Source organism: Rhinolophus ferrumequinum, chromosome 2 (genome assembly GCF_004115265.2).
Source record: "Rhinolophus ferrumequinum isolate MPI-CBG mRhiFer1 chromosome 2, mRhiFer1_v1.p, whole genome shotgun sequence".
Classification (NCBI taxonomy): domain Eukaryota; kingdom Metazoa; phylum Chordata; class Mammalia; order Chiroptera; family Rhinolophidae; genus Rhinolophus; species Rhinolophus ferrumequinum.
In genome coordinates, this window is record NC_046285.1 from 47,710,706 (window position 1) to 47,831,114 (window position 120,409).

The following is a 120,409-nucleotide window of genomic DNA, read 5'->3' on the forward strand; positions in this document are numbered from 1 at the left end:
ATGTACAGAGGAAAGATGATGTGAAGACACAGGAAGAATCTGTCTACAAGCCAAGGAATAGATAAGGTTACCAAAAGCTAGGAGGGAGGCCTGGAGCAGATTCACTCTCATAGCCCTCACGAGGAACATCCTGCCCACATCTGGACTCTAGACTTCTATATTCCAGAACTGAGACAATGAATTTCTGTTCTAAGCCACCCGGTTGGTGGTACTTTGTTACAGCAGCCCTAGGAAACTATACACGCTCCTTGTGGTGAACTCCTCCTCCCCTCTCAGGCATATGGTTCAAGAAGATTATACTCTTCTCTCTTTCCTCGTCATGGCTGTCATCATCGTCGTCGCCATCGTCATCATCATCGTCATCATCATTGTCATCATCATCGTCATCATCGTCGTCATCGTCATCGTTGTTGTCATCGTCGTAGTCATCATTATCATCGTCATCGTCATCATCGCCAACACTTATAGAGCCTTACTCTGTGATGGGCACCATTCTAAGCACGCTAAATTTAATCCTAATAACAATCTGTGAGATGGGTCTTCTTGTCATCCCTATTGTACAGACAAGGCAGAAAAACTGAGGAAACTGAGGCACAGAATGTTTAAATGCCAAGTGTCACACATCTAATAAGTAACAGAGCCAGGCTTTAAACCCAGGCAGTGTGACTCCAGAGTCTCTGTTCTGTCCTCTACCTTTGTCTAGTTCCCCTCCTCCCTAACCCAGGGATGGAGATATGCCCCAAGTTGGATCAATTAGAGGCCACTTGAAGGATTTTTCTTACATTGGAATTTGTGGAGTCGAGCTAATCTTCTCAGGGGGCAAGATTTATCAGGTGCCATCAGTGTCCTTTAACATGTGGAAGGAGCAGGTCTACAGTAAGGGAAGAATACTCACAGGCAGAGATGAGAAATGGAGAGATAAATGACATCCAGTTCCTGTCACGTTCTGTCTAGGAGGCCTAGGCCCATCCCTGCTCTTCCCAAAGCTTGTTTATCAGAGTCCACAAATTCTGCTTTTGTCCAAGCTAGTTATGTTCGGTGTCCATCATTTGCAAGCAGAAGATTCCTAAGTAGCACACCTGCAAATTGGAAACAGGGACTGAAAGCCTCCATTCCCACTGGGGAGTGGTCTCTTGAGTGGAGAGGATAAAAATAAACCTTGGCTCCTGTGAGGCAGCCATCTTCTACAAGGGGATGAGTACAGAGAGAGCTGGGATCTGCAGGGGAGATGGAGAATCAGATGTTGAGAAAGGCAGAGAGGGGACGGAGAGAGAACACCATGGAGTCCTGAGAGTTCTCCAGTTCTGAGGCTTGGCTGCCATCTTGCCCTTGTATTCTGTAGGATCCCCCTGTATCCATGTAATCAACTCCCATTTTCAGTTTAAAGTGGCACGTGTTGGTTTCAGTAGTTTGCATGCAAAGAATCATAAATAATACACACGCAGTAGGAACTCAATGCTGTTGGATATAATTGAAGGTTTTTAAGCGAAGCGGTAAGTGGGATGGGGACTATTCCTTAGGAATATTGCTCTGGAGCCTGTATGTAGGAGAGATTAGTTGGGTGAGCACGGATGGGAAGCAGGTGTAATAATACAGAGGTACCCGCAGAAGCCCATATGAGAGGTGAACAGGGCCTGAATGACCAGAGAGAGACGTGGGGGTATCAAGGGAAAGGACTTGGGGGGACGCAGCAACTGAAGAGATGTGGGGTGAAGGAGAAGGGGCTGTCACAGAGCACTGGGATTTCAGCCTGGTTTCCAGAAGGAAGGATGGTACCATTAGTAGACGGAGGAAAAGCGGGGAGAAGATGAACGGGCTCTCACACCCTGATGTTAAGCCAGTGACAGAGCTAATTATAGTGACTGAACAGAAAAGAAGCGTGTCCTGGCATTCAGGAGCGGAGTGGGCTTTAGACGCGGAGGCTGGGGAGTTACCCGCAGCCGAGAGCGGGAGCTGGCAGGGAAGCCAAAGCAGCTGAAAAAGAGAGCACCCAGGAAGGAAAGGCAGGAAACACCTCATTCGGGAAGTGAGGGAATGAAACACAGAGAAAGAGCAGTCAGAGGTAGGGCAAAAACAGCATGTGCAATGTTGAGGAAATCGAGGAAGGAGACAATTTCCCGAAGGGGATTAAGGTGACTGGTGTTCAAAACAGCAGACAGACCACAAGCAGGCCGTTCTCAGGGGCATGAGACAAGGCGATTTAACTCACTGAGGAAGAGATCATGGGAAACCCCCCAGGGAGCAGAGAGTGGATGATGAGGTAGAAGGCAGATGGCAAGGCTTGGTGAGAGGGGGGCTGTAAGTAATTTAATGCTGCTGCAGCATTCTGCAGATGCTTTTGCCTTCTCAGGGAGTGGTGAGGATGATTCCACAACTAGGAAAATCTTTGGACAGCCTACTTGAGTGAGAAAGGTGAAGCCTTCAGGACATAACCTGGACGTGCTGGTGAGATCAAAAGAAACCTGAACTACTCTGCCTGGTAAAGGGGCTGGGGATGAGAGGTTGGGGCTGTGGACTGTGGGTAGAAAGACATGTGAAGAAGTGGTACTAGCCGGGTGCTTAATTCCAAACAACATAAACTGATCCTGAGTAATTAAAGCAGAAAAAATATTTACTGGAAGGCTTTTTGGTGGCTCACAGAATTCAGAAGTGTATTAGCTATTTATGCTACATAATAAATTATCCCAAAAGATAGAGGTTAAAAACGACATGTATTTATTATCTCAGAGTTTCTGTGGGTCAGGCATTTGGGAGCAGTTTAATTGGATGAATCTGGTTTGGTGTTTCTCATTGGGTTGTAGTCCAGATGTCAGGCGGGGCTTCAGTCTTCTGAAGTTTGACTGGGGCTGGAGGTGCTGCTTCCAAGATGACTCACTCATTTGGATGTTGGCAGGAAACCACAGAAGGAAGAATGGTACCATTAATAGAAGGAGGAGACGGTAGACATTGGAACTATTGGCTATTGGCAGAGGGCGTCATCCCCTCGCATACGGGTCTCTCCATAAGGCTGTGTGAGTGTCCTCATGACATGGTAGCTGGCCTCCCCCAGAGTGAGCGATCCAAGAGAAGAGTAAGGAAGAAGCTGCAATACTTCTTATGACCTAGTCTTGCAAGTCACACATTGTCACTTCTTCCATATTCTGTTCATGAGAGGCAAATCACTAAGTCTAGCCCATCTTCGGGGAGGGGAGTTAAGCCCCAGCTCTCGAAGAAAGGAGTGTCGAAGAATGTGTGGACATCTTTTTAAATGAAAACGATCACAGGAAAGTTGGACAACTAGACTTGAAAAAGAGGCTGGAAGCTAGATATCCAGTACCTCCAAGCCAAGGTCACACTGAGGGACAGCAGGTTAGAAGTGGGCACTGTGGGCCCTGCTGCGCAGGCGTGGGTGCCCCTCTTGTACACATTCCCTGCTTTTTGTAGCACTTTCTCCAAACATAAAAATCACTGGCCTAAGTAGCTGATTGGTTGAGTTGGATCATGGTACCCATACCCTGCCCACAACATGGCTTCTGGGGCTTCAGTAATATGAAGCAGGATCTTAACTCCCACCAAGATCCACATAGTTGCAGATCCCCCAAACACATATACCCCACAAGAGCAATGCCCATCACAGAAGGACTCCTGTCCGATTCTCCAATGGGTGTCTGATAATTCAATTCTGACACTAACTCTCAGAGGTAGGGTAGACACCATGAGTTATAAGACTGCCCGTACTTCAAATGCCAGCCACAAATGGAGTCCCCAGGAGTCCAGCCAACTATAAGTTTGAGGATTCCCACCATCCTCTGAAGTTCTGGTAATTCACTAGAGAGACTCACAGAGCACAGGAAAACACTTTACTCAGCTTATTGACTTATTAATAAAGGATACCACTCAGAAACCACTCCGTGGGCTCGGTGTCCGCAGCGAAGGGGTGTGGAGTGTCCATGCCCTCTCCAGGGGCACCGCCTTCCCCGAACATCAATGCGTTCACCCACCCAGAGTCTCTCCTGATCCTTATTGTTCTCAATCTCCAGCTCCCTATGCCTCCCTGCAAGTGGAAGGGGCTGTAAATTCCCCCCTCTAATCAGGGATTTGGTCTCTCTGGTGACAGATCCCATCCAGAAGCTGTCTGGGGCCCCACCCTGAGTCACTCATTAGCATAAATTCAAGTATAGTCAAAAGAGGCTCTTTATGAATAACAAAGGACACTTCTGTCACCACTCAGGACATTCCAAGTGTTTCAGGAGCTCTGGGCCTGGAACCATTGACAGAGACAAATATATTTTTATTATATTACAGCCCCTGAGAACGGCAATACAGCAGCGTGGTGATGGGTCTGAGGAGAAACCACAGCCATTGAGGACGGAACACCACGGCTTGTAGTATTTATTCCATTTAGGAAACTTGCCATTTGTGGTGCTGCCTGATAGTTGCATGATAACAAAACTCTCCTTGGTAATCAGTAAACCCTTTACTAAAACTCTGCTATATCCTTGCGTTTGTGCTTGTTTTGGAGATTGAAAGGAAAGAGGGGCCGCATCGTATTTGTGGCAGCACAGGGTGCAGAGAAACCAAAGTGCTACTGAGATTCAAATATTTGGCTTCGATGGAAACCAAATATTGGCGCTCTCACTCCTGAGACTCCCTGGAATCCCATCCCTGGCTGTCCCTAAGACTCTCCAGAGATATTTGGTGAGGGAACATGTTGGGCTTCCCATCATATGCGGGATGAAGTTTTGAGTCATTTAAATAGAACCAATAACAGAAGGACGATCCCACAAGGTAGAAGATATGAAGATACCCTGAATTTTGACACTTGGATTTAAATATAAACTTGAAGTCTTTACTACTATGAATGTTATTGTTAAAGAAGAAAATGGTGTCATCTGAGATCAACCCTGGATTTAGTTTTAGCCAAGCCAAAGATTTTTTTTAATAAGCTAGAGTCTGGGGCCACATAGGTAAAGCCAGTTTAGAGAAATAAGTTCTGAGAAAAAAAGAGAAAGTGAGAAACACAGAGAGGTCAGGGCTATAGTTCTCTAGGAGATCCTCTGACCAAGACAAAGAAGTCAGAATGCATAGTTTTAGGGTGCTATGGTCTCACCCAGGGCCCAGGCTTCTAAAGAGGCCTAAAAGCCAGGAGTGCGTGGCTAGGATGGCTGGGCAGAGCGCACGCGCATGCGCGTAGGGGAGGAGACAATCGCATGGGCAAAACGATTTGTTCTAACTGAAGGCTGAGGGGTTGGCTTGAGGGGCCACAGTTCTAAGCAGCCTGCTAGCTGGAGCCAGGATAGACAGGCGGAAAGGAGGGTGAGACAGACGGCAGAAGGACCAATGCTGGAGGGGCAAGCAGAAAGTGCTGCACCAACTTGAGAACCAGGGTTTTTCCTGTGATGTTTTCTTAATGAAATGTCAGAGGGAGGCTCTGCAAATAAGTTTATGATGAAGTTCAACCAATGTTCAATAATGACTTACTAATTATTATTCAATAACCAGCCACGCTCTTTGCCAGGCCAGCCAGAGAAACAGGGACTGACAGAGACCCCCTGAAGCTATCCCTTCTATACCTGTTTTTGGAAGGACATACTCTAACCTAGGTCTGTGAGGATTCGTTTTTGGTCTTACAATTACTTGATCAGCCTGTCCTGCTGTTTATCCATCTTAATGTTGAGAAGGCTTCCTTTTCTGTGTTGTCAAAACCTCTTGCTCAAGTTCATTTCAAACATTTAATGTGTTCCTACTATGTGCCAGGCACTAGCCTGACCACCAGGGGATACAAAGATAAACAAGGTAAACCAGATGTAGTCTTTTTCCTCAAGTGTTCACATCTACTGTGTGCAGCTGTGGGGGCAGTGGGGGTGGTGTATGAGGGTTAGGGTGTTTGAGAAACTAGATGCTATAGAAAATTGTAATGTATTGTGAACAGGGCTATCAAAGAAGAGAAAAATATTCATCCAGTACAAATGCTAGCTAGACATTTTGCATGTACAATTTTATTTAATCCTCATATAACCTTGTGAGGAAAGTATTATTATTCCCATTTTACAGAACGGGGATCTGAAGTCATGTGACTTCTCTAAGGTCAAACAGCTGGTAAGTGGCAGAGACAGGACTCAAACTCATGCCTGTCTAAGGTCACAGTTCATGTTCTTTCTTTCTGTGGTAAACTTATATAACAAAATGTACCATTTTAACCACCTTTTTTTTAAACTGGAGAGTTTCGTTCTTTTTGTTTGTTTTGAAATTTTGACATTTCCCTTTTTATAATTTGAATTTTTAAAAAATTGTGGTAAAATAGACATAACCTAAAATTTTCCATCTTTACCATTTTAGGTGTACATTCTGTAGTGTTAAGTACATTTACATTATTGTACAACCAACCTCCAGAACTCTATGCATCTTTTGAAACTGAAACTCTGTACCCACTAAATAACAGTTTCGCATTTCCCCCATCCCCCCAACCCCTGCAACCACCATTCTATTTTTTGTCTCTTATGAATTTGACTATTCTAGATACTTCATGTAAGTGGACGCATACAGTATTTGTCTCTTTTGTGACTGGCTTATTTCACTTAGCATAATGTCCTCAAGATTCATCCATGTTACAGCATGTGATAGAATTCCCTTCTTTTTTAAGCTTGAATAATACTCCACTGAATGTATATACCATATTTTATTTATCCATTCCATTTTTTGGCTATTGTGCTACTATGAACATGACTGTACAAATATCTTTTTGAGACCCTATTTTCAATTCTTTTGGATATATACCCAGAGGTGAAATTGCTGGATCACATGGTAATTCTATTTTTAATTTTTTGAGGCACCACCATACTGTTTTACATAGCTGCTGCACCATTTTATGTTGCCACTAAGAGTGCCTAAGGGTTCAAACTTCTCCACATCCTCACCAACACCTGTTACTTTCTGTGTGTGTGTGTGTATTTAATAATAGGCATCCGAATGGGTATGAAATGGCATCTCATTGTGATTCTGATTTGCATTTCCATAATGATTAGTGATGTTGAGTATCTTTCCATGTGCTCATTGGCCATTTTGTGTATCTTCTTTGGACAAATGTCTGTTCAAGTTCTTTGGCCATTTTTAATCGTTGTTGTTGTTGTTGTTGTTGTTGTTGCTCTTGTTGTTATTGAGTCATAGCAGTTCTTTATATATTCTGGATATTTACCCCTGTCAAAGGAAAATTCTGAAACCTTTATTTGATATGAATATTTTACTGAGTGAGAAACAAAGTGTTCAAGAACAAGGAGACTTCAAGCTGAAAGTGGTTAAAAACTTGCTTCCGGCAGTTACAGCTCAGTGTATTAGGTATGAATGAGGGAGTACCTTGTTTTCTATTGTGATTGGTTAGTAGAAACTTACGTTCCTTTTCATTGCATAAGCTTTCTTGTGTAGAGCTGATTGGCTGGGAAGCTATAAGATTGCATTGAATAAAGAAAGCTGAAGTTTTGTTTAAGGTCGGAGTCAGCATTTTGGGAAAATCAGGACAATTTCAAGTTTTGCTCATGTGACTATGAGTGTTGGATCTAGGGGTATATTCAAACTGTGGCCTTTGTTTTTTTTGTTTTTCTTTAGGGCCTCTGATCACATATATGATTCACAAATATATTCTCCCATTCTATGGATTGTTTTTTTCACTCTGTTAATTGTGTTCTCTGATGCATAGAAGTTTTTAATTTTGATGTAGTTCAATTCATCTATTTTTACTTTTGCTTCTTGTGCTTTTGGTTTCATATCTAAGAAATTATTGTCAAATCCAATGTCATGAAGCTTTCCCCATGTTTTCTTCTAAGAGCTTTATGATTTTAGCTTTTACATTTTAGACTTTGATCCATTTTGAGTTAATTTTTGTATATGGTATAAGGTAAGGGTCCAACTTCATCCTTTTGCATTTGGATATCCAGTTTTTCCAACACCATTTGTTGAAAAGACTATCCTCCATTTTTAACTATTTTTACGTATACAGTTTGTGGTTTACGTGGTATTAAGTACATTCACATTGTCGTGAATGGTTATCACCACTGTCATTCTCCAGAATTTTTTCATCATCCTACCAAAATTCTGCACCCATTAAGCAATAACTTCTCATTCTCCTCTCCTGCAGTTCCTGGAAACCACTGTTCTACTTTCTGTGTCTATGAATTTGTCATATTCCATGCTCTTAAGAACCACACAGCACATGGGAAATTGTGGGAGCACAGAGAAGGGACACATAGGCCCAGACTGGTGGGGGTGTTGGTGGGAGAGTGATAAGCCTCAGGACAGGCTTTTGGAGGATGTTGTGGAAGCTGGGTAGGTATCAGCCAATCAAGGGGAGTGTGGGTGGAGTGGGTGGAGCCGTAGGCCGGCAGACTTGGTGAGACGATGCAGAGGCTTATGAGCAGCACACGTGTTTTGGGCACTAGTAGTCACCATGCTGGGTCCCTGTTTGGTGGGACTAGCTGCTCACCCAGGCGTAGGGATCACGGAATGATTTTCCAGCTGTCTCTTTTTGGAATTCACCCCTCCTTTCACTTTCCTTATTCAGAGCTGACTCTTCTTTCTTTCCATCTTATTCCTCCTCTTTTTTAAAAAATTGTAAACTTCTTATTGAAATATAACATATGCACAGCATAATCCATGAAGGTGTGTGATGAAATTTTCACAAAGTGAACACATCCAGGTATCCTGTACTCAAATGGAGTAACAGAACCCCAGGAACCCCAGAGACCCCTTCCAGTGACTACCCATAACCTTCCCTCAAGGCAACCACTACCCTGACTTCTAATAAAATAGATAATCTTTGCCCTTTTGGAAACTTCGAATTGTACACAATATACTCCTTCATGTCTGGCTTCTTTGGCTCAACATTCCTCTTATTTTATTCTGGCCAATTCTCATCCACGTTTGAATGTCAGAAAATGGTCATTTTCTGACATGGTGTAGTCCTCATCCCAGCCGGGATGATGGAGAGGAACTGGCTACACAAATATAAGGTGGCGTCACAATTCACAATAAACCGCAGGACAATAAGTTTCACTAGCCTGGCCCATGGGATTGCTGCTGGCAAATGGATGGTTTCCACTGAGGGCTGTAATGGTGGAGGGACAGCACTTGCCCTATGCTTTTCCTCTAATATTTCAAGGAGAGTGACACTTAGAATTGTTAAACATTCCCAGGAGGGCCATAAATCTCATTTTAGCTACTTTAGATTGCAGAATGAAATGGCTTGTTTTCTTGGCAATTTTTATTTTTCCCTCTCTGTCCCTTGCCCTCTGGTTCTCTGGCTCACAGACGCATGGCTTCCTTCCTTCCTTCCTCTCCCAGAGTCCTTCCCCTTTTGGCTATTATATTTCTGCAGAGCTCAGCCCTTCTCCAGACCCAGGAGCTTTTAGCCATTTGTGGACTGAGGAGATCCGAGAGTTACAGTTGCTTGAAGATTAGCTGATTCACTCCACCTTTCATTTCTGGACTTTTAAAATATTGAGATATGATTTACATAACGTACAAATCTTAGCATACAGCTCAAATAATTCAGCTAAGTTAATTTTGAAATATGTAGATTGTCATGTAACCATCATTTAATCAAGATAGAATATTTCTGTATTGAGCACCAGAAGGTTTGTTCATACTTTTTCCCCTGTTGATCTCTCCTCCTCCCCACACCCCGCCCACCATAGTAACCCTTATTTTTCTTCTATCACCGTATTGCCTGTTCTTGAGCTTGAGATAAATGGAATAATACATACGTACTTTTTTGTGTGTTTGGCTGCTTTGGCTCAACATCATGGTTTTGAGATTCATCTATGTTGTTGCGTGTATCTGTAGTTCTTTTTTCTGTAGAATATGTTGTTTATTTACCTATTTTTCGTTTCAAGGACATTTGGATTGTTTCCAGTTTTGACGACTGATTTAGTTTGTTAGGGCTGCCATAACAAAGTACCATAGATGGAGTGGCTTAAACAACAAATCAACTTTCTTATGATTGTGGAAGCTAGAAGTTCAAGATCAAGGTATCAGCAGGGTTAATTTCTTCTGAGGACCTTTCTTCTTGGCTTGTAGATAACTGACCTCTCTCTGTATCCTGACATGGCCTTCCCTTTTGTGTGTGTGTCCTAATGTCCTCTTTTTAGAAGGACAGCAGTCATATATTGGATCAGGGCTTATCCTGATTACTTCATTTAACCTTAATTACCTCTTTAAAAGCTTTATCTCTAAATACAGTCACATTCTGAGGTACTGGCGTTTAGGATTTCAACATATGAACGTGGGAGTAGAGACACAATTCAGCCTACAACAGCTACTCTGAATAAAGCTGCTGTGAACATGTTTGTACATGTTTTGCACATGTACCACTGTCGTTTGAACCAATACACACTCCATCAGCAATGCAGGAAGTACAGTTGCTCTTCATCCTCACTGGCCACTTCATTTTGCAGATGAGAAACAGAGACCCAGAATGAGAAACAGAGAGGAGGTGAAAGGCCCACTTTCCCACATGCAGATCATGAGCTTGAGGTTGCAGAGCAGAGCGTACATCGGAAGCCCTGTCCCCAACCTGCTTCAGGAATTTCTGAAACTCCCCAGCACAACACTTCATTCAATTTTTCAGTCATTCATCAAAAAGAGCACTGAGAACCACCTAAGGCTCAGGTCCTGTGCTAGACTCTGAAGTCAGGTGGCAAATAATAAAGCCATACAACTTAAATTCCAGTTGTAGCAACAGACAATGAACACACACAACTAAGTAATTAATTGCAGAGTGTGATAAGTGCTAGGCAAGGAAAAAACAGAACTCAAGCTAGAGAATAAAGGGTTTTGGGGTGGAGAGGGTAAAATTTCCTTTTCATGGGTTGCTCTGAAAGGTCTGTCTGAGGGGGGACATTTGGGGGGCCCTAAAGGATTAGGAGGTGCCAGTCAGACCCAGGGACAGGGAAAGTATTGACACAGAGAAAATAAGAATACAAGTGCTGAAGTGAGAGCAGCTCCAGGGGGGGAGAGGGCAGGAAATGATGGTCTGTGTGACTGGATCTGAGTGAACAAGGGCAGAGGAGAGACAGGAGATGAGATCTAGAGAGCCAGGCACGCACCATGCAGGGCTCACAGGTCATGGGGAGGAGTATGGGTAGAGCTATGGGAAGCCATTGGAGGATTTCAGGGGAGTGACAACCAAGATCCAACTGACATTAACAAATGGATTGTAGGAGTTATGTGGAGGAAGATGTAGGCAAATGCCTTAGATTTTATCCTTGCCTCGGGGAGACATATTAGTAACTTAGATTCAGGAGGTGGCAGAAGAGATATGTTTTGGAGGTAGAGCTGACAGGACATGGTGATGGGTTGGATGGGCCTGAGAAGTGAGGTTGAGTCAAGCATGGCTTCTAGGTTTTGAGCTTTGAACCTCTGGAGGGTGAGGAAAGATGTTTCAGTTATAACCTACCAACCCCAGACTGTACACTTCCTTGTCCATCTGATTACTATATATCTTGAGCCTCAGGATATAGTAGGCATTCAATAAACATTGTTGAATGAATAACTGATTGCATGCATGAATGTTTTAGCACATGGAATGGGTTCAATAAAGTTTTTTTCTTTTAAAAATTTGTATTGAAATAAAATTCACACAAAATTAACCATTTTAAAATGTACAATTCAGTGGCATTTAGTACATTCACAGTGTTGTGCAACCATCACTTACGTCTAGTTCCAAAATATTTTCATTACCCCCCAAAGGAGATCTTGTCCCCACTGAGCAGTCACTCCCATTCCTTTTTCCCCCCAACCCCAGACAACCACTAAGTTGTTTTTCATCCCTATGGATTTACCTAGTTCTGGATATTTCACATAAATGTAATCATACAATGTGTTGTGTCTGCCTTCTTTCTTAGCATAATATTTTAATAGCATAATATTTTCAAGGTTCATCCTCATTGTAGCATATATTAGTAGTTCATCCTTTTTTATGGATGAATTAATATTCTGTTTCATGGACATACCACATTTTATTTATCCATTCATCCCTCAATGGACATGAGTTGTTTCTATCTCTTAGCTAATGTGAATAATGCTGCTATGAATATTGGCATACAAGTATTTGTTTGAGTACCTGTTTTCAATTCTTTTGTGTATATGACCAGGAGTGGAATTGCTGGGTCATATGGTAATCTATATCTAACTTTTTGGGAAACTGCCAAACTGTTTTCCAACAGCTCAATAAAGTTTTTTTTTTTTTTTTGAATGAAAAAAGAAATGGTAGGTGGGAGACTGGGAGGCAGGCATCAAGGCTTTTACAAATGTCCTTCACAAGCAGCGCTGGACTCTGCCATTTGCAGGCTGTGTGATCTGGATCAAATTACCTAAGTTCCCTGGGCTGCCTCCTCATCCTCAAAGTGGGGAAAACAAAACTTACCTTTGTGAGCTAAATGAAATCTTGTTTCTAAAACTCTAGGCACAAAGTAAGCCCCCCCAAATTAATTTCAATTTTTTTCCCTTACTCCCCGTATTCCACTCATGCTCCCACGTGGCCTTAGGGTCAAGTTCACACCTGCCGGTTCTCCAGCTCAGCCTCACTGCAAACTACAATTCCCAGGGAACACTTCTTCCTGGCCGCCTCTCCCCGCCTGATGCGCATGCTTTGGCAGACGTGGCACCGGGAACTCGGAGGCGGGGAGCGGCTGGGAAGTGGCGGTGGCATTTGGACCCGGCGGAGCTGCGGGCGCGGGAGCCCGAGTGGAGAGCAGAGTCGGCTGTGGGCAGCGGCGGCGGGGATGGCGCGGGCCGGGCCAGCATGGCTGCTGCTGCTGGCCATCTGGGTGAGGCTGTGGTGCGGGGGTCTGTGCCCGGGCACGTGCGCCCCGGGTGCGGGTCCGTGCTCCCTGCTCCCGGCCCTTCTTGGACGTGCGGGAAGATGCCTCCGGCTACCAGGGTGGGGACGTGCGTGCCCGGCCGGCAGGGGCCCGGTGGTTGCAGTGGAGGCAGCCCCTGTGCCCTCCCCGTGAAGCTCTCGGGGGCGCAGGGGCCGGAGGTAGCCCCGGGCTCTGGGCGATTTCTGGCAGGGTGCTTGCGACGCGGACACAACTTTGCGGGGGCGCAAGTCAGGGGGCGGCCATCGGCTTAGGGCAGGACACCCACGGGTTGGGGGATGCGCCGCGCCCCAGACTGCGGGCCCTACACCTGTGTGAGTGCGCTGTGGGAGGGGGTGCTTTCCACCTGCACTGCCGGAAACCTTGTTGTAGGACCACCTCGTTTTTGGTTTCCACCCTGGGCTGCTAGGGCACTGGCAGTCACCACCTGGGTCCCTGCCTGCAGGGACGGCAAGGCGGGCGGGGTGGGGTCGTGGCGGAGTTCTGCTCCCACACCCTCCTGGGGCTGGCTCCAATCTCGGCCACTTTCTGACTTTGTGTTGCGAGTATCATTGAAATGTGTCTGACTTAGTCTCCTCATTCATGAAATGGGGACGGTAAAGATACCGCTCTCGTAAGATTGTCTGGAGGGTCCGGTGAGTAATCGGAGGAGGAAGCGCTGTAAACTGCAAAATCATACAAGAGTGGAGGAGGGGTGGGCCCGGGTGCTGGGAGTGGTGGGCTCTCCAAGAGGAGTTTGCTTGGTGTGTGTGTGTGTGTGTGTGTGTGTGTGTGTGTGTGTGTGTAAGGGGCTCGCTCCAGGACATCCCTGGGAGAGGTCGGAATGGGTGTGTCCACAACAATGGGGGTGCGGGAGGGGGGGTTTGGCCCTGGTGTTGCTGTGGGTATGTGATGGGATAATGTGGCCTCCTTCCACATCTTTACCGTAACTTCTGATCTCCCTTATTTTAGGACCATCTTGGCTCCTGTTATTCCTGAAGTTTCAGGGAACTTCCTGTTGCTGGCACCCTCTCCAACCCAGATTTTTCTGTTTTTCTTCTGGGTGTGGCAAGGATGCTGGGCAAACATGAGTAGAAAAGGTCCAGTGTGGGTCAAGTTGCTTTAACTACTTCCATCTTCCAATACCCTACCCCCTTGGGGTCACCTGTGAAGAGTGGGCCCTATTTTCTGGTTATCTGGATAAGGGAAGCAAGCCCTCTATCTCCCTAGATCTGACCATTCTCCCTCTGGGAGAGAACCAGGTTGGAGTGGGGCAGTGTAGCTTCACCAGCATCTAGGGGTCTTTTTGACGATCTGCTTACATTCTGTTCACTGGGGCCAGTTGGCCAGGCAGGACTGCAGGACTATGCAGAGAGGACCATCTCCAGCTTGATTTTTCTATCAGGTCTTTGCAATTGAGCTGTTTTAGGAGGCCCTGCTTTCCTCCTTTTCCCCCTTTCCCCTCCCTCCTGTGACAATAAAGAGCTGGGGAATCTGACTGAAAAAAGTTTCCTTTAGCAAACATTTATCAACCACATCGTTGGTCACTGGGTTGAATTTTGGGTGGAGAGCAAAATACACATTGTCCCTACCCTCCCGAGTTGTCCTGGGTGGGGCAGGGAAATCAGTCCTGTGAGCAAATAAAGACAGAACAGCGAGTGCTAATACCTCAAGTGCTGGGAGACTCCAGTGAAGGCCAGCCATACATTAATTCAGAGGGAAGATCAGCCGTGGCTTTCCTTAGCCGGTGGGTTGACAGTCTGGAGGGAGTGTGGGAATTAGCTCTTGAGACTTGCCCGGTGCCCTCCACCGGGAGGAAGAGCTGGTGGCTTTGCCGAGAGCACTAGAACCTGGGAGTCCTCAGCAAGGAATTGACATTTTCTCCTTTCCCCAAGCCCTTGGCTTAGCAGGTGTGAGGCCGAGGTACAGGGTCGGTGGTGAGTGGCTGGTGGACACCAGGGTGGCCTTCTGTAAGTCTAAACTCTGTCCATCTGATACGGGCTCCCAGGTCCTGGGAGTGAATTGAGTTGCTTTGTTCACTCAATGTTTACTGAGGGCTGATTGTGCTCAGGCCTTGACCGGAGGGACATAACGAAGCATAAAAGGGTCTATGGAGATTTGTGGACAGGGATGTACACCCATGATGTTTTTTAATCGCAAAAATATGGAAATGGCTTACGTGCTCAACAGCAGCGGCATGGTTAAATGACTTCTGGCCCTGTCCATAGCATGGAAAGTGATGTTTATAAAGAATGTTTATATTTACTAGAATGCTATGTTGGTTGTCAAAATAGTTTGTGATACTCATGCAGAATATCTAAGGACATGGAAAAGTGCTCGAGTGTGATAGGGGAAGAGCAGGCTAAAGCCACATTTCAGGGTGGCTGAGGATTGCTACGAAAGTGAGGAGTCAGCAGTGCATCAAAATGTGAACAGGGATTCCTCTGGAAGGTGGAGCTGTGGGTGACTTTTGCTTACTTCTTTGCTTAGGCTTTTCTGTTTTTTCCAAGTTTTCTCCATGAATATATATTCGTTTTTGATCAGGAAAGTTAATAAAGGAATCTTTTTAAGTAGGTTCCTTTGGGGGCTCTCAGCCTTCTGGAAGAATACTGGGGTGGAAAGAGTCACAGTCAGCACTTGGGACAAGTTGGTTCCAGGCCTTTCAGGCTGCCCTTGGGGCCTGCAGCTGGGGGTGACCTCCTGTCTTGTCCCCACCCCTGCGGCTGAAGGCCCTTCCTGCTGTCTAGCTCAGCTGTCCCTTCAGCTAACCTTTCCCCAGGGCCATCCATGCTGATTGTCCACAGTCTCCATCCTGTCTTCAAACCTGGAGAGGACCTTTGTCTGCCCCGGCCCAAGTGGGTCCAGTAGCGTCGGGCCAAGGCCTGCAGCGGGGCTGTGACGAAGTTTTCACGGGTCCACAGACAAACTGGAAAAATAACAGTGCTGAATTCTTTTTTCGTGAATCAAACATTTTCAGTTTAAACACTTCATTTTTCTGACATGATGTTTCTATTTGGGGGGTGGTGGGGTGGTGGGGGTGGTTTTATAGTATCCTTTTGAAAAAAAGAAAGTGATGGTATATAGTGATTTTTTAAAAAATATTTTCTTGGTAAAATGTATTTTTAAATATATAGAACATTATACATATTTAAACATATATTAAAATATATTTTAAAAAGTATATTTAAAAAATATATCCGGCCAATCTGTGTGATTCAAAAGTCTGAGAACTACTAATCTAACTCAGCTCTCTCATTTGATTAAAAGAAAAAGTGGGGCATTGAGAGGAAAGGGACTCACTTAAAGCCACCCAGTTCGTCATTGCAGAGCTGGAAGTACAGCCAGGCTCCTAAACTGTAAGTCAGGGTTCTTCCCACCCCATCTCTGCATTCCCCCCACCCCATCTCCTACCTGATTCCTTCCTCCCAAAGCACCGCTAGGGTCTTTGCCCCAATGGAGGCTTGAAGCTCAGAACCTCGTGGGATAGTGGGCGGGGGTGCAGGAAGCAAGAGATGTTTGCAGGTGTTCTCTCCTGCAGGGCTTTTAATGTACGCGTATTTAGGTTTTACACCATTATATAGGCTTTAATAGGCTTCTGTGGGTTGGCCTAAGGACCTAATTGCCATTTATAATGCTGCTTGGAACCTGGAGTGCACTTTTCCCACAGAAATAAACACATTACTGAGGAAGTTTTAAAACAGAACTGGCATATACTCGTAAGTTGGAGCAATGACTAAGTGCCGTATGAGTGGCAAGCATTGAGTGCTGTGGATTCTGGCGAGGGCCAGGTTGTGGGACACCAGGTGACCCGAGAAGGGCCCCGGTTCACAACTCCCAAGGAGGGCAGGCTCTGGGCTCTTTGGCAGTGGGGATCCTCCCTGTCCTGTCTGTTTGTGTCCCCAGCACTTAGCCTAGGACTTGGCATGCCGTCATCCCCAGTCTGTCTGATTGAAGGAATTTGTGTTGCAGGCAGAGAAAGGAAACCTCCCAGACAGAAACGTGGGCAATGAGAAGTGATGGGCCAGGCTGGCTGGAAGGCGGGATTTGAGTCTGGAAATGGGGGTATGAGACTGGAAAAGTGGATCATAAAGAAGCTTAAATGCTTGGCAAAGCTTATGGGACTTGATTTTGTAGGTAATAGAAAGACATGATGAAAGCTGCCCTTTTATTATCAAGATCAGTCAGACCACACTGTGCGCGTAAGGTTTAGGTTGGAGTGGGAGAGACTGATTAGTTTTCTCAGAACAACACTTTCGTCCTCTTCCTTTCCTCTCTGTTATCTACAAGATAAAGTCAAGTGTGATGCAGTGGACAGAACATGGGCTTTTAGCCAGCTAGGCACTCAGGAGCTGTGTGACCTGGGGCCCCGGTTCAGTTTTCTTGTTTGTAAATGGTAATAATAATATCCATCTTGCGGGGTTGAAAGAACCATGAATAATACAGCAAGCACCCAGCACAGTGCTTGGCACATGGGAGTGCCCAAGAAGTGGGAGCCACAGCAGTCATCTCAAGTTGCTGAAGAAGAGGTGCTGGGAAGCCAGTTAGGAGGAGGCGGAGGCAGTGAATGGCCAGAGGGGGTGTGAATAGAGGCTGTGAGACGTGGATGGGGCCCTGTGCTGCTGCGATTCTCCCCAGCACAGTTCTTTGAAGCTGGGCTCTTGCCTGGCTCCTTGCCCCTCCCCACTGGGCCCCTGTGCTACCTCTGGATGGCGGGGCGGGGGCGTGAATTGGGGCTAAGGGTTTAAGTGCTGTTTTTCTTCCCTTTCTTCTGAAAGTGGATCCTCTCTTGAGAATGGCGATTCCAACCACACCGCCTCCCTGGAGGGTTCGCCCCAGCATTGTGGTTTTGTTCTGTAGGGCTCTTGTGTCTGGCTTGGTCATTGTGGTAGGTTTTGGAGGTTGTCTAAGTGACAGTGGGCCAGTGAGTGATGCAGGAGATGTAAGGAGAGCCTAAGTTCTCTTGTATTACCCAGACTTTGATGGTTTATTTCCCTTTCCACCCTTCTTCCCTGCTTTTTTTCACACTTGGCCACCTGGCGTCCTAGGTCCGAGTGGGAGACAGGAGGAGCTCTCCCGTTGCTGGGCTGTTCTGTTCCTCCAGCGTGGCCCGTCATGCACCACTGACTGGAGCCTGTGGCTGCCCGTTTGATCTGTCGATGAGAATTAGGACCGCCCGATACATTTGTTGCAAAGTGTTTCCACATATTTCCCATCTGTGTAGTCGAGTCCCTTGTTAACTGGGTGAGATAAGCTGAGTAGGTACTGTTCCCCCTAGAGAAGAATGGGTGGGTGGGTAGAGGGGTGGGCGGAGGTGGACCATCAGACAAGAGTGGGGTTGTGGCCTGGAAGGCAAGCGGATAGATAGATGGGTTGGGACACAGTGATAGTTCTTAGAGGCTCCCCTGAATGTTTAGGCGGCCAGGTTGGCACATACTGTTTTCTGAAATAGTAACAGCAGCCATTTTTATGGGATGTCTGTGAAACTTGCTGTTTAGCTCCCTGATGGTCTGAGTAGGGCAGCAGGGGTAGCCAGCTGGGAGTGCTCGTCGTTCGTCCTTCCCACCTTTCCCGTCACCCTGCCTGCCTAGCTCTCATTTGCTTTTCCCTCTGGTAGCTCTACATCCATCAGGGTCTCTTCCCACAAACCAGTTTACGGCCACTTCTAAATAGTGAGCTTTGCAGTCATGCAGTAGGGGGTTAAACACTCAGTTGGAGTGTGGAGTTAGAATAGCCATTTTGCTTTTTATTCCCCAAGGTTAAAAATACTGAGCCCCCAGTTTGATGTGCTGTCTTTTCCCAGATGGCCTGATGGTGAGCCTGTACCTGGCTTCAGAGTTTCCAACTCATGACAGCTGGCTGGGGAAGGGGAAAAGAATCCATCCCCCCAAAGAATCCTACCATTCTTCCAACCCCTTGGCATGAGCAGATGTCTTTAATACATGAGCAGATCCTTTAATCCTTGCTTTGGAAGGTATTAATGGAGATCCAGGTCGAGGGCCCTACTCTGGGGCTTAAACATAAAGGTGATTTAGTATCTGAGCGGAGACATGGGATTGGCTGGAAAGCTCTGCTGTTGGACCAAGTAGGGCAGGTTCCCGAGGAGCAAGCAGGTTTGTTCTCACGAAGGGGTCTCACCTTGCTGGGCCCTGGGCTGAGTGTTGTACATGCCCCTTATTTCAAAGAAACATGGGCCACGATCTGCATGCTCCACGTGCCATAGATGTTCATTCATTTCACAGATCTTTCTTTTATTTTTTTAAAACGTTTCTTAAGAGTCTTTTATAAGCCAGACATACCATGCTCTAAGGCATGGGGGTCATAGTCATAAATAATGGACACCATTCCTTCCTCCCATTACCTAGTGGGAGAGCCGCTAATTTATTATTTAATTTAGGTAGAAAGTGCTAGAAGGAAGATGTATAAGGTGGTAACAGAATGTGTAACAGGGTTTCCTAACTTAGTGCCTGGAGTCAGGAAAGGCTTCTCTGGGGACTTATGGATAATGCTTTTAAATGTATAAAACAGTGCATAGGATTACAAAGGAAACCAGTGACATTGAGATACAGTTATCAAAATATAACAAATATGTGATAGAATAATATTTACATTTTAATGAATGCATCATATAAGAAGATCAAGTGGCAGGTTTGCTAATTTCTGTCATTTGAAGTAGTGATCAGCATAAACACTGTTTCAAGATTTCCGCACCAATTGTAGTATGATTGAGAAAAGGTGATTTCTGTTGGCACAGTCACAGACACTGCCAGTGTTACTGGAATTTGTTACCTATGTTCATAACACAGGGAAGGCTAAATTTCAGTTAGAGGTTCATGAAAATAAAGATGTGATGTTTCCCCATCCAACTTCATAGACCCCAGGGTAAAGAAAAATTATTCAAAAGCTTAGAAATAAAAGATGAGTTAGTGACTTTTTAATGTCATACTAGAGCATTGTCTGAGCAGCCCACCTAAGGGCCATCTGGTGCTCTGGGGAATGTAACTTTGCTTATTATTCTTTAGGACTCATTCTCTGTCAAGTTAGAGGCAAATCATTTGTTTGGTAGAGAAGAGAGAGCGGAAGGTTATTGCCTTGCAGGACGTTAACCACTTTGATATCTAATTTAGCAATCTTTTATCAGGATTCTTTTTTGTTTTTCCATCAACCACATGTATATTACTTTCTTATACTTTCTTTTTAAAAAATATCTTTTTTTAACCTTTTTTTTAATGTCCTCTTTGGACATAACTTTGTCATTTTAGTGGGTCCCTTTTTAATGAGTTCTACATCACTTTGAAATATGCTCAGTACCTATTTGTATGAGCGCTAGGTTTTTAACATTTGAGAATTATACTTGCCCCTGGCTTAAGAACTGCTGAGTGAGCAGGCACTCAGAAGGGAGGTCTGAGCTGGTGATGGTAATTTAGGGGTGCTGCCTAGGAGGTGGGTGAGACCCCCGGGAGGAGAGTGGAGAGTGGGAAGAGAAGGTGGATTGAGTGACCCCCGAGGAACTTCAACATTTAAAGGATGAAAAGAAGAGGGTTTACAAAGAAGACGACGGGAAGGGTGGCTGGAGAGGTAAAAGGGGGTGTAAGAGGGTTCGCCAGGGTTCAAGAGGTTGAGCAAAACGAGAACTGGAGGTGCCCATAGGGGTTACTTATGTGGAGGTCATTGTTGAACCCCCACCAACGGCCCTTTTGGTGGTTGGGGAGCATATCTGAGAGGACTCAGGAATGGATAGGAGAGAAGGGGAGAGATGGAAAATTCTGGCAGTGACATGCTGTCCGGAGAGGTTTTTAAAAGACGGGCCAGTGGCAGAGGTTGTCCAGTTTGGCTATAGAAGCGAAAGGGAGAGGGTATGTGTAAAAATGGATTTTCTTCAAGGATATGGCCCAGGTATCTGTATGTCTGAAAAGCCTGTACTTCGAGCTGTTGTGCAACTACAAACCAGACAAATTTACAAGTTAACATTAATTTTATGAGGTCGATAGTGTTTGGGCAGCTGAGGTTGCTGCTGTCCACTGAGTGGTGTGGCACCAGTTCTGCCCACGTCATCAGCCACATACACGAGTGACACTGTGCAGCATCACTTGGCTGAGCATGTGCGTTTTTGCTTTTCTCTGAAGGCACGTGGGGAATTGCGGGCATGCAGGCAGCAGAGGAGAGATGGATCAGATTGTCACTGCAGCTCTTTGCAGTTGGTCACGTTCAGTAGCTAGATTGGAAGGGAAAGCGGACTTGCTGGCTTCTCGGTGTTGTTCTGGGTGCAGCTGTATGGAGTGGGAAGGATTCCCATGGACATCAGTGGGGAGAATTCACATTGATAGGCAAAGAGAAGAGCATCAGATCTGGTCTTGAGTCCCGGTGCTGCCATTTTTAGGCTCCACCCAGGGTGCGTCCCTGAACTCCCCTGAGCCTCAGTGTTCACATCTCTAAAGTGGGGATAGTACCACCTCCCATACAGATTGTTTATAGTAGTTTTTCCAGCATTTTCACTGTAATGCCTACAAGAACAATTATACATTTTACATAATAACCAAGTACAGATATACATAAATATAACAGATATGTTTCACTGAATACTTAGTTTTGCTACTTGTGGTACATACACACCGATGTTTTCTATGTAATGTCATTAAAAAAATGCCACTGAATTGATTTTTATGACTCGGCTCTTGAGATGAGGCCTGGAGGGTGGAAAACACTGAGACTCTCAACTTTAGAGGACTGAATGAGATACTGTGTGAAAGCAGGGATATATGCATGGATCATGAGCACCTGAGTTGTTATTTTCTTATAAATGATCAGAGCTCGGAGGCACAGTTGGATTTCCAGCTTGGGAATTCACCTGCTCTTCCTGCCTCCCTGCTGCCCAATCCCTGGTTCCCTCTACCAGCTCTTTTTCGTTCCCTCTACCAGCTCATGCCATGTGTACACAGGCTGGCAGGGACCCAAAGCCCGCTTGGCTCTCAAAGAGGTTTTTCAAAACATTAAAAACTTGAGAGACTTAAGTCCTGGCTAAATGCACTGCAGTTGCAATTTCAGGATAAGAAAACCAGTTTTTATAAGCTCTCCGTTCAGTTGTCCTGCCCCTGGATTGTCCCTTGTTGACAGCCACATTTGTGCTGAGTGGAATATAAGGGGCAAGAACGGTATTGTGGAGAAGCCACGTACAGAGTAAGCTTTTTAAAGAAAGCAAAATACAAGAAAGGCAGCTGGCTTTGTATTTACAGGAGCAAGCAGCAAGGTGTGCGTGGCGCCAGGAATCTGTTGTCTTTTTGCTGGAGTCTGTCAGACTTGGGTCTAAGTCACAACTCTCTTACCTACTTACTGTGTGATGTTGAGCAGGTGTCTTAACTCCTCTTAGTCTCAGTTTTGTTATCTATCAAATGGGTATAATAAAGGAACTATTTCGTTCACTTGCCAAAATAATTAAATTAGATAATCACGTGAACTGCTTCGCCTGCTCTCGGTCACACAGTAAGCACTCTGTACTTTGAGCTATTGTGACGATCACAGGCTAATCCCTAGGCCCTGGAATTTAGAAGTAAAGAGTCTGCTCTTGGGTTCTATTCGCTTGCCAAGTACTTTCCCATTTCTCTCATTCTTCATAAGCACATTTAGCTCTCTCAGCTGCAGCTGGTCAGGGTCCCACATCCCAGGGCCATGCCAGGCCCCGCTTCTCTCTCTCTCTCTCTCTCTCTCTCTCTCTCTCTCTCTCTCTCTCTCTCGCACACACACACACACACACACACACTTGCCATTCAGGGACACATGGTGCTTGTTTTTGTTTGGAAAGCTGCTGGGTAGACATGTGAACATTGGCGAGTATTGGTTGTGAAATCTCGGTGTTTTAGCCGTGGTGGTTGGTGACAGGTGCTTAAAATTTGCCCTTTGAAGGGGCATAAATTACCCGTATTTTAAAATTAATGTTCTTTTATGTATCTCTCTCTCATCAAGGCCATTCTAGGCACGTGTTGCATGAAAAAGACTGCAGATTCCATGTAATAGTTCTTATAAAAAAACGCATAATGTCAGGTGAGCAGAGAGGCAGACAGTCAGCTGGAGGTGAGAAGGGCAGATCAGCACAACTCTTAAGAAAGTGCCAGTGAATACTTGCTGAATGGTGGAGGTTTCCCAGAAGGCCTGTGGCAGGCAGTATTTGGTTGTGTTCTCGGTGTCTCTATTGGCGTGTGTGTGTGTGGGGGGGGGTCTTCTTTTTAGGTAAGTTTTTTTTAACTCTTATTTTGAAATAATTTTGGACTTATAGAAGAATTTCAAGAAGAATACAAAGGATTCTCACCTGCCTTTTACCCAAATTCCACAAATATTAACATTTTATCATATTTGTTTTTAAAATATTCTCCCTCTACATATATACAGTTTACACACATGATGCTCCTTTGCTCCCTAAAATACTTCAGTATTTCTTAAAAGGCAAGGATATTCTCTTACATAACCATAGTACGTACAGTGATCAAACTCTGGAATGTAGCATTTGGCTTAGGACCCAGTCTAGAAATACAGGTTGAATTTAATTGTCTTCACTCTTTAGTCTCCTTCAATCTGGAGCAGTTTTTCAGTCTTTGTTTTTTGGACTGACACTTTTGAAGACTGTCCCTCAGTTTGGTTTTCGGTGATATTTCTCTTCAGTGCATTCTGTCAGGTGGCATCTGATTGGATTTGCCCCATTACTGGAGAGGTTAACGTTAGTCCCTTAGTCAGGGGGGTTTCTGCCAGGTTTTTCCACCACACAGTTATATTTTCTTGTGGGGAGATACTGTGAGGTTGTTACGTATTTCCATGATGGTGGCCAATTGGTGGTAGTTTTTAAAATATTAAATATTAAAATATTAAAATATTTAAATTAATATTAAAATGTCTAGTATAGTGAGTTAGAAAAATAGACAAAGGGGAAGAATAAAATCTCTCAAAGGACAAAGCTTCACTATGATGCATTTTTTTCTTTCAGTCTTTTTCTGAGCATACTTTTGCATATCGTTGTCATCATACCATGTACATTTTGAATTCTGTGTGTTAAGACTTAACATTAAAACAGTATTTCTTTCATTGCACAGTCTTTGAAAACATCATTTAAATGGCGGTGTTATTCTGTCGAGGGGCTTTTCTAAGGAGCCATTCCCCCACTGTTGAATATTGAGGTTGCTTACAACTCTTGACCCCTCTGAGTAGGACCACATGAGTCCTATCTGTGTCAGAACCTCCGCTAATTTCCTCAGGACAGATTCCCCACAGCGGAATTATCAAGTCAAGGAGCAGAAATACTTCTAAGATACTTGCTAAATTGTGCCAAATGACTTTCCAAACGAATTGTACTAGGTTAGGCTTTTGCCAGCAAAAGACAGTGGAGCCCGTATTTTAAGAGATTCACTAAGGGTGTTTCTCAACTTTTTTTTTTTTTTTTTAAACTGTGACCCACCAGTCAAGATTTGTGTTGAGATTAATTGCCTGCATTTTGAATAATGAAAGCATAGGTGTTTATTTTCCAAAATAAATCATAGTTTACTGCAGAAGATTAACTGCTCTTTGCAAGCTCCGACACGCTGCTCCCAGCATTGGGATAGCTCTGAGCATCATGAGCAGGGCTGTGTCGAGCGCTGATCATTCAGGATGGTGAGGGAGTTGAGGGTCCATCTGAGGAATTGGGGTATTTCATCTACAGACGCCTAAGAGGGAATGTGTTTGCCGTCTGCAGAGTATGATAGGCTGACAGAGTGGCACGGGAGCGGGAAGGCTTTGAACTGTCTAATGACTAGAGCTATCCAAGATGAAACGGTAGGGACTTCCGTGGATTAACATATTTGGTTCCCACAGCCTTCTGGCCCCGCTAGGTTGAGCGGGCTCAGGAAATGTTGAGTCCTCGGCTCTGGGGGGCTACCTGGAGGCCGGAGATGTCACGTGAGGACTGTTGAGAGGGGTCCTGTCCTGGGGAGCCCACGAGCCCACCTCAAGCCTGTGCACTGCCAGGGGTGTCCGGCCTTTCATTCTCCTGCAGTGGTCCCCTTCCGAGTAAGAGCTGAGGCTGAAGGAAACGGCAGCGTGACTAGCTAATCTGCCTTTCATTTAGGGGTAGCTGTCATCAGGTGACCAAGACACCTGATAAGAACAGGCACAGTGGCACGTGGGTAACTACCGTAGTAGGAACCTAGTAAATCAAACCCTTGATAGTCTCTCTGCCGCCTTTCTTATGACAATTTATCTGAAGTATGATGCATGGTTTGATGCCTCAGACATTTAGAAATATCCCAACTGAAGCAGACGTTAATATTTCTTTCTAGTAAAGCTTTTGTTCCAGTAGGTACTCAAGTTCTATTTGTATGTGTGCCAGAAACCCCAGAATGATAATGCCTTTAAAAGATTGTTTATTTCCCTCAGGTAGAAGCCTGGAAAGGGGTATCTCAGGGCCATGATATCACTCTGTGGTGTCAGGGACCCAGGTACTCTCTGACTTGTTACTCTACATCTTTAGCAAGTCCTTTCTCCTTATTATCAAGGTGGCTGCTTGAGTTCCAGTCATCTTATCCAAACTCCAGCTGGCAAGGAGGAGGAAGGGACTAAGACTCTTACCAGATGTCTATTCGGGACAGTTCCTAAAAGTTAACACACAACACTTTTGCTTACATTCCAGGGGCTGGAATTTTGTCACCTAGCCACACTTGCTGCAAAGGAGACTGAGCGGTGTGACTTATAACATGGGCGGTCCGCGTGTTCAGAGAAACTCAGCGGTTTCTTCGTAAGGTGTAATTACCTCACAGTGCTTCTCCAGTAGTGGTCGTGAGAGTAGGTTGGCCAAATGTCACAATTGTAAAGGACTTTAGAAATCACGCTGAGCACCCTCATTTACAGAGGAAGAAACTAAGACTTAGAGAAGGAGCGAGGGCTTGTCCAGGGATGCACAGCCAGGAAACATCAAAGCCTGCACAAAACTTGGGTTTCTTGGCTCTTTCCGCCAAACCTCCAGCTCTAAATTCTCGGCGAAAGAACTCAAATTTTTTGACCTTAGGTTCAGGTCATCTGTTTTTAACATTTTTCCTGGATCCCTTTACCACCAGCTTCTTAAGAGTCTAGGCTTTTAGATCCTGACATTTCAAAACTATTTTGAGCAAAATGTGGGTTATACACTAAATTAAGCTAGTTTCTTCACAGCTCCCAACATCAGAAGGGTATCTTTTTTCAGGTGACAGAGCAAAAAGGTCAAGTCCCACCTCCACCCTTTTTCCTAAATGTTAAACTTCTGTTCTCAAATCTTCCCCCTTTAGCAAGCTGCTTTAACATAATTGAGTACCTCTGGCTTCATGAATACTTCTGCATTGAATAGTGAGTCTGAAAGGACAGACAGCCTCCCTGGCTATAGAGAACTTGAGGATGCTGGCGCCACCCCCAGAGATCTGGGGCCTTTTAAAGCTTAGGGTGTCATGTGACAAGGACTGTTCTCCCTATTATTTTCCAGAATTGTACGACTCTTTATCTCTTTAGCCTGCTGGCGGTCGTGGGTGAGCTTAAGTGAAGAGAGAGGAGCTTGTGTGTGTTGTGTGTTAGAGCAAGAGGGAGATGGAAAGGGGCATAGACTCCTGTACACAGTGTAATGGCAACTCTGGGCTAATTGCCCCAGGACCCTGAGAACCAGGGCAGACCATGGGTGCTCTGGGTTTGCAGGAAGCAGAGGGTTAGTGGAAATCCCTGCTGAGACCCTCCTTGCCATGGGATTCTGGAAGATGAGGGCTTTTCCTGGCTGCTTTGATGGGCCCTGCCTGGGCAGGAGGTGCTCCTTTTTTGGCTTGGGTTGCCCCAAGTTCAGGGAGCTTGTGGAATTGAGAGAAGCAGACCACCACCTCTGGCCAGCAGCTGGGAGACCCAAACTCTAGTCCTAGCTCTGCTGCTTACCTACTGTGTGACCTTGATAAGTAATTGAGCCCCTCTGAGCGTCAGTTTCCTCCCCTGTACCCATTCATCAGGGGCAAATGGGCACAAAACCTGGATGGAGCACTCCATGTGTGCCACAGCCTCTTGTCTGGGTCGCTGTGCAGATGGGTGATTATTCCAGGTTTTATGATGCTGAACGTGTGGACGTGCACACTTCTTCCTGCCTGGATTTTTGCCTGATTGCAAGCTGGGCCCTGGGGAGGAAGAGGTGGTGCCCATTTTACTGTTGTCCTTGCTCTGTGATTTGTCTCACTAGTGGTACTACTACAGCTAATTGCGATTATTATGTGCTTCTGCATGCCAAGCATTATGTTAGGTTCTCTGTGTACTTTTCCCCCCTCGTTTAATCCTCAACCAACCCTGCCAGGCAGGTGTCAGCATTGTCCCCTCCACGTTACAGGTGCGGAAATGATACTCTGAGATCAACGTGCGCTTCATGATGGCACCTGGGTTTGACCCTGGGTTTCTGACTCCAGAAGCAGTGCTCTTTCCATGGCGTATGAGGGGGCGGGAAAACCACAAAGGGAGCAAACGAGCGTGGGCTGCTAGGCCGGAGGGTGGTTTGTCTGGCAGGCCCTGATATGGGCACCCGCCTATTAGGAGAACACTGCAAGGAGTCTGGAAGATGAAGTGGGAACCCGGTTTCCTCCCCGCCATTGCCTCCCGCTGTGGTGGAGTGGAGGTGAGGTTCTGTGCCAGGGACCCTGGGTGCTGCTGGGCTCTGAGGAGTGGGGAGAGGCTTGGGCATGGAAGGGGCTGCTCTGATAGAGGCGTCTGGGGTTCTGAGCAGCGTACAGCACTGTGACAGCGGTTGGGAGCTAAGGGACTGGCACTGTGATGGCAGCGGCACTGCTCTCTGATGCAAGTGGGACCTGGCTTTGGGGTCCTGTGTTCCCCAGTAGCAGAAAAAGGGAGGCCATCCTTCCCAGCGCAGTTCTGCCCTGCACTGGTGGAGTAGTTTATGGGTCTCAGCCTAGCCCATGGGGGCGGCTCCTCCTTGATGCAAATCCTGTTAAAGCTGCGGGATGTTGAGCAGAAAGAAAGCAATTATTTGAGCCCATCAGAAGGAGTTCGCATGGTGAACAGAGCGGATTTTTTCCCTCTCCTCTACTGCCAAAGAGAATGACTTAGAATGTAAAGAGCCTGCCAAGCCCAGAAGCAGTTCCATGGCTGGCTCCAAAGGCTTCTGAAGCACTTCTCAGCACTGCCCGGTGTCCCCTGAGGGCGTGACAAAGCAGAGGGTTTGTGCATCATTAACGTCGTTATTGTTGCCATACTTATTGTCAAGGTTTGTGGTTCGTGACTTAAGAAATCTGCAGGGAGGCGCTCAGTGCCATCCAAGGCTCACTGGAGCTGCATCTGAAGGAAAGGAAGGAGCGTGCACACTGGAAAGGTTACAGTAGACTGAAGTGGAGGAGAAAGGAGAATGTTAAGTGGCTGGGAGAGCGTCCCCTTAGGCTTAGGGGAGGGAGGAAAGGGCCTCCCTCCTGGCTGTCCCTGCGGTTGCCTGCTAAGGTGAGGGTCTGTCAGAGGCCAGAAGCGGGCTTTTCGTCCTCCGCACTCAGAGATGCTAAGCCTCACATCTTAGCTCTTTGCACCCCAAGTCCCTGGGTCCTCCCAGATCCGGCTATCCTGACGGTTCTCCTCTCTCACTCCCAAATCTCCAAAGCCTGCCTTTCCTGTGCCCACAGACGTCCGCCGTGGGGACAGCCCGTCTTTCTCTTGACCCTGCTGGGCCACGTGTGCTCCTTCTGTGGCCACCCCAGCTCCTGTGCAGCTGTGCTTTCTCTTCTCAGCACTCTGGTTTCTGACCCTCCCACGCGGCTAAGATCCTGTGTCCAGTGGACTGGGCTATGGCCTTTGCCTACGGATCAGTCACCTTCTTTGTTGTGTGTCTCCTCCGTGGTCTGTGTTGATGCAACACTTCCCAGCCTCTCCTTCCCGACGTTCCTTCTGTCCGTCTTCCTCCCCTCACTGAAGTGTTCCCTCCCTCTGCTTCTCCTTCTGAACCTCGACCCCAGAGACCTCGTTGGCTTTGAGGTTTCCTCTCAAGCCTGGAGGATGCCTGTATTGGGGTGTCTTGTCCACAGGTCCACGCCTGAACATAAGACTGAGGTTTCTATTGGTGCTGCTTCTCAGTTGTTCCATTTGGGGCTATTGTTCCACTCACTCCTAGCCCGGAATCCTTGGGATCATTTTAACCTCTTCTCTCTTCCTGCCTTATATGGGAATAGTCATTGGGTTTTGTTGTTTTTCCCTGAGGCTCTCGGATTGACCCATTTCTTCCTGCTTGGACAGTCACCCAGCTCGTCCCTCCACCTCTAGCTTCCTGTTGGCTGCCCCGTCTGAGTTCATGGCCAAATGAATTTCTTGAGCCAGGCTTAGAAGACCCCCAGCCTGACCCCACCTCTCCTGCTATGCTCCAGCCCAGACCCTCTGTGACTGCGCTGTGGTCTGTCTGCTGTCACTGGTCCCTTCCAGGTCTCCTGAGAGCTGCCGCAGACTCACTGTGTAACGTGTTCCTAGTGGGCGATCTCTGCAAAGGTCAGGAGTGTGGTAACTTGTGTGCTCTGTCATGTTTATCTGCTGGACAAACATTTCCTGAAGTCTTTCAAGGGGCCAGACACTGTTCTGGGCCCTGTCCTCCGGAGCTCCTAGCCTAGTGGTAGGGTAAGGACGGGGGAGGAGGCAGGCCCTCCATAAATACCCAGCCGCAGGCATTGCTCGTGTGTAAGCCCCAGTGCCATGCCGGTGATGGCATTCAAGCAGAGTCAGCTTGCTTGGTGTATCTCTGGTGCAGCTTAAGTTCTCTGTCATGTGAGGGTAGACGCTGGGTCCGAGGCTTTGGTGGCTGACTAGAACGTGGATTGTTTACTTTGAGGGTGGCCGTTGGCTAGATGACCTGAAGATGAGGAATGCACTGGGTTTTACAGGAAGGGAGCTGTGCGTGTGCCATGGGGCTCAGCTCTTGTAGTTTCTGCTGCAGACACTGTGCTCGCTGTGGCCCAGGTGTGTGCCAGCATGCTGCCTGGGCAGCTGGGCACTGCGCTCGCCCTCCCTCCTTTCCCCTTTCCTTCTCCCCAGTTCCAGAAGTGTGGGTGCCTGCCAGTCTCAGGAGGGCTGGTCTGCGGGGCAGAGTCCCCGGGTACTAAGCGAGGGCAGTTGTTTTCTTGACTGCAGATTACCTGAGGAGTAAAAACAGAACAGAGTCCACGTGTTTTTCCCACAGATTCTTTTCTTCTTTTTCCTTTAATTATGTGCATTGAGCTATGGACTTTTTAGTTTGAAGTCGATTAGCTCTCTGGGAGCAGTAAATAACATGTAATAATAAAGCAAAATTAACATTTTCGTGAGTTCTCAAGGTGGGCTGATAAAGGCAGTGGTCTTCAGGCATCGTACACAGCTCTGGCAAAATGAGGGAGAAGTAATTCCTTAGCTCCTCCTCCTGGATGCATTTACCCTGGGGAGAAGGAATCTTGAAATCTAATGGCCGATTATATTTAGAAACACTAGAATATGGCCGCATTTCTGTCTTCTACTCTGCTGAGATGGAAATTTGTATTATATATTATGGTAATGATAGCATTGGAGTGCTTTATGATTCATAAAGCATGTTCGATAAGTTGTCCCATTTCATCCTCACAGCAGTCCCACGAGGGAGGTGTTATTATCTCCATGTCAGATGCGAGGCATTAAGCTTCTAGGAGGTTGAGTGATGTTGCTTAGGCTTCTTCGCTATCAAGTGGTAGAGCTCAGGCTCAACCTCAGACTTGTGGCTGCAAAGAGGCAGTGGCCTGAGAGGGCATGGGGTCAAATAGAGACTGGGTGTCAGGTCCTGGCTCTTTCTTATTAGCTGTGTAACTTTGGCCAGATTATTTGACGGATCAATATGATCAAGCATATTAGATAATCTACAGTTGTCTGTTTTTATTGACCACATTCTTCCATAACCCTCTGTCCTTGCTCCATTCTGTGCTGGCTGCTCTCTCGGCTGCGGAACAGTTGTCCTGGGCTTCTCGTCACCGTCAACATGGTAATTCTCCTTGCCTCTCTTCTCCGTTGGATCCTTTGTTTCCTAGGTTCCATGTCTTTCTTCTTTTTTTTTTTTTAACTCTTGTTTTGGTAGAGCATGAGTTCCAGTAGCTTCCTACTGTGTTTCCCCGAAAATAAGACCTAGCCGGACAATCAGCTCTACTGCGTCTTTTGGAGCAAAAATTAATATAAGACCCGGTCTTATATTATATTATATTATACCCGGTCTTATGTTATATAAGACCGGGTCTTATATAAACTTTTGCTCCAAAAGACGCATCAGAGCTGATTGTCCAGCTAGGTCTTATTTTCAGGGAAACAAGGTAGAAAGGGTGCATTGGTGGTAAATTTTTCACATGTGAGATCTTAAGTCTGAGTGAATCTGTACTCACAATTACCAGGTAGTCCGGCCGGTTATAGAAGTCCAGCTGGGAATCGCATTGCTCGAGAACTGTGAAGGCAGGGCTTCGCTGTCTTCTGGGTGGCAATGAGCATCCTGCCAGTCCTGACTCTTGATCTTTCATATGTGTTTTTCTTTTTCTTTGAAACTCTAATCTCCTCTTTGTCAGCAGTGTTCTGAAAGTTTTCAAAATGTACTTAGGTGAGAGTCTTTTTTTATTCTTGATGCCGGGCCTTCTCAAATGGAGGCTCACATCCTTCAGTTCTGGGTTGTTTTCTTCAATTATTTCTTTGATAATTCTTTTCCTCTGTTTTCTCCTTTTTCTGTAGTTCCTTAAATTGGCTCTTGTACTTAATGGATCCGTCTTATTTTTCTTATCCTTTAGTTCGTTTTTTGTTTCTTGATCTTTTTGTTTTATTTTCTAAGAGTTTTTTTTTTTCCCCAATTCTACTTTCAATTCTATTGACATTTTTTATTTCTGTGAGTTTTTCTTTCCAAGAGTTTTTCCTGATTCTCTTTGACCATTCCTTTCTCATAACACTCAATTACTGTTTGATGGATGTACTGTTTTATTTCTCTGAGAATAATAATAGTTTCGTTGTTTTCTTCTGTTCTTTTTCTTTTCTTTTCAATCTAAGTTTCATCTTTCCACTGGTTTGTTTTCATCTCTGTCATTTGCTTTAAGGGCTTTCCTCAGATATCTGATGAACCTTGACTCTCTGTCTGTATTGAAGAGCAAGGCATTAGCTCTGTAGGTGGGAGACCCAGTGTAGGAAGGGGTGGAGGGCCCTTGTTTACTTAGAGGGCCTCACAATGGGTATTTGAGTGGGAACTCTACTGTTTCATTGGAGGATCTCCAAGTCACTGTTTTTAGGTTGTTTTTCTGTGCTTCTCAGTTTCTCCAGAGAAAAATTGTCTAATCTCCTGCCTGGGGGAATAAGACGAGCCGCATTCTGAAAAAGGGATGCTGGGGGATGGGCCATCTCAAGGTTCAGTTTGTAGACGTTCCCTGAATCCCGTTTTCTCTCAGGGTCTGACTTCCAGCATCTTTGCCTTGTGTCTTCCAGCAGCGCTTTCCTTAGTCAGTTTCTCCACATAGTAACCCCGTGTTTTCTGCCAGCGAGGCAAGGGACTGTTGGTCAGCTGTGTGGGCTGGGTGCGGGGACCTGCTGGGTGACTGCTCCTTATTCAGACTTTACACACACGCGCGCGTGCGCGCGCGCGCTCCCTGCTTTTGGCCCACTCCTCATTGTGCCCAAAGGTACCTAGTACCTCTACGTGCAAGGTTTTCCGGTTTCTTGGGGACAGCTGGCTCATTTCTTGTTGGCTGGTCTCCTGAGATCATTGGCTGAGTGCAGGAAGCAGAAGACCCCTCACCCATCCTTTCTCATCCTAAACATCAGAGGTGATCATACTTCTCTGTGGATTGTGTGCTTTGGTGCTCCTAGGTGGGAGGGAGTTTTCACATTGCTTTGGTGTGTGGCATTTGGGGTGCAGTGCAGAGATGTCTCGATTGAGTGGGTGGCAAGTGCTTCTATACAGCCCTATAACGTACACGCAGAAGAGGGTGACGTGGACACTGGGAGTGGGCTGGGAAGTGTCTTGGCGGGGTGTCTTGGGGGTGGTGACTTGGAGAGGGGATGAAGTGAAAAGACAGTTACAGTTTTGTGAGAAGGGTACCCTTATCCCGCTGAAGTACAATGTGCTCTATGCAGCATGTCCGCAGGCCCCCATTCTTCCTCAGGCCTGGCCAGGAGCCGGGGCTCAGGCTCACCGCCCGTGGCTCCTTGACTTCCAGGTGGTCCTGCCGGTGTGGCTGTGCTCCGCAAAGGTCTCCTCACTCATCGAGAGGATCTCTGACCCCAAGGACTTGAAAAAACTTCTCAGGACCCGGAATAATGTACTGGTGCTTTACTCCAAATCTGGTGAGTGCCCCGTCTGGCCCTGGGGTCATCCACTGGGGATGGGATGGGATAGGAAGGGAAGCAGAGGTGGGAGGCAGAGACCTTAGGACCAGAAACCACTCAGAGAGGGTTTGAGGGACACTGGGTTTGTCAGTTTTCCTCAGAAGACAGGGGCAGAGGCACGAGGGGTATGAATTCTGCACTTTTGGTTCCCTGAGAGTTCATATCAGTTCTCTTTTACAAATATTTCTTAGGAAAAGCCCCCTGGAGTCCCACACTCCCTCAGGAGGCAGGCGGTGTATGTTTGAAGGAGGATAGAGGACAGTGGACCCCAGGAATGGATGTTCCTGGACAGGCACAGGCCAGCCCTGCCAGAGCTTACGTCACCAGAGCTATTGATTAACAGCCTGGGCTGGACTGTTGCCAGCTAACTTGGTCCCAGGCTTGGGGGCACGTCCCCAGGCTGGCATCTCTGACCCTGCCTGGCCCCCATCTGTTCTGCCCTGGGATTGGAACACGAGATTGAGTTTGCAGTGGCTCTAAGCTCAGGACAGGGCAGCTTCAGTAGGGGTGGGAGCAGCAGCTGCCTCTTCTGACCTTGGGGCTGGGGATGGCATGGTGGACGGAGAGAGGTTTGCTCGGCTCTTGGCTGCAGCTTTGAACATCTGACTGTCGATGTTGTTCCAGCAGAGTTAAATGTTTTCGCTGCTCCCAAGAATGCCAAGTTCTCTCTGCCCAGAGAATCCAAAGCTAGTGGCTGGGCCAGTTCCGGGCACAGCTCTCCTTGCAGCTCATGCTCGACATTCATTGGCACTTGGGGCTGATGGATGTTTTGGACGTGTGTCCCTCCTGAAGCCTGCCTCCTCTAAGCACACTGGCACATACAACTTTTCCCTTTCTGAGGACCTGGCAGATGCTTCCTGAGGTTGTTGGGAGTCCAGCATGTGACTAGCATTTCTCTGCTGGGAAGAATAGGGGGAAACCGAGGCAAGGGAGAAGCAGAGCTGCTGCTGAGGCTTGGGGTGTAGGGCCCCGAATAAGCAGGACTCACCCCCTCGGGGACTCCTGGAGCTGGTGGTTGTCAGCGAGGAGCACATTTGGTTCCTTCGCTGGGTAGGTCCTGCCATCTCGCAAGGACTCTGCAGCACACTCTCATTCGCTCCTTTGCCATGAGGATGGCAGTGCAGGTTGTCAGACAACATCCAGGTTACAAGTGAGGAAACTGAAGCTGAGAGAACAGCTGGCTTGTCTGAGGTCTACCAGCCAGTAGCTAATAGAACTGGTGCCCTGTACCACCTCTGCCTCGTTCTTCTGCTGGAGGGTAGGAAGAAATGTGTTAATTCTGCACTGACGGAGGCCTCTGTGACCAGGAAATGCTTATGGCAAGTTAGAGAATGGGAAGGTGAGGTCTCTTCGTAGAGGCTCGTGGGGCAGGAGGGCGTGGAGTGTCTTGCTTTCTCTGAAGCCCTCATCTCAGTACCCTCTCAGTCGTTGGCAGTGGATCTCCCCAAGCTTCCCGCTTACCAGCTCCTCCCTGCTCTGGCGGGTGGCAACGGGTGATTCTTTTACCTTCCTGCCTCAAGACTAGTGACCGTCAGTAGGCTTTCGGAGCAGTGCAGCACCTAGGTTTTCTCCTTTCCCTCCTTCCAAGCAGTGCCTCTCTGTCCGCTGCTGAAAGGCAGGGGTGGGGGGGGGGGGTGCTTCATGTTGCTCTTCTTCAGTCTCCCTCCCCCGCCTCCCGGAGCCCATCTGCGTGGTGGAGCCATGGCCTTTCCCACCTCCGCTGGGCCCTCCTCCTGTTGCCCTGGTGGGTTGGGGGGGTTCCTGGCATGGTTCTAGAACGATGCTTTTTGTTCACTTCCATGAAAGGCGCAGCACGCTTTGTATTCACAAACAGCTACCATTATCCACACTAGAAAAGGAGATCTGTGGAGGCAAATAATTCAGACACCATTTCTGTTTGGCTTTGGGATGTATCATATGGTCTTGGGCGGGGGAAGGCAGCAGACTGGTGGGCCTTTCAAATGAGCTCATAGGTATGATAGGGGAAGGTGACACACTGACCACAGCCACGCTGCAGGGGCCCTTGGAGGCTGGCAGGATTGAAATCCTGGCCACAGAGCCTCCATATCGAAGAACCTGTCCTCCTACAGTAGTTTCAGGGGCTTTACCCAGACACCTGGACCGACGGAAAACTCTTCCTTTCTTGTGTTCACTCCTTTCTGCCCCAAAGCATAGCCCAAGGTCCTAACGCTGACCCCCGAGGGTCTGCCAGGGCTGGCTCTCCCCCTGTCGTTTCCAGGGAAGTGGGCTGTGAAACGTGTATTGGGCGCTTGGTATTGGTCCACTGGAGACTGGTGTCACACATAAGCTACATTTCATCTCCAGGTTGTACTGATCCTCTACATGAGTGTGTGACACACAAGTGAGGGAAGGATCTGGTCCCTGCCCTCATCAGCTCCCAGGTTGGGCGCTGGGACAAACAAGTGTGGAACTGGCAAACTCGTTCCCTACTTCAGTTATGGAATTGTATATTTGGTTACAGAATTTTCAGAATTCATCCCAGAAAGGTGATGAGTCCGAGACTGTGCTGGCAGTTGACTGTTTGGCTCAGAGAGTCTTGGAAGAGGGGGTGTGACGTGTGGCTTACAGGACGCGTGAGGTGGGGGTTCTGTGTCTGTGAGGAAGGGCCCGGCAGCATGGCCGGAGCAGGGGTTTCTGAGGAGAGCCGGGCTGTGCTCACAGAACTGTTGAGCACAGGGACAGTGTTTTAACTGGTGCTCAGGACCTCACCCCCTCGGGGACTGCTCTCCTCCTTCCTTCCTTGCCCCTGAGGGAAGACGGCAGGGGTGGCCCTGGTGCACTTGGGCACAAATGTTTAATTTTTAATTTTTTTATTTTTTACAGAGGCTGCAGCTGAAAGTCATCTCAGGTTATTGTCCACTGTGGCCCAGGCAGTGAAAGGACAAGGCACCATTTGCTGGGTAGATTGTGGGTATGTCCTGGGGACATGGGGCATGTGGCTGGAGGGCAGGGCACTTGGGAGCTTTGGCGAGTGGGATAGGGACTGTCCCTGATTAACACTCTGGGAGACAGGAGGTGGTAGAGAGATGCTACAGAAAGCCCTCTGTAGCAGTCCTGCAGGGTCACCTGTGGACTAGAGACGGGCGAGTTCTGGCTCTCCCTTCTGTCCTTCCCAGCCCTGCCCCTCTGCCTCCCTTCTTCCGTGGTGCTTTTACTTTTTCCTCTGTCATGTGCCACTTGATTTTGTCCTCCCGGTTGGTAGCACAGGGGGCCTTGTTTTATAGAGCGGGCCTTGATGCCTACAGAGGTAAGGTTGTTTTCAGGGTCACCTGGTGGGCTTGCTTGTGGAGGGGGGGGTTCTACAGCAAGAACCTGGGCTTTCCCCCCAGCCCAGGCCTGTAACAGAGGTCTCCACTGACTGCAGCCCAAAGGGGGTGGAATCAGCTGGCCGATCCGACTCTGAGGTGGCTCCGTTAGAAATGTCAGTCCTGGGCAGGTGGCTTAGTCTTTCTAGCTCTTTCCTCTGACCTGGCCCCCCCCCAAAAAAAAAAAAACCTGTCCTGATGTCAGTGCCCTGAGCTCCTTTTACTCCTGTCTGACTTCCTTCCTCCTTGACCTTCCTCCTCCAAGATACTTTCCTTCAGTGTTAAGGTGGCAGAATCAAGTGCTGGCTCATAGGAGGGAGTCCTAGGAAGGAGGGCCGCTTCTTACTGTGGGGCGGGGGCCTCTGGATGGGATGCCTCGGGGTCTTTTGAGTTGGAGAGTTGGAGTCCAGAGTATACCCAGCTTCCTTTCCTTTCCATCGTGAGGAATAATTTCCATGTCTCTGTGTTCAGTGCTTTGCTGAGGGGACACACATGGACACACAGGCACACACACACACACACACACACACACACACAGACGGACACACACACAGACACACACACAAACACACACGGACACACACAGACACACGCGGACACACACACATGGACACACATACATGGACTCACACAGGCACACACAGATGGACACACACATACACACACGAACATACACAGACACACATGGACACACACGGACACACACACAGACACACACGGAGACACACAGGCAGACACACATGGACACACACACAGACACCCACGGACACACACGTGGACACACACACATGGACACACATGTGGACACACAGGCACACACACACACCCTTGTCCTATCTTTAGCTCTCAGTTTGGCTTAACCTGGCACAGACACAGAAAAGACACACGGATAGTGAATGAACACAAGAAAAAAGGTAGCTAAGAACAGGTTTGTCCTTTGTGCATTTGTTGAGCACCAACTGTATGTAAGGCACTTGCTGCTCTTGACGCATCTCAGCATTTACTTGTTCTTTTGACTGAGGACAGGAAGTGTCTCCAGAACCACGGTGCCTGGCTACTCCTTACCTGGACTTAGGGTTTATCAGGACCGTGGGTTTGGGAAGAGGAGGGGAAAGGAGAATTGCACTCAAGAGTATTGCAGTCTTGTTTGTATGGGGAAGAGGTGGGCCTTTCTGGGAAAAGAGGCCCATCAAGGTCTTCTTAACCTCGACTAGCTGACGTTGCGAGTCACCAGCCCTGCCACTACCCTGTGGAGTGAGTGAGCTTTTATGGGCTCCACTCCAGGGCAACCTTCTTCCTCTACAATCTGCGTTCCGCTGTTTTGCAAATGAACTTGATGGCCTCAAGCTCGTCTTGCCCATTGCGATTGGAGAGAGAATTGAAGGAGATTCATATTTTGACATAGCACTGAATGAGTCCAGGGGCAGGGGTCGCCAAGCAGCCTTTACTGGACGGGCTTGTGTGTATGTGTCTGTGCGCCTGTGCACGTGTGTGAGCCTCACACCTGCACCGTAATGGAAGAGACTGGTCTCTAGACAGGTGGTGAGGTCATAGCCACTGGTTAATTCTAGTTTAGAGTTGGCCTGGAAGGGTTCCTGTCTTCCAGGTGTGTCTCTGTGTCCCATATTTCACCAGGAGTATGCTGTGTGACTGGCAGAGCGACAGAGCCCATCAGGGGACAGGGAGCTTTGGACTCTCCAGAGCTGACAACGTGCCAGTTCTGCCCAGCCGATGGAGCCCTGTCCCAGGGAGTGCTTGTGAGGCTTGTAGGTGGCAGAAGTGGGCAGGAGAGCTTTGATGTAGTCGCCCCATTCACCTGGGTCCACTCAGCAAGCATTCCTGAGCACTCACTGTGCGCTGTGAGGTACACACGTGGGTGACGGTGTCCTCAGTGTGCTGGGAGGAGGCAGACACCTAACCAGGTGAGCACAGTCCAGGTGGAAAGTGCTGTAAATGGAGGCTATAGGTACAGAGAGGGAGTCACTTAATTCTGCCTTGAAAGGTTGAGAAAACTTCAGAGAGGAGGTAGCGTTCAAGTTGGGGGCGAAGACCTCAGAGTACCAGGCCTTTCCAGTGCCCTGGCTTTCGTGCAGGCCGCGCCCATGGTGCGGGCCCTGAGCACCGCCTGGGGTCGTCTGGCTGGTGGATGTGAAAGCCGCAGTCCCGCTCTGCTCCCCGGACAGGCAGGACTAAATAGGACTGGGGTTCCGTGTGAACAACAGGCTAAGAAGATGAGAAATCAGGACACGTTGGAGACATGATGTCTGGGGTCAGTAAAAGTGCCAATGGGAGAAGTAATCCAGTGGCTCTTGTGCTGAAATGAAAATCAAGGGGGTACCTGAGAGCTTAAAAAGGTAACCTAAAGACAAAAAGCTAGATTGTTCCGCGTAGTTGCCACTCAATTTATCCCTCCAGGAGGAAGTATAAACTGAAATGTCAATTAGCTTTTAAAATAGTTTAGATAAGTAGGTGGATTGAGGAGCTCTAATGGATTATGTTGGAAATAGGAATATCTGGGTCCAAATTTGAAATCAGAGGCAAGGTGTGGCTAAATTTTCCCAGAACAGCCCCAGGGACAGAACTGGGGGCTCTCGTCCACGCAGGCTGGACTGGGCGGCCTTCCACCGTCACACAAGGAGAGCCCCAAGGGCGTGAGCTGGCTCTGCCCTCCTGCTTGGCCACTCCTGCTCCCAGACTTCTGAATGTGCCCTGTGGATCATAGGGGCCCCCACCTCCGTGACGCCGGGGCTCCGTGATGACAGCTCTCGCTGTTCTAAAGGCATTCAGCCTGTGTTTATGAGTCTGAATGAGCTGCTCTGGGGATGGGCAGAAGCAGCCTCAGGACCGCTTTCTGCTGCTGCCTGCAGTGGAGGGAGTTGGAATGGAGCCAGCACCTGCTCACTTTTTGTCGTGGCTGCTGCTAAATAGCTGGTGGGCAGCCAGAGCGCGCCTCCCCGCCCACGGGCCCTGCTGAGCTTCCCCAGCTCTTGGTCTTTCCAGCTTTGCTTCCTGCCCGGCCAGCGAAGGGTCAGAGGCTGGAAAGCACGTGCCACGGCTTGGGGTGGGATGACAGGAAGGTCAGGGGTGAACAGACCACTCTGCTTTTCCCCCTTAAATAACAGGTGAAGGGAACGGTGGAGGGGGGCGGGGGGCATCTCAGGGCGAGAGAAGGCTGCTTTGGTGCGAGGCGTTTTGGATGTGTAATGGCAGAGGCCTGGGTTGAAGGGTCAGCTTTGTTACGTACGAGCCCGATGACCTCGATAGGATGGTTATCTTGAGTCTGTTGCCTCACCTGTAAATGGGACGCTAATACATATTCTGCCTTCTTCCCAGCTGTGTGTTGAGGATCAGGTAAACAAAAGTCCTTTTTAGAATAGAATTTAAATGTGAGATCCCATGCTACTATGGTTATCTTTCATCTGGGCAAGATTGTTCAGGGCATTCCAAGAAGCTGGGGGAGCTAGAAATGGTGCGTTTGTTCTTTCCAGGATCTAGACAGCTTTTTCTTGGGTGAGGATCCCTTGATTGTTGTGAGGATGCCCCTTAAGAAAGTTCTGGGCGGGAGAGTCCGCCTCAGCTCGTGGGTGATTTGCTCTAACCCTGAAGAAGTACAGGGTGCCGTGGATTTTGTAGTACTGCAGGCCAGGCCGCTTGGCTTTGAGGCCAGGCTCTGATGGTAAATAGCTGTGTGACCTTTGGCAAGTTGCTGCCCCTCTCTGGGCTTCTGTTTAATCTTGTGTGAAACCTGGAGATGGATCTTCCATGTTGCTCTCATCCTAAGTAGCTTGGTTCAGAAAATCCCAGAAGCTGCAAGACTTGGTGTGTGCGTGTAAATATGTGGTGGGAGGGGTCTGTCTTCCTGTCTTTTGGGGGCCTTTCTGTCTTTGTGTCTCTCTCTGTTCCGGGTGTCTGCTTCTTATATCTTTCTCCTCTTTCCCTGTGAGTGTCCCGCCTCTCTCCCCCTTTGTTCTCTCCCTACGAGTTTCTGTTGCCTCTTCACTTCTCTGGGCCCTGCTGCCCCATTCTTTTGGTCTTTTTCCTCCTCTCTTCTCTGTGTGGATTTCTCTTTTCCTCTTCTTCTCACATTTCTGGCTGTTTGCTCCCAAGCCCTGCATGCGTGCTGTAGGCACACATAACCCCTCCATGCTGATCTCCCCCCAGACCCCAGGAACTTGTCGCTGTGGGGTTCTGTAGGGTGTCTGGCTTCTGTCCAGGGATTTGTCAGCTCTCCCTTCCCTTCACTCCACCTCCTGGCTCCGAGCTCAGCAGCCACGCTCGGGTTGGCTGCTGGTCGTTGTCTGGCTCTTAAGTGGGTTGTGTATGAGGGAGTTGGTATTCCCCTCGTGCCCTGCAGCCTGGCATCAGGACTTGGCCTTGGCGTGGAGTGCTGCTGTCTGGGCAGCTGAGCTGGAGCCAGCAGGCGGGAGCTGCACCGCGTATGCTAATTCCCGGGGCTGACACTGCCCTTATCTGTGCGCACTGCTTGCTTCTCCTGAGGGATTAGGGTCATTTCTAACCACATTTTCCTTCTTCCCCGTTCTCTTCCTCCCATCTGCTTTATTTCCCCCGGAGCAGCGCTTCCTCTTCACATCCAAGATTTGCGGCCTACCAGCGTAGACATAACATATTTTGCAGTCTTATGTTTTCTTCTAAAGAATATTTGAATGTAGCATTTGCTCCTTTATACGTAAGCATGTTTAACGTTACTTACCATGGAATCCAAAATACTCCCAGAAGAAGTGCTCTGTTGATGCATGTCTTCAGATACCTCCCAGCACGTTGCCGTGCACTCATTGGGGTGATGTGTCCCCCACTGGGAAGCAGAGCCTTAGAATTGCGGGGCTACGGAGGTGGATGGAGGAGGAGAAGGCACGCTCCTCTCCCTCTGTTCCCATCACTGTTAATTAACTGTGCTGCATAATTCGTACTTTAATATGTGCCTTCTTAAGGGTAGGTACCACGGAGAATAGCCAGGCCTGGGAGGGTCCCTGCTGTATCCAGCAAGTCCCTTCATCACAGAATGCTACCTGACCACCAAGGTCTGTCCAAGTTTGAGGGCCAGCTATTCCAGGACTATTGTCTGTCTCCTGCCTGTGTCCTCCAGCTGTATTCGTTCATGTTGTCCGTGGTACTTGGCACTTAGCAGTCATTCTGACAGTATTTCTTGCTCACTTGCTCCTGGTGGTCTCCCATTTTTAAGTCTCTGAGGTGAGGCCACTTCCTACTTTTCCTCAGGGGTCACAGATCCATCTGCTCAGAATCCCGGCATGTCAGACCTGGCAGATGGGAGAAAGAGATCTAGCCATTCATTCTGTGATGAAATGTGATGGGGAAATGGAACTCGGGAAGGCTGTGAGGCAAGCGCACACTGTGGCCAAGACAGGCAGGGGGCCTTGCCTCCGCTTCTTAGTGTAGTTGGCTTTCTCCTGGCTGAGGAGGCTGCCTGTGCTCTGTGGGGACATAAGGAGACCGAGTGGCTGAGTGAGGATCTGGTCTGGGGGCTAAGAGAGAGAGGACAGAGGTTGAGGTCTTTTTGGGTCTTGGGGCCTTCGCTGTATGCTCTCAGCCCTCTCGATCTCCTTCCCACCCCCAGCTTATCCCTTTTTTCTGAACTCCCTATCTTAAAATGCCCTCACAACCTTCGGTCCTGGTGTCTGGCTCTTGGTTTATCTGTCAGGCTATAGACAGCCTGCTTTGGTGCTTTAGTAATACTTGACCCTGTAGAGGAATTGAAAGCTCCGTTCAGCTCACGTGGACAACTCCTGCATTTTGCAGCTCAGGAAACCAAGGGCCTCGCCAGAGGTCACAGGCTAGCTAATGGCAAAGCCAAATCTAGAAGCCATCAGTCAGTCTAGCTGGCAGTGGCGTCTTCCTCCAGGGAAGGTTTGGTACTTAGGCTGCAACTTCCTGAGCCTTCAGCACCCTGTTTCTTCTCTTTCTTCCTGCTTCTCCCGCTGCTTTCATCCCTGGATCTGACTGCCACAAGTGGAAGTTGCTAGTATCCCGAATGATTGTTACTGCACATGATCTAGTAAACACAGCACAGTGCACCTGCGATAGCCACTCGGCACTGCAGCCAGCCACCCCACAACAAATGAAAATGAAAGCACCTACGTGCATGTGTCTCTCTGGGCCCAGGGTGGGAAGGGAAGTGTGTACAGGCCTCTGTAATCCTTTTCCTCCACGTTCTCTGTAGAGGAGAGCCAAAGGGTGTGGGATGGGATAGGATGTAGCATGTCATAGGTGAGTAAGCAGACAGAGGGAGGCGGGCCTGCAGCATCCCCAGCAGCTAGAGTGGCAGGTGAGGCCTTTTGCATGGAGTCCACTCCGTGATCCATGGGTGGTTTTCTCCCTCCCTCTCCATTCCAGCAAAGCCTCTCCTCTCCCGGCTCACTGCCTGTGTCCCCCTGCCCCCCAAGAGCCTCAGTCACTGGCTAGGGAAGGGAAGGAGATAAGGAGGTAGCCAGTAGATCAATTAATTACGCTTAATCTCTCACCCCAGATCCTTTTAAGTTCCCGAACTGGATAATTTCTCTCTCCTTCTTGAACTCTTAAGACTTTTATTGTTTGTATTGCACAATTAGTGCAGATACACATACACACACCCTGAGAGACAGACTCATAGGAGGGAGGGGAGCTGATCTCAGAGAGTACTGTCAGGAAGTGTCACCTGGTGGTTGGTTTCCTGGAGCTCAGCAGACAGGGCCCAGAAACCCAGAAGTGCAGAGCCTCCTCCCAACTGACAAGACAGCATCAGTCGTTCACTCGTTTCTTCAGGTGAGTTACAGAGTGCCTGCCACGTGCCAGCTGCGTTGTAACCCTGGAGACACAGCGATGAAGGAAACAAAGGCCTTGCCTTCATGGAGCAGACATTTCCGGTGGAGGTGACAGTCAGGGGACACGGTCAGATGTGGAGATGTGCTGTGGAGACAGACCTCAGGGAAGGGAGTGCTGGCGGTGGGAGGCAGACGCGCTCAGAGGGGACAGGAAGCCATCTCTCCACTGACAATCCTGTATAACATAAGGAGGGAAGACGGTTGCATGGAGTCTGCAGCAAGGAATCCTGTGGCAGAGGCAGCTGCAATTGGCTTAGCTGGAGTCAGGGCCAGAGATGTAGGCGGGAGAACTGCTGTGGCCTCCCAGCTCCACTCAGCCATGGTTGGTGGTTTGGAGCGTTGCTCCGAAGCCTGGTCTAGGCTCACAGGACACCTAAGGCTGCAGTGAGACTTTTGCAGAGAGTGGGTTCTGGCAGAGCAGGCAGGGGTTGGGGTCGGAATGAATCTGAGCCCTGTCACTCCTCTCTGTTTTGGGAAAGTCACAGGAAGAGGCCACTCGCCAGGCTTGATGGAAGAGAGAGCCATTGTGGGGTGGCACTTCTCCCTCCAGTGGCTGCCTTGCAGAGCTGAGCGGCCAGCACAGGTGCCTCAGCGTGAGCGGGCCCTTCAGGCACCCCAGCTCAATCTCAGGGAGGCACTAAGGGGGGCCGTGGTGACTGGGTTCCTGCCCCAGGCACTCTTTGCTGTTGCAGTTGGGTGGATGGTAGGTGGTCACAGCAATGAGTGCGGTAGAACAAAGCTGGACGAGGAAAGTGCCGAGTGAACGGTTGTAAACATCCTGAGTTGAGCCCTCTCTTCTGGGGAATTAACTCAGGCAGGGAAAGGGCACCTCAGACACAGTTGTTCCCAAGCAAACCCGCTGCCCATCTACGTGGCTTCACCACAGGCCAGCGCGATGGGGGCAGACCCAACCTGTAATAGCCATTGTCGGTGGAGGCGCGTACGGCATCTCCACAGGGAGGGCTTTAGGGTAAGAGTGTCCAGCGAGGATGCAGTGGGCTGCCCTTACGGGGGCCTTCTGCTGTATCCTCTCGGCCCTCTGGATCTCCTTCCCAGCCCCAGCTTACCCCTTCTCTCTGGACTCCCTCCCTTAAAATGCTCTCTCCACCATGGGGGAGCAACCATTGCAGTGTCATTAGTCTTCCCTTTCTGAATTCATCACGCATTTCTTGAGGTCCCACGGTGCCACGCCCGAGGCTGGCAGCTGAGTGGCCACAGTGATGGCTACCACAGGGAGGACTAAATAGGGAGGGAAAGCCCCTGGCCTGGGGGGAGGTGGGGCTTGGGGGTGGCCCTGACAGTGCCTGGCACTCCCCCCTCTGACCCACACACACCCCTCTTGGAAGCCATGCTTCTTGAATTGCAAATTGTGAATTTACACTTAAAATGAGGTCCCACAGTTTTGCTTGTGCACTGATGAGCGTTGCTTTTAGAATTGAGCTGAATGGTTTAATTAGTCCATCTGTTCTGGGGCTGGTGCACAGCTGTGTGAAGCTGATGGCTGTGGAAGGTGGTGAGGTATGTAAACAGGTGGGAGGTGAAGGGACTTCCCTGAGGTGGCTGTCATACCTGGCCGAATGAAGTTTCTCATGTGGTGTAGTCAGCAGAGAGCAGCTGGGGTTCGGGGTTGGGGGGGGCAACATATCCTCACTGAGTCTACTCAGATCTGGGGAATGGGCCCTGAAGCAAAGAGCAGGGCCCCACATAGCTGGGTGGCTGGCTGGCTGCCTTTGGCTGGCGGTTGGGCACCCTTGGCTGAGTGAGGTTTTGGGGAGTCTCTGAGATCAGGTAAGGTTTCTGAGGGGGCTGGTGTAGGACCCAGGGGAAGCCAGACCTTGAGATTGGCCAGTGCAGGATGTTGGCACATGTCAGAATCACCGGGAAGTTTCCTTAAAACACAGTTGCTCGAGTACCCACAGAGTTTTCATTCAATGGGTCTGGGATGGGGCTGAGAGTTTGCTTTTCGGACAGGTTCCTGGCGCTGCTGATACTGCTGGTCCAGGGGCCGTATTTTGAGATCCACTGGTCTAACAGGAAGGAAACCAGGATTAGATGAGATCATGCGTGAGCACTTTGTAAACGGTGAATGGCACCCGACAAATTTTTTTATTAGAATTGCGAGAGCGTGATATTGCAGATGCTAACAGGTCACTGAAGCTTATCCTTTCTCCTTTTGGATTTTGTCGGTACCTGGTCAGATTTCACAACTCTTTCCCCATTGTAGAACATTTTCCTCTTATGTTGGTCCAATGGTGTATAGCAGGTGGCATATGGCGCACATTAGGACTTGAAAAACCAAAACTTCTTAGGCCCCAGGCAGAGATTCTGAAGTAATGATCTAGGGAGGACCAAGGAATCAGTATTTTTTAAACTTTCCCAGGTGATTCTCACGAGCAGCCAGGGATGGGAACCACCGATCTCCACTGAGTTTGTTGTTTTTCTTAGAATGGGCTATCCACTCTCTAAGCTTCTGGAGCACTTGCTTTGTCCAGACCACTCTGTGTTGCCCCTCACATGCAGTGACAGTGACACAGCCTCCCCGTCTGCTTGCCCTGTCTTGCTCGATCCGCCCGTATCCTATTGCTTACTCTCCTTCCAGTTCTGAGGACCATCGACAGTGAGGTCCTCACTCGCTACTGAGATTCCAAGTTACCTGGCTTATTCTCAGTCTGTCAGCAGATTTTATTCTGCCAACTCCTTTGTGAGGACTCAGGTAACAAATGGTCCCCGACATTTGTGTCTTTTAGTGATGCAGAGAGTAGAAAATTGTGCAAGAAGATGAAAGTTGACCTGAGCCCAAAGGACAAAAAGGTCGAATTATTCCATTACCAGTAAGTACACGTGGTCATTTTCAATTTCCAAGTAAGTGCTGAAAGCTTTCATTGGTATTCTCAGTGAAAAGCAATTTTTAGTTAAATCAATTTCAGAATGATTTTTTCCCCCTGTGTTTACAATTATTCCTTTAAAAAAAATCTTGAAATGTGTTTAATAGCTGAATCTTATTAAGATGCTGCAGGAAACCAAAGGTATGTATCTTCACAACCATTCCTAAAGTTAACACCTTTTTCTCCTCATTTGACAGGGATGGTGCATTTCATACTGAATATAACCGAGCTGTGACATTTAAGGTAAATTTACCTCCCTCATTCTCAGCAGAGCTGGAGTCTGAATGGATGCCAAAAGTCTGGCAGCTTCTCTCTGAGAGAAGGAAGGGCAGAGAGCACAAATAGCTCTTCCAAATGACCTGAGGGATTCTTATCTCCAGAGCATATGTCAGCAGAATATCAGGAAAAGTTTGTAACTGTTAACACAGCGGGACAGCCAGCCTTCTTAGTGTGTGAATCTATCAGCAGCTGTCCAGGGAGGCATGTGACGTCACGCCTCTCCCCTCCAAAGGCCTAGGCGTGGGGCTCCCTCTGCTGTACCTTCAGGCCCTCCTCGTCTTTGCAGCAGTGCCTAGAAGTGGCTGCCCTAGGCAGGAAGGGGCTTCTGTGCCCAGGCTAGCACAGCACATGGACACAGGCAGGTTGTCACCTGTGTCTGATGCATCTTGTTCCAAATGAGATGCCGATGTCACCGAGACATTCCCTCCTATAAATCCAATTTAGAAATCTATGGAAAAGCCTCGGTGAACATGTTAATAAGTATGGAGATCCTGTGACCTGTCAGTGCTGTCCTGTTATCACAGCCCTACCCTGAGCCCTTCTCCTGTCCCTGGATTCTGCTCCATCACCATACACATCCCCTTCCTGAAACCAGCCCTCTTTTGCTTCTGGTCCAGGCAGGATTCCCTTGCCCTGGCTGGGGCCACGTATTTCTTTTGTTTCCAACATCTGCTGGGCTCGCTCTGATTTTCCTGCTTCTCAGACTACACCCTGTGCTTCTTTCTGTCTTTCTCTCTCCATCTGTATCTCCTTCCATTCCTTACTGTCTGTCCATCTGTCTGTGCAGCTGTCAGTGCCCTGCTCGTTTGCCGCACCCCCCCAAGCCCCCGCAACCTCCCTGGTCATCTCGTGTTTATCCACTAATGTGCTCTTTTTTCAGTTGCTGCATCTTTTACCTGATACAGACTCAGCCTGATTACTAATCATCGTTAACACCCACTTAGACACTTAGAGAAAATTCTGTCCACTAGAGTTGCTTAACTCCTCTTATTCTGTGTGAAGACCTCAACTGAAGTCCTTGGAGAGAACATGTGCTCCCCAGGAATAAGATTTAGCTGGGTGGGGTGGGGTGGGGCAGGTGCCTGTGCAGTGACGGAAGGAGGAAGCGGGGCCTTTGATTTTGTTTTTGGAGGTTGTCTTCAATGTGTGTGTAGCTGGCTCTGCGAGGAGTCTGTCCTAGAATGGTGGAGCTGGGGATAGCAGCTGCTCAGAACTGTAGTAGCAGGAGAGGCGCAAGGGGGCTGAGCTTGCCTGGGTGTGGGAGGCTGAGTCCTGGCCGTTGTCCACCTCCGTGCAAAGATGAGGTGCGTGGGATCTCATCCTTCTGTGACTTTTGTGTCAATAAGCTAGAGAGGTGGACTGAGCATTGTAGAGGGTCAGAGTCTCTTTCGGAGACAAGGTATATCGTTGTCCCAGGGTCTCCAAAGCCGACAGGGCCATCAGGGACTGGGGTAGAGTCCTTGGAGTTCTCCAGGGCAGGGGGATCGGCATAGCGTCCTCATGACTTCCTGACAGCTTCTGCTTTTCGGCAGGAGTAGCCGAGACAAAGGCCCTCCTTGGTCATCGATTAGTTTTCCTTTCAGGGTTTCTCCTGGGCATCTTATCTCCAGAGAGATGGAGGACACCCTGGTAGAGGGAGCACACAGTCTCAGGATCGTGCTCTGGCTATTGCTGCTGTCATCCAGTACCATTCAGCAGGGTCCTGGGCTATGCTGTGGCCCCTAAAGAGGCCCAAAGGCCAGAAAAGTGAGGGTAAAGAGCAGGAAATTCAGGAGGGAACTCCTGTGTAAGCAGCCTTCTGCTCGTCAGCAGTCTGTCCAGCCCAGTCCTTCATGTATAAGTGATGAGGACCAGAGGTGCCCGGAAGCCAAAATGCAGGTGGCCCCCTGATGCCCTTCTTCAAGGCCCTGTGGCTGTGAGTGTGGTTTCCCAGCCGTGAAGTCTTCCTAAAGACCAAGGGACGGGGAGCTGGGCCATCGTATTTCTGGGATTCAGAGCTCCCAGAACAGGACAGCTGAGTGTGGAGTCCCAGGTGCTGCTCCCTGCAGACGTTTCCTCCCAAGATCTTGTCAGTGAGACCAACTTGGAGAGAACCTATGAATGGGATTATTCAATGTCAATTAAAGAAGAACATCCGAAAATCAGAAGAGTCCTAGTATGAATGTTTCAATTGTTACATGAAAAGAGGCGATTTCTTTCCATTTCCATCCACATCTCTTTTTTTCTTGGAGCTGAGGTGGGGGTGGGGAAAATGGGGAGGCTGTGCTAACCCTTTAACTCAGCTTGTGCTGGTGTGGGACAGGAGCTCCCCAGAGCAGTAGTTCCTACTGTTTTGGGTTCTTCATCCCACTGAGTCCCCTGAAAGCCACGGACCTTCCTAGAAAGAGTGTGAGTGCATACATTAAAGTTTCATGGAAATCTGGGGTTTCATAGGCCCCTGAAGTCCACTGTGCACCCTAGAGAAGCCCTGTGCCAGGTATTTCTGGAACAGCATGAAGGTGGGCACCCACGAGCATCTTTCTCATGTAGCCCAGGTGGACTGGTGCCTCTGCAGCTGTGGGCAAGCACGGGGTTTGGTAAGGCCCTGCCAGTTCCCTTTTGGCTTGTACTGTCATGGTGAAGCTTTGACAAGGGACTGAGAAAAGGTGGATCTGCCTTTGCCGTGGTGGAAACAGCCCCTCTTCTCTTGCCAGGAGGTGTTTCATAATTCTGTTTGGATGGACAGGGATCATTACCTAAATGAAATCTGATGACGTTTTGGCTGTCCCCCATTCTCCCACAGTAGCTCTTTCCAAATAGGAGTTTCCAGAAATAACAAGCCTCACTGGGTCCTCTGTGCGTGACAGCGGGTGGGCTGACTGTGCAGCCTCACCATGAGGGTCTTCCCCTTGCTCACTCCAGACCTCCCGCCCTCCCCCACCTTACACAGGACCCACCAGTCTGCTCAATGGAGGTTGATCAAAGTGGACAGAAGTGGCAGAATCTTGCCTCAAATTGAGGGACACTGAGGGCCCCATTTGTTGAGGTGGAGGTCAGCACTTCCCCTCAAGAGTGAAAGGATGAAGGCTTGGCTGGTTTCTGGTACCCATTTCTGGTTCTTATCGACGTTGAGCACCGTTTCCCAAAGTGACTGAGAGGAAAGGGAATGTCTAGTCTGTCGTGGACCAGAGAAGTACAGCAGGTGGGGAGGGGAGGGGAGGGGAGTGACATGCCCCCTGTTCCCCACCCCGTGTGTGTCTTGCTCAAAGGGAGCAGTGACTTGGGTCAGTTGTCCACGTGACAAAGGCCAATTAAACCCTTTACCCTGAAGGTCTTTGTCAGATTTTCATCCTGGACCTCCTGGACCGTTAGAAGCAGGGCGGTGGGGGAGTGGTCTTCAAGAAGTACAGCAACCAGGCGTCCCCAGAGATGCGCCCCCTGTCCTGGCACTTCCCACAGAGGGGGATCAGGATTTAACACATTCCCAAGCCAATTTGGATCACAAAATTCCAAGCGGGTTACAAGTAGGTGTGATCACCTGCTTATGTGGTTGACAGTTTTAGTGGCTGCGTGAATGTGAAAATGTCTCCTTTGGACACAACTGGAGGCCTTTATTCAAATTGTTCAGAGAGGCTGCCTGGAGGAGATGAGATTTAGTAGAATCATGAATATGTCTCTGGTTTGAATAAGCCAATTAATTGTCTCAAATTGCCTCTTTTCTGGTCCTTGGAGAAGCATAGGTATGGATCAGCTGACCAGTAACATGTCATATGGCTGAAAAATCATGGTGGGGGTGGTGAGAGTACATTTTTCGGGCCCTTAGCAGTGATGACGTGGGCGATGGAATGGTACACCCCCAAGCATTTGCCTGTATGCCGCCTGCAGTCCCATTCCAGGCAGGAGAACGGGCAGGTTCCCGAATCCCCTACCTCTCTCTTCCTGGCTAAAACGAGTTTTCCCTCTCTCTTCTTTTCCTCAGTCCATACTGGCCTTTCTGAAGGATCCCAAAGGGCCCCCACTGTGGGAGGAAGATCCTGGAGCCAAAGATGTTGTCCACATTGACAGTGAAAAGGTAATTAATCCTCATCAATGCTGATGGACACTGGGAGTGTCCCCGGAGCTGGGCTCTCCTGAGGAGAGACGGCCAAGCAGCCGAGAGACAGAGGTGGCCCTGACCACCTGTGCTTTCCTCCACGGTGCTGGGCCAGGGCCCTCGTATCTGAGCCTTCCCAGCTCCAGGCTGGAACCAACAGATCACAGGCTGGCTGCCTGAGAGCGTCCTCCATTCTTCACCACCTTATTTAATGTATTTTAATGTGTTTAGGGTTTCCTTGAAGGAATATCAATTTAAATGTCCTCTCCTTATTACACACACTGGTTGTTGCTAGGACTGGCTGTGGGTTTTTTTTGCCTTTCTTTTTTTTTTTTAGGAATGATCTGAGAGGTTTGAGTTAGATTTCCAGAGACTTGGGTCAAGTCTCTACAGTTCTGAGTATTGTGTGATTTTGAATAAATCATTTGCCCTCTTAAGCTTCAGTTTTTGGATTTGGCCAGGATGCGGGGGCTGGGGAGAAGTGGAAGGGTGGTTCAGATTATCGTCTCTATGTGACCCTGACCCTCCTGTGGAAGCCTGCCCACCTCACCTGAATGCATCTTCATCCGTGTGTCCTTGTGTTTGCACCGGGCAGACGTGTGTGCTTTATCTGCTTGGCCCTGCCTTCACAATGGGATGGGCAGGAACTTCTTTGTTACATTTCAAATGGTCTGTGAGGCCAGCAGTGCTTTTTTGTAGATGGAGGGAGAATGTTCTTACCTTGATAACATAAAATGTACCTTTTATCTTCCTCTGCCTCCCCTCTCCTTTCATTGAAAATTATTGACTCTTAGTGCTTGTTACCCCAAAAGAAAATGGTGCCATTTATACTTTCTGGAGGAGGGGTCACGTGTGATCATTGTGAGCTAGTCAAGTGGGTCTGGGGTGACTCGGATGAAGGAGCTGGGCATCAACGTGTCTCTGGAATAGAGAGTGCCAGTGTCATCAGCTGGAAGATAAAGCCTTTTTAAAAAGTATGTTGGGGGCCAGTGTCAGGAGGTGGTGGCACCTGTGCCTATAGCGGTGCAAAGAGAGCCTAAATAGATGGTTGCTCCTGTGTAGATTTTGTGATGATGTGTGTTTTTAGCCTCTCTGGACAGTGATAGCCTGCCACCTCCCTCAGCCAAGATACCCATGCCCTCAAACTTTAAGATCGCTCGTCTGTGACTAGAAATATTAAGCAAAAATATTTTTCACACCTGTAGGCAATCCTCTTGTTATACTTTCTGCTATTTTCTCTCATGTATAAGTATAGGTACAGTTAGCTGCTTTTTCGCTAATAGAATCCCCACATAAAATAACTAAAAGTTCTAAAACGCAATTCATGTTTGTAAGTGTAGAATTCCACCCTTATTGAAAGTGACTAATTATCTTTGAATGTAATGTAATATTTGTTACTACTCAGGGTATGAAACCAAATTGCAACAATTGCTACAGTCTCAGAAAAGCTTTTTCTTCTCAGATCTTTTACCAGGTTTTTAGTCTCCAGAGATTCCAGAAAGATCATTTTCAAAGTGTTTGCATCCTCCACCCCTAGTCAGGGTCAGAGACTGTGGTTACTAATTCTGTCTTAAAATGAATGCCTTATCCCTCTAGTTATGTAAATAAGAGTAAACACTTTCAGAATTTATTATAAAATGTTTTCAATTCCCACAAAATATTTGTAATCTTTATCTAGCTGGAAAATTATAAGTAATACAGAGTCATCGTTGAAAATTTAGAAAATATAGCTTAAGCATAAAAGAAAGAAAAAATCAACCCATTCCTTCCCATTGAGAGATACCCACTGCTGGTATTTTCTGTAGCCTTTCAGGCTTTCAACATAATGCATACATAAATATTAACGAAACTGTCATTACACGCTATATGCTGTTTTGTAACTTGCTTTCTCACCCCCGCTTAATGTAACATGCACATCTTATTGTGACATTAAATATTCCTCTTCATCGTTTTTAATGATGCAGTAGTATTCCATTGTGCGGGATGTACCATCATCTATTTACCTAATGTCTTGTTGCTGCCAGAAAGCTGCATTTTGAAATTTCCTCTTATTTTCCTTATTACTCGGAAGAGAAAAACATCTAATTTTCTTTTATGGAAACTGGTTAGAGGAGCTCATTTTAATCAAAACATGCTCTGTCGTGGTGCTTCTCTGCAGTCCGTGATAGATTTCCTTTTTCCTTAACATCCTTGACTCTCCCTGGAAAAAAGGGGTCCGGTCCTGCTTTACACTGAAGTGTCTCCATTAGCACTGTTGTGACCTTTGCCTTTTTACATTTATTGCATTTATTTAGCCAATAATTACATATTGCCTAATAATGTGCCAGGCACGCTCTAAAGGTTTTACACATACAAATGATCAGTTTAGTTTGTAACCTCCTGGGGGTGGAGGGCATGCCTCGTATCCTGTGTTCCTGTATACGGTGGGCTTCCAGGGACATAGGTGGTGGCGGAGGGTCCTGGGGCCGGGGCAAAGACATTAACAGGCATGGGTTAACCCTGTGTTCCTGTGACGAGCAGATCCCCATCTGGCCAAGGTGGGCCTACCTGAAAACAACCACCCACCACAATACAACCGCTCCGCAGACCTCACAAAGAGGGGTGGCCTGGTTGACAACCTCATGGGACACAGAAAGCTCTTTGCAGACTTATAATTGTTCGGGTGGATCCGAAAGCCCACCACATGGCCTTGGAAATTCCCCACAGGGCCTCCGTTTTCCCATCTGTAATATGCAAGGGTGGTCTAGACTAGATCTTCTCTGGGCTTCTTTCAGCTCCTGACATGCCATGACTCTGTGCCGTGACTCCCAATCTCCAAGTCAGACAGTGGGATGTCTGAAGTGCTCAATCCACTCCTCGCACCACTGTGGGTCCCTGGGGAGGTGGCCCCTCTGTCACTGTGTTGTATGTGACCTGTGGTGTTTTCTGTTTGTGCCTCAGGACTTCAGACGGCTCCTGAAGAAGGAAGAGAAGCCACTCCTGATGATGTTTTATGCCCCCTGTGAGTGACGTTTCTCCTTCGGGCCAGACATAGTTCAGACTGTTGGCCGGGCAGCCGGGGGCTGTGGGGTGGAGAGACTGGGAGCGATCCCCAGGTCTGTCACGTAGGACTTTGAATCTTGTCGCTCGCCCATTTCACCACCTGTGCCTCTTTCCCTTCATCTTGGCTTTTCATCTGGCTTTTCCCCCTCCCGCTTCCACATCAGTGTTTCTCAGTAGAATCAGCATTCCTCTGCCCTCTCCACCCTGAGGTCCCACCCAGCAACAAAATGGTCTCCTCTCAGGTACCTCTGCCTTCCTCTGCCCCTGTGCCTCCTGGGTGCCTGAAGCCCCTTTCCTGCCATCTGTATGGCTTGGTCTCGGTGCGCTGTCCAGGGTGCTGCTCACCCTCCAGAGCCTGGCCGGCCTCTGGGGCAGCCGCTCTTCCAGCTCTGGCTCCTGCACGCCACTGCTGGCACCACCTGAGGGGGTGGCGGGATCAGGACCAGGGAGAAAGAGTCCCGGTATTTGGGTTCAGTCTCTATATGAGGCGGGAGGCCATGGGAATAGCAAAGGATCACTGGGTTCTAATTCCAGGTGTGCCACCACCCCACAACCCCCACAACTTCTCAGGAGGGGGACTGGAGGTGGACTTTCAAGAGTAAACAATCAGACCAGACATCTGGTACAGTGGGTAGTAAGTAGTAAGCGGGGTGAACTTGGATAAGTCCTTCACCTCTCTGCATCTCCATTTCCATTTGTGTAAGAGAAGGGGTTGGATCGGAGCAGGGGCCTTCAAACCTTTGTATTGCATTCACAGGATTAAAAATTTTACATTGCCACCCAGTGCAATGTAAATTATATATATGTAATTATATATAAATAAGCTGAAACAAAAGTTTCACAAAACCATACTTCCTTTTACTACTTACTACCCACTGTACCAGATGTAGTGCACACTGATATTGCCTTTTCTGTTCTGTTTTATTTAAAAGATGTCATTGGTTTTTCCTACTACTTCATTACCCTCTAATAAAGGGTCAGCAAACTATGGCCCATGGGTTGGCTGCCTTTGCTTATAAATTAATTTTTGTTGGAACATAGCCACATCCATTCATTTACACATTGTGTGTGGCTGCTTTCAAGCTACGACAGCGGAGCTGAGGAGTTGACAGTATGTCCTACAAAGCCTCAAATATTCCATGTGGACCACCCCTGTAATCTAATGGTTCCCAACCCACAGATTGAAAAACCCTGGATTAGAGCCTCTGTGAGGCCCTTAGAGCTGTGGTTCTGTGAAGGACGTGGTCCCTAAAAGATTGGAAAGAGAGGGGCTTGTGTGTGGTGGGAGGTGGGTGTGCCCCTGCGTGTCCGTAGCTCAGATGGGGCTCAGACGGTGGTACTGGGGTTTTGTTTACTCTTGCAAACAAGCCCACCTCCAGTCCCCCTTCCTGAGAGGTTCTGTGAGCAAAGACCCCCCCCAGCCCCACCCTGCCGACCATGCCTTCCCTGCTGGATGCCCCTCTGGGGGGCTCTGCCTGACTTGGACCTGTGGCTTGTTTGCCATGACAGCAGCCTCTCCCAGCCCAGGTTGATCGCTGGCTGAGCCCAACCTGACCTCCCCCCAGACAACTCCCGGGCCCCAAGGGGGTGCCTGCCTGTGGACAGAGGCCCTGGCGTCCCCCTTCCTGTGAGATCTGGCTCTGCACTTTAACCCTGGGTCATTTTCTCTATTGATGTTCACTGGTTGGTTTCACCCCTTTTTGTTACTCCTTGGGGGGACCTTTCTAACTGTCTGACCACGAACGCTTCATGAATTGTCTGCCTACACAGGATGAGGATGGGCCTCCTTTGGTTTATCTCAAAACCCTTCAGGACTCAACACGTCGGTTAAATGAGACTAAAACAATGTACGGCAGTATACAGTACGTGTCATAAGCGTGCAGGTTTCAGTATAATGACCCTAGTTATATGCAAACAGTGCTTCAGTGGCAGTTTGCACCTGAGTGTGGCCATGTCCCCCTCCCACTCCCACTCGCCAGGCTGTCTGGCGGTGCCCATCTCAGTCGGGCGCAGAGACGTAAGGGCAGTGATAATCTTTACATGATAGAAAGCTGGGTAGGAAAAGTTAGATTTCTTGTAGGTGGCCCAGGGCAATTAGTAGTCGGGGAGACAGGGAGAAAACTCAGAGCTGTGAAGTTCAAACTCGGAGTGGAGGGGTCGGATTGGATGGCCTCCTGGGTCCCCAGGTAACCCCAGGATTCTTTTGTTGTTTTTAATGAAACAAAGCTGGGTTTTTATTACACTCATCCACTCAAGCCTTCGTGGCCTCATAATTCAACTTATTCCTGGAACACACAGTAATTCCCAAGCTGGGAAGTTTCCTAGGGCTCTGATCCTTTGATAATATTGGGGGTGAAGGAACCCAAAAGCAGTGGGAGCCTTCAGTTGTGATAAGGAATCTGGGTCCCCAGGACCTACTGTTTATTCAGTAAATGTTTGTTGACTGAATTAATGAGACAGGAATGGGCTGATTGCTCTAACCTTGGGGTCTGAGAGGGATGATTAGTCTTATCTCTTCCCCTGCCTCCCAGTTGAATCAGTTGAAAGATAAACTGAGGTAGGACTCTCAGTACCAGCTGTATTGTTGGTAAAGTTCAACTGGAAACTGGCTTGGCCTGTAGCTTCCTGTTACTCTTCTGTCACCTGCCCCCGCAAGAACTTCTCTCCCCAGTACAGCTGGCCTCCCCCCGGGGGGATAGCTGGCTGACGCACTACTTGTTTGGGGGGCATGGGGGGTACTGTTGCTGCCGGCCACAGACAGAGCTGGAAGAGAGAGGCCACACGTGTAGGAACAGATAATAAATTAAGCTCCTGACTGATGACTGTGGTCCAGCGGGTTTCAGACTCGCGCCATCGCATCAAGTCACTGAGTTAAAAGGGAGTGACGGGCTGCAAGTGTGCCCCTCATTTTCCCTCCTGGGGAGTGGAGTGACATCCTCTCCTCCCTATGGAAGTGTTTCCCCCAGGGGGCCGGGAGGCAAACCCTCAGGCCTGTGTAGCCTGAGCCTCCCCTGCTGGATGCCTGGCTCTGCCCGCCCCCCCAGGTGTTGGCTCTGTCCCTCAGCGTATAGGGCAGGTGCTGGCTCCACTTCACAGGTGGGGAAGCTGAGGCTCAGACCACGTCTATCAGTAGCCCAGGGTCACGCAGGCAGCGCGTGGTCAAGGGAAGATGCTGACCTGGGACTCATTCTCCCCAGAGCAAGCTCCTCCCTCTGCCACGCAGCCTCCTGTTGTCTGTCCCTCCTGCTGGCATCCACCTGGGAGAGCACAGGTGTCCAGTGGAGGTGGCATTATTGTCCCTGTTTGCATTCTCCCTTCTGAATCCTCACAGTGGGAACAAAGTCCCTGGACAAGTGTCAGATTCCTTTCTTCATGACTCTTGTGGGGACCCTGTGTGGTGCGAGTTACTAGGGAGAGGCGCGTCTTGTCTTCTGAGGGCAGAAACCATGGGGGCGCGTTGCGAGCAGACCTCACAGCTGTGCCTGCTCTCCTGAGTCTCTATGAGGCTCAGCCTGAATGAACGGCAGGAACTGAAGCGCAGGCATAATATGCTGGTGTGTGTGTGTCTGCCAGGCACGACTACGGGGCGGGGCGGTGGGGGGCCATGGGCATTTTGAGAGCTTCCTGTCAAAATATCCCGCATCGCATCTTGTCCGGTAGGTTTGGTGCTGGGAGGTTCAGGTGGTCCCGGGGGAGTCTGACCTGCTTACAGTTCTCCAGTGTCTAAATCTGGCCCGATGGGTGAGCACCTCTTTGAACTGTATTACTCTGCCCACTGTCTGCCAGAGCATTAGCTAAACATGGATGAGAGCTTCTCAGCCTGCCTCTGCGTGGCCCTGTCCCCACTGTGCCGTGCTGAGATGAGAGCCAGCCTGACATGGGGTTCCAGGCAGCTTTCGTGTCCGCGGCCTTCAGCTGCATCTCAAAGCCTGTTTTGCAGCAGAGTGGCTGTCAGAAAGAGGAACAGCCTGGAATGTCGGAATTCCTTGCATCTGAGGAAACTGGTGCTGTGTCCTTCAGGATCTAGGCTGATAGGTGGCCTGTTTTGGTTGAAGGAAAGCGATGGGTTTAAATTAAGGTCACTGATGTAGTAGTAGGTGTTTGAGGCCTGGCTGTCTTGACCCTGAGTCTTGGAAGCCGTGGGGAGGCCTCACCACCCCAGGAGAGGAGTGTGAGCGGTGAGTGGACCACAGAACCCCAGAGAGGGTGGACCAAAGACATCACAGAATCCTCCGATGTCAGAACTGTCTAATCTGACCCCCATCAGACTGCTACTTGCCAGGAGCAGTAGCCCAGAGAGAGGAGGTGACCTGTCCAGGGCCGTCCAGCAAGCATGGGGAGGAGGAGAACTCCCGTGTTCTGATCCTGGCCTGGCACTCTTCCCATGGGGCTGGAGCCACCTCCAGTCGTTGTGTAATTATCCTTGTTAATGAAGGAAAAGAGGCGTGAAAATCCCCAGTCAGTGTAGCTGTGGTTGTACATGTTTCTTCCTAATCTGATTCAGGTTCATTTGCAGCCCCTGGCTGGGCTGTGCGGGGAGGCTTTTAGCTGTGCAGAAAGGGGGTAGTCTCCCGGCACCTGCTGTTCCCTTCATTCCTGTGGGACTCATTGTCCGCTCAGAATTACTCAGTGCTTCGCCCTTCTCCAGCTGTGTCACATGTGCTCAGTTGGTCCCAGGTTTATTAAGTGACTCCTGGGCCACGTCCTGTTTCATGCCATCGAGACTGTCAGGTCTTTGGGGCCCAGGCACTCTGCCTCCAGTTCCTTATGTGTTCCTGGAGTCTGGTTCCATCCTGCGCTCCTGGAAGCTGGGTAAATGTTTGTTGGTTGAGGTCGGCCCGAGGGGAGGGAGGGGAGAGCACAGGGCCCAGCACCCCCTGTAACCGAGTTTGGTTTTTTTCCTGCCTGTGACTAGGGTGCAGCATGTGCAAGAGGATAATGCCACATTTCCAGAAGGCTGCGAGCCAGCTTCGAGGCCACTTTGTAAGTGAGACACCATGGGCCGGGCAGGGCTGGCTGCTTCCTGTCTTCTCCCTTCCCTCCCTGGGGAGATGGTGGGGGTGAGGGGAGGGCAGGTTTTGAAATCGTGAGGAGGACCTATCCTACTGCAGACTCCACTGACCCGGGCATGGAGGTCAGAGACCTGTCCTCAGGGAATGTTGAGAACTCTGTAGAGTTGCTGGGACCTGGAGAGTTTGGCGCCTGTCATAGGACAGTGATGAAATAGCCAGGAAAACAGCAAGAAGGACATGTGGTGTTGCTGGGAGGCCAGCCGCCCAGGGACAGACCATCAGGAGTCCAGAATTATTGGGGCGGGCCTCCAAAGTGGTCCCAGGCTCCCAATGCCAGGAAAGGGGCACAGTGACACCAGTGGTGGCCCAAAGCACAAGCAGGTTCCTGCCCGGGCTTGACAGGGTTCCTTGGTTCTTGTGGGAGCCCTGAGCGTGCCTTCAGTGTCTGAAGGGGAGTGTGCAGGGGGTCCGGGGGAGAGCAGACAGGAGATGAGGTTGTCTCGGGGGTGCCCCCTTTAGGGGACATGAGAGGGAAGAGGAGCCTACAGAACAGTAGGGGCAACAGGATGGTCAGCGAGGGAGGTGGGGAGGCCGGGCCATCAGCCCTCACGCAGGGCTGAGGATCAGTCACTGATGGTCCACGTCACCTCTGTGTCTCCCCTACCCTGCCGGGCGTGTCTCTTCTGTGTCATAAGTCTGTCCATTTTTGTACTTACCCTGAGCCACAGAGGTTTGGGGTTTTTTTGTTTAGTTGTTTTTGGGTTTTTTGGTGGCAACAGAAAAAGAACTGCTAGCTCCTCTGGAAAAATCCATATACCTTTCATGAAAGGTCATCCAGGGCAGCCATCTATATCAGTAGGGCCGGCCAAAGTCCCATTAAGAGAGTTCTGAGTCTTAAAACTGCCTCATGATCTTTGTGGATCCAATGAAGTTGGTAATTAGTTCAAAGTCAATTTAAAAAGTTTCAGTGGCAGCACCTGGGCATGCTGACAGCCCTGCTAGATGGCTGCAAGATTGAGTTGCGAAGAACCAGTGCTTTCTCTTTTGACCTCATTCTGGTGGATACCAAGGTCCCGCTTGTTTCTCCCTAATGAATTTTTAGCAACTTGCCTGCAGATGTTTAGCCGTGGGGAACACAAACATCACTGTGGGGAAGTTTCACTTCACATTTTGGGGCCTCAGTAGCCACCGTATTTTAAGATGATTTTGCCTGGAGAAAAGACTTAATTACCCACGGTGTTCTCCCTACCTGCACCCACACAGTATACTTAGAAAACTGCTCCGCTCAACTTCCAGACTTGTGCAGTGAAGGGTAAACAGCTCTAATCAGATCACAAGTTACCTGGCCGGCCCCTTTGAAGCAGACGAGGTCTTGGTGCCAGTCCCGTGCACCTTGTAGAAGATTCTCAGCCTGTGCTGCGTTTACGTCTTCCTGCCAGACTCAGGATCCCTGCAGGCTGCTCCCGCAGAGCTCACCCTTGCCACGTACTGTCAGGTCTGCCCATCTTTGCTTTTGGTTTGGATCACTTGGTTCACGAGGTGATACTCATTATGATTTTCTCACTGAAACGTGTGCTTCTTGAGCACAGGGGCTGTTGGAATCATGTCTGTTTTTTCAGTACAGAGCATGGGGCCGAGCTCATAGTAGGTACCCAATACGTGCTGATAAATGAACAAATGAGTGTGTGGCTTACTATTCACGGGTACATTTTAGTTTAAGCTCTATATTGACATTAAAAGCGCTGTTCCTCTTTTTAAAGGAAATCAGAGAATCAGTTATTAAGGACAGAGACGACGTGGGAAGGAAGCTTGTGGGGGGGAAGGACTTCCCTCCTGGCCCTGGGCTCACACTAGGCTCTTTTGCAAGGGTCACCCTGAACATTACTTGTGTGTGAAGGGTACGTGCTTCCAAACAACAAACAAACAAACAACTAGAAGAAACAGAACCTGCTTCTCCTCCTGGGCCCAGGTCAAGAAATAGGAAATGTCAGTCTCCCAATTCCCTAGACAACATTACAGAAAAGTCAGTGGGATTGTCCATGTACCTGGCGAGCTGGGCCAGTCAAGCTCAGCCTTGGCCAGGTATTAGGCTTCTGTGTTGTGTAAACTCATCCATTTCCTGCTGTATTTGGGCCGGGGGGGGAGGTTTGTTCTGTTTTCCCCTTAGTTTCTTAGGAAAGCACTTTTGTTTTCCTTTGAAAAGTTCTTACCTTTTCCCAGCCCCATAAAGGGGGAAGGGCCTGGCCACTGTGGACACCAGCCACGCACTGCAGGAGGCCCCTGGAGGCCCAGGCACATGGTACAGCCACGGCTCCCCAGAAACGGGGCAACCGGAGGCGGGCAGATGGGCTGGTAGTCCCCAGAAACCAAAAGCCGCTCCCTCCCCACTACTGAAATGTCACCTTGAAGCCCGTTTGGCTGACCCTGGCTATGGCAAGGGTCAGAAATCTTCCTCTTCTACAGATGTCTTGGGAAGCATCCAGCCTGATGATGTCATTAAGACAGACGCCAGGCCAGGTCAGGGATGCACAGCCTTGGCCGTTTTCCGAACTCAGATCTGCCTCTTTTTTGCTCTCACGTCTGGTGAATCATCGGTGTTTGTCCCATCTGCCCCTGCTAAGTGACATCATCGTCAGCAGCTGTTGCTGCTCCCTGATCAGAGAAGCCATCAGAACTAGCCCGCTCCTGCATGCCTTCTCTTCCCAGCCTTGCCAGATAGACGTCCCCAGTGAGTCTCTCGTTAGCCTTGGCCATGATGGGCCCTCTAGGCATAAACACCATGAAATGGGTTGGTCATGGTAACAGATTTGTGCAAATCAGACGCTGGTGCTAGCTCTCACTAACTGGCTGGGAGATCGTGGGCAACGAGCCTTGGAGCCTGCATTTTCCCATCTGTGAAATGGGGATGATGATGATGGTGGCCACCCTGCCTTCCTCACTGGGGTGTTGTGACGAGCAAATGGGCTGGAGTGGGGAGACAGCTTAGACCCTCCAGACGGTTCACAGATACGGATGATAGACACCCGACTGCTCTGTAATTACCCTTCCTCCCACGCACTGAAATGGTGGTGCTCCCCAGGTGCTGCTTTCCACCCTCTTTTCTTTCGTATTAACACATTGCAACAGGGCCTGGCACTGAACTTGCCTTGTTTCATTATGGTCTGTCCCTCAGTGATTTTATCTACCGCCATAGCTTCAACATAATGTCGTTCCGTAGAGCCTGAGTCCCTAAGCTCTAGTACCACGTGTCAGACTGCTTGCTTGACAACTTGGTGTGGATTTTTCTCCCTGTGTCCCAAATTCAGGATGTCAAAATAAAATCCAGTCTCTTTCCATCTTGTAGACTGCCAGCTTTTCCTCATGACTCTCCTGAGTACCCCAGGTTCCACTGCCAACTTGCCCGAGCATCATACATCTCTGCCCCTCAGCCTCCGTCCCCTCCTGCCCACCGTCCTGAGTCAGGCCCTGGGTAACCCACACAGGGTGGCTGCCAAGCACTGCTGACTCCCTATCCTATCCTACGGTTCCCTCTGCAGCCCAATCTCTGTGCTTCAGAATATGCAGCTAGGAAACCCTCAGTAGCTCTCTAGCACCTCTTGAGTAAAGTCCTGGTTTCTTAGGCAAAGTGAGCTCGGTGAGCTCACCCAGCCTTCTCTTACTGCTCCCCTTCTGTGTGTCCCACAGTCCAGTTAAACTAACATGTCCCCCATTTCTGGGGTCGAATGTTATTTTGTCTTGCCTCCATTTTCTCTTCCTGGAACATCTGTGCCAGTCTTACCCTCTTTGGGGCACTGGCTCACATGCCTCTGGCCTTGTGGCGCTTCCGTGACCATTCCTGTCACAACATGGGCTGAACGTGAGGAAGAGCGTGTTGTGCCAAGTGAATGGTCCCGGGCACATGTGGCTCAGTGTCATGTTCTGTGGCTTTAACATCTCTTTAGGCTGAGACCAGTTTTACCTCATTCAACTTCACAAACTCCAAAAAGTAATAGTATGTAGTTGTTCAAAAAATATTTATCCCATTAACTAATGAACGTCCCCAAAGTGGTACAGTAGTGCTACAGAAACTGGGAAAATTGAGAGTTCTTCCCAAGCAAAGGCGGTTTAGAAAGGCCACCCATGAAGGTGGGATTTGATTTCCCTTAAAGGACGGGTGAGTCTCCGGTGGTGGCTGAGATAATGGGGAGTGGGCATCCTAGGAGAAGGCACTAGAAGACACCAGGTAAGGGCACAGAGGGTGTTCTGAAAATGAGAGCACAATCGCAGAGTCTCTTAGTATTAATGGAAAGGTCTAATGTCTTTAGAGTGCTGTAGATACTTGCATCGTGTTTCTCCAAAAATAAGATAATCGCCGGACCATCAGCTCTAATTTGTCTTTTGGAGCAAAAATTAATGTAAGACCCGGTCTTATTTTAATAGAATGTAAGACCAGGTGTAATGTAATATAATACTGGGTATAATATAATACCGGGTCTTACGTTAATTTTTGCTCCAAAAGACACATTAGAGCTAATGGTCCGGCTAGGTCTTATTTCCGGGGAAACACAGCACATATTTCATTTAATCTTCGCAACATCCACAGGACGTGGCTGCAGATGAGGAAACTAAGACACAGAGGCACCTGTGACTTATTCAAGAAAATGCGTCTACTAGGTGGGGGGTTAGAGTTCAAACCCAGCATTCATGACCCTGATCCCACCTCCGGGCCATGGCGGTATATTTCCCGTCTACCATGGTCCAACTTCCTTCCTGTGCAGAAATCTCAGACTCTTTCTTGGGAGAATAACAAATCGAGACCCTAGCAGGTGTATAATTAAAGGTTTTATAAGAAAGAAGAATTCAGAAATGAGGTAGGGACCGTATGGTCTTTGTGTGTGGAGTTCAACTTTAGCCTGTATTCATGAGCTTGAAAGGTTTTGTGCAGGGAAGTGATGTAATGAAAGAGGAGGGTGTGGAAGATTAATCTTGCAGCGGGTGTGCACTGACACGAGGGAGATCAATTAAACGTAAAAAAAGAACTTTAAAGTAGACAGTTATTCCTGGGAAAGGCTGCTGAATCAGTCTGGGAAAATGAACAGAATGCCTTTTAGAGGGTCTCAGGGCTTCATGTAAGTTCTATTTCAGGCGTATTTTTCTTGTATTCCTTGCAGTATCCCAAAATGGGCTGGAAGAAAAAACAAAAACAAACCAGTGCTTTAGCAAGCATTTATTGTGCACCTGCTGTGTGCCAGGCACTGTGCTAGGCCCTTAAAACAGTTGGAAAGACATGTTTAGATGCCTCCAGGGATGGAGCTGCCAGAGGCACAGGTGGCTTCCATCACTGGGAGGATGTGGTAGGAAATAAAGAACTTGAGGAGTATTGAGCCCCAGTTTTGTGCCGAAACCTCTGGCATGGATCGTCTCATTCAGTTCTCTTAACGGTCCTGTGACGGTCTCATCACCCACATCTTCCAAACAAGGAACCTCAGCGAGGGTGAGTTCCTTGCCCAAGGTCACATACTCCTAAGTGGAAACTGTCTTCTGAATCAAATTCATTGTCTGATGAAACTACGGTTTCCTTTTTCTCTTCCTATGCGTCCTTATGTATTGCTCAGTAAAATCCAGCTTCCTGGGTTTCTTCTCACTGCTTCTGTAACTGCTCCTGGCTTATTTGAACTTCCTTTGCCCTCTTCTCTCTGCTGCCCTGCTTTGGGGAACAGCCCTTCCTGGATCTGGCCACGCTGCATTCTCTTGTGAGAACAGATTCAAAGTCCTCTTTCTGGGCGCCTGATCCTGCCCCAGAGAAGAAAGTTCTTGCTTCAGGAAAGGAATTGTAGGAGACCCTATTCTGAATTGTTCTGAGAACTTAGCCCTGTCTTCAGTAACACAGCTACTAAAATTCTCCTTTCCCACACGGGGTATTGGCTATGTGGACCCCTGGCTAAAGTGGAACATGATCTGACTTTGGAGATGATGGTCAGAAACAGGAAGAGAGAGAGTTGGGGAGACCTAGCAAGGTCTGGAGGGAGGAGAGTTAGGCAGGCGGATCGTCATGAGAACCACACACTGTCCTTGGCCACATAGAGCTGTGAGGTCTGAGGACGTCGTGCATGAAGCCCAGGTGGACAGATTGAAGACAGGCCACGAGGTATCCAGGAAGATGTCCGAGGACATTGTGGAGTGGCTGAGTGGTGATTCCATAACTTGGGAGTAGAATGCAACCTTAGTTGATGTGGGCAGAGAAAAGGCATCATATGTACTTGGGTGGCAGTGGTCCCTCTCCACGATCTGTTTGAATATGGTAGCAAGGCCAGGTTTCTCCTTCAACCCCCAGAACTTTGTTTTTGTACTTGAGTGGTTCTTCTTGCACAGCAGGTAAAAGGGAACCCCTGTATGGAGGGCAACACTTGGGCCCAGATGCCTCTTCCAGAGCTCTCGGCCGTCATTCCCAGCTGGCTTCACTTGCCTTGTTCACCCACTGCCCTGGGCTGCACGTCCGTCTGCGGGGCTTTGTCCCGTTCATCACGTCCTCATCATTTTGGTGGGACAGCTGGACAGGAAGCGCATGGACAATGTGAAGTGTCTGAGGGGCAGAGGATGGACAGGGCTGTTCTCCCTCTGCTCCCAGGTGCTGGCCGGGATGAACATCTACCCCTCAGAATTTGAAAACATCAAGGAGGAGTTCAACGTCCGTGGCTACCCCACCATTTGCTACTTCGAGTAAGTCCCCTGCTTCGCTGCTCGCCCCTCCTTGATGGTGTTTGCATCCCCGGCTGAGCCCACATTGTCTCTCCACGTTTCACAGGAAAGGACGGTTTCTGTTCCAGTATGACAACTATGGGTCCACAGCCGAGGACATTGTGGAGTGGCTGAAGAAGTAAGTTGGGTGTTGGCCTGGGGCTGCGGGTGCCCAGAGGGAGGGGCTTCTGCCGGGCCCCAGGGTGGTCCCTGGTCACAGGGCTCTGGCTGAGGGTCTGGCTGGGGTTTGGGGAGGCGAAAAGGAAGGGAAAGGACCTGTTGTGATGCCCACACTACTGTTTCTGAGTTTCGCCTGGGTGAGAGGAGCGATCGCTATGATTTTAGGACGCAGATGTGGAGAGGATTTGGTATGACTCTGTGATGACTGCATTTCAAATAGATGTTTTCTGCACACTCTCTGTCTTACGGAGAGAGGTGTTTCTCACCCAGGATGTCAGGTTTGAGAGCGGTTTCACTGCAGGTCTCTCTGAAAATAAAATTGTCAATTGAACGCTTATTTCAGACCTAACACTGTATTAGGTGCTGTGCAGCTAAGAAATATTCCAGTGCCTTCGGTTTGCAGAGTACTTTGCCCTTCACCGTGCACTCCCCACAGACATTGCTTCATCCTGTTTTGTAATGTGATTAGATCCTTATAACCCACACCACCCCTCACCTGGAGGCCCCTCCCTGCTCAGCGTGTGATTTTGGCATGATGGCTGGACCCTGACTGGTGTGTTGGATGGGGAGTCTGCCTCCCTCAGGCCTGGAGCTGGGTCAGGGCCCCTACTGGAAGCCTCCGCAAGCCATCCCAGCTGACCACCCACCCGGCTCGCTTCACATTTGGCCTGGCACCAGTTTATCACTTACCAGTCACTGCCAGTGTGTGATTATCTGTGCATAGTTCTTGGAATAGCAACAGCTAAAGTTTTCAGGGCTCCACTTTGTGGCTGACACTGTTCTAAGCACCTTATGTGGATTCTCATGCAACCCTCAGAACAGCTCTATAAGGAAGATGTTATTATTACCCTTATTTTATGAATGAGGTAACTGCGCACAGCGATGAAGTAGCTTGTCCCGCCTGGCGGCAGCTCCCACCGTCCAGATTCGCTCTCGTGAGTTCTGCTCAGAGCCCCTTCCCCTTCTCCAGTTGCCAGCATGCTGGATATTTATTAACATCATCAGTGGGTCACAGGCTTAAAGAATTTGTTATCCAAAGATGTGGAGGTTGAAAATGTGTATTTCCAGAATGGGAAAGGATGGATTTTGTACCAAAAACAACAACAAAAAAAACCCACCGGATAAAAAACTGTTAGATTCTAGAAGTTGAATCTTTCAGTCTTCTGTCAGTTTCCAAGGGCCCAGGGGATAAAACACAATGATAGCACCATGTTTGCATAGCATCATTTATTTCCTGGGAGCATTTCACATCTCTTTTCCCATGTATTTCCTCATTTGCAGCCCCTGCCCAGGAAGGCAGCTCCCCATTATCACGTATTCATTGTGTGAACCTGGGCCTTCTGCTCCCCATCTGCCTTTTTCCTTTGATAATAAGCATGTCCTCTCCTCCAGCCAGGCAGAGCTCACTCTGCTTTGGGAGAAGCTTTCAACAAATAGCAATCTCATTTGTCACCAGAGCATAAAATCTGTCTGCTTCCCTCCCCTTCTTTAACCTTTCCTGGTTTCAAAATACACTCATATATTTCTGGAAGGATAAGGTTTGTTTTTTTAAAAAAGTGTTGAGAATTGCTTACTCACTGTCGACAAGGAGAACACATCTGAGAGGTTATTATCTCCTCCTGTGGCCGGCCGTCTGTCCCCCACCCCGGCTCTCAGCACACGGCCACCCCTCACCGGCCTTGGCTCTGGCCTATCCAAAACCCAGGGCTGCCTCCCAATCTCTGTCCTGGGCTGTTGCCTCCCCACTTCCTGCCGCCGTCTTCCTCCCTCTCCTCACCCACCTTGTCAGCAGCTTCCAGTTCACCCTGGGTCTCCAAGCTGAGAAGCTTGGTGTGATAACTCCAGGGAAGGGAAGACAGCACCTGTGTCTCCCTGGGCAGCCCCTCCAGAGCCACCCAGCCACCTGATCACTGTGTCGGGGTCATACGTGTGAGGGCAGCTCCTCCAAAGACATGGTTACAGCTTGCTCCCCCAGCACTGCCGGCAAGGACCCTGCCTGAAGGACCCCCACTGAGCTGCCTCATCTCCTACCCCGTCAAGAGCTAGCAATGCCACTGTGCTGCCAACCGGCTTAATTTTTTAAAAAACCTTTTAAAAACAGATTTTAAGGCTATTCAAGTGAGGTATTGTTATTATAGAAAAACTCAAAAATATAGTTAAACAAAAAAGCCTCCACCCTCATTGCCCAAAGATAATGTGTTGTGATATTTTGGCGAATTTCCTCCTGGATACCCAGCTCTGTGTGCTAGAGTTTTAAGTCTTTACCAGAGTTCCCCCAAATCCTGGTGGGTAGCAGTGACCCACCTTTCCTGCCTCCCTGTGCGCCTCCCCTGGGCCTCTCCGTTGCTCACGGCTTACGGCAGCCCAGGGGAGAGGATGAGGGTGGATCCAGCCTCCCTAATTCTCCGGATGACTTTCAGAAGCTCAGGAGAGAGGAGTCCAGATCTCACCCTCTGACAAGTGACCCTGGCTGGTGGGCACGGTGTGAGGCCGGGGGGGTGGGGGGGCGTCCCTGGTGTCAAGTGTGCCGGGACTGCGGGGTGCACTGATCATTGAGGGAGTTGTGTCCTCTTGTGTTGCTGGCAGCTGCATTTCTCCTTCCCCTTTCCGCAGATTTCATGCTACTGAATTGGGCATGGCAGGTAGAGTGTGCAGAAGTGGCAATCCCATGTTGGCCTAGCTATCCATTCCTGCCTGTGTATTTTTACACTAACCAGAAGCAGGCTGAAAACGAGTTTTCTTGTAAGGCTTCAAGTTGTATCTTTTCATCCGTGCAGCGGCATATGCCTTAGGCAAGCCTCTGCTTTGGACAAAGGAGCCCCACAACTCCGGGTGGCAGGATGGGACGGGGATGTCAGAATCAGGGAGTCTGCCCCCAGCAGTTCCCTTTAATGTTTGCATCACCTCTAGGATGGATGGAGTTTAATTTAAGTTACCTCAGTCGCACTTAAACACCTCAGAGAACAGGGCTGTGGCTCATTTTGAGGCTACCCTTTCAGATTTGAATGAATTTTATGATTTAGGTTATGAATGATATCTAGGAATATTTGGGTCGTACTTTCTACCTTTGCAAAGTACTGTCTCACGTTCATTATCTCACTAGGTGTACCCGAGAGGTAGATTAAAAAAAACCTCACAAATATACTGTTCTGTAGATGTTTTACGTTAAGTTGGTTCCCTAAGCCCCGAGAGGTGAAACAGGGAGGAACTAAGACTCAAACCCAGGTCTTCTGACTCTCAGTTCAGCTCTCTGTCCTGCTCCTCTGCTGCAGATAGAAGGTTCTTACTTCTCGTGAGCTGAAGCTTTTCCCTGGAGCTTCCACTTGTTGGTGTTAGTTCTCCTTTGTAGAAAATAAATCTTCATTTCTCTTCCTGATGCAGTCTGAAATATTTTAGGATCGTTATTCTCCAGATCTTCTCTTCTCCAGGTTAAACGCCTCCAGTTCCTTTAACCATTCTTTGTTCATTCCACATTTCTTCAAAAAGCATTCATTGGGTATTTGCTGTGTGTTAGGTGTAGGAGGAACAGAGATAAGAGGGAGCCCCAGTTTTAAGGAGTGAGACAGTAAAAAGCATAATTCGGTAATAGTGTTTGGCCTCAGACTTCTTCTAATCGATCCCTCCCTTTCCAGTAAGTCTTACCTCTCTGCCCAGCTCTGCAATCCTCTCCCGAAAGTAAACTTCCTGTTGTCTACTGGGTGGGAGAGGGGTGCTTACCTGGCTGCTAAAGTGGGAGACAGGGTCTGAGGGCCCAGCTGCTCTCAGTCCCAGACCACAGCCCCTCTGTGAGGACGTGGGGCCTGTTGGGACCTTTGGAGCCAGAGCCCCGCACAACACGTCGCTGTGCTTCTCCGGCTCTCGCACCTTCTCTGCACCCAGTACTTAGGTGTCTGCCCTCTGTTTGTTGGTACATCATTTTTCTAGCTTCTAAAATTGGAAAGACTTTTTTTTCCCTCTCTTTATTGTCTTCTTTCCTCTTCTTTTTGCTCCTGTGGCTTCATACTTAAAAAAAAAAAAATACTCCTGTCGTGTTGTATTAGTAGTTATGGAGTGTGTTCTCCATGTTCAGCTAGAAGTTTCTCAGGCGATTTCATATGCTTGTACTGCTGCTAAGCCATGGCTTCTCCATTCAGTGTGTGTGCTCTTGCTGGATTTTAAAAAGTTACTTTAATATTTGAGTAGGTTCCAGTCACATAATTAAAAATATACTTAAAAATTATACATTGCAAAGTCTCGCTTCCACTTGTTTCCTTCATCCAATTCTCCCTTCCACCCCCTAGAGGTAACAACTTTGATTAGCTTCTTTATGCAGATGCAAGCAAATGTGAGTATATATATTTTATTTATCTGTCCTGAATTTGCTAGCACTGTTACGTGCGTCCCAGCAGACTGTCCACATCCGTGCCTGGAGCTTTCTTGTTCTTTGCCATGCTCTGCCCTCTCTTGTGTGGACGGACTGCTTTGTACCTAACCATCTCCTGCCAATGGACACGGGGTTATTTTCAGTCTCTGCCGTGACAAATCATCTACAATGAATACCTCTGAATGCACCTACTTTTGACGTGTGCAGGTGTATTGTAAAGATAAATTCCCTGAAGTGGAATTGGTGGTGTTTGGAGGGGTGGGTGTTTTGACCCAAGTCTAGGAGCCTAGGTTTCCTGTGTTGGGCTGGGACCGTTGTCTGGCTGGTGACTCATTCTGAAGCTTGATTTTTGCCACCGCCGGGTCTGATGTCGGTCGCACTAAGGCTGAGCGTGGTTTGCCATCTCCCCGCGGCATCCCACTGCTTGGGACAGGGTGGCTCAGGCCCCCAGCAGGGCCCAGTCAGAAGCGCCAGAGAGGGCTTCGGAGGTGCTGTACACCCAGGCCTGCTGTGAGGGTGGCGGGGGCCACTGTGGGGGCCACATGGGGGGGTGGATTCCATGGTGTCAGCCACACCGCTCTCATGAATTCTCAGCCCTGGCTGCTGGGAACTTGACACTTTTCTCTATTGTAGGTTTTCAAAGGCAGGAAGCAATGGTTGTCTTTTCACATTGGTCATCCTAAAGGGTTTTTTCAAAACAGCAATTAAGGTGCTGGTGGCAGTAAAACAGCAGGGAGTTTGTCTCACTGGCAGGCTTGTCCTCAGCTTTGGAGGGAGAGAGGGCGCCTGCCCGCCTCCCTGCTCAGACTGCTGGTGACGTAGATACCAGCACCTCTGTGATCCCAGATGGGAGCAGGCTCCAGTGAAGCTAGGCAGCTTTCTGAGGTTTTGCAGCCCACGGTGGTGGAGTCGAGATTTGAACAGACTTCAAGCAGCTCTTGCTGCTGCAGCACTCTGTCTCCTTGAGAACTAGATAACTTTGTTCCTGGTCTCTAGGAAGCATTTGTGATGTAATGGAGACGCTTTCATACTGAGGGTACCCCAGCCTTCTTTCCCTTGGCCCTACTCTTCCTCATCGTGACTTCCTCCCACACTGGGCACCCATGTGGCAGCCTCTCTTTCCTCCTCACTCCCACGCACACCCCCCTCCTCTCTAGTCAGCCCTCTCCCCCCTCCCTGCCCTGTGGGGCACTACTAAACACAACAGTGAGTTTTCCAAAGGTCACTGTCTGCTCTTCTATTTATTCTTGCCAGTTTGCCGAAAGTTAGAAAGAGACTGAAAGTTCACAAACCCCCAGATTCCTGGGAAGCAGTGAGATTTCCCGAGCTGCCTAGAGAGCTGTAGCTAAACGCCACTGTTTGTGATGGGATATTTGGCTAAGCAAAGCACTTCTCTGGGGCTTTGAGGGGACAGTGGAGGTGAGCAGGGACAGACCACTCACCCCTCTGCTCCTCCACCAGGGGGGGATCCTGGTGAGCCCCTGAAGCTGGCAGTGCCAAGCCGGTGGGGCTTCGTGCCAGGGGGCTGGAATTTGTAAGGGCTGCTCAGGCCCCGGGGCTTGCTCTGAGCTCTGCCTGTTTTTGGTCTTCCAGTCCGCAGCCGCCACAGCCCCAGGTCCCTGAGACTCCCTGGGCAGATGAGGGCGGCTCCGTTTATCACCTGACCGACGAAGACTTTGACCAGTTTGTGAAGGAACACTCCTCTGTCCTCGTCATGTTCCACGCCCCATGTGAGTGGAGCCTTGCCCCTCCCCCCACAGCCTTCCCGCAGCACAGGCCGGCCGCTGCGCTGCGAGCTAGTCCAGTGAGCACTCGCTTGTCAGATGCCTCCTCGGTGCCAGGGATGCCCTGGGGCCAGGTGAGGTCCAGCTCTCACAGTGCGCACAATGCCCCTGTGTCACTGTCGGAAGGGCACACAGGTGGCCCTCAGCTCAACCTGGGGCCCTGGAGCCGCTCCCTCCGCGTCAACATGAATCAGGAAATGCAAACAGATTGCCCAGAATTGGAGGAGTTAGGACCGGAGGGGCCCTTAGATATGGCCTAGAACATGAATCACCCCTCATCTTACAGGTGGGGAAACTGAGGCCCCGAGAGGGGCTATGTGTTACTCAGCAGCTGAGAGGATACAGTGAGACCAGGGCTGGAGCCTCAGACCCCCCAACATCTGGGATGCCTTCCTTCTGCTGCACTGGGGTCGATCGCAGCCTGAATAAAGCAGCCACCATGGATCAAGGAAGGAAAATGGGTGGAGCTGTCAAAGGTGTTTGCAATATGGCTGAAAGGCTTGTAGCTCAGGATTCGTCTAGCCCAGTGACCTCCCCATTCCCATGGAGAATGGAAATTGATTGAAATCCATTTCCAAGAGGGAGAAGGCTACTCCTGGAAAGGATGGTTGAAAGTAAAGGGAAAAAAAGCAAAAAATGACTACAGATCCGTATAATCATCGTTCAGTCCCTGGCGGCATATTCAGTGACAAGAATATACAGAGGATGCCCAAAAATGTATACACATTTTAAGAAAGGAAAAAATTATATTAAAATTGCAATACTCAACATATCCCGATACCAAAGATGAATACAAGTCATGTGTACACATTTTTTGGGCACCCCTAGTGTTATTCACCATCTTAAGTCATAGTGGTCCTATGCTAACCATTTTGTATCACGCTATAGTGACAAGGTAGGGTGATTCCCATGGGGTCGTCTCCTTTCATTCATCTGACACAGTGTCACAAAGAGAATGCGATGAGCCTCATTTTATAGATAAGGAGACCGACACACAGAGAAGTGGCACAAATTGTCCCCTGCTCTTGAGTCCTGTACTGCTGACGCCTGGTCGGCCCGCCCTTCCCTGCCTCACAGCACTCCGTGGGTGTGGTTGGGCGGGAATTATTCCTCAGCGGGTTACTGCTGGGGATTTCCCCAACTCCTTTTTTCTTATAAGTGCCAAATTCTTAAGAGAATCCAAAGGAAAAGTATTCCCTATGGCCTTCCTCCTGAATTCTAGAAAACTGACCGAAAAAAAAACAACCCCTAAGTTTTAAAGAGCTTTCTGAATAAGGGCAATGACAGTTAGGGCCTTAGGACCAGGTCACCCCCAGGCATGCTAGGGCCTCTGGAAGGGCGTCCCTGTGGTTGGGGGGTACCTGGAACACTACCAGCCAGGCACCCCTGCAGTGTTTTCCCTAGCTGAAATGTGCTCTCCCGGCCCGTCTCAGAGTTGCTGATAGAAGCAAGTCTTGTAGGAAGTTGTATTCAATCTAGAGCTGAAATCACCCTGCCTGTGTTTCTGGCCCTGCTGTAAAGGCGGATACTGGCTGGCTGTTTTCCGTCTCCCCTGGGAACCTCACCCCTATGTGTCTGTCCTTCCAGTCTGCCTCAAGAGCCAGGCCTTTCCCCACCCCCCACCCCACTCCTCTCCTGGATGAGTGCAGTGGTTTGAGCAATGATTTGTGGTTTGTGTGTCACAGCGTGAAGAGTATTCGTCCCCTTTGATGAATCCTATAAATTATCCAAAAACACGTACCAGATAGCTTGGAATCGTTTAATCATTGTTTATTAAGCCCTTTCTTTTTAAGAACCCCGATTGCAAACTAGAAGTGTTTTGTGTTCTTTTTCATAATCTCAGGTTGTGAGCAATCCATTGTAGTAGCTGATGCTTGTAGGATCTGGGGGCCAGGAGCCTGGCTACGGGGTCTCTCCTTTCCCCTTCCCCTTACAATGTATTCTCCTTCCTCCCTGAACCAGGAGGAGCTGGCTCATCACTTCTGCCTCCCAGCCCAAGTCCCTTCTGGGCATAGAGGAAGGGCTTAATGAATGAGAAAAGGAACAAATGAAGTTGTACTAGAGCTAAATTAGAGAATGAGGACTAGAAACCGGATGGCAGCTTTTGTTTTCCCCATTAGTCATTGTTACTGACAAATGTTACCTGCTCTGTGTAGAGCCCTGTTGAGGGGGCCCTGACTTCAAACTTAGCAAGTGGAGCTGTCAGAGTCTCCTCTTGGTGGGTGTCCGCCAGTCAGGACCCCCGCGTTCTCTGATGTGTCTGCCAGCCCCCTGGCTCTGCCCGTGTGTGCACGAGCGGGTTTATTTCTGCTGGACTGGCAGAGTGAGAGGGAGCGGGGCCAAAGCATGAGGTGAAGCTTCCTGATGAACCAACCGCCGGTCAGAGTTCCCATCAGGTGGGAGTGGCTGTGCATCGACTAATCTGTCTACACCGTCATCCTTTCTTATCTAGCAACACAGTCTGTAGCCTGGGAAAGGATGGAGTGCATGTGGTTTAGAGAGAATTTGGAGCCCAGGAGGGGTGAACTGAGAGCAGAGAGCTCCTAGCTGCCAAGCTGTATATCAGGCCAGCTGTTCCAGAGACCCCACAGTGAGCAGGGAGCCACTTTTGCAGTGTCTGAGGGACCCAGAGAGAAAAGGACAGGTGTCAGGAGGACAGAGACTGGCAGTGCTGTCCCAGGTCTCCCAGGTGCAGAAAAGGTGAATTCTGGAAGTCAGAGTATTATAGGTGTCAATCCCAGGCCAAATAGAGAATGGTTTAGAAACACACCATTTTGAAGACTTAGAAAAATTAGTTGGGCTCTGTCCACGTGAAAGACCATGGATTCTGCTAAGGATTGCCAGATGTGCTTGGTTTGTTTCTTGGAATAGGATGGGTAGGTTGATGAATTTGCATGTCTTTTTTTTTTTTTTTTTTTTTGCCACATGGGGCCAGTTTATTGAAGTTAAATACCTCTCTCTCTCTCTGTCTCGTCCACTTTTCCATAAAGAAAATTAAAACACACACACATCGCATATCTTTCTTTTATCGAAAGTGAGTCATTTTTTTCTTGACTGCAATGGGGAGAGCGGAGCAGGATGGGGCCCCCCTGGGGGGGTACCCCCTTGGTGCTCTTACTGTGAGTCTGGCCTGGTTCTTTCTAGAGGATGGTACTTGTTTTTTAGTCAGCAATTTTGTTGTAACTATAAAAAGCAAGACATGCTTCCAAATCTGCAAGGGTTAGAGAGTTGGAAGAGGATAGCTAGATAAAATATCGAACAATTACATCAAGATTTTAAAGGATCCCAACAGACTGAAATACTGGGGCTGAAACTAAAAGGCTGAATTAGTTTTTGTGGTGTTTTGCTAATTAGAAAGGAATGCATGTACATTTTATCAAGGAATAAAAAAGTATAGAGTAGGAAAGTATAGAGAAGAAAGGTAAACATTATTCCTGATAGTCTCAGAGAGAGCCCTGGTCTCTCTGCAGAGTAATTTCTATGCACAGCGCAAGTGTTCCATGTTTGTTTCTTTTATGGTCCCGCTTTGAAAGGCCAGAAAACACAGGGTCTTCAGCTTTCCTCCTGACCTGTGCCTCCCACAGCTGGGTGTTCCCTGGACCTGTAGTTCCCAGGGCAAGTCACAGGGTTCTCTGTCTGGAAACTTTACGGGTGTCTGTGGAGCCGTACTCCTGGTTCTTGGCATGAAAGGGCATGGGCCTGGGTGTAATTATTAAATACCTCCTCCCATTGGCCCCCTGCTTCTTTTCCCTCTTTCCCAGCTTTCCTGCCACTTACTTTCCCCCTCAGCCTCTCACCGCTCCTCACCTGCCTTCATTTGTGCCCCAGCTGGAGTTGCCGGAAACCCCACACACATTCTTCAGCAGCCTGCGTTGTCATTGAGCAAATAAGCATCGGTTCAGCCACAGGTCTGGGGCCCTTCTCCAGAGGTTAGCTCCAGTCCTGCCCCAGATCACACAAGGGAACAGGGGAGCTGAGGTTTAAAGCACGTTTGTCCCGTGGCCCCCACCCTGCAGGAGGGGCTGGTTCTCCTGGGCTGGCCAGTCTGATGCAGCCGTGGGCCGAGTGGGGCGTTTGCCCTGTGGTGCAAGGAAAGAGCCTGGGTCCCCTCTCTCTCCAGGCTTAGCACTTTCCCCTTTGTCATCCACCTCAGTGGGGGTGTGGTGTGGGTGTGGGAGGCTGTGGTCCCAGGCCCAGCTCTCCGATCCCACATAGGACAAAGATGGTATCTGGAAAGGGCCTGGCAGCAGGACACTAACTGCTGCTCCTTCATGCCTTTGTTTCTTTCTGCAGCGTCCTGAAGGAGAGGTCACATTGTATGTCGTCACTCCTCTTCTCCTGTCCCCGTCTGTTTTGCTGCAATAACACCCACCTGCTCCTCCCTCTCGATGTAACTCCAGCCCTGCATTAAGCTGGGAAGGACATGATGCCACGACATTACCCCTGTTGTGGGGATGATAAAAAGAACAAAGTGAGAGGTCCCAGGGAGCACATCCCTGAGGAGCAGTTTGTCTCCCACACGGGTGCTGAGGGGCAGGAAGGGAATAAAAAGGAAGCTGCCAGGGAACCAGAGCCCTCTCTCCTGCCCTTTTTCCAGGGCCCCAGGGGCCAGCCAGCAGCCCTGCCCCGGTCTGCCCCCTTTCCTTGGCAACAGGCCCAGATGAGATGTTTTCTATGCCACCACCTGCAGGAATGGGCTGTGCCCGGCCTGCCTTCCAGGAGCTCAGCTGTCCATCCAGTGGCAGGTCCTGTCAGAGTCGGGGCTTTTGTGCCGCTTTCTTTTCTTTCTGTCTTATTCTCATCGTAATATGTGATCTTTATAGAAAACCTGGAGGTATAGAAGAGTATAAATCATGAAAGAAAAAAAGACCTGTAATCCCATTATCCTGAGGGAACCACTTTTCACTTTTTGGCATCGTTCTTGCTAGTTTCTTTTTCTCTTATTCCCTTGTTTCAACTTTTATTTTTTAAAGTACCAGTTAAATTATCTTTTTTTTTCCTGATGCCTGTCTAGATTTGTGTAACTATCACGCCATGCAATCACGTTTTAAGAATAATATTAACATTCTTATTGGCAGTGCAAGGTTCAAGGCACGCTTCAGAATATAGTGCAGACAGCGCGAGTCCCAGCTCCCACTCTGCTGACTGCTGTTAACAGTTGGTGTGTCCTTCTCCTTCTGTGCTTCTACCTAGGTAACACGGGTTTTGTTTTTGTTTTTGACCTGAGTAGGATCATTCCCTCTCCGTTTTTCTGTGATTTGCTTTTTTTCACTTACCAGTAGGTCTTGAAGATGTTTTCATATAAATGTAGATGTTGGCATATAAATCTGCCTCAATTTTTTTCATCATTGAATAGTGTTTTATAATTTAGAGATGCTATAAACTTTAAACCATTACCCTATTGATAGACTTTTATCTCTGGTGTTTCGTTATTCGGACAATGCAGTGAACGTTTGTAAACATATGTATTTGGGAACATGTCTAAATATTTATGCCTATTCTGGAAAGTCATGTTGCTGGGCCATGGGGTAAGTGCGCTTGAGTTTTGATAGATCCTGCCACCTTGCCCTCCAAAAAGGTGTCACCACACCTGACGGCATGTGACAGAGCCTGCATCCTCGCCAGCCATGGATACTGCTGTCAGCCTTTCTGTCCCTGCTGAACTGGGCAAAAGGGCAACTTGTCCGCAGCTCCCTGGCCTCCAGAAAAGTTGGGCATCCTTTCTTGTGATAATCAACTTTTCACATTCCTTCTGTGAATCACCTGCTCATACCCTTTGCTGGTTTTTCTACTGGGAGATTTGTCTTTTGCTTCTTGACCTAGAACTCTATAGTTATGGATGTTAATCTTTATCTGTTAGCCGTGTTCCAGCTGTTCTCTGTTCGTCTGTTGCTTGCTTTAACTTTCTTCAGGGTGCCTTTCATTGTACAAAAGCTTTACTTTTTTCTTTTGTAGTCAAAGAATAGCTAGAATATTTATTGAGCACTTACAAGTGCGTGGATCAGGCATTGTTCTAAGTACTTTCCACATGTTAACTAATTTAGTGTACATTAAGATTATCCCCATTTTACAGATTAGGAAGGGGAGGCACCAAGGGGTTGAGAAACTTGTGAAAGGCCACATAGCCAAAAGGGGGAGCCAGGATGAAACCCTGGGCAATCCTGGAGGCCGCGCCTCACCACTGAGCCTTCTGCAAGCCTGTCTTTCCCCATCCCAACCTCTGGGATTCATGGGTTGCTTGGGAAATACAGCCCTAGGATGTAAAAATAGTACCCTATGTTTTGTTACGATATTTTGTTTCATTTTGCTCTTTAATTCATCTGGACTTTTCATTTGTTTATTGGGCCAGGTAGAAGGAAGGGATTTAATTTTATTTCTTTAAGTCCCTTTTTCTGTGCCTTTTCTTTTACAGTTTTCTTAACATTGTTTTATGTTATTAAAAATGCTTTTTGGTACATGCTTTTTGTGGTCACATAATATTCCATTGTATAATGACACCATAAATTACTTACCCAGCACCATATTATTGAAGGTTTGAGTTATTTACCGGATTCCCCAGTTATAAATCATGCTGTAGCGAGCTTTTTCATACATCAATATTTGTCCACATGTCAGATTATTTCCTTAGGATAAAAGCCGGAAAGAGAAATTTTAAAAGCTCATTATCCACATTTTGTACTAACATAACAGAAGGGAAAAACCCAAATGTCTCTTCGTACAAGAAGAGGGCTGCGTGATGGATGGATGGATGGAGGCATCTGTCAGTGTGTGACTTTGCCCCAGAGTGTCTGTGAGTGTCTACAAGTCAGCTTTGGTGTGTATACAGCTGGAATCCTCAGAAAGACTGAGGTGTCTGGGGAGGGCAGTCATGGTATTAAGATGTTAGTGTTTCCGCTAACGTCTGGGGGAGCCCCACCTCCCTGGCATGCCGCAAGCCAAGTTCCAGGAAATTCCAGGCTCTCCAGAGTCCAAGATACCAGGGAGCTTTCCAAATTAATCTGGTCCCCTGGAAAATTCTGCTTCCAGGATCCAGGAAAGTCTCCATAGCTGCTCTGTAATAAAATCAAAAGTATAATTGAAGATAATGGAATCCAGAGGAATCTAAAGGCTTGGGGTTGATGGGAGGCCAGCATCCCACAGCCAGAAAACAGTGTGATTGAGGAGTTGATGCGTAGCCTCTGTGCCAGGTCATGAAAATCAGCGTAAGCGCACTTACACAGATGATAAAAACCCAACAAGGAGGTCGGGTGATAAAACTTAATGGCCTGTCAAATCACAATCAGGACACTAAAACGCAGCAGGCTGGAGTTCTGCTCCTGGGTGTACCTCGTCTCCTCTGGCTCTCCTGCAGCCCAGGATATCCTGGCAGCTAGGCCCAGGAGGCTGGGGCTGGGGTCAAGGCCGGCACCGCCCCAGAACAGGCAGGTGCCAGCGAGGGACAGCTTTCTCCTCCTCAGTGCCTGGCCCGTCTCCTCATCGTAAACTGTTTACAGAAGGTTATTGCTTAGCCTTAGTGTCTTGTTCAGGGAGTAGAGGGATCAATGCTGGAAGCAAAAACCATAACAGTATCAAGAGAATTCAAGGGTATGTGGAAAACTTGGTAACAACGTCCATAGGTGTTGGAGATTTCCAGTGACGTTTGTGAGACCTAGTAAAGGACAGGGGAAATGTATAAATGGTGGTTTGGAGGGCAGGGTACGTGCACAGTAACTGGTTTGGCTGCCAGTTATACTAAATAGAGATGTTTAATCAAACTAGCAACTGTTTGGGTACAAGGCAAGACTTGCCGCAAAAGAATTTAGTCCAGTTAAACCTTGTGTGCACAGGTGTAAACCTGAATATATAGCCATGAGGTTCATTCATTCAGAAAATGTGTGGAGCACCATCCTTGGTGCCAGGGATGTGGTGGTAAGCTGGACAGCCAGCTAAGCCTGTCCAGAGGTAGTCCACTTGGGGGAATGGACAGGAAACAAGTAAGCCAATTGCTCCAGCTGTTATGAGTACAACTGAGAAAATAAACAGGGTATCGGAAGAGAGTGTGGTGGGGTGAGGCTCCTTTGGGTGAGGTGGTCAGGAAATTTCTCTGTAGAAGTGAAATTGGAGCTAAAGCCCGAACGAAGTGAAGGGGTCAGCCATGCAAAGACCTGGGGGGAGATCGTGTTCCAGGCAACAGCGGCGAAAGCCCTGAGGTCGACCTGAGCTTGGCGCGAGAGGAGAACAGAAGTGGGGGCCACAGGCTGCAGAGTGCAGGGCAGGAGGGAGCAGGATCGGGATCGGATGGTGTGCGGCTGCGGCCGGGGTAGGGAGTCTGGGCTTTGACCTACCTGCCATGGCTATGTTTTAACCAAGGGAATTTCATCTGATTTACGTTTTGAAAAGATGCCCTGGCTCCTCCTAAATCTCAGAAGACAGCAATATAACAGTCACAAGGCAATACAGAATTAAATGCCGTAGAAATATATGAATAGGAAGTATTTTGTGAGTAGAAAAGAAATAGGTGGTTCAGTGGGGCTGAGCCTTCCCCAGTGGATTAGGCAAACGATTTCTTTTCTCCTGAGCTGGTGTTCATTCTTCTTTTCTCCCGGGTACCCCTGGTGTCTGGGCTGTCTTACAGAGGCATGCAGGGGACTTCGTCAGAGCCTCCGTGCCATGGGAATGGCTTCTCTTGATTTCTTCCCACAGGGTGTGGACACTGTAAGAAAATGAAGCCAGAGTTTGAGAGTGCCGCGGAAGTCCTCCACGGAGAAGCCGACGTAAGCATCCTTTCCTTAATGTCCCCCCACTCTTCTCATCTAAAGCATCAGTGACATGAATCGTTACATTGACTTTCCCCTGCCAGCTCTGCGGCAGCTCTCCCAGTCCCTGGAGGTCTGTGGTACTTCTGTGTCTCTGAGTAGATATGTCTTAGGTGGGGCCCATACCAGCGATGGAGAGGTACAGAGACACCGTGGGGTCATGTTCCCATCAGGTCATGGCTCTGGGCTGAGCCCCAAGATTCTCCCTCTTTTTCCTGGGACCTTGGCTATTGGGAACTGCCGCAATCTACCTTGATGGGGCAGATGTAAAAGCCTAATCTCACCCCGTAAATCTGTAAATGAGAATGCCAGTGTTCAGTCATTCCCTAGGATGTATGGGCCCAGGGCCAGCCCCCCCCCTCCCCCCAGTGAAATCCCAGCAGGTCCAGGGTGGGTCGGGGGCTGTCATCTGGGCTCCTCTGTTTTGCCAGCACTGTGTCTGAGGCTGTCATGCATGGTTGGCCTCTCCCCCATCCCAGAGCTCTGGTGTCCTTGCAGCTGTCGATGCCACTGTCAACAAGGCCCTGGCAGAAAGATTCCACATCTCCGAGTTTCCTACTTTGAAATATTTTAAGAATGGAGAGAAATACGCAGTGCCTGTGCTCAGAACAAAGAAGAACTTTCTCGAGTGGATGCGAAAGTAAGTCTGGTGGTCTGGATAGTATATCTTGACTCCTGGCTGCCGGCTGTCGGCCTCTCGAGACCGCTTTGAACAGGTGAAGTAAACTGTAGGGGCTGCTGTCCTTGGTTCAGGGCCACGGGAGCCAAGACGGGTTTGACCGCCCCAGTCCTAAAGCCCTCTGTGGTGTGCCGACCCCGTGTCCTCATCCAGCCGGTCACACTGGGAGCCTTTGTGGATATAGTTTCAGCAGTTTTAGTCAGCCATGTGTTTCCTTTTTTGTACAGGACCCCCTTTCCCGATGTCTTGGCCCCAGGTTGCATCATCTGCACTTGATTCCATCCCCTTTGAACGAGTGACGCAAACACACAGCTCTTCACATGCAGAGCTGGACTCATTTGGGCCCACGTTTGCTGGTGGGTGACTGGGCCTCTGGTAGTGTCCCTAGTGCAGCCTGTGGTGTTTTGGGGTTGAGAAGAAAGACTTCAAAGAGCTCCCCCAGCCTACATATTAGTTTGCTCGGGCTGCCACAAGGAACACAGGCGGGGTGGCTTAACAGCGGTTTATTTTCTCACAATTCTGGAGAACAGAAGTTCAAGATAAGATGTCGGCAGGGTGGATTTCTTCTGAGGCCTGTCTCCTTGGCCATCTTCCTGTGTCCTTACGTGGTCCTCCCTCTGTGCCTGTATCCTCATCTGCTGTCATAAAAGGACACCAGTGAGGCTGGATTAAGCCTCACCCTGAGGACCTCCGTTGAGCTTAATTATTTCTCTAAAGACCCTATCTCCAAATACAGTCTCGTTCTGAGGTACCGGGGGTTAAGACTTCAACATAAGAATTTGGGGGAGAGAGGGAGACATCATGGATAGCCCATAACAGCCTGCGAGTCCAGAGAAACTGAGTGGACTTGTGATTACTGGCCCAAGGGCCCCCTGCTCACGCAAGGACTTTGGAACATGCAGTTCTTAGCGTTCCTCCCTCCTGTGAGGGGATGAGAAGACATATTCAAGCCTTTGCAGAGGTCCCTGGGATGTGGTGTAATGATGCGCACGTGAGAACCAAGACTTTAGAGTCACAAAGTGACAAGAGAACTGTGCCAAACAGCAGCGTTTCAATTGAGTTGCTTTGTTAGGACATTGGTCCTCAAACTCGGATGTACCTAAGCATCGCTTGGTGTTGAAGTGCTTATTTAGAGCTGATTCTGGGGCTGCAATCCCTGAAGTGTGAATGGGACCCTCAGCCATAGTGTTCTGAGAAACACCGGCTTATGGAATGGGAGCAAAGTTCCCACTAGGTTCAGGAGAGGCTCCTGGCAAGAGGTGAGTGGGCTGGCAAGGTCCTGGGCTCTGCTCTTCCTGCTGTCCTTCCTGCTCGTCACTAGGGGTGGCTTCTAAGAGTAGCCAGGCCTTTGTCTTAGGGACCAGAAGGAAGTGGTGGTTCTCCTCCAAAACAGATGAGGCGTTCTCTCCTCTGACCCTTCTGATGCAGAAGCAGGTTGCTGTTTACACTCACCTCCAGCCTCTCTATGTTGCCTGGCTGGTTCACTGGGAGGGATTGAATGGGCTGGGGGTTCAGGCAAGATCCTTGGTGCTTGCACATCTGGGTGGAGAGCCGAGGGGACCGGGCATTCATCATTGCTAATCTCTGCTCCAGAGGCCTGGATACGAATAGCGAGCATGAGGGTCTCTGTCCTTTCTGCACGCATTCGCCCCGCTGAGTGCCTGAAAAGCACTGAGGGTGAGAGCGTGGACTTTGGGGTCCAAGAGACTGCACTCAGGTTGGGACCCCCAGCCTGTTGCTTGACCCTGCTAAACCCCAGTTTCCTATCTGCAAAATGGAGACCATTCTTTTCCCAAAGAGTTATCAGGAGAATTAGACTATCGTGTTTAGCGTGGTACGTGGTGTGGTAATACAGAAAGGAAGCTGTTTTTGTTTTTGATGCCAGCTGTCATTTGGAGCTATAACTGACAGCATCACCGCATAAGTGGTCATACCTTCCCAGCTCTTGCAGAATGTTTTTCTATCTGTTTCCCCATTTCATTCTCAGATCCTACTGAGGTCAGAGTTTTCGTTCCTATTTCCTTAAAAAGAAGCCAAGGTTCAGAGAGGTTAAGGACCTTGCCCAGGAACAAATAGTTCTTTGGGGAGCTTGGAAGAGATCCTTCAGGCAGAGCGTGCCTCACAGATGGCTCTGGTACGGAGAGTTGAGGTTTGCCACCTAGAAGGAGGGTGAGCAGACCATGTTAGGTGAGGCCGATGGTGTTTCCAGGCTTGTTCACAAATGACTGTGCTGTGGGTAACAGACATGCCTCCCAGCAGGCCAGCAGGATTCAGAGAGAGGGCAGAGCAGAAAAGTCAGGTCAGCGGTGTCCACTACAGAGCCAGAGTTTATGACAGGGGACCTGGAGGGCAAAGAAAAGAGAGGAAGACGGGAAGGCTAGGAGGGGTCAGTCTTGGTCAGAGCAGGGGTGCACTAACCCAAATGGGGAAGTTGGGAGATGTCGGGGGAAGGTACTATGTTCTAAGTCTTGTTAGGATTGGCGTGACAGTGGCACCTCCTGGTGGAAATACCTGGAAAACACCTGGAAATAGGGGCTCAGACTACAGGGATTATGGAAGCTACGGGGGTTATGGAAGCTATTCGGGTGGATGAGATCTTTTGAGAATTGCTACGGGGCTCAGAGAGAGAATTAGACAAAGGGCTATCGCGAAGTTGGGGAAGTGACACTGTAGGCTCTCTGTAGAGGTGGCTCAGTTCGGCCAGTCAGAAGCCAGGTGATGTAGGGGCAAAGGAAAGCGTGCAGGGGAGGATGTGTCGGCACTGGTGCAGACCACTCCCCAGAGACACTTCTCAGAGAAAGGAGAGAGGAGTGCGCTCGTAGAGAAGGGGACAGAGGCAACAAAGGCTTTTAAAAGACCCTGGATTTCTATACTTTTATGAGGCAGGTTGGAAGGAAGCAGCAGACAGAAAAAGAATGAAAATTGTAACCACTTACTGAATGCCTGTCATTTATGGGAGTACATAGGCTCTCAGCAACTGTTACTTGCTTGACTGACTAGGTGCTTCCCATACACTGCCTCTGCTCTTTATACGGATCCTAGGAGGTAGGTTTCAGTTTACTCATTTAACAGAAAAGAAAATGGGAGCTCAGAAGGGTTTAGTAACTTACCTAAGATGACACAGCTGGTAAGTAACCTGGATTTGAACCCAGACCTGCCTTGCTTCTTAGCCCAGGCTCTCTCCACAAGAACAAAGCCTCAGGAGCAGAAGATAATGGAGAGCGCTTCAGGGTCCCAGAAGAGAGAAGAGGGAAAGGGAAGGGAATTTCTATGCCCATAGCAAGGAGGTGACGGCCCACACCTGGAGAGTTTGCCCTGCCCCAAAAGGGGCTCAGGTCTTTCACACCTTCACAAAATGGCTTCTTAATAGTCTCCTCAAAAGGAATTAGAATATCTTTGCTGATGCTCCAGATTTGTTCGTGTTTCAACTGAGGTTTTAAGTTAAATTTTAGAGAGGATGCAAAGTGACTTTTTTCTCTCGTGCTCTCCTGAGTGGGGTGGGGGGAGGTAGAAGCCCTTGCCTTTGCAGGAGCCTCTCCTTATGACGGTCTCCCCTTCATCCCTGACTTCCTGCAGCCCCGAGTCCCCTCCACCTCCAGAGCCCACCTGGGAAGAACAGCAGACCAGCGTGTTGCATCTGGTGGGGGACAACTTCCGGGAGACCCTGAAGAAGAAGAAACACACCTTGGTCATGTTCTATGCCCCTTGTAAGTCGCTGGGGTGCTCACAGAGGGGCAAGGTGGAGGGATGGGCCTGACGTCGCCAAGTCGATCTCCCCAGGACCTGGGCAGCCGCAGGTTGACTCTGGACTCATCTTTGTTGTGAGCAAGGCTCCCCAGTTTCCTTCCAGGCTTGAAGTCCTTCAAAATCCAGGGCTTCCTTCAATCAGCCATGTTAGGTTCTCTCTGTCTTTCTGGGGAGCCTGGCTCACATCAGTCCTAGAATCCTCTGCTTCTGTTTGTGGCAGGGACCTGCCGTATAATTATTCAGTCTCTTCTTGTCCTTGGAGTCTTCCAGGCTGCCTGCCTCCCGCGCGGCCACTTCCTTCCACCCCTCGGCTCCCTACATCCCTCCAGACACTGACCTCACCTTCAAATCTCAGAGCGTAGCAGCTTGGGATTAGCTTTCCCAAGTGGCTTTGAAGCCAGTGGTTTTGAAGCTGTGGTAAAAGCAGTCACATTCGTTGGGGGCTCCCGAGATCCAGCAATCAGCTTTAATCAAAGCTTAAGTTGAGAAAGTGACACGCCTGCTAACATTGGTGTTTGTGACCTCGGGTTTTGTGTATTCCCATTTTGAAGTTAATTGATACTTCAAAGGAAAGGCTCTTGGTTTTCCCACTCTTCTGTTGCCCTTCTCTCTCTCTCCCCCCGGTTATACATATCTCAGCTTAATGGAGTGGGGATAATAAAACTGTGCTCTAGAGAAGCCTGGCAATTCAACCTAGCCATAAACCTGCTGGGTTGTAGCCAACCCTCCTGTTTGCTCCCCTCTGCCCTCACTTTTCAAGTGTCAGTAGTTTGTCATGTCTCTCCTCAGGTCTCACTGTCTGGAAGGGGTCGCCGCCTGGCCCTGCCAGCCCCCAGCCTCAGACCCCCACCCTCAGGCAGCCAACACAGCCCTCTGTTTTTGCCTTTTCTTCTCCAAGTAGGACTTGTGCTGTCTCGGTTCCTCATAAAGCTTCTTGCTGTCCTCATCTGTTCTTAGAGTACGTCAAAAAGACTTGACGGGATTATAAGAGGTTAACATCTTCCTTCTGGGCAGAGTCAGGGATGCAAGACTGAGACCCAAGAGATGCAATACAGGACTTGCCCAAGGCCACAACGAGTTAGTGGCAGAGCCCTTCCCAAAGCCTGGGCTGGTGCTGTCCCTTTTTGCCACAGACACTATTTGAGAGGAAGAGCTTTCTCAGCAGCGATGGAGACCCTGGCCATAGAAGTGGGAGTTCCTAACCAGCTGCTGGGTGCAGTTTAGAAAGCCCAGACTAACTACTTTCCCTTGGAAATGCCCCTCTCTTTACCCCTAGACATTGGAATGGGGACTCCTACCCTGCTGAGGTACTAAAGACCTCCCTTAAACCCCAGTTGCGTGCTAGATGGTGTCCTGGGCCCAGGACACGAGGGAAGGAGGCGTGGCAAGAAATAACTTTAAATGCAGTCCATTCAGGGCTCGGCTCCTAGAGTCTTCCGTCTCCCTTACTGCACCTCCCTGTCCTGGAACCCTTCTGCAGACTCCGTAAGAGTCTGATTAGGGTTAAAGGGTTTTGGGGGCTGGGGAAAATGTTTTACTAATAAAAATAATATATACTTTTTTATAATATATAGTATTACACTTGTTTATATATAAAGACTCTAAATACTACAGAAAGGTTAAACGTCTATTGAAGGTAGCTATAATCAAAAGCTGACCTCTATATTTCTCCCACCGTCTCTACCCCCACAGCCCACCCCCCAGTTTCCACACAAATCTTCCTCCTGCTGTTCCACTGCCCTCTCCTGTGCCAAGCCCCACTTTGCTCTGAATGGTCTGGCCTGCGTAGGCCAGCTTTGCTGAGTCTCTGGAATTGGAATTTTCAGTCCTGTCCTTAGTCTTTGTTTCTCTCTCCACACCGTGGGGAACGTCTTTGGTGTCCTGCTACCCAGAAGTGATGCCTTTTTAAAAAAGAGCCCAAATTTTTAAATCATGCTTTTTCTGGCCCACCTGACACCTCTGGGCAACATCTTCATGCCCTTTCTGAAACAGCCTCCTCTCTGGTTATTCATCCGCTGTGCTCTTTCTTCCGGATAATGAGAAAAGTAGATGCAACAGAGGCCGTTAATCTGAGACCTCGAGACTTTAAATTGATGGTAACAGGCATTTGCACTAGGCTGATAGTTCCCTTTATACTTTCAGTGAGCAAAGAGACTAGGATGGGAAAATTAACAGTGACCCCAGATTTGGGGGAAGAGGGCAGCCTGATGCTATTTAGCTCCATACCAGGAGCCCTGTAGGTGCCCTGGGGCGTGCTTTGAAGAGCCTTGTCAACCAGCACATACCCTGTACTCTTCAAATGTTTTAAAAACTGTATATTGTCATTCCTTTCATGAATTTGAGCTATTCTTCCCCCTTGTTAGGTCACATTAGTGAAGTGTTCTTATACTTGCCGTTGAGGCAAGGGACAAATCATCTGTGACTGTCTGCCATGCATTAGGGTGTACCAGGCACTTTGTCTCGTTTCGTTCTGGTACAACCCGTGACCAGCCGAGCTGTCTTCTCTTCTCCTGGGTCAGATGTTGGAAGAACCCCCTTGAGCCCCTTCCCCACGACCATCCGCACGACGCTGGGGCCAGCAGGCCGGTCTGCCCGCCAGATCACAGGGGTGGGCCTGTCCATCTCAGGAACCGGCTCAAGTGCTAACTCAGATTCAAGTTGTAGCTTAGTCTTAATTTGGTTTCACAAAACCTTTGGAAATGCCAGTCGTTATTATCTTATCTTAAAAAGAGAGGAAGCAGATGAGCAAAGCCGTGTCCGTTGCCTGCCTTGGCTTTCCCAAGGCCGAGGGAGGGCCAGAGGCCTGGCAGGACTGTATGTCAGAAAGTTGGCTGGAGCCAGGTCTCCCCACAGGGCGTTTAGCCTGTCCCACCTGTGTTTTGGTCAGAATTTTCATTATCACAGTCAGGGAAATGCTCTCCTCAAAGCAGTTCTGTTCTCTTGGCAGTTGTGTTCAGTGTCTGGGGAATGGTTGTGAGAGGAGGTGGGCTTGGATTTTCATCTGCTGGTGCTGAGGGAAGGGCCTCGCCAGCAGGTCTTGGCCACCGCGGCCCGCGGCTTCCCAGGCTCTCTCCTCAGCGCATGTCGCCCTGGGTTCACTGGGACAGGAGGAAAAAGTGGCCCCACACAGGTGCCAGCCAGTGCCTGAGAGGCTGTCGTCAGAGCCACAGGGGCTCAGGGTGGCACATGGAACAAGAGAAAGAATGACATGCACCACTGTCATATCCAGGCCTCCAGAGTCACAGGTCCTCGTCCACTCTGATGGCCTCTTCCTTGGGTCGTAGCCTGGCTTACGCTTTCCCGTTCCCATCTCTGAGGTTCAGGTTGATTGTAGAGCAAAGGGTAGAAGGACAGGGTGAGGCCTGGGGCTCTGGTTTGGGTGCTTGGTCTGGGGCAGGGGTGGGGGTTGCTCAGAATGCGGAAGTTAGTGAGTAGTTAGTATGAGCCTCGGGGCTCAGGCAGGGTGGTTGGTCCTGGTCCCTGCCTTTCCTAGGCCCGCTTTCTTAGTCATGACATGGAGAGATTTGCCATTGTCACTGGGGCAAGAGAAGGGGGTTTTGTAACAGGCCCAGAGAATCCTGCGCACGCACCTGCCTCTGCTAAGCCCAAAGCTCCCTCTGTACCTAGATCAGGCTCTTCCAGCCCTGAGGTCTGTACGAGACTGTCTCCCCCACCTAAGCCTCTTAGTTTGGGTGTAGGATGGGAGGTTCCTGGGTAGGAATGGGCCTGCTGCTCGCACAGGGCTTCCCTACGAAGCTCTCATGCCTGCAGCAGACACACAGGATGGTGGTTTAAGGGGCGGGGTTGATGCATGGACCATGACAATGAGATGTGCAGGGGGTGGGAGTCAGACGAACCCACACAATCTGTCGGGTGGAGAGAAGCTTCTGGAAAGGCCCCTCCGGAGGGTCCAAGAAGGGCGCCCGGCTCTGTAGCCTCCCCCTCATGTACAACATTCTCTCCCCATCTCACGCAGGGTGCCCACACTGTAAGAAGGTCATTCCACACTTTACTGCCACTGCTGACGTCTTCAGAGATGACCGAAAGGTAAGGAAAACCCTCTTCATCTCTTCTCCTGCCTCTAACTTCGCCCTGTCACCAATTCCCACCCCTTCCTCCTTTTCATTCAGTCCCCTCCCCAAATAGGATCTGCTGAGACCAGGGCATTCCTGGGAACTGGGACGTTCTTTTTCCGTAAGCAAGATAGAAGGGACTGAATGTATGCTTCAAAATCAACTCAAAGGGATACAGTGGCCCTTTCTTGGCGGAGGGGGCTGTCACGGCTCAGTGTGTGTGGTAAAGGGATCATCTGTTTGTTTTTTCAGAGCTTGAACCTTTCTATAGTAGAATTTGTAGTCATGCATTACTTATATAATTAAAAATACAAATTAAAAAGTCCAACAGCAGTTGACTATATGCACCAGGGTGGAGGAGAGTAGACTGTGTCTGCGGAGCCTCCTCGAGCCTGAGCGAAAGGTTCCTGCACAGGCCAACTGATGAAGCATAAAATTAACAAGCTAGAGCTGCAGATCGGATTAGAGTGCGAGAGGGGAGGCCCCCAGGCCTGTCCTCCACGCACGTCCCCTAGCAGCCACGGCAGTGCAAGCCACCACCCGGTGAGGGCAGTGTATGATTCCAGGGGCCAAGGAGTCGAATGTCTGGGAGAAGACCCCAGAACTCAAGCTGGTGCAGCTTGGCTGCTCCTAAGCTGTGTGATCTGGGAGAAGTTGTGTCAACTCTCCAGGCCTTGAGTGCCCTTCTCTGTAAGTTGGGATTCTGGTGTAGATGCACACAAAGACCATTCCTGGCCGGGGGTAATGTCTTAGGAACCTGTCCCCTGACAGGCCCCAGAAACACACCCACATGCGCCAACCCAAAGTCATATACATCTCTGCCATGGTACCTTATTTTCCTGGGTGGAATCCTCAGGCACAGCCAGGACAGGCTGGCCACAGATGCCAGATCACCAGGAGTTGGCCCTGCAGGAGTGGCAGTGATGGCACGGGGAGAGCTGTCAAAGGAAACCAGGCTGGAGTGCAGGCATATGTGTAGAGTGTGGGGACACACTGGGGACTCTGACCCCAGGACCCTGCCATAGACTCAGGGAGACCCGTCGTCCCCCACTAGCCCTGGCCGTGCCTTTGAGGCACCCCTCACCCCTCCAGGAAGGGAGTATAAGGACCAGAAATGTTTTTCTCCTCTGCCTGCCACTTGGCCTACATTGAGAGGGGCATGGCGAGAAGGGGCTTCCCGTCTTGCGTCCCCTCACCACTCAGTCTGCTTCTGCCACTAGGGCCTGTGCATACGACGGGGCGGCTGCGCCCTCTCTGGGAGCTCCAGGAAGGTCCAGCGTAGCCCGCGCTGCCCGTCCCTGCAGGGTTTCCTGACAATCCAGGCGTCGGGTGGTACAGGGAGGCCTTTGCTCCCTGGAGCCAGGACTGGACTGGCAGTCTCTCCAGGTCAGCTCCCATCATGCCTCCCCCAGTGCACTCTGGTCTGGACAGACAGGAGAGTGACGGAGGTGTGGCCTCTCCCGGCCCGCCTGGCTGCTCAGGTCTCCATGGCTCAGGAGTCTGTGAAGGGACCACGTCAGTCTCAACGAGGCCAGGCTGTCTGTGCCCATAGTAAGCAGCTGAGGGTCAGCTCTCGTCTTCCCCTCTCTCCTCTGCTGATGCACAGGGGCCCCATTTTTATGGTGACCCCTTCCTTCTCTGAGACACTAATACACCTTTGCTTAATTGTCTTAACTTGGACCAGTAATGTTGCTGGCCTTTTCCTGGGGTCATTCCCTCTGTCTCTCCTTCCAGCTTCCTTTATTCCAAGCCAGGGATCACCCTCACTGAACTTCTCTGTCCTAGGCAGCTGGCAGGTCTGGGCTTCCTGGAGGTAGCTCTCAGTAACCAGGGAAGCATTCTGTTTCCCCATCCTGGGTGACTAAAGTTACTGATGCCACACTGCTGGGTGCCATCCTGGGACTGTCAAATCAGACTCTCTGGGGCGTGGTTCCAGGAATTGTGATTTGTAAGAGCTGGCTCTTGTGCTGGCCTCAGGCTGGTGTTTGGGGACCGCTGGCCTGTCCAGCTGTCTCCTTCCATTCATGAGGGATCCAAGGCCTAGTGAGGAGCTGTGGGATGCCCAATGGGTCATTGCAGCCGGCCTGGGTCTCCTGATATCCCATGCTGCCACCTCTTAGCCAAAATTGTATTTTTTTCAACCCAGAGCCAGGCCCTATTCCTTCCCTAATCAATATGCAGTCGGTTGTTCACTTCCATTTTCATAGCCAAAGTCAATATTAGCTCCTGCAGAGATTTATTTTACTGAATCAATAAAGCCGCATGAGGCAGCTCATATTTTAGCTGGGGAGCCTCCACCCCCTCCCAGGAGCTTACTGGGGGACATTAGCAGTTGACATGCTGGGTGGAGAAAGAGCTGCACATTGTTCGTGTTGGAACAGACAGCATTGTGGAAGGGGCCATGGAGAGCAAGGATTCCAGGTACAAGGTTGGCGGACACAGACAGGGTTCAGGTGACCCCTGGGCTGCAGGGTGGGGCTGTCTCACTGCACATCAAGGTATCTGCAGCTGGAGTTCGGGGGGCAGGGCCTGCAGTGCAGCTGTTCTGGTGTGAAGGTCATCCCGCTGGGGGCCCTGAGGCAGCAGCAGTCCCTCCTCTGATTGGCCCAGAGGCTACGTAACTCTGGTCTTGTTGTATACAGTCCTCCCGTTTACAAAAGGTCTGCCCATCAGGGGGAGAACTCCCTGAGGGCAGGCACCTCATTTGTCCTTGAATTCTCTTGTCTTGATTCCTGAGCCCTCTGTAAATGTTGACTGAATGAAGGAACAGTAATATATTTGGGATTTCCTGAGAGTTCCTCTCCCATTCATACTTTAAAAGCGTTATTTCATGTCATCCTCACAGGAGCTTAGTCAACTATGTGTTGTTACTCTCCCATTCAATCTCCCTGAGGGGATTGAATCTTCGGGTAAATGACCAGCCCAGAGTTACCCAGCTGGAAAGGGGTTGCATCGGAATCGAATAGACAGGCGCTGTCAGAGTTCTCCCAGAAGCCAGTGGGGCCTGGAACTCACTCGCATGCAGGGGATTTATTTGGGAGGTGATCTCAGGAAGCTGGCAAGGGAGAGGATGGAGGAAGGAAGACCAGACAAGGAAGGAAGCAAACCACATGCATTTATGAGCAGTTTACCACCTGGGTAGCGACTGCCTCTGGAGACCTCGCCAGGGCAGAGCTGTCTTCTCCAAGGCCGAGGAAGCCATGTCCCTGAGCCCTGTCTGTCGCTGGCCTTGCTCCTTGCTCTCTGCAGCCAGGAGTTGTAGATGTCAGTGGCAAGTGCTGAGCCAAGGGGACACAGCAGCCAACCACCATGACATCTAGAAGTTAGAGGCGTACATTCGGTGCTGTGGGTGAGTCGGTACAAATCGTGAGTGGGCGTGGAGGGGACAGGCACGTAGGTGAAACTGGGAGATGAGAACGTTTTATTTGCTGCCGTCTTCCCAAGAGTCTACGCCACTTCCTTTAGAGAGGGCCGCACTTGACTCTTCTTATGGAAACTGAGTATGGAAAAGGAGCCACTGCAGCTAGAAGTAGCCCTCTGTGTGTGCAGCTGGCAGCTCGTTTAGGTGATTCAGAATAAGTACACATTTTTAATTTAGTAGATTTATAAAATCATACACTACATTTCCCACAGCTCCAGGGCATGTATACAAATTAAATGCACAATTTAAGGCGGATGCAGGGAGAGCAGCCGCCCAGAGCAACGCTCATCAGACACTTGTAGGGCATAGCAGGGGCGCACTGGCCGCTGGCTGAGGGCCGGACGCAGATGGCTGCCTGGCGTGCAACGTCTCCCCTGGGCCGGGCCCCTTCGAGCCTGCCCTGAGACACAGAACCTACAGGACGGCCAGAGGAGCATCTGCTTCACATTTCTAGATAAGTTTTTTCAGAAAGTGCTTTTGAGGGTGAGCTGGGGTTCTCAGAAGCCTGCAGAGGCCAGCCTGCCAGCCTGATGGATCAAACTCCACATGGACGCCAGCAAAGGGCAAGCTGAACCTGCCTGAAGGAGACAGCCACGCCTCTGGTCCAGCCGGGTGTTGTCGGTGAGAATTCAGGACACGGACCATGAAATCTGGTTTTTAAAGAGAAGCTGGCCAGCCACTTTTATATAAAAATCTTCTGGCTCTCTTTTTTAGGTTGGCAGCTGATTCAGATTCTTTTTTTTTTTTTAAATTTTATGTGGGCCAAGTAGAACAGGACCGAGAGCCAGATATGGATTGTGTGCAGTGAGTTTGCAAACTCTGTTCCATAAAGTCTTACTATAGAGAACGTTGTTCTATAGCTGAAGAGATAGAAGGGAAGCGTGAGGGTGGGTGAGGGAGGGCAGGTGTCGGACATGGGTGACCAGAGTGCAGGCCATACCTCGCTCTTCACTTTCTGTCCTGCAGCTCCCAGAACAGTAGCCCTGCTCCCGGGGGCACAAGTAAGTGACCGGTCAATGTGACTGTAGGTGGCCTGCAGGGCTCTCCTGCCTGGAAAGGGGGCCTCAGTTCAAATGTGAATAAGCAGCAGCCGAAGAACTGTGTGAATTGTGGTTCTTCAACAATTCAAGCTGTGGTAATAGTTCAGTCTGAATTCCTTAATGGGCTCCGGCGCTCAGAGACACCGTGGTCGTTCTTCTCTCAGGTCCTGGCGTGGGCTGTTCTTCTGTCTGAGTGCTCTCCACACAGCTGGCTGCCTCCTCAGGTCTCAGATCAGATTCGTCCTTGGAATGGCCTCCTGAGCCATCCTGGCTAAAGCAGCCCCTCTAGGTATTGTCTAATCAAATCACCCCTTTTAAATATCTTCAGAGCATTCATTGGGCTCTAAAATGATCTCACTTATTACGCGTCTTTCTGCAGTAAGAATGGCATTCACTGGGTAGCTGAACTTTGTCAAGGTCACCCTGTACCCCTGGCAGGACTGGTACATGCTGCCTCTCAGCAGATTCAGCCTCCTTTATGATGCTTTTGTACTGGGTGTTGCCATTACTTGACCCACTCCCCTCCTTTGCTGCTTTGTGACCCTGAACAAGGGAAAAGTTCCCTGGTGTCTGCTTTATACCCTCTGATTTTGAAATAATAAGGAAAAACTACCCAGCATGTGGAATTTGTAAGATGGGCAAGAAGAGGCCAATTTGGAAACCTTGTTTTGACTGAAAACTCTTTTCTTTGGTCATGCTGAACTCTTTCCCAGTTTCTGGACTGTACCCCCTTGGTTGGAAATTTCTTTGCCTCCTCCTTCAGGCCTTGGCAAACCATGCAGTTGCTCCATTCCCCTGGACTCTCTTGGCACCCAGGACCATCTCCATCATACCTCCTGTCATGCCTTGGAATAGTTTCTTTATCCGGTTCCCTGAGCAGGTGCTGAGCTCCTAGTGGGGAAAGAGCTTGTGTATGGGGCCAGTAGGAGTGGTTATAACAGCAGCTGACATCTACTGACTCTGTGCCAGGCCCTGTGCCTCTATTGATCTGACTGTAATTCTCTCACTCAGTCTGCATAATATCCTGGTAACGTAGGGGGTGTTGTCATCCCCATTTTATAGAGGAGAAAATTGAGGCACCAAGAGGCTAGCTAATTTTCTTTAAGTCTTAATCTGTAGCCCAGCCAAGATTTGCACTCAAGAAATTTCAAAGCTCTTGTTCTTAACCTTGGAACCACACTGCCTCCCAAACAGATATTCAGGGAGTCTGAGTTGATAAATGAATGAATTCCACAGTGCCTCCCAGAAAGCATCACAAAATCAGTGGTGTTTACAGCTGCTTTCAAGTCACAATTTGTTTGATGGTCATTATAAAATCATCCCTTAGTATCCTCAGGAAATTGGTTCCAGGACCCCCCCCACAGATACCAAAATCTGAGGATGCTCAAGTCCCTTATATAAAATGGCATAGTATTTGCGTATAACCTATATTGGCATATAGGCTACAGCAGGCTGTGCCTACACATCACTTTCTTCATGTGGATTCAGCGTAGTGTTCAGCATGTGGCATATTCAAGTTTTGCTTTTTGGAACTTTCCGGGATTTTTTTTCCCCCTAGTATTTTTGTTTTGCAGTTGGTAGGCTCTGGAGGTGAAACCTGCAGATACAGAGGGCTGACTATACTCTTGATTTTAAAAAGGAGTCTGAGGGTACTCCAAGATGAGTCCCCAAACCTTACCCATCTGCCTTGGAAATCAAACGCAAGCACCGTCAGTCTCAAGGGAGCTCCAGGTTGGGGATGCTTTGCTTCAGCTGCCCCTGCTATGGAGAAGAGAACTCCCAGGAAGCACGGGGCACGGTCCAGTCTGTGCAGAGGGCCCAGGCCTCAGCTCTCAGACTGGAGACCCCTGTGCTGACCCTCCCTTTCTTCACCCATAGATCGCCTGCGCTGCTGTTGATTGTGTCAGAGATAAGAACCAGGACTTGTGTCAGCAGGAGGCCATCAAGGGCTACCCCACTTTTCACTACTATCACTACGGGAAGTTTGTAGAAAAATACGACAGCGATCGGACGGTGAGTTGGGGCGAGAGATCTGCCCTGAGCTCTTTCTGCTGATGGGCAGGGAAACAGCCACTGAAGGGTCAGCCCAGGGAGACTTCCAGAAGCCACAGAACTCAGCTGGCCTGTCACAGCTGCAAAGGCGAAGAGAGATTCTCAAGGGGCTGTCACAGAAGTCCTGTCCTCAGAGCCAGGGTGGCTTCCTGGGTGCAGGAGTTTCCTCACCTGCTTCTCAGGGCTTCTCTGTGGGCAAGCAGACCGTCACCAGCTGCCCCACCTCCCACCCCCGTTCTGTCTGCCTCTCTGTCTCAGTGAGCACGAGGAGGGTTAAGGAAGGGCAGTGAGGGAGAGAATGCATATCCCTATCTGGTTCAAGTTCCTTTTGTTCTCTTTCTGCTCGCCTTCCCTACAGGAATTGGGATTTACCAATTTTATTCGAACCCTCCGGGAGGGAGACCACGAGAGACTAGGGAAGAAGAAGGAAGAGTTGTGATTTCTGCCTCAGAGAAAGCTTTTCCATTACACTGTGAATGATACTGTTTTGTTGTTCTTTCTGAATTTCCACGTGTCTGAAGACAAAGTTTTTTATAGCCACTGTGGCCGTTTTGTACAATTTTGAAATAAAATGAATCCAGTTGTTTGGTGGTGTGGGTTATTTCCACAGAGCCTGTGCTAACAAAGATGGATACTAGTGTTCTCCCTCATTCCATGGCCCCTTCTGGGAGGTGGAGAACTGCAGTCCAGTGGCGTCCACGTGGAAGACACTCATGAGGCCAGGTGGGTGGCATGGGGTACTGGCCCCTATCAGTCATCACATGGAAATTGGACCATAAAATACCCTGTTGGAAAATGACTGGTATAGTATTGAGAGGAAATACATTAAGACGGTCAGGGGAAATGGGAAGCTGAGGCAAACAGGGACTAAGCATTAGCTTTTTCTGGATCGTGGTTTCAGTCTTGGTGTGTTTTCCCGGAACTCATTTACATATTTCTCTTGCTCCAACTGATTTCGTCTTCTCTTTTCTGGAGTCCCTCCCTGCTCTCCCTATAAAGAAAAGTCTCCACTTCAGGGAGGACTGCAGCGGTCAAGCCCAGGCTCCCAGGGGCGTCTAGAATGGAGTGGAGGATGGGATTTTGCGCAGCTGCTTGCTCTGTACACTGTCAGGAAAGGGCAGCTTGGGGGACATGGTGGCGTAGTCTCTGCAGGTACTGGGTCTACTAACCAGCTCTCTCCCCACCACAGTAACCTTCACACCACATTCTCCACAGACAGTGCCACCCCAGGCCCCACTCTGCTCCGACACCTCAGTCTGCCTTCTGCCTCTATGGGTCTCTTTCCTGACCGTCTTTCCCAGCAGTCCTGCTTTCTGCATCCCTGCGAGACCAACACCCAGCCCTGTGCCCAGTGGTGCCGCCAGAGCCAGAGTACCCCATGCCGTGTCCCCTCGGGTATTTCCACGCGGAGTAGGACAGCCTCGTTCAGGCTGCTTTGACTTTAGTTGTGAGCAGCCGTCCTAGTACTTGGCAGGCACTTCGGTGGCCTTCTTGGGGAGTTGGCCTGCGGGAATGTGCAGCCCTGTTTCCAGAACTGGCCTCCTCCCTCGTAGCCTCTGTCCTCCCTGCTGATGGGTCCATGGAGAGGAAGATCAGAGCCGCAGAGTTCCTCATGGTGTGTTCATGAGTTGGCATTGCCCACGACTCTGAAGTGAGCCCGAAAGTTTTGAGAGCTTTTGTGTTGTGCAGTGTCCCGACTTCCCAACTTGACTCCCCTGTCAGTTCAGCGTTCCTTTTTTGCCCCCAAGCACCCACTTCTTTAGCAAGCCCCCTCCCCCAGTAAAATTACACATGGGGAAAAAAGAACATGCCCAAAATAACTTAGCAATGCCATTTAGCGAGGAGGGCCTCGGTTTAACTCTAGGCAGCCATGCTTCCTGTGTGGCCAGGACCTAAAGTTCCCGTGTCCCCACAGAGTGGTGCAGAAGTTGGCTGAGAGTCTGGCTGATGAGCTCACCAGTGGTGTCACCACAGTGAGATGACAGGCCAACCTCAGGTCCACAGCACCGGAGGTGGTGCCCAGCCAGGACTTCAGGAGCAGAGCAGAGAAGGAAGGAAGATGCCTGACAGCCAGGCTTCAGGAGCAGACGTAATGCCCCTCAGCAGCCACCATGCCATGTGCAGCATTGACCAGCAGGGGGAGCTAGGATCTGCAGTACCTGGTGTGGAACTAGAATAGGTCCTCCTTGGCTGGCACTGGGAGGACAAACTGAACCTTTGTCCACGCCTTGTGTGCAAGGGAGGAGAGGAGTTCTGAAAGACTGGGCATTTACCTAGAGAGTCATCCTAGAGTTACCTGAAGAGAACTTCCAGCTTATTGGATCAGACTGAGATCACCACTTAATAGGAAAACACATTTTTCTCTGTGTAAATAGGCACAGTGTGAATACACAACGCCTACATGCCTGATAAAATGCAGTACCCAGTCCTGAATACAAGAGTCCAGGTCACATCTAACCATGAATCCCTCATTCCAGATTTTATAAGATATATCTCAGTTAATCTAATCCAAGATTGCAGGCTCACTGTCAACAAAAACCATCGAAACGTTTTCACATCGCTCATGGAAAAGACTAACCCTTGATAGTTAATTTTCATTGAATATTCTTCACTTTGATAAATGCAGAAAAGCATGCAGAAGAAAACAATCACTCAAAATAACCCTGCTAGTCATCAATTACTATTGAATACTTTAGTATATAGTCTATTTTTTTAATCACACACAAATGAAATCACTCAGTATTTTATAACATTTTAAAAAATTTACAAAATATTTGAACATTTTTTTTGTATTGTTAGGTATTCTTCCTCAACGCAGTTTTTAAAGACTGTATAGCAGATTGTCTTGGCACTATTCATGTTTTGGGACAGATAATTTTTTGTTGTGGGTGGGGGCTTTCCTGTACATTGTAAGATTTTTAACTGTATCTCTGGCCTCTACCCCCTAAATGCCAGTAGTACCTCCTTCCCCCACAGGCTGTGACAACCAAAAGTGTCTCCAGACTTTGCCAAATGTCCCTTGTGGGGTCAAAGTCACTCCCAGCTTTGAACCATTGCCATATAGTACTTCATCCTATGTAAGTACCATCATTTACTTACAAATCTGTATTATTAGATATATATGTTATCGATAGTTATTCCTGACCATAAATAATACTGGGATGGACGTCTCTGATTGAGTTATTTTACATAATTTACACATTTTCAGAAATGGCTTTCTGGGCCAAAGAATATGCTTATTTTTAAGGCCTGTGATATATGTTGTCAATTTTCCTTCAGTTGTATGCCTACTTATACTCTTACCAAGAGTATGTGAAATTACCTGTTTTTCTAAACTCCTGCTAGCTCTGGGAATTATAATTTTTAAAAATCTTTGCAAAACTTTTTATGTAATTTAAAGACAGTTATTCTAGTTACACTTTATCTTGAAAATTCATTTTTGCTTTAGTCTGCCAAGGTGTTTTAGCTTCTGTTTCTATCTCTGGCAACTTTTCTGTTTTTAACTTCATGTCATTTGCAAATTTGATAAGAATTAAAACTTTGTAAAAGATAGAGTGTAGCCTAGACTCTTGTAGCAGGCCTATAGGAAATTCCTGTCAATCCATTAGTACAGCATCCCTGCAAACAGTCATTCAGCAACTTCCTAATCCACTCCGTTGTCCCAACATCTGACTCATATTTTCCAACCTTTCCTGAAAGATCCAATGAAAGATGTTATCAAATGTTTTGTTGAGGTCTGGATATACTGGGTCTATCACATTCCACTGATGAATCAATCTAAATAACCCTGTGAAAGAATGATAATCCTTTACTTGTGCACAGCCTTTACAGTTTGGAAGCATTTTTAGACCCATTTCATTCAATGCTCACACAACCCCATGATGTTGTGATGAGGAAGGTGAGGTTCCAGGAGGTTAGGTAACTTGTCCAAAGTCACAGAGGTGGTAAGTGACAGGACTCCGAGGCAACACAGGGTCCCCTCCTTTCTCCCATGATCAAGACTTAGTTGGTGATGCTTTCTTTGGGTGATTGTTGCTTCCTTTCCAAGTCCTCACTAATTGTTATTGTACTAAACAGCATAATGCCTGCTTGATAAATCTTTTCTTTCCTGGATTATGACTTAGCCAGTTCTCACATTCTTTCAGGATCCTGGGGAGAGATTTGTCTGAGTCCAAAAAATCTAAAATTGTTTAGAGCAAGCTTGAAACTTTCCTTCAAACTCTTAACAATATTGATTTTTTTTAATGTTGATTTTATTATATATCTTCTCTGTAAAAAAAAAGCAACAAATACCTAACTAAAATCTAAATACAGAGGGTGCCAAAAAAAGTATACACATTTTAAGAAAGGAAAACTGTATTAAAATTGTAATACTCAATATATACTAATAACAAAAGTTGAATATAAGTCACATTTGACTTCTGCAATTACAAGAGATGCTAAAAGTAGTTACCATTAGCGTCCAGATACTTCTGATATGGCTAACTATTGCTTGAGCACAACGCTGACCAAAGTGTCCACTTGTGTATGTGTCTATATATATACATATGTATATTATGTATATATGTATATATATAATATATATAAAAATATATATTGTATATAAATATATAATATATATATTATATATAATATATATATAGAGAGAGAGAGAGAGAAACTCTCACTTTCTGCCCTACAGTTTCATGCTCCACAAATAACTACTGTGAAGTTTGGTGTGAATTCTTCCAAGCATTTTGTTTTGGTTTTTGTTCATGAACAAATGTGTAGTTATGTTTCTTATACATGTATGTATGTATGTGTGTACATATACATATGTGCATATATAGATATATGGATTAAAAAAAACTCCCACTCCAAGATCACATATAACTTTATTTGTATTTTTCCTGGTATTTTAAAATACATCTTAAATTTATTTTGATAGAAGGAATGACAAAGGAATCCAGTTCTTTGTTTATCAAAATGGTTAGCCACTTACCCCAACACCATTTGTCTTTTTCCACTTTTTCTGTAAAGTAAATATCAAAATGTGTTTGGATGTCATACTTTCTGCCCTCTTCCATTTATCTATTCCCATTTTATTTTATTTTTTATTCCCATTTTAATTATTATTTTTTAATTTTTAGAATTTTCCTGGTTGTTTTTGCATATTTTTTCAGTTAAACATTTTGCCTTAGATTTCAGGTCTTTCCAATCAGAGATCAGGCTCTCCTTTTCAGTACAATGCTCATTCTCTTTGACAAAGTAAACAGAAATAAAAATTGTAGTGTTCACTTTTTTTTCTCATCCATCAACATTACGTAGTTGGCTCTGAGCCTTGAGCTCAGATCTTCCTTGAGCCTCTTATTCTGGACTTAATTATTAATTAAAGCAGCCCTTTCTGTAGGTTTTTGTTGTGAGGCTCAGCCATCTGGGCTTTCCAGCCACTCTCCCGCAAAGTGTCACATGTGCCCTCCTTGTTCCTATGCTCCCCTCCCATGCAATCCCCATTAGATTCATATATGTATGTCTTCCTTTTCTTATCACTGACATCCCCTCCAATTGCGAAGCCCAACAACACATTTTCAAGAACTTCCTCATCCTCAGGCTACATCTCCTACTCTGAGTACGTGCTTTAGCTTAGAGGGAGGACATTCTTTCTATGATAGTCACCTTCACCGCCCCCCCACCCCCAGACTCCAGCTGCCCACCTGTCGCAAGCCCTAATTCGCCCATGATGAGGAAAAGGAAGGAAGGCTGTCACCACCAGCATCTTGTCTTTGGAAACTGATAACACCAAGGACTGAATTCCCTGCAATCACCAGAATTTTCTGCTACTTCACTCTCTGGAAAAAGGCTAGATCAACATCCTTGCCCATCTTTTCCCAGGTGCAGTGGTTCTCACTCCTGGTTGCATGATTAACCACCTGGGGAGCTTTAAAAACTACCAAGGCCAGGGTATCACCCCAAAACAACTGAACCAGTATCTCTCAGAATGGTGCCCTGGCATTAAGTTTCAAAAGCTCTCCAGGTTGTCCTAATGTACAGCTGGAGTTAAAACCAGCGGGCTGAGTATTGCGCGCCTCACCGGTATGCAGTGCTGAGCCTACCTATGTATGTATATGGAAGCAAGTCTAGAAACACTTGGAAAAATCAGGAGAAAGTTTTTCCAACAACATTATTCTTCAAAACGTTTGAAATTTTTTTTGTTTTACGACTAAGTAATTAAGTTGCTTGTGACCTCTTGCTCCATTTAACTCTCCTGAAAATTGTTTCTAAAAAACATGCAATAGGAAGTTGTATGTGTAAATCTGCCCGCATTATCATTGCAATACAGGATCCATGCAGCAAAAATATCTTGGCTCTAAGACTCTAAGGCAGCAAAGTAAGTTACAGCAACAAACCTCTATATTTGTCCAGACATAGAATGAGCAGCCCAGGCAGGACACGATGGTTCGAATGCTGCCACATCACTGGGTGTTCAGCTTGGCATCTAGGCTGGGAGTCGGCCAAGCAAATGACTCGTCTCACAGGATGCTAAAGCCTCAACAAACTCAGACTTTAATTCCTGTCATCATCTGACTGCTTTCAAACCTTCCACTTTCTGCAGCATGGAAAGAAATTGGTCTGGGTTTCAAAATTTTTCCATCAGGAAATGAACTAACATATGAAAGCGTAGAGGGGCTTATCAGAATGCAAGCAGACACTGGGTTTCAGAAGTTGAAAAATGTTGAAAAATAAAAGAGGTATCTGAAGAAGGTAAATTGCTGATAGCCATTCTCAGAGAATGGAGGGAACCAAGCTCCATCAGCCAGAGGGGCAGGGGTGGGGGCGTTGTTCAGCTGCATGAGGGGGCAGTAGAATTTGGGGATATAACTTTTTGCCATATGTGTATTTGACCTGCTCTCTTGCTTTCAGACCGCTTTCAGATGTACTTGGCGCCTCCAAATCCTAAACCTGCCTAGAATTCTCTAATGTGAATCTGCTTCTGGGCTTTTCCCCGGCCAGGTGGGGCTTCTGATCTGCTGAGCCACTGACAGTCTAAGGGCTGCCACCTGACACCATTCTTCCCGTAAGAGTTACGTCTCCCAGCCTCCCTCACAGAGCGCTGCCAGCCGCAGACCTGCGATTTGTGAGGACTGAAGCTTATGCAGTTTAGGGCCTCCTTTAAGAAAAAGAATACAAAATTAGGGACAAAGGCAAATAAAAACAAAGGAAGAGAAGTGGAACAGAGAAAGGGCTTCCCCTCATTTTGATTCAAATAACTGCTCACCTTCAGAGCTTCCTAAATATAGTCCTACAATAATTCATTAATGAGAATGTGAGTGGGGAAAAAAAAAATCCAAAATTGAGTGGCGAGTAAATGGGTATCATTTCATAACATTCTGATGGGCTCTTTTAAAAATCAGTGAAGAAAAAAATATAGTCTGAGATTGCCCCAAATGCCTTCTTTACTCCAGTTTTTCAAGAGAGGTATCTGAATCGGGATAGTCATGATTTGACTTAATTGTGCATTAATTCCAGTAGGTGGTATTTGACCGTAATGCAAATAATGGGACACATTCTTGTGGTCCCTGAGAACTACCTGGGTAATGGAATAATAATGATAATTAGGACACATGAATCCACCTTCTCACTATAAAATAGAAGTAGTTAGTGTTCATTAAGTACAGCATGTGAATGAATAATCAGATAAAAGAAAAGTACTTCGTGAAGGCACAAAAACACTTAGTGAAAAATCCTTTAACATATATTTTTGTAGCACAATAAAATTAAAATGTGAGTTACTTTTAAAATTCATAGCTTTTTTAAAAGAACTACCTGGGACTTATTGCCTACATATAAAATTATTTTAAAAACAGAAATAAAGACTATATTATAAATGGAAGGAATTCAAAGTTCCTCTTTGCTAGAATACACACTGATATGTGAAAATGATTTTAATTAGAGATAATTAAAATAATAGGCTACTATATTTAAAATAATTACGTACTAAAAGATGTCTACAAAATGAAAGGAACTGGCTATAAAATTTTAACATGAGCGATATCAAGACATACTAATACCTTATCTAAATGATTTTTTTTTTAACTAATCTGTCTTTCACCCTATTTATCCTTCTGCCTAGCAGGGGGGAAAAAAACCTCATGAATATACAGACCCTGATTCAGCAGGTACAGAAGAAATTTACTGTATCTCTACGACAAAGTTATAAACATAAATTTATCATTGAAATAAAATTTGAAAGTCACGGATCCCCTGAAATATAAATTTATATTCATATATCTATAAAAAAAGACAGCTACATACTTAATATATGACAGCTCTGACTGTTCCTCGCATTAATAATTAATTTAAAAGGAAATAAAACTAGAAAGTCCCGTCTATGAAGAGATGTTTAACTTAAGAATAATAAAATGAAATGCAAATTAAAACAAGGACCCTTTTTCCCAGATTAATTAACAAAATATTTTTTAAATGATGGTACCCAAAGCATATCATCAATCATCACCAATAGCATTTTAAAGTGAAATTTTAACTTTATTTGAAATAACATTCAAACCTTTTGGAATGTAATCTGGCAATATATTATTAAGAGGCACACAAAAAGTTGTAACTTTAAACTTAGTTATAACTTTAAATTCCAGTTTTAGGAATATACCCTAAGGAAGTAACTCCAAGTGTGGAAACAGCTATGAGGAAGAAAATATTCCTCAATGCATTGCTCATAATAGGGAAAAAAAAGAAAGAGAGGGGGAGAGAAGGCACTGAAAAAATGCCAAATATCTAAGAAAAGAATAGTTTTGTAAATTATAGTACATTAATTTGATATGCTCTGTATCTGATAAGGGACTTTTATCCAGAATATATAAGGAACTCTTATAATTCAACAATAAAAAGACAAATAACCCAATTTTTTAAATGGACAAAGGACTTAAATAGACATTTCTCCAAAAAAAGATGTACAAATGACCAACAAGCACCTGAAAAGATGCTCAAATCACTAATCATTAAGGAAATGCAATTCAAAACAACAGTGAGATATCACCTCACACCCACTAGATTGGCTATAATGACAGACAACAACTAATGTTGGTGAGGATTGCAGTGGAAATGTAAAATGGTGAACCTGCTTTGGAAAACAGTTTGGAAATTGCTTAAAAAATTTAACATAGAGACCATATGAGCCAACAATTCCACTCCTAGGAGAAATGGAAATGTATTCCTACACAAAAACGTATACGAATGTTCTAAGCAGCATTGTACGTAATAGCCCAAAAGTGGGAACAACCAAAGTGGCCATTGACAGATGAATAGATAAACGAGAAGTAGTATATACATACCATGGAATGTTCTTCAATAGAAGGAAAGGATGATACAAGCTACAACATGGATGAACTTTGAATACATCATGCTAAATGAAAGAAGACAGTCACAAAAAAAGTATTGTATGATTCCATTTATATGAAACATCCGAAACAGGCAAATCTATAGAGACAGAAAGTAGATTAGTTGTTGCCCAGAGTTAGGAGGTAGGAAAGTGGGGAAATGGGTATGGAGCTTCTTTTTGGAATGATGAAACTATGCTAGAATTAGATGGTAGTGATGATTGCACAATTCTGTGTAGATAGTAAAATCCATTGACTCCACATGCTTTAAATCAGGGGTGTCCAAACTGCGGCCCGCGGGCCAACTGCGGCCCGTGACCAATTGTTAATTGGCCTGCAGGAAATTCCAAAAATCTATTTAGTTTACTTAAATAAACCAGGTGAGGCAATACGTCCTTCACCTCGAGTGAGTGGCCCGGCTGTTTGTGTATTTTACCGCATATGGCCTTGGTGAAAACCGTTGAAAAAAGTTTGGACACCCCTGCTTTAAATGAATGGATTATATGTTACGTGAATTACATTTCAACAAAGCAGTTAAAAAAAATACATCTCTCAAGGGTATGAAAAAAAGGCTTGAAGGGAATACAGCAATAAATTAATAATGGTTACCTCTCGATACAAGAATGACAGGTGATTGTCATTTTCTTCCTATTTTGGGTATTAACCAGTATTCATAATGGACGTTGTCTAATAAAGTGTGTCAATAATTACTGTTATGTGTCATCAGAGGGCCAGTGAGGCAGAGCTGCCAGGCACTTACGTGAGTTCTATTGCAGACAGACCTTAGTCACAGTCCTTGCTCCTGGTGGCTATTAACTTGTCTGACCTTGGGCAAGTCTCCTAACCTCTCTCTGCCTTAGTTTCTTCTTCTACACCAAGGACCTCATGATGATTTCTCCATACTGGGTTGTTTTGAGCATTAATATAGAAAGTTTGTGTAAGTGCAAAGCCCAGTGCATGGACTTTGGCAAACTCAATAAATGCAAGTTGGTGATAGGAGCCAAAATAGTAGTGGTATTAATACCACTGGCAGTAGAAATGAGGGATCCAAAATTAATGCCAAAAAAGGTTAAGAACTGCCCTTCTTGGTTGCAAGGCCCTCTCTCTGCAGATAGGTCAGTTGTTGTAAGTGAAGAGAGCAAGGAGGGCACCTCCCCAGATCACAGGGCATTTGCAAAAAACATGTTGAGAGAAGTATTCTTTTGGTTTTCCGTGCATTTTGAATTCCTAATACTGGTTATTTTTTCTCTGGGCTTTGTGAAGGCCAGAGCGAGGCCCAGCAGTAGTATTTTTTTCAGTGTTGCTGCTATGTACAGCTAATTCCTTCCTTTTCCTTCTTTTTAAAACTCACATCCAAATAAATGGTTGGATTTTCCATTTTTTTCCAGCTAAATGAACTTATGTTGGGTTCCGAAATTACACTTGGAGAGATGCAGAGCGATGGACCTTACTGGAATATGAGGTTTATTCATCACTATCAGATCTGTCCTACCAGGAGTATCATACATTCTGCGAACGGTTTTACTGAACTTTCTCACAACAAGAGAAAAATGAGGCTGAGTTTTTGACTTTTTCACACTGAGATTTGCTGTCAGGATCCAGTTGAAGGTCAGGATTAGCTGTCTTAGTGGTTTGTGTTTTGCCTTTACAAATCAGTGGTCACATAGCATTGCCTATTGCAACAGCCTCAATAGGTGGCAGTTTTGATTTCTTCTATAATTTCCCTGATACCAATTGTTTGGTAGGGACAGCATGGCGCTTTCCTCATTCTGTTTGGTCTTCTTGGGCACTCGGGAAGACCATGTTTCCCAGTCTTCCTTGGTATCTTGTGGGGTCCGTGACTGGCTCCCCAGTGAAATGGGAGGAAGCCAGGTAAGCCACCCTCAGTTTGGCTCTTAAAATATCTTGTATGACACTCCAACTCCCTCTTCTCTTGGATGCCCTATGTTCTAGAGGATGGAACCAAAATCCCTGAGTTCCCATTTGGAAAGGAGCTGCTGAGAAAGTGCCCAAGATACCACACTGTGTCATGAATGATAAATTAACCTTTATTGGGTTAAGCCTGTCCTGTCTTGTCTAAACAAACTGCATTTAACACAGAAATCCCCAAATTCTCCCATAAGAGGGTTGGTGTCACATCACTTTAACCATGAATAATTTTGATATATCTATTGTGCTTTCAGTAATGTAACTAAGATCAGATGTTTATGCAGCCTATGTGTTACATGTAGCATCACTTGGATATTTATTTACCTTAAATTTTTTTTTTCATTCCAACATGAAAGAGGGCTCCTTTCTACCCAGGCCAGGGATGTGACATCTTTCACCAGAGCTCACTTTTCTCCCTATGGCTTCTCTCTGCAAACTACATGCCTTGGTTCTTCACGTGTGGCCAAATGCGACAGTTCAAAAGAGATGAATGAATGAAAAACAGTATACCCTATGAAATACCTTTCACTGAATATGTTATAGTAGTCTTTTCCCCCTTTTGGAAAAAAAAATTGTTTGGTAACCAAATTACTAATGCATTAGTGCCAACAAACTCATGAGGTGAGAAATTAGCGTACTGTATCTTTTGCTAAGAATCCAGAAGTTCCTAGCATCTTACAAACTATCACCTTTATATTACAAAATCTTTTTCCCCCTCTAATATGTGAGCACCTTAAGGACAACGGACCAGGTTTTTGTTGTGTTATTGTTTAATCTCAAGTGTTGAGAATTGGGTAAATCTTACTCTCCAATTCATAGCAAATTATCATTATCGGTCCATAGAAGTTCCCTTTTGTAATTTCATATCATTTTATTTTATTTTTACCATTCATCGTTACTCCCCTAGATAGTCATCCACCTATATTTCTGATATACGTTGTTAAATATACATGTGTCCTTATGAAATATATGTTATGTTGTCGTGTGTGTGTGTGTGTGTAAAATCTTTGCTTCTTCTCCATAAGTATTAAATGACATTGTATATAGTCTGATGCAAAAGTCTAGGGTAGTTTCTAGAATGTTAAATAGACCAGTTCCTCACAGACTTTCAAATAACGTGCTGATAATTAGACTTTGCAACTTTATTACATTTATATGGTTTTCAATGCCCTTTGAAATTTGATTAGTTCTTTTAAGGGTCATGGACCCTTGTGACACTTAGCTCATAAATAATTAAATCCAATTAATACTCCAGACTGAACCAAACCTAATTTATTTCAAGTTCTGGTTCTCAGCGGAGGAGTCCTTGGTTCACTACTTTTGAAATAATATCACTACCTCATTCCATCTTCCCTTCAATTCATTTGAATAGTAAAATACAGGTGACAAAAGAGGGGAAGTTATGCATGCAGAATTTATATTAAAATATGAAACTTTATTAATTTGAAAAAACTTCAAAATCAGAAAAATAGAATACAATAAACAACATGCCTTCAAATTTCTTTCTTTCTTTTTTTTTTTAGATTTTATTGGGGAAGGAGAATATGACTTTTTTTTTATTTGGGAACAGTGTGTACTTCCAGGACTTTTTTCCAAGTCAAGTTGTTGTCCTTTCAATCTTAGTTGTGGAGGGTGCCGTTCAGCTTCAAGTTGTTGTCCTTTCAGTCTTAGTTGTGGAGGGCGCAGCTCAGCTCCAGGTCCAGTTGCCGTTGCTAGTTGCAGGGGGTGCAGCCCACCATCCCTTGGTGAGTCGAACCAGAAACCTTGTGGTTGAGAGGATGTGCTCCAACCAGCTGAGCCATTCGGGAGCTCAGTGGCAGCTCAGCTCAAGGTGCCATGTTCAATCTTTTAGTTGCGGGGGCCACTGCCCACCATCCCTTGTGGGACTCCAGGAATTGAACTGGCAACCTTGTGGTTGAGAGCCCAGTGGCCCATGTGGGAATCGAACCGGCAGCCTTCGGAGTTAGGAGCATGGAGGTCTAACTGCCTGAGCCACCAGGCCGTCCCTCAAATTTCTTTTTTAAAAAATAATCTATTTCAGATACTTAAAAAGGCAGTAAAATAATATAAAGAGCATCACTGTGTGCATTCCTCAGCTTAAGATTTTACGATACCCTTGAAGGCATCTCTTTGACCTCACTTCTTTCCATTATTCCTCCCCCAAACCACCATTATCCTGAATTTTGTGTTTATCATTTCCATGTAAGTCTTTACACTTTTACTACTCATCTATGCATCCAAAAGAGTAGTATTGTTTTGCAGATTATAAACTTTACGTAAATGATATCGTACTCTTAGTATCCTTTTATAACTTACTTTTTATTTAATTTTTTGGAGGTGTGTGTGTGTGTTGATGTGTATGGTTCTAAACCATTCACATTCTACTGTCAACTATTTTATTGCATGGCTAAAGTTTATTTTTTGCTTCTTCTTTTTGCTTCATTGTTTTGACAAACAATGCTGATGTGAACGCACCTGAGCATGTCCTCTTGTGTACACCTGAGGGAATTTCTCAAGAGTTGAGGCTTGGGAACGAGGGGATTGTAGCTTCAGGTGCTCCTTTCCTGGTCTCCCTTGCTCATCTCGCTCTGGAGCAGCTCACTCGTCTGTCTCTTGCTGCAAGCCCCCTGAGGAGGACAGCCATGGTGTCACCATCTCTGCGCTGAGGCTGAGGGATGCTCCCTCTGGTCCCTCTTGGCTTCTACAATTCCTCTGACTGTGCCCTAACTCTGGTCCTAGGCTCTCGCCATACCCTCTGGAAGGCTCTGTGTGAGCCGCCTGGAACACTGGCCTATGTCAGCATCTCTGCATTGCACCCATCTCAGCTCTGACCTCTTTATGCTCATTGTCTCTCTCCCTCTCCTCACACCCTGACTTTACTCTCCATTCACTCCCTTCACCTGTCACTATCTTCTCTCTGCAATTGCTCCTCTGTCCTCACTCACCTTTTTTCCACTTAATGTCCTTATTCCCTCTGTCTCAAAGCCCTCCTTGCCACTGGGCTCATTTTATTTTTCACTTATCCATTTTTTACTGCCCACCCCCACCCCCACCACCACCACCACTAGCTTTCTCATTTTTGCCACCAGATCCTCTTTACTGCTAGACCCAACTTTCCCCCAGAGTCTCTGTCACCAGAGTCCCTTTTACTACCAGTTCCAGTCACCCTCTTTCTTTCATTCTCACCACCCGGTACCTTTTTGCCATTCCCACATTCTTACTGGGAAGTCTTTCCCCGCTATCATTTGCCTTTCCTCGCTTCCCCCTGGAGCACACTCACATCCTAAATCTCCTTCACCAGCTAGACCTCCCTTTCTGTCACTGGGCCCTTCCCTGTCATCTGACCCTCAACGTGCATCATTTTCACTCTGACTCAATCTGACTCAGTTTCAATCCCACCGACTATTGTCTCACAGAGCTTATCTCCATAGAACCCCTGTTGGTTGGCCTCTTCTGTCCTGAAAATCTCAGGCATTGGTCCCTCAAGCCTGCCTAAGAAGGTGGCTGTTCTATGCTGAGTTTCCACATTAGGGAAAGGCTGTGGGAGATAAACTTAGGAATTCCTCCAAGGGTCAAAGAGTCCAGAGAAATAATTAAGGTTGAGCTCTTCAGCTACAATTAGATGTCCCTAGATCCAGGAAACTGGGAAACTCCCCAAAGTAAAATGGGTATCTATGTAGTGACCCAGGAATGTTGGTTGCCGTGCCTTACAGAGCAGCTTGCTAGCGAGTTGAAGCTCATATTTGAAATAAAGCCACAGAACTAGTCCCAGGTTTGCCTCCTGCTCAGATAGTTCTCAGGTCTCACTGGCCTGTACCCATAATGTGCCCAGTAGGGACATGGCAGCTTCCCAGGTTCTGGGCGTCCATATAGAGGCAAGAGGGAGACCTGGGGCCCTGTGAAGAACCAGGACAAGTATTTACCCCCAGTGGAAGAGAGAGAGGACTCTAAGAGATCTAATACAGGATATAAGGAGGATGGCAGGCAGAATTGGGGTCCATCCAAGCCAGAGGGGAAGAGCCAGCCAACCAACCTACCCAGGTCAGAACAGAGACTCTTGTAAGCAAGACCCCATGACTCCTGGCACACAATGAGCAAGTTCCTGCAGAAAGAAAACTGGGAGAAAGGATGAGGCACTTTTTTAACAGTGGCTTTATTCCAGGGGAAAAGGCACGGAGCAAGAAGATGCCTTGCCAATACAGTGTTGACTTCTGCACAGAGCCAAGCCGTAGGCTCAGTAGAAACGAGGGATGTGTCTATGAGCAGTGGGGATGCTGAAGTTCAGGAGTACATGACTATCATGGGCCTGATCCAGAGAAGAAACTAGGGCTTGGGCATGTACTTCACACCTAAAATGGAAGTTAGGACAAGGGGGAACTCTGGTCCTGGCCAAGCCTGGAGATGGGCATTCCTTCAACCGCAAGGTTCCCTTCTTCCCAGAACAAAAGAAAGTGATGAGTGCTACATCCTGCAGTCATCAAGCAGGCTTAAAGGGCCAGAGCTGTCCCAGCAGAAATAAATAGTAAGTCACCAGTAATAAGAAATAAATAGTAAGAAATAAGTAGTAAGTCACCAGTAATAAGTTGATATTGCTTATCCCTTAGCATATGGTGCACTGGAAGGCCACAACATGACTTCTGGACTATTCTTGCCAAAAATGCATAAATAAGCTCAAGTTAATCAAGAAAACACCAGTGAAACCCAAATTGAGGGACATTTTACAAAATTCCTTACCAGTGCTTTTCAAAAGTATCAAGATCATGAAAAACAAGAAAAGAACGAGGAAATGTCACAGATGAAGGAGACTAAGGAGATATGCTAACTAAATGCAATGTGGGATCCTGGACTGAATCCCAAGACAGAAAGACATTTGTGGGAAAAGTAGTAAAATTCTGTAAGCCTATAGTTTTTTACTTCTTGCACCAATGTTAATTTCTGGTTTTGATTATTGTACTATAGTGATGTAAATTAAGAGTAGGGGAAGCTGGATGGAGATTATACAAGAACTCTGTGCTGTTTTGCAACTTTTCTGTAAGTCTACAATTACCTCAAAATAAAAAGTTTAAAGATCTAGGTTTGATGCCTTTTTGGACGAATGAATTTTTGATCGTTGATCCAATTTCTTTATTAGTTATTGGTCTATCTAATTATTGAATATCTTCTCTAAACAATTTTGGTAATATTTCTCAAAACTTTTCCCTTTCAACTATGTTTTCAGAATGATTGGCATGGTATTAATTTATAATATAAATTAATGTATTCTCTAATACATTTTTAAATCTCTACTGGGTTTATAGTTACACCACTGTTTTCATTAATAAAATCATTCATTTGTGCTTTTTCTTGCTTTGTTTTCCCTTTTGATCAGAACTGCAAGAGGTTTGTCTTTTTTATCAGCCTTTCAAAGAATGTGTTTTGGTTTTGTTAATCATTCTATTCTTTGTTTTTTATTCTCAGTAATTTCTGGTTTTATCTTCATTTTTTTCCTTCTATATTTTTAGTTCATTCTATTATTCTTTTTTAACTTCTTGAATTAAATGCTTTGCTCATTAATACCACTTTCCTTGTTTTCTAACATAAGCATAAGGACATAGTTATTTCTTCTAGTACTATTTGACTGCATCATTTAAGTTTTCATATGTAATATTTTCATTGTTGTACACTTTTAACAGTTATAATTTCTGTTGTAATTTTTCCTTTAATCCATGGATTATTTATCAGTATGCCTTTTTATTTCAAAATATATGGGACTAGCTATAATTTTAATATTATTATTAATTTTCTTTTATTGAAACATGGACAATCTTGTTGTCTAAATAATATTGTCATTTGTCACAAGGTTTATAATTTTAATAATTTTATCATTTTAATAAAAGTTCTTCACTTTTCCCTCCAAAAGAGTTTTTGGTTGCCTGAAATGAGGAAAATGTTTCAAAATAGAATGTATATAATGGACTGAATGATCTGTGGTTTCAGCTTTGGCTTACCCTTCCCACATCTTTCCAACAATTTTGTATACTAATGAAAAGTATTGAAGCACACCTTTAGCTTGATTTATGATTCGGTTCACCGTCTTCAAACAAATTACAGCCAATAAATGTCTTCAAATTAGCATCTCCTCTCTGACACTTGCAGGTATCAGTGACATTTGTCTGTGGATAGAGGTTATGGAGATTTGCAATTGTGCCAAAGAATAGAGATTCAGAATCAGTACTTATTATTGCTGGTGTTAAAGTATGACGAGTAATATCTTGGTGAATTTATGTATTCCCCGTATTTAAACACTGAGCTAAGCTGAAATCTGAGGAAAATGGCAGGGACGTCACTCTCTAAAATGAATCTAATAGGATTTAATATACAAGGGAAGGGAGGTTTTGTAACATATCCTATTTTGTGGTTTTTGCATGCTCTTTTCTATGAGCCCAAGATGTTGGGAGTAACGGCCCTAACTCATATAGACTAAAAAGAAAACCTAATTGTAGTTATCCATCACGGCCTGAATTAGTCAGAGTTGTACAGAGATATAGACCAATAGGATGTGTGTGTGTGTGGAGAGAGAGAGAGAGAGAAGTGGAGAGAGAGGACATTTCATAGAGCCCTAACTCACTCTTTGTATTTCTTAAGTCAAATTCAGAGAGTCTAACTGGTTGCTGGCTAGCTCCTTTGGTCAGATGGTCCAATCAGCTGTGGCTACATGGGCATGGACCATGTAATTGATAGAGTAATCCTTCCAGGAATCTGAGTCAAAAACTTAAGTTGAAAGGTAAGTTGGATGTGCCAGGCAAAGTAACCTACCACTTAGTCTCTAATGTGGTTGCTTAGATAGGTCAGTCAATGCACCTCAAAATGCTGTGCCTGCCCTTCGCGCCTAATCCCCAGCTCACAGTTTGCCTTTACCTCACAGCTGGCCTCCGGACTTGCACAGGTTGGTTTCTCCCCGTGTGAGAGCGGCGAAGGCTTTCTGCCCCTGGTTGCCATTTGTCTGGCCACTGGAGAACCTTGATCCCTCCAGTATGTGGTTCCCAATAGCCCACTATGATCTCTGGCATGGCCGGCATATCTGCTCTTGTCCTGCTTCTGGATCCCTGTCGCCAATCTCAGTGGCTTTCCTGGTCTTTGCCTCCTTCTCCTTCCACAGACCTGTGGATTTTGCCTATACTCACATTTCCCCTCGGGATGCTCACAGCCCAGGATGAATCAACTCATAACATTGGCTTTCTGAACTGGTGAAGTGGAGCGGCATACGCAGACATAGCTGGATCCCTAAGACGTCCTGAGAAAACAAGCCTAAAACAGCCAGTCTGTTGTCACCACTACAGAGCCACTAACTGCAAGTGTCAGCAAAGCATTGCAGTGAAAAAAAACCAGCGTGTGAGTCAGCAGGCCTGGATTTGAATCTAGACTCTTATAGTCACTAACTATGGGACCTTGGCCAAGTCTGGCAAGGCTTAGTTCTATGAAATAATAGTAATTATAATACTTATGATACAGAGTTTCTAGAAAAACTAATTGAGATGAGTGTAAAGTACTAAGCACATAATAAGCAAATGTTAATAGTTATTTTTCATCATTTTTATCTGCTTTAATAGTAACATTTCTCAGTCCCCAGGAAATGATTAAAGAGGAGGTATTTCTATACCACACAGTCAACTTCTTATTTCTGAAATAGGCTTTTCTCTCCCTCCATCTATCCTACAAGGTCACTACCATCTGGGCTGGTAAAGAAATGATGGGTGCATTTATAGCAGCTAGGGAAACTGTATTTTAGATTTGGAGAATTTCCCCACCTAAAACCCTCTCCTTTAATAAAAATTTAAAGTCTTTTCCTTGCGGTTTACCTGTCTTTTTTTCTTTCTTAAACCACAGCAGCAAAGTCACATTGAGGTTTCTCTCTGTGTGCAAGCACCACTGTAGTAAAACATATTTCTCACTAAGTTTTGGCTGGAGGGAAAATTATTTCTAAGTGTTTTTTTCCTTTAGCCAAGAAGTATACAGTAATTAAAACATTATTTGTAAACAGGAACAAGAAATAATTTATAGCTTGTGTGTGATCATTTCATTCTTTCATGACTTACATATTTATGTGTTTGAATAAAACCTATGAATACTAACTGGCTCTTTATTCCAGCAAATGAGACTGGCGGGGAGAGAAGAAAAGTGTGGGGCACATAATTGAAAAATAAGATGGAATGATGTATTTGAGATGCATGTGTGCCACTGAATCATTCTGTGACTCTAACTAAGAAAAACACTTCGTGCTCTGATTCTCTACCTGGAAGATTATGATAATATAACTGCCTGGAAAATATGGCATGAGAGTCTGTTTTTTTAAAAAGGGAGAATTTTTTTTTTTTAATTTTTGAACTTTTGGGTGCAAACAGGCAAACATTCAAAACAAGAGTCTGGGAAATTAGAATCCTCATTAAGCCTGAAACATTTTATCCTTGGTTAACAGTTTGTAATATTTGAAGAAGCTTCTTTTTAAATATGGGGGTTTCACCAAATAGTACTCATACATTGTTTAGCCAGAGAGGTAGAAGAATGTGCAGTTTATAAAAGATGAACCACACTTGGCCAAGAAACATATAAAACAATTACCATCTTCACTAATAATATAAAAATGGCAAACTAAACAATGAGCTTTTTCATTTTTCAAACTGGAAAAAAATTAAACAGTCTGATGATATGGTGATGATATGGTAAAATGCACACATGATTGGTGAGAATATAAGTTGGGATAGGATTTTCTCCTTCCTCACTGGCCCCCAATAAGTAAAGATGATTCCAGTCTGGGAGCTGACACCCACAGCGGTCACTACCATCTGGCCAGAAAAGTCCATGACATGGGTCCCTGTATGAGAAAGGAGAAGATGGGAGGAGTGTTGTTTTTTATACCTAACTATGCTTTGGTGTGAAACACAGACTTAGAAAAATACAATCCCTCTTCCTTTCTCCCTCATGGATAATGATATACTCAGCAGATACTGTGTTTCCCCGAAAATATGCCCTAGCCGGACCATCCACTCTAACGCGTCTTTTGGAGCAAACATTATTATAAGACTTGGTATTATATTATATTGTATTGTATTATATTATATTAATATTATATAAGACCTGGTATATTGTATTATATTATATTATGTTATATTATATTATATCATATTAATTATATAAGACCCGGTCTTATATTAAAATAAGACCGAGTCTTACATTAATTTTTGCTCCAAAAGACGCATTAGAGCTGATGGTCCAGCTAGGTCTTATTTTCCGGGAAACACAGTAATAGGAAAATGTCAAGATCTGGGCCCATTTAAAATAGGCCAAACAAATTGGGGGTAAGGAAAAAAATGTGTCTAACTACTTTAGGGTAAGTCTCCTTCCCCCACCCCCCACCGCCAACCAGTAGAGCCCTTCCAAGGCCTGTACAGCACTTGCTTCGTAGAGAACCTCTTTTAGGTTACCTGATATCCTTGTATTCAATCCACTAATATACTGTTGTCCCAGTTGAACCCAGAAGAAGATGGGGTAGGGTCAGAAGAGAGAGCAGGATCTGGATCAGGTCTCTGTGGCCTGGCTGTTGGAGAGGAGGCAGAATGGGAACTGGGGTGGCCACAGGCCATACCTGAGAGCAACATGGAATCTCTTTCTGGGGGACTTCTGACATGGTCTGATTCCCCAGTCAGAGACCTCTCGTCAATCTTGAGATAATTTCCATCTCAAGATAATTTCCATCTCATAATTTCCATGGGATCAGCATCCCATCTGCAGACAGCAGGTCACCTAGTGCACAGAGGAAAACTAGCAACAGGGAAAGAGCCTGGCAGAGGATGGGACCCATACAACCTCATCTCAGGGCTGCACCCACGGGCCCTACCTATAGAGCAATGGCCTAGGGTATATCTGGAGAGCCTTTGACAGACAACTTCTAGAGAGCCTTTGACAGACAACTTCTGGGACATGACAACCTGGGACATGACTCCTTTCCAGGTATTATAAATTAAAACAATTACTGATCCCCAAACACCTTCCCACGGCCTAAATATTAAATACTTTTAACCGTAAGACACACAGGGTACAAGTCTGACAATCTTTTGGGACAGTTTTAGTTACTTCTCTCTTTCCTTCCTTCAACCTCTTTAAATGCTAACCTAGGAGCTAACACAATTGGGGTCATATCTGGAAGTTTTATTTGGTTCTTTTTATAGTTTCCATTTCCTTCATTATGTGTTCCTTTAATTTCTTGATCATATGCATAATAGCTGCTTTAAAGTCCACATCTGCTAATTTCATCATCTTTGTCATTTCTGAATCTGTTTCTATTGACTGAGTTTTCTCCTGTTTATGCTTTACATTTTCCTGCTTTTTCACATACATAGCATTTTTTATTGTATACTGGACATTACAGTTATAACATGATTTAGTGCATGGATTTTGTTGTCTTTCTTTAAAGATTGTTAAGTTTCATTCAAGCATAAAGTTAATTTACTTGCAGATAAGCTGTCTCAATTTTGTTTGAGTGGGTCTACAATAGCCTTTGCTGTTGGGCTAGTTTAGCCTTATCTCTGTAAAATATATATGGAACCACTTTAAAATGGAATCTGAGCTGTCATCCCAGAGGAACTACCTTGCACATCTTATGTGTCAAACTTTTGAAATGTTAAAACAGGGCAAAATCACCTTTGGACTGGGCCTAAAGCTTCATTGTGTCCCAAAGAACTGTTTGCAAGGATAACAAGAAAGCAGACTGGCTATCAGACTGATGACTATCGGACTGAATATTAAAAACATTTCTATTGTTACAGATGTTAGCTTATCTGTAACAATGGCAATGCCTTCCATTGATGTAATTATTCCCCTTCCCTTTCTCATTAATTAACCTTGCCTTTGCCTCCTAATTTGAACGCTATTTGGGTTTCTGCGTGAATCAGTTCTTCCCTATTCCTTTTTGATCTCAAATAAATGCGTGTTGCCTTTCACTTTGGACCTTTTTTTTTTTTTTGGTTCACATCTCTAAAGTGTGGCATTTCTGAGCTCTCTGTACAAAATGCCCTAGGTGTTTCACAAGGTTTTGCCATTCCAATTGGTCAAAACTTGAATGTTTCCTGACCCTATTCAAGCTCTAGTAGTTGCTCAGCTTATAGTTCATCCAGTCATTGTTACTTAGCCAGCCTCATGTAGTCTATTCTTAAACCTACACCAACGATTCAAGGAGACCCTTACGCATATTTCTAGAACTCTTTCTCTAATACTCTGCCCTGCAAATTTCAGTTGCCCCAGTCTCTCTTCATTTCAATTTCTTTCTTCTCAGTTAGCAAGAGTACTGTATTCTGCTTGGCTTTCTTCTATCCTGTGCTTAGGTAAATATCTCCAGAAAGAAATCTGGGGAAATCTTGAGATCATCTTATTTGTTTTCCTTCTTTCCAGGATCACAGTCTTACTGTGCCAATTGTCCATTGTCTGAAAACACTTATTTCATAGATTTGGTCCAGTTTTTTATTGTTTGCGGTAGGAAGGTTGGTCTGATACTAGTTCCTTATTCATGGCTGGATCGGCCATAACATTTTAGAAATGTAATCTTTCTATTGAATAATAAAATACATACTGAAAAAATGCACAAATCTTAAATACAGCTTGATGAATTTTCACTAACTGAACACACTGGTGTAATCAACATGCAGATCAAGAAGAACATTATTAGAACTCCAGAAGCCCCTAGTGACCCTTTCCAAACATTAATACCACCTAAGGGTAACCAATATCCTGACTTTTTATTCCCCATTTATTTTTCTTTCTTTTAAAATTTTATTTTTCTTTCTTTAAAAATTTTTTTTTTTAGTTTCAGGTGTAAAAAACAATGTAATAGTTAGACATTTATACCCCTCATAACGCCCCCTCCCAATCTACTACCCCTCTGACATCGTATACAGCTGTTAGAATTCCACTGACGCTGATCCCTATGCTGTACTCCACAACCTGTGACTATATATATATATGCATACATATATATATATACATATATATAAAATTATAGTTGACATTCATTATTATTCAGCTTCAGCTTCAGGTGTACATTGCAGTGGTCAGGCATCTACACCATCCATGAAGTGGTCTCTCTAATAAGACAAGTGTCCATTGGATATCCTACAAAATCTTTACAACATTATTGATTATATTCCCCAAACTGTCTTTTGTATTTCCGAGGCAATCTTGTGGTTACCAATTTATGCTTTCTAATCCCCTCAACTTCTCCCTCATTCCCACTCCCCTCCCATCTAGCAACCGTCGGTTTTTTCTCTATATCTCTGAGACTGTTTCTGATTAGTTTGTTCATTTATTGTATTCTTTAGATTCCACATATAAGTGAGATCATATGGTATTTGTCTTTCTCCATCTGACTTATTTCCATTAGCATAATGTTCTCTAGCTCCATTCATATCATTGCAAATGGCAAGATTTCATTTTTCTTTATGGCTGAGTAACACTCCATTGTATAAAGGTACCACAGTTTGTTAATCCAGTCCTCTACCGGTGGGCATTTCGATTGTTTCCATGTCTTGGCTATTGTGAATAGAGCTGCAGTAAACATACGGGTGCGTACATTTTTTTGAATTAGCATTTTGGATTTCTCTGGATAGATACCTAAGAGTGGAATTGCTGGGTCATAAGGTAGTTCCATTTCCAGTTTTTTGAGATACCTCTATCCTGATTTCCATAGTGGCTGCACCAATCTGCAATCCCACCAACAGTACACAAGGGTTCCCTTTTCTCCACATCCTTGCCAGCACTTGTTGTTTGTTGATTTATTGATTACAGTCATTCTGACTGGAGTCAGGTGGTATCTCATTGTGGTTTTTCTGACTTCTTTACCATCTGTTATTTTTGTCTGTTTTTGAACATTATATAAGTGGGATCATGTAGTATACAATTTTTGTGTCTGGTTTCTTTCATTTAATTTTATGATTGTGACATTCATCTATGTATTGTGTGTAGTTGTTAGATTGTTCATTCTTTTTCCTGTATACTATTTCACCATGTGAATATTGTAAAATGTATTCATCCTATGAACATTCTTATAAATGTCTTTTGGTGAACATATAAATACATTTCTGTTGCATATACATCTAGGAGTGGAATTGCTGGGTTAACCCACTCCAGCAACCACTAAATTTATATAATTAGTCCAGACATTTCTTCTGAACTCCAGATTTACATATCCAAATCTGTCTGATATCTCCATTTATAAGCACCGCAAACTTAACACATCCCAAACCATTTGGTCCTCCTTCTATGTTCCCCTATGTTAATGGCTTCTTAACCCATCTAGTTATTTAAGGAGTCGTCCTTAATGCTCCTCTTTTCTTTGCCCTCCCCAGCAAACCAATTCATTAAATCCCTTGGAGTCCACCTCTGATTTACATAGGTCTCAAAATTATCCAACTCTTTCTGTCTCTACTGCCATTATCCTAGTACAAGACATCATCATCTTGGGCCTTGACTCATGTAATTGCCTCCAAACTGGCCTTCCAGCAACCCGTCCTGCCCTCTTGCAAACCATTCTCCACAAACAGCCTGAGTGAGTTTTTAAATATGTAAATCAGACCCTATTTAACACTCTCTATTAGCTGCCCATTGACCTCAG

General features: G+C 47.2%; 1 protein-coding gene across 2 annotated transcripts; it reads left to right on the plus strand.

Moving 5' to 3' along the window:
* Nucleotides 1-12,630: 12,630 nt before the first annotated feature.
* PDIA5 (protein disulfide isomerase family A member 5) lies at nucleotides 12,631-96,053 on the plus strand. Of its 2 annotated transcripts, none has more exons than XM_033088791.1 (17): nucleotides 12,631-12,797; nucleotides 32,999-33,125; nucleotides 36,012-36,099; nucleotides 46,077-46,160; nucleotides 46,412-46,457; nucleotides 50,452-50,544; nucleotides 53,506-53,566; nucleotides 58,523-58,590; nucleotides 65,227-65,318; nucleotides 65,404-65,475; nucleotides 71,473-71,609; nucleotides 80,346-80,416; nucleotides 80,938-81,098; nucleotides 84,714-84,844; nucleotides 88,861-88,931; nucleotides 95,297-95,431; nucleotides 95,829-96,053. In XM_033088791.1, the coding sequence occupies exons 1-17, from the start codon at nucleotides 12,753-12,755 to the stop codon at nucleotides 95,907-95,909; spliced, it is 1,563 nt and encodes a 520-aa protein (XP_032944682.1). In that variant the 5' UTR covers nucleotides 12,631-12,752; the 3' UTR covers nucleotides 95,910-96,053. The 2 variants fall into 2 exon arrangements, with proteins under 2 accessions (XP_032944682.1, XP_032944675.1); XM_033088784.1 differs by lacking the exon at nucleotides 12,631-12,797 and adding an exon at nucleotides 27,326-27,450 and having other exon boundaries at nucleotides 95,829-96,046.
* Nucleotides 96,054-120,409: the final 24,356 nt, after the last annotated feature.

Bases quoted from the DNA above. Each gene is read 5' to 3' on its own strand.
- PDIA5 (XM_033088784.1), top strand. From the start codon at position 27,394: ATGAAGTGGGAACCCGGTTTCCTCCCCGCCATTGCCTCCCGCTGTGGT. The intron at 46,458-50,451 runs GTAAATTTACCT...TCTTTTCCTCAG, and splicing joins ACCGAGCTGTGACATTTAAG to TCCATACTGGCCTTTCTGAA. The intron at 53,567-58,522 runs GTGAGTGACGTT...GCCTGTGACTAG, and splicing joins GATGATGTTTTATGCCCCCT to GGTGCAGCATGTGCAAGAGG.